This window comes from Nelumbo nucifera, chromosome 3 (genome assembly GCF_055504915.1).
Source record: "Nelumbo nucifera cultivar China Antique chromosome 3, China Antique-T2T, whole genome shotgun sequence".
Taxonomy (NCBI): domain Eukaryota; kingdom Viridiplantae; phylum Streptophyta; class Magnoliopsida; order Proteales; family Nelumbonaceae; genus Nelumbo; species Nelumbo nucifera.
This window is the reverse complement of record NC_142651.1, coordinates 104765948-104878838: the sequence shown is the minus strand read 5'-3', so window position 1 is coordinate 104878838 and position 112891 is coordinate 104765948. Positions and strand designations below refer to the sequence as shown.

Sequence of the window (112891 nt, the reverse complement as noted above, 5' to 3'; positions counted from 1 at the left end):
CATTCTGACAACAAAAATTAAAAAATAAAAAAACGACCAAAAACCATTAAACGGGTCAATGGTTCGACCGCCCGGGTCAATGGGTCATTGACCAATTCAACAATTTTTGGCCAAGGACCGAGATTAGGATAAAACAGAACCAGTTGCCTAGATGGTTCCCAATTAAAAAAATAAAAAGGGCCAAAAACCATTTTATGGGTCAACGGGTCGATGGTTCGGCCAAGGTTCAAAGTATTGAAAACGTAAGATGTATCGGAAAGATAATTTTAAGAGATGTATTGGGATATGCTTTGGATACGTATGGATATGAACGAAAAATCAAGATACACATAAATATGCTAAAAAGCTTAAATAAATTCTAAAAAATATATTAATAACGATATTTGCAAGTTTTAAATGATTGTAAATAAGTTATTTAAAAGTAAAAAACTGTAATTTAATGGTCTACTAGCGAGGACCCATGCATAAGCGAAAGAGAAATAATAGAAAGGGTCATTTACTAAAATATCCTTATAGTTTTATGCATTTACTAAAATCTACCCTATGGTTAGCATTTTACTAAAACACCACTTATAATTTGCAACTGATTTAATCAATCTTCTATTAGATGATAATGGAAAATGATAGTGTTGACCCGAATATTCATTTAAATAAATTTAATCAAAAGAAAATAGAAATAAAAATACCATTTTTGCCCTTAATAAGACATGGGCAACCACTCTATTGGCTATATTTGGCAAATTTTGTTTTCTATATAAAAAGTGTTAAAGTATTTTTGGAATAAAAAACCATGGGCCTAATGGCAAAACAAACACTCCTTAATGAAAGATTGATTAAGTAAATAAGTTGTAAAATATATGGAAAATTTTAGTAAAATGAAAATTATAAGGTAGGTTTAAGTAAATATGTAAAACTATAAGGTGTGTTCTACTAATGACCTTAATAGAAACACATAACAATATACAATTGTTTTACATTTTCAAAATTTTAAATAATTAATAATTATTCATATTTTATATAATACTTTTAATAAATTTTTTATAATACAAAAATAACAATAATTAATTTCAGTTAGGTTTATTCATCAAACTTATGAAACCGACCAACCCGATCAATTCAACCCGAGTTGGTCTTCTAGTATTTTATGTCCGCTTTGGTTCAAAAAATTCCCAATTCGACTAGGTTGGCTCAATTTCACTTTGATCATTTGTAAACCAACAAAAATCGAATGACCTAACCATGGATATATTAATATTTTATATTTTAAATAGTTTTTAATATGAAAGAGTGATAAATTTCTCATATTTCATAGTCTAAAATGTTTTATTTCATAAATCTAATATTTAAATTTATTTTTTAATACTTACACTGTAATTTTTAAAATTTAATTTAACTTTTAAGTTTAAATCTTTTGAACCGACTGACCTTTTGTGAAAGCCAACCCAAACTAATACAACTTGAGTGGGTCGGTTTTAACAAGAGGTCAGTCAGTTTTAGCTGATCAACCCCCCAACCTGATTAGCTCAATTTGGTTAGCCAAATAGCCTACGGCTGGACCGAAACAACTCATGAATACTCATAATTTAGCTAAATTAATAGTCTTATCTCCAATAAATAACAATAGTTTAATCTCTAATAATTTTTGAAAATTTATAGCAAAAATATATAATTATTGAAAATATATTGATAATGAAAAAAATACAACAAGTACTAAAAATATATTAACTTAGTCAACAAATAGTATAATCTCACATAATAGTTTAATCTCTAAAAAATATTAATTAATCAATAAGTTATAACAAAAATACAATAAGTACAATAAATTAAATTAAAAAAATCAATAATAGTAGTTTAATCTACAATAATTATTGAAAGTTTTCTCTTAAATAACAAAACAAAATAAATTTATATATAATCATTGAAAATACATTTATTGCAAAACAATAAATAATTACTGAAATATAACAAATATTAATTTTAGTATATATAATTATATAATAAATACAGATAAAGAGTTTAAAATTATTATTAATAACTATTATTTTTTTTGAAATTTATTTTCTCAAATTATTACTTGATATAAGTGAAATTAGTTATTTACAATATTATGTAAAAATACTTTATTAATAATTTCAATAATATGTTATAATTATTTTTCTACTTTTCATTTTTTTAATTTATTACATAATTTCTTTAATTTAACTATTTAAAATCTAGTTATCTTAAATATTTTGTTATTTAAATACTTAAATAATATGTAAAATATTTAAATTTTAAAATATTAATTATTTATTCAATTTAATTATCCATAAAATCATAATTTATACTATTATTACATAATTTAATTATTAATTTTGTAATATATTAAATTATTATTAATTTCAATATTATGTTATAACTAATTTTCTACTTTGAAGAAATTTTTTATATTTATTTCATAATTCTGTTATTTTAACTATTTAAAATCTAGTTATGATAAATATTTAAATAATCTACAAAAAAAAATCATTTTTTTTGTTATTTTAATTTTATTTATTTAAATCTATTACATATTTATAAATATTTGAAAATTTTAAATTAATAATCTAGAAAAACATAATTTATATTGTTAGTACATAATTTCGTGATATGTTTTGTAAAAATATAAAATTATTTTTTGTGTTTTAATAACTATTTTAAAGTTATTATATAATTTTGTTAGAATATTTAAATAATTCTTAAATTTTTTAATCCAAACTTTCTTTAGATAAACATAGATAAAAAGTAGGGGAGAGGATAAATAGGAAATAGAGATAATTTTGGAGAGAAACTCTCTACTAAATTAGAGATAATTGTAGAGATAAATAGTAATTAGAGATAATTCTGGAGAAAGTGAGGGGATAGTTTAGGATAAACTTTAGGAGAAAATATTATTTAGGTTATTGGGAAAGTGCATCTCATTGGTTGTTTCAAAAATGACGCGGAATAAACAAACAAAAAATTCAAAAAAAAATGAGAAAATTTCTTGACCGCTTTGTTTTAATATATATACTAGCGGGGACTCGTGCGATGCACGGGATTTATTAAGCGAAAGCTAAATAATAGAAAAGGTCATTTACTAAATACCTTTTATAGTTTCATGGATTTACTAAAATCTACCCTATAGTTAGCATTTTACTAAAACACCACTTATAATTTGCAATGGATTTAATCAATCTTCCATTAGATGACAGTGGAAAATGACAGTGTTGACCCTAATGCTCATTTAAAGAAATTTAATTGAAAGAAAATAAAAATAAGAATACCATTTTTGCCCTTAATAAGACACTGGCAACCACTCTATTGGCTATATTTGGTCAATTTTGTTTTTTATACAAAAAAAGTGTTAAGGGTATTTTTGGAATAAAAACTAATGGGCCTAATGGCAAAACAAATACTCCTTAATGAAAGGTTGACTAAACAAATAAGTTGTAAAATATATGGGATGTTTTAGTAAAATAAAAACTATATGGTATGTTTAAGTAAATATGTAAAACTATAAGGTGTGTAGGAATGGCAACGGGACGGGGATCATATTCCCCGTCCCCGACCCCGATTCTAAGATTAACCCCCATCCCCGATCCCCGATAGGGATGGGTTCCCTGTGGGGACCCGAATCTCCAAAATGTATTCAAATAATAGTATTTTTTATTAAATAAAAACTTTAAATTAGAAATAATGTTTTAAATATTTTTTGATATATATTATATATATTATATAAATAGTATAATATTATATTTAATATAAATAGCATGTAATATATATATATATATATATATATATATATATATATATATATATAATTGGGGTCGGGGCAGGGCAGGGTCCTCAATCCTCATCCCCGACCCCAGCCCTAACCGGGGATTCCTATTAATCCCCGTCCCCGCCCCTGCCCTACTAAAACAATCCCCATCCCCAGCCCCATTGGGTCGGGGAAGTCGAGTCCCCATCGGGGATGGGGAAATTGCCATCCCTAAAGGTGTGTTCTAGTAAATGACCCTAATAGAAACACATAAGAGTATACAATTGTTTTATATTTTCAACTTTTTAAGTAATTAATAATTAATCATTTTTATATACTACTTTTAATATAATTTTTATCATACAAAAATAACAATAATTAATTTCAGTTAGGTTTATTCATCTAACTGATGAAACCAACTAACCCGATTAACTCGACTTGAGTTGGTCAGTTTTTCTAGTATTTGAGGTTGGCTTTGGATAAAAAATTTCCCAATTCGACCAAGTTGGATCAATTTCACTTTGGCCATTTATAAACCGACCAAAATTGAATGACCTAACCATGGACATATATTAATATTCTATATTTTAAATTTGGAAAAGTGGAAATTTTCCCATGTTTCTTAGTCTAAAATATTTTATATCATAAATCTAATTTTTTAATAATTACACTATAATTTTTTAAATTTAATTTAATTTTCAAGTTTAATTCTTTTGAACCGACTGATCAAACCAAAAAATTGACCCAAACCGATACAACTTGAGTGGGTCAGTTTTCGCAAAAGGTTAGTCTGTTTCAATTGATCAACTCCCTAACCTAACCAGGTCAATTTGGTTGGCCAAATAGCTTATGACTGAACCGAACCAACACATGAACACTCATAATTCTAGCTAAATTAATAGTCTTATCTTTGATAAGTAACAATAGTTTAATCTCCAATAACCAAGGTTCAAAACATCGATACGCCGATAGGGGCGTATTGGGCATTTCGATACATTTTTTTATTTTTTTTTCAAAACTGGTTCAGGGGAGCCGTCTAGGACCCCTCCATCCCTTGAACCGATCAGACCCCTGATACACCCACTGAAGGGGCATATCGGAAGGGTCTCGGAACCTTGCCGATACATAACGATACGGGCGAAAATATACAATTATTGAAATTATATTGATAATGAAAAATACAATAATTATAGAAATTACAAAAATACAATAAGTACTAATAATATATTAACTTATTCAATAAATAGTATAATTTCAAATAATACTTTAATATCTAATAAGTAATAATCAATAACTTACAACAAAAATACAATAAGTACAATAAATCAAATTTAAGAATTTCAATAATAATAATTTAATCTCCAATAATTATTGAAAGTAATCTTTTAAATAGCAAAATAAAATAAATTTATACATAATCATTGAAAATACATTTATCACAAAAACAATAAATATTAATTTTAGTATATATAATTATATAATAAATACAGATTAAGAGTTTAAAATTATTATTAATAAATACTATTTTTTTGAAAGTTATTTTCTCAAATTATTACTTGATATAAGTGAAATTAATTATTTACAACATGATGTAAAAATATTAAATTATTATTCATTTCAATATATTGTTATAATTATTTTTCTATTTTTTAGATTTTTTTTAAATTTATTACATAATTTCTTTATTTTAACTATTTAAAATCCAGTTATGTTAAATATTTTGTTATTCAAAATATTTAGTTATTTAAATACTTATATAATATGTAAAATATTTAAATTTTAAGATATTAATTATTTATTGAATTTATTTATCCATAAAATCATAAATTATTCTATTATTACATATTTCATTATTAATTTTGTAATATATTAAATTGTTATTAATTTCAATATTATGTTATAATTATTTTTCTACTTTGAAGAAATTTTTTTAAATTTATTACATAAGTTCGTTATTTTAACTATTCAAAATCTAGTTATGATAAATATTTAGTTATTTAAATATTTAAATAATCTATAAAATGTTTAAACTTTTTTGTTATTTGAATTTTATTTATTTAAAGCTATTGCATACTATTAAATATTTAAAACACATTTAAATTGATAATCCAGAAAAACATAATTTAAATTGTTAGTACATAAATTCGTGATATATTTTGTAAAAATATAAAATTATTTTTTGTGTCTTTAATAAATATTTTAAAGTTATTATATAATTTTGTTATAATATTTAAATGATTCTTAAATTTTTTAATCCAAACTTTCTTTAGATAAACATAGATAAAAATTATGAGAGAGGATAAAGAGGAATTATAGATAATTTAGGAGAAAAAATCTCTACTAAATTAGGGATAATTTTGGAGATAAATAGTTATTAGAGATAAGTTAGAAGATAAATAGGAATTAGAGATAATTTTGGAGAAAGTGGGGAGGTAGTTTAGGAGAAATTTTAGGAGAAAAGATTATTGAGGTTATTGGGAAAGTGCATCTCATTGGTTGTTTCAAAAATGACATGGAATAAAAAAATAAAAAATTTAAAAAAAGGAGAAAATTTCTTGATATAATATTCAAGATATCGAGACACACTTAGTAACTATTGACAAATGATGGAATAAGTAAAACGCGAAAAAACAAAAAAAAACTAAAATAGTAAAATCTATATTGATATTAGTTTTAAAATAATCATTATAATTTATCTTAATATTTATTAATACATAAATTTTAATAATTAATTCTAACATTTATTGATAAGCATACACTAAGAAAAAGAGAAAAATTACTTAAAAATAAAAATGCATAAACAAATAACAAGCAAATGGGCGTGGTTTAGTGGTGAACCTTTACTTTTTAAAACCTAATGAGAAAGAGGGTTATTAATTAACGAAATTAATGAGAAGAGAATTCCAATTAGGTGCTAAAACTGAAATTCAAATTTAAAATTATGCATTAATTATAGGAGTAATTAACTAATTAATGAGAGAGAAATTCATTTAAATATAGGAGTAAATATATAATTAATGAGAGGTAATTCGGCCTTAAATATAATTTAATGAAATTAATGAGAGAGAAGGGGACTTGTATCAGACTGTATTTCGGAACCGTATCGGCCACGGTCCAATACAGATTGATACATATGAAAAGGAACACTACAAATAATTTCTATGTGTTCCGTGTATCAGACTTGTAACGAAACAATACGTATCGACCGATACGGTTCGATACGTTGCAAAATTTTGAACCTTGGGTTCGACTACTTGGGTCAATGGGTCGTTGACCAATTTAATGATTTTTTGCCAGGGACTGGATCAATGGATCAACAGATCGACGGTTCCATTCCAACCCCTTCGAAGCAGGCCCCTCCGCTAGTATTTAGTTATTTACATCCTCCTCTCTTTCTCTTTGATTATCATTAAAAGGTTGTTCATGGTGTTTGCAATTCTCCTGTTGTTGAAGGACATTTTATAATCAATATTTGTATGAATTCAAATCAGCTCCCCACAAAACTGCCCCCCACAACGTCCCACAGCACATCCCCGCCGTGTATTGAGAACATTTCCCGATGATAATACCAAAAATGATGATGTCATCATCGGGAGATATTCCCAATACACGGCGGGGAGGTGGTGTGGGACATTGTGGGGGGCACTTGTGGGGGTTGATTCAGTCTCTATTTGTATCCTCGTTATTGGGTAGTTCATAACTTCAAAATCCAATAGTGCTATATATCATTTTTATTATTTAAAAAAAGTTTTATTTGTATAATTACATATGTAACCTGTATTTGTTTCTACGAATGCCCTTGTTCTACATTTTAGGTAGGGGTGGCAATTTTCCCCGTCCCCGATGGGTACCCGGGATCCCTGACCTAATGGGGTCGAGGATGGGGGGTACTTTGGTGGGGTTGGGATTGGGGTCGAGGATGGGGGGTACCTTGGTGGGGTCGAGATTGGGGTTGGGGATGGGGCTACCCCTAAATCTCCGATCTAGTTCAGGGACGGGGATGGGAATGCAATACCCGCCCTGACCTGTCCCCAATTAATAAATATAATATATAATATATAATATTATTTATATAATATTTATATTATAATATTATAATATTATATATTATATTATTATTCATTTATTTTTAAGATTAAAACTTAAAAAACACAAACACTCGACACTTAGAGGTTAGAGTCTTCGATAAACACAAACAGAGAACTTTGAACCATGAACCCTAGTTAGTCTTCTTCCTTGGTCTTTGTCACCGGTTCGCCAACTGCCGTCACTGTCGCCACTCACCCGTCGAACATTAGACATCGTCAGACGTCTATCGTCGCCGACTACCAGTTTACCACTCGAGTCTCGACAAAGGAAAGAGATACTCAAAGAAGAAAGAACTGAAACTCAGTCCCAAGCTCTCAAACTACTAGTCTATCATTGCCGGCCACCGTCGCTATTGCCCGTTGGACTCTCTCTCTTGTCATCAGCTTCAAATTGCAACAATCCTCTCTCTCTCTCTCTCTCTCTCAGTCTTAGTCTCTCTTTCTCTCTTTCTCTCAATCTCAGTCTCTGAGACTCACAACGCCATTTTTGCTTTGTTAATGGCTAAATCCTTAGGGATTCGGGTCTCCAACGAGGAATTCATCCCCATCGGAGTTGGGGATGGAGAGGGATTTCTTTCCCCGACGGGGATCGGGGACGGGGATGGGGAATGTAATCCCCACCCCGAACTCGCACCATTGCCACTCCTAATTTTAGGATTATGAAGTTACTACTTAATTCCACAAACTTAGGCTGAGTTTGGAAAGAGTACAAACGCAAATATGTACTGTGCAAATACATACAAAATAATGCAAAATATAAGGTTTTGCACTCTACATACTTGCATTTGTATTCCTTCCAAACTGAGCCTTAAGGTCCGTTAGTTTTTCAGATTTTGAGTGGGGGGAAGTTGATCAATGAGATTTTGGTTCACATTGACCAAAAAATCCATGTTCCTTTTTCAGATTTATACAGGATCCACAGAAAATTTATTTTCCTTAGGCATCACTTACCCAAATAGGTAGTGATACCCATCTCTTAGGTGGGTAAATAACTTTCCCTTCTAGGGGAAAGTTGCCAACACTTGAATGGGACAAAATTACCCCTTTTAATAATAGATTTTTATGGTTAAAATGGTCATTATCTTATTTAACTGGAAAATAAAAGAACATGAATAAATGCATTAACCCGAGTAAATGTTTCTTGAGAAATACTTACCCAGATAAGTATATTTACCCCAGTATATAACTTACTGAAATCAATATGTAAATTAAGTGTGTTTACCCCAATAATCAATATATAAATTAAATGTTCTTAACAAATAACTAAATTTAAGGTACGTTAGCCTGAAAAGTGTGTAAACTATGTGTTATGATAATGGGCAATATGTCTCCATTGTCAAAATTGTGACTTGAGGTATGAGCATAGATGCTTATGAAACAATATTGAATAAGATCCCTTCTGAATGACTTGTGACTTTGTATCAATGGAGTGTCTAAATTGTTTCTTATATTTATCAAATTTAATAATGGTATTTAACCCTGTTTTGGATTTGATTACATTTGACATCATTAACCAATGAAGCTTTAGAAGATGTATGGTTTTAAGGAGATCTACCACTATTTATTAGAATCAATACTCTAATGGTTCACCTAAAATACTACAAGTGGTTTCAAAATGGTTTTGTGATTTGACTTTTGCAAAGCTCATGGTAAAAGACAAAAATATCATATTGAAACTATTCAATTGGTCATGATACCTATTGGATAGTATCCAGATTTTATAAATTTTCTTAAGACCTACAAATGGGGCCCGGATCTGCTGCCCAGTGCCCACGAGTTATTTCCACATCCCAACCCATGAGACATTATAGTTATGCATTGAAAATATCTCCCATGTCATTCATGTAAATATGATCCTATCGTAGTGTTATATGGGTAGAGATGTGTGAATAATTTGTGGGTAATAAATCCGGAGTGCTACATATGGCTGAGCCTAACAATGACCAACCCTGTATTGGGACTAAATCGAATTAGACTTGCTCTAAAGTTTTACAGTTGTCCCAACAATTGTGTAGCAGTCTAGGGTGTCAAGCAGCAAATTGGGTTGCCATACGGCTCTTCATCATATTCTACTTTGAGAAGTTGAAACCCATCCGAGTCTGAATCAGGTAGGCATACACAGTGAATACTCAGGCAATTTTATGACACTTGTCTCATTAAATCACACTGGATCTGCTATCCACAAATTGTTTCCCATATCCCTACCCATAGACCATTACCGTTGTGTATTTGTGTATTAGAAACATGTTCCTATGAATGACAAAGAAGATATTCCTAATATGCAGCTGTAATGCTCTATATGATGTGGGAACAGCTTGTGAGTAGCAGATCTGAGCCTGCACAGGAGGCCAATCAACTTAGGACATAGAACCTGCAGTTAAGTGGGTTTTATCCTGCACCTTGGTGCTGAAAGGTATGCCGATTGCTGAGTAATCTGAGCTACTTGGGCCTGCAGCTACTTATAGGGGGTGTAGTCCAATATGAATGTTTTTTCTTGTTACTAAAAACAAAACAAACCAACTGATTTGTATGAGAAAAAAGTTCTTACAAGAAAAAACACAGAAAACATATACTTGGTTTTATATATGTTTTTGTTTTGAAAGTTGATACAAAAACAGTTTTCTTAATTTTTTTATTCAAAGCACATGTTTTAATCTGATCATGTACATGTTCCATAAATGAGATAATTTTTAGGGTAATTTACAGACATCTTTACTATGGGGTCGGTGACAATTATTCCCTTATTTTTCATTTGGGAGAAAGGCCCCCTAAAGAACCCCCTCCAACCTCCGTTAGAGTGTCATCATTAACTTCAAAAAAGATTTCACTCAGTAGTTTAAAATTTTTTAATCCTCAAACTATCCTTTGCTTATTTATTTGAATAATTTATGATTTGATTAGTTTTCTAAATATAATATTGAAGTCCTCTTGGTTGCTCTAATAATAGTTTTTGAACTATCAATACCTTGTACAGTTGGACTGTTTGGCCCGGAAATCGTCCAAGCAGTTCTATTTCACCCTTAAACCAGAATTTTGCCAATAACTGTTGACTTGGTCTGGCTGACCCATGCAGTCGAACCACCGACCCATTCAACCCGAAGAATGATTTTTTGTCATTTTTTATTTTTATTTTTTAAAATTGCATCAAGTAATTCGTTCAAACCAGATGATCGAATAGCTGACCCAAAAACCAGTGGCCAAAGCAATTCTTATTCCAGGTCATTTTTTAAAACATTGGCTCTAATGGATGCCTGCATATTTTTAGTTGGATTCAATATCCATATGAAATGGTAGAGGTTTATTTTTTATATATATACATTTAGGCCCCATTCATTTTTCATTTGATCATTTACCTAGGTAAGTGAACTTACTAAGGTAGGTGTTTTCTACCTAGGTACGTGTGTTTACCCATGTTCTTTTGTTTCTCATGTAAAAATAAATAAATAAACAATGACCATTTTAGCCATAAAAGCTGTTATTAAAAAGGACAATTTTGTCTCATCATTTGTCGACAACTTTCCCTCCAAGTAGGAAAGTTACTTACCTCCCTGGGAGATGGGTATCACTTACTCGAATAAGTGATAAACAGGAAAAATAATTTTTCCATGGGCCCCCCATCAATATGAAAAACAAACATGAGCATACCAATCAATGGGAACCAAACTCTATTGACAAACTTTCTCCCCTTCAAAATCCAGAAAACAAATAGGGCCTTAAGGTTTCATTTGGTTTTTCATGGTTTACTGGAGGAAGTGGATAATTTTTATATTTTAAGATAAAGAGAGACATTCATGTTGATGAAGTGAAACAATAATTTAAAGAAACTTGTTTTTCTATACTAGTGAAATGATTATTGTTATTTTAGCTAGTTTTGTTTGGAACAAATGGAGGTATTTTTGGGGCAATTAAAGCTTAAGAGAAAAGGGCAAAGAAAAGAAAAGAAGGAAAATTCATGTGGGTATTTTGATAATTTAATGCATTTTGTCATATGACTTAATGGCCAAGGGAGTATTTATTGCAAAGTGAAAGTTCAAGGTAGAGGAGGTCTTTGTAATTTAGCCTGATTTGTATACCGTAAAATTTGTTTCTTTGTTTTAAGAGAAATTGTCTAAAACTCACCATGAGTTTTCAGCATTTCTCTTAAACTAACCACAACTTTTCAAAACGTCTAAAACTCACCATGTCATTAAGTTTTTATTTTCTAAAGATCACCTTCCGTTAGTGCACCATTAATGTTTCATAACAGAGGTGTCCACGTCAGCATAAATTACAATTTTTATGACCAAATCACCCTTGTATGGTGAGTTAGAGGAAAAAGGGTATTTTTCATTTTTCAATTTTCTTTTTTTTTTACATTTTAGTGTTTTGTTATAATTTCTTTTTTTATATTTTTCTATTTTCTACAATCTATAAAATTTCCTGTATTTTTTGTTATTTCTTTGCAATTTCTGTGCTTTTCTATATTTTTTTGTGTTTTTTCTATAATTTTTATTTTCTGATTTTTTTTCAATTTCTATAGTTTCTATAATTTGAAAATAATTTTTTATTTTGTGTGCAATTTCTATAATTTTTTATATTTTTTGCAATTTCTGTGTTTTTATGTATTTTATATTTGAAAATGTTTTTTTAACTTTTTCCTTTTTTTCATATCAAAATATTAAAATATATGTATATATTTTATATTTTTTTGTGCAAGTTAAAATGGTCATATATTAACAGTTGATAGTCTCTTTAACGTCAAGTTAGTGGCATGGTGAGTTTTAGACATTTTGAAAAGTTGTTATGAGTTTAAGAGAAATGCTGAAAACTCATGGTGAGTTTTTGACAATTTCCCTTGTTTTAAAATTCGCTATTTAATGGTTTCAAAAACATTTATTGTTCTTTGAAACATAACCAACTTGTTTTTGCTTTTCAAATAAAAAATGTTATTAAAAATATCCTTTTGTTTTTTTTCTGATGTGCCATTTTAAAAAACTTGTTGTATAACACTCCCAAGGCCAAATTAGAAACAAGATCTCTTGGATCAAAAGTCAAGACACATTTGAATGGCTGCCAAGTGGCCCCTTGGATGACCAGGAAAAAGTGCCACATGGGGGCGATCGGGCAACCATAGGGGAAAACAAATGATTCCATTTACTCGAACAATGGAATTGCTTTAACCAGAAACTTAAAAAACAAATGGTTAATAGGTAACCAAATTTGTTGCCATTAATAATGCTGTCAAAAGGGCCCAAATAGCTTGTATCAGATTTTATCATCTTATAGATGTAATCATTCATGGAGAGTGGGAGACAAGAGAGAAAGAGAAAGAGAAGGAAAGGAAGATACGATTGAGAGAAAAAGAAAATTGTCTTTGGCTGCCGCCAGTTCACTATTTATGTTAACTTAATAAAAAAGAATAGAAATTACAAATATGCCCCTGACAGCACACCCTAGAACAAACTAATAAGAAAAAAGGAAAAATAACTAATTGGCAGTATCTTAAGAGGACCACCTACTAACAACAACTATAAAGTAACAATTAAATAAGCCTTACAACACTCCCCCTCAAGTTGGGCTGAATATGTCTATCATGCCCAGCTTGTCACATAACTCATTGTGTCGCGAGTATGGAAGCCCTTTTGTGAGGACATCAGCAAGTTATTCCTTGGATTTGACATAAGGGATGCAAATTTCTCTTTTTTCCAATTTTTCCGTTAAGAAGTGTTTATCCACCTCAATGTGCTTGGTCCTCTCATGTAGGATAGGGTTGCTGGCGATGTTTATTGCTGTCTTGTTGTCACAGTAAAGAGACATAGGATTATGAACAACAACTTCAAGCTCTCCTAGAAGATTCTTTAGCCAAAGGACTTCAGCCACCCATGTGTCATAACTCTATATTCAGCTTCAACGCTTGACCTTGCTACCACACTTTGTTTCTTGCTCTTCCAGGTCACTAGGTTTCCTCCCACAAATGTGCAATATCCACTTGTGGACTTTCTATCATCCACAACACCTGCCCAATCAGCATCTATAAAAACTTCCACCTTTAGGTGATTATGTTTACTGAATAGTAGACCTGTTCTGGGATACTTTTTCAAGTATCTAAGAACTCTCTCTGCTGCCTCCATGTGTGGTTTCTTAGGAGATTGCATGAATTGGCTTAGAACCCCAATTGAATAGGTAATGTCTGGACGGGTCATGGACAAATAAATCAACTTTCCCACTAACTTTTGGAATTGTTTCACATCTTTCAAAGGTTCACCATCACAGTCACCCAACTTGTGGTCAACATCCATGGGAGTATCTGCTGGCCTTGCACCTAATTTGCATGTGTCCTGTAATAGATCAAGGGTGTATTTCCTTTGAGAAATGAAGATACCCTTTTCTGAGCGGGCGACTTCAATTCCAAGGAAATACTTCAGGGGACCTAAATCTTTCACTTCAAATTTTGATGCAAGGAATTGTTTCAATTTTTGTATTTCTGAACTCCAACTTCCTATAATGATGATATCATCCACATACACAATCAAGACAGCAACCTATTCCTGACATCTCTTCACAAAGAGTGTATGATCAGACTGACATTGTTTGAAGCCCATCTGTTGAACTGCCATGTGAAACTTACTAAACCAAGCTCTGGGAGATTGTTTTAAACCATAAAGAGACTTTCTCAACTTGCACACCTTATTTTCACTTCCCTTGGCACAGAATCCAGGGGGTTGAACCATGTATACTTCCTCCTCTAAGTCACCATTTAGAAAAGCATTCTTTATGTCCAGTTGATGCAATTCCCAATCAAGATTAGCAGCTAATGACAGGAGAACCCTAATTGAATTCATCTTAGCTATTGGAGCAAAAGTCTCATCATAGTCAACCCCTTACACTTGTGTGTACCCTTTGGCTACTAATCTTGCTTTGTACCTTTCAACTGTTCCGTCTGCCTTATGTTTAACTGTAAACACCCATTTACACCCAACGGGGGTCTTTCCCCTTTGGAAAATCCACCAATTCCCAAGTTTGATTTTTGTGAAGAGCATTAATCTCCTTCTTCATGGCATCTGTCCATTCGGGGCATTTTAAGGCTTCTGCAGCGCTTCTGGGAACAGGGATGCAATCAACTATAGTCTGCAGATACGAAGGCTCGGTATGAGGGGGAAATGTGATCATAGAAGACAAAATGGGTAATGGGGTGTTTGGTAGTGCATAACTGACTCCCTTTCGTTGAGTAATAGGAATGTCAAGGTCATCCACAGTAGGAGCAGGGGTATCAGTAGGTGCATCAGGGATTGGACTTACCTCTTGGGAGTCTAACGGTGTCGGTTGCTCAATATTTGGCTGCTCCACATCTCTATCACATTGCTGATCTCTACGACATGTGCATTGGAAGACACGAAAGGGAGCAAGGTCCGGAATAGAAAGAAGAGAGACTTTGCGGACCTGAACCTGCTTCTCCTCTTCCACACTACTACTCTCCCCCTTAGGAGAAGCAGGGAAAAACAACTCAAACTCAAAGAATGACACATCCATAGACACAAAAAACTTATGACTAACGGGATCAAAGCACCGATACCCTTTTTGAGAGAAGGGATACCCCTGAAAGATACAAGGAATAGACCGAGGGTCTAACTTACCTCGAGATGGAGACAAATCATGGACAAATGCACGACAACCAAAGACTCTCATGGGAATGAAAAACAAAGGGGACTAAAGGTACAATAACTGATGAGGGGCCATGTAGCTCAGCACTTTGGAGGGCATGCGATTGATGACATAAGTAGCTGCAAGTATAGCATCCACCCAAAACCTTTTTGGAACATTCATGTGTAACATCATCCCGCGAGCTACCTCAAGGAGGTGTCTGTTTTTTCTTTCTGCAACACCATTTTGTTGTGGTGTTATGGTGCATGAGCTCCTATGAATAGATCCATGGGAGACAAAGAACTCATTGAGCTCACCATGGAAGTATTCTTTTGCATTGTCAAATTGGAAGATCTGTATTTCAACATGGAACTGCGTAAATACCATCCTCTTGAAATCTTTCACAATTTTTAGAATTCCGTCTCTACTACGCATGGGGAATACCCATATATAGCGAGAATAATCACCGATCAATGTAATAAAGTACTTATATCTGCCCTCAGAGATTACATTAATAAGCCTTCATACATCAGAATACACAACATGAAAATGAACACTTGATCTTTTATTACTTGAATGAAAAGTTGTTCTACATTGTTTGCTCAATTGGCACATTTGACACTGGAACTCTGACACTAAACATGACTTAAATAAAACCGGAAACAAAGACTTTACTATTTCAAAAGAAACATGACCTAAATGACTATGCCACAAAAAAAAATTTGACTCTTATTTGACTGACTATGTGACTCTGAAGATGGCACTGAGAAACTAGCTTTGTTGTCGAAAATGTAGAGACCATCCACTAGGCTCCCTCTACCAATCGTCCTCCCAGAAGTTAGGTCCTGAAAAACACATGAGCCATCTGCAAGCCTTACTTTATCCCTTATTGACAAAAGGCTATAGGTCTTAAACAAGTTTAGCTTACCGGTCATGTGGTTAGAGGCCCCTGAGTCACTGATCCAAGGGGAACCTATGGGAGTGACATGGGTTGCAGAAGCCGTATTACCTGATGTAGATGCAAATGAAGTAGAGGGAGTACCAGTAACTGAGCTATCCATCTGTCGCAAAGCCCTACCATAAGACTTCAGGTGTTCTCTGAAGGAATTCATTATATCTTCCTTGGGGTCAGATTTATTAAGGTGGTCCCGGGTAGTACCGGAAACCTGAGTATCTTGGGTTGCCACATGTGCTACATTCTGTGTTGTGTTCATCTTCTTCTGACCTTGACCTTTACCCTGTTCTTGGTTCTTCCCTACCTACTTGGGTTTCCCATGGATGTCCCAGCATGTGTCACGTGTAAGCCGTGAACGCCGACAGTGGGTACAAAACAATTTGTCTTTATCATCAGTCTTCTTGGTGTCACTTTTCTTTCCCGTGGAGTTATTATTCATCGCAGCCAAAGCAACTTGTTGCTCCCCCTCAGCTGTAACCATCACACTCCGCCTACTTTCTTCCGATTGAACAAGAGAGTATATCTCGTGAACCGACGACAACTCGTTGCTTCCTAGGATCTGAACCCCCAAAGGTTCATAGGCAGGGTTCAGTCCCAACAAGAAGGCAAACACACGTTGCTGAGAGACCAGCTTCCTGTAGGCCTTAGCATCACCATCATGTTTCCACTCTATAGCCTGATAATGATCTAATTCTTTCCATATGGAAGTAAGGGCTAAATAATATGAAGACAAACTACGATTTCCCTATTTATAGGTGGAAGATTCAGCTTGTAACTGGTAAACCTTGGCATAATGCCTTTGCTCAGAATATGTAGTTTTGGCCTGTTCCCAGATCTCACTAGCAGTGTCTATCCACATAAAGTTCTTCTTCACATCAGATTCCATGACTGCAAGGAGCCAAGACATCACCATATTGTTTTCTTGGTCCCACCTATCATGTTCAATTGTCTCACCCTTGGGTTCTTTCACCCTTCTATTTATGTAACCAGTTTTTCCCCTTGCCGTTACATAGAGTTTTACACTTTTAGCCCACTCCAAGTAGTTCAGACCATTTAAAGGGGTAATTGGCATGGAAAACATCATGTTTTCACCTCCCGTACCAGCTGTGTTGCGGGTCGATGTAACCCCCGATGAAGTTGATTCATAATTTGCCATAGAATACTGCTGAAAATAGTCCAAATCCCACACAACTACACAACAGCCACAAGAAGAATACCAACCCTCAGGAAAATAAGAAACTACCAACTCTGTGATGGTTCAATCATTAAACCAGCCTGGTAATCAGTCCAACACAACCAAGGCAGACGTTACAATCAGTCCGACTACGACCCATATAGTCTAACAATCCAGCATCCAAACGAATGTATAGAACCAAAGAATAAGGCCTTCACACCATTGGCCAAAAAAGACAAAAACAAGAACACACCTGTCCAGCACCTGTACGAAGGTGCCAACCAGAAATCGACTTCACAGCATCGAACAGAGAAGAATTATCAGCATCGCCCTTCTTCGACTAGGGTTTCCTTGATATTACGACCAAGGAAGAACCAACAGGAGGTGCCGCCAATAATTTGCTAGGGTTTCTCTGTCTTCCACGTCCAAGAATTTAAAGAAGGGAAAAAAAAAGGCAAAGCAGGTTCAAAATAAGAGGGACCGAAATTCTTTTACAACCCAAAAACTTGCTCTGTTACCATGTAATCATTCATGGAGAGTGGGAGACGAGAGAGAGAGAGAGAAAGAAGGAAAGGGAAATACGATTAAGAGAAAAAGAAAATTGTCTCTGGCTGCTGCCAGTTCACTATTTATATTAACTTAATAAAAAAGAATAAAAATTACAAATATGCCCCTAGCGACACACCCTAAAACAAAAATAATAAGCAACAAGGAAAAATATACATTGATAGATTTTCATTTGTCACTTTGATTATAATTTATCAGAGAAACGAACAGGGTTCTTAGTTTAATACAGAACCTGGTGCGGTGGCTCCTATTCTACAAACTCGATCCTTGCCGATTAATAGCTTTTCCTGTCAACAGGTTTGCTGTATTTCGCCAAGTTTTCTATAGCGATAGCAACAGCACAAGTCTAAAATGAGTCTTCAAAACTCTCAATGTACACTTGTACACTGACCAAGAAACAAAAATCAATCGATCAATAGTCAAGAAGTCGCCAAACTTTCTATAGCAACAGCACAGTTTAAAATTGTCTTCAAAATTCTCAATTTACAGTTATACACCGATCAAGAAAACATCAATCGATCAATAATTAAAAAATCGTCAAACTTTGCACAGTTTACAATTGAGAATTCAAAATTCTCAATTTCCAGCCATACACCGACCAAGAAAACATCAATCGATCAATAATGCAAGGACCGAGTTATGGAATGAGCTTTTAATTGCTGCTTCAAGCAATTTCCTCTTGGATATTTTAGGGTACATTCTGTGGCTTCACCATTTTCCAATGTAATTAAAAAAAAAATGACTAGATGAAAATGATTTGAAATGATATTAAACAGATCCAAATAACATAACAGTATATACTGATAAAAGAATTAGATGCGGTATACAGGATTTCTCTCGCCCTAATAATTTCTGTGGCTACCCCTGAAAGGTAAGGCCAGGGGGAGAGGGGTATTACAAACTATTGTACAATGCATAAAATAGAAAACGGGGTAAGATACATCAATTTTCATCTTTGGAGCTGCTCAGATGTTGTATTGCTTGTGGCTGATGCTACTGCCGGCCTGCCATTGGATATCCCATTATCAACAGGTGCTGTCACTCCCCACTTCCCCTCAGACTCTGAGGGTTCTATCACCTTAGCAGAACCATCTGTCAATCCAACAGCCAATTGATTTGGCTCCTGTGGGTGTGCCGCGACAACAAGTGGGTACACAGCATGACTGCTGCAAAAATATAATTTAGAGGTCACAGAGTTAAAGAAGAAACAATAAAACTTGGAGACTTAAAGCAGATATTAGAGGGGATGTAGTTCATTGTTCAATAGAAAGAAGTGGCAGGGTTGCCCATGACAGCAAGGTAAAGAACAGATCAAAAGGTATCATTTGGCTACTACATGGCATTCAAAACTGAAGAGAAGTATATTTAAATTAACTGAAAAGTGGAGAAGATAATCAAAGACAATGTTAAAGAGAACAAATAAATCATAATAGGAATAAGCATGCCAGCTGAAGAGATTAGTTCAACTAGTGAAAAAAGGATGATGTAGCAGGAGCAAACAAAATCTTCAAGATTTTATAGAAACCAATCAAATTACTAATAGAAAAAGAAAAGAAAATTTGCACAAAGTCGAATGTAATAATTGGCATTACTTAGGGAGAACCTCATCAGGAGCCAAATGGCATTGATTATGAGAATAAAGCCAAAGGTAAGAGGAAAAGAACAAATCAGCTAAACAGATTCAACATAGATTATGAAAGCCGTCCAAAAATGGTGCATAAGGTAATTGCATAGATTTACCTATTTGACACAGACTGGGGCAGATATGAAGATGGAGCTATACGGCATCTAAGTCTCAGGCTATCGGCATCAAATACACCAATGTTACCATCGCAGAAAGTAGCATAAACCAGTTGACTGTTGCATGAATATGCTGCATAGGATATAGGTGCAGGCAGTACATCCTGTGGCACCCACTGTAATGGAAAAGACATGATGACAGCCATACTAAACACTAAATAGATATATTTGAAGAATAACTTCCTCTTATAAGTTCTAGAGAATTGAATTTCTACCTGCCTAATACGGTCCATCTTCGAGGCATCATATATTGCTATCTGTGTTTCATGGAATACCATCAAGCGGATTTGATCAGAGTGGAACTGCACACGTGTGTCACCTGTAGAGGCCTTCCCAGCAGGCAGTTGGATAGCAACTGATTTTCGCTTCTCCCATGTATCAGTGTTCCAAACGCAAAGCTGTACAGAACAACATATTTATACAAACAGAAGCAAAAACATCATGCATGCAAATGGGTGGATACTTCCTTCTATGGCACTTCTCATCCATTTTACACAAAAAACAAATAAATTTGATAGGAACTATGAAAACAAATCAATGTCAAACATGCATATGTACTCAAAACAAAATAACATCCAATCCCCCCCCCCAAAAAAAAAACGTGCAAGAAAATTGGAGGATGTTAATGCAGAATTATGGACCACATAGCAAATAAGTGCCAGAAATTTTGAAGGGAAAAAAAAAAGAAACTTTCCTTTGCTGAAACTATTTGATTCTCAACTACCTGATCCAGTGGTTTGCATAAGATCCATAACTTTAGCTGTACATAGGATCACGAATATTGGAATAACATTTTGAGCTTGGATAACATCTTTTGAATATTATAATTTCTTCACTTTCTGAAGTCCCATCTTGAGGTACTCCTACCCTGATTGTACATCACACATTAAGCATGACACACCTAATATCTTTTACCACTATGACCACTAAAAGATATCACTTCAGCAGGACCCATCACCTATGCTCTCATCTAGAATATGCAAACAAGTGGTTATCCTCTCATATGATAGGTTAGCTTATAAAATTATAGTATACTTTCTTCTTTTGGTAATAAAGTTGTACCATACTTAATGCTATATGCAAGAGCTTAGCTCAACTCAACTCGGCCTTAATCCCAACTATTTAAGGGTCGGCTACAGAAATCCTGCCCCACCATTCTGCTTTTCTTAACCCCAAAGTTTTGTCCCAGTGGACTGTGGAGGGGCACCACTGTCAATTTCATAAAAAATAGGACATAAATACCTAACCCCTTGTTAGAAGCTAGATACATGAAATCACATATAAGAAGACACTATACGATACAATAGAACCTCGTGATCTCGGCCCCTTCACAGTTACCAAAATTAAATAGTTCTCTTAAATATAAATACTTATTCATTGTATGTGCCTGCACAAACACAACTGCATACATACAGACAACAGGAAGCTGCCAAGCAATCAAGGCAGAGAGAAAGAAAGGGAAATAAAAGGTGAAATTGCTCATTCTCTAGTTCTTAATGCAGGCAGCTACTAATGATAATAAAATTATGCTCACATAACATTGCAACTGATCTTTATTTCATTAAAATATCTTGTGAGATCTACTATTTCTAAGCACTTTTCAATATAATCCAAAGCTTCAATGCAGAATGATGTGAGAGTATGCAACTACTTGTGATTACTTGGGATATTTAGGTATCGTCAATATGAGATTCCAAGACATTTTCAGTCACTTTTAGTAGTATAATGGAGTGAAAATTTTCCATGGCATATTTTACAACTATAAGCTCCAGATCTCAAGATATACTGAATTAATAAAAGCACAGAGAGCCCTGGTTTCATTCAGCAACAATGTTTTTTTTTTTTTTTTTTTGAAAAGAATATGTAAAAGATTGAATTATTGATGTGGTACGATCAATGACAAAATGTATCAGATTTCTACCGAGTTAAAAGACAGTGATGGCACTAAAATGGAATCCCTACCCAAAAGAATATAAAGATAGAAATGGAAGCCTAAGCAGTAGAGCAATAGTTCAACACAGACTATCATGGATTAGATGATTAGATAATATATAATACATAAAACAGGATAATCAAATCATCAAGGGAACCATGAAAAATACTTACCTGAGCATCAGCCCCAGAAGAAACTAGAATGTTTAGGTTGGTGGAAAAGGCTAAACCAGTAATGCGTTTCTGGTGACCTTTCAATTTTGTTTTCACCTGAAAACCACAATACATGTCACTTTCCGCAGCTAGGAATTCAGTATCCTAGTACATGACTACATGTCTGTTCAGATGCTCAGAAGTACTTACCTCATCCACCCTAACATTGTAAATGTGAATGGCTGAATCCTCCATTCCAATTGCTATAATGTTATTATCTTGCGGATGAAATGCTAGGAAGGTTGAAGCAGGTGGGGGTGGCATGAATGTTGTCATCACCTACAGATAAATAAAATTTAATTTTCAATATTACAGTGCCATCACTGACAAAACTTGCAGCAAATGCACGAACATAATTAACCACCCCTATCCACAATCAAAATCAAGTTACCTTAAAAGTCATCATGTTGAACAATGAAACCTTTCCACCAGAAGCTGACATTACATATGAGTCATTCTTTGAGAGTGCTATGCATGGCACTGCTTCTTCGGGATTGGCATCTGAAACATCATTAGTCATAAGAAGACCACTATTTGGTTGCCAATGCTGTGGAGCAACACTGGCAGTGGCCTTTAACCCCCCACTGGAATCAGAGATCTCATCTTCGATTGGAAAGTTCTATGTAAATATTCCATGTGAATCATAGAGAGAAAATATAGCTTAATTCTGTATCATCCATTACCTTGCCACTAGGATTTTGTTCGTTACGGCTCCACTTCCACAGCTTTTGAATCCCATTTGACCCAAGAGCCAAAATGCCAACACCAGAGCTTGTATAAAGAAGGCGAACAACCTGAAAAAAATGAGATTGTTCAATTATGATAAAACTGATAAGATGTTTTATATAGGCGGAATTTGGATTAAAAAATAAATAAATAAGACACCTTGCTAGGAGAATCTGCACTGTCACCCATGCTTACTACTCGACACTGAGCAGGTTCCAAGATCTCAGTCAATTCCCAAGGTTTGGCTTTGTCAGGTACATCTTCCAAAGTTCTCTTCTCTATGTTTCTAGCTGTAGGATCAACTCCATTCTACAAAAGTTACTTAATAAAATTAGATGCGTGAATGTCAGAGCCATTAAGAAGACCAATGAACTTAGCCAACATTTAGACAGGTAGGAGCAGCTATAAATCTTAGCCTAAGGAGACATTCAATAGAAAACAATCCCCTAACATGCTCATGATGGAAGCGTATGGACCCATTATAGAGGAATCAGAAGCACAGCTCCCTGCCTGCTTCTGATATGCCATCATATCGGGCTAAGCAGCACTCGTATCATTAACATGCCAACTCATATATATAACTCTTTAACAGAAACTTTCTTTATCTAACATACAAGAACTGTAGAAGGCCTTGCAGGAGAACTTGTGTCCAAGCGTTCTACTCTGTTAATGCCTGGACTGATGTTTGCAACTGCGGCAGCACTGGTAGCCTGGTAAGCAAGAACAGAATAAAGATCAGATTAGAATCCATGTCAAATACAACATATCATAAATTATAAAGATGGTAATGATGAGAGTGATGGTCATGGTGGAAGAAGCAACAATAATGGTGGTCGTGATGGTGACAATGATCACAACCTTAATTGCAGCTGGTTCAGTGGGTGCTCTCAGTGTTTCAAAGGATCGGCCTTCAATTGCTCTTAGGGATCTCAGACCATCAGCATTCGCAAGGATCTTGAAACCATTGTCTGCTGTGGTAACAGCAAGAAGATTTCCTTCCTTGTTGAATCTCAAGCGGGGAAAACTCTAAACAATCCAAGCAGTAATGTCAAATGATCTAATTTAATGTAACAAATGTAAAACAAAGGCATAGTAGAAACTTAAAGAAGAATACCTACCGGGAGTCCACCCTCAGCATCAGAGGTTGTGAGAACATTGACATTGTCCATATGCCAAAATTTTATCTGGTTATCTTCACCAGCTGCCAAGAAGTGATTCTGTGTTGTGTCAAACTGCACAACACCAGATGACTTCTTTCTGAACCCAGAATATGTCCTCTTTATTGCTCCCTCACTTTCATTCCATTCAACCAGATAGGAGTCACCATCCTTACTTGTCCCACAAGAGAACAATCTGAGAGACAGAATCAGAATGTATCAATTCTAAGTCATTACTTCATGCATCAATTACATCACTTTTGTGTTTGTATACATAAAAAAATATAATCAAATTTAAAACTCTTGATTCATATATTCAACACTTTGGATTTTCACCTACCTACTTCCATCAGCACTATAAAGCATTGTTGTGCACCAATGTCCAGGAGCATCATAATCAACTCTGGAGCCCGCATTGTCATATAGCCAGGCCTTAATTTTCCCATCAATAGCAGTTGAGAAAATAAACTGCAAATTTAGAAAGAGTCATCAGAGAGTTGCTAGAGGATGTCATTAGAACAATCATTAAATTACTAGAGAATATCCCTTTGTGACAATGAAATACTTCGGTTTGGAGGTCTGTAAGATTATGTGGCGAGCTTACTCTTGGGGCAAGGTGTTTGATTTTGTGTTTGGAGATCTTCTCAGTGATTTCTTATCATCATTTCCTGTGCATTTTTTCTCTATCTATATGAGAATTTTCTTTTACCACCAAAAAATACAAGCAGTTTAATATATTAATTTATTTTTGATTTTTTTTATCAGCAAAAATGAGAATTTTATTCAATTAAGAATATTAATACAGAGATACAGCAGATAAAACAGAGACATTTCAACAGAGAATTTTTACAATAAAGCCCAAAAATCTGTTGCCTTTAAACTCCCTGTTTAGCTAGAGAATCAGCCATTCCATTTGCAGTTCTCCTAGCCCATGTAAACGAGGAATTAAGTTCCCTTGCTATGGTTATTATCTCCCTTAACTGATGTCTGTAGTACCAAGGAACATACTGCTTGAATTGGTCCAAGATATCACTGTTTTTGAGTCCCCTTCTATTTCCAAGTTCTTAAAATCTGCTTGCTTGGCAATCTTTAGCCCTTGAAGTAGAGCTAACAGTTCAGCTTTTAAAGAGTCACCTTCCCCTAAAGGTCCTGAGTACAGAGCAACACTTTGTTTGAGGACTCTCTGATCACACCACCAATGCCACTTTAGGGAAACAAGACAACGGACAAAATATTACAGAGGGGGCCTTTTTGATCAAATGAAAAGAGATCAAATCTCTCACCATTTCAACCATTTCCCTTTCTGTCCTTCCATTACCCCTTTCAGAGTGTTCAACTTGCACCTAATAGCTGATTCTCCTGGTTCTGTCATTAATCTTCTATTCATATAATTAAACTTAAAGCATTCCCTTTTTCTCCCTACCACCTATTAGCACTATTTCTGCAATCTCTAGGTCTTATATATGCATTCATTTCTAACTTTTATGTTTCCCAATCTTCCCACTCATCACCATCCCATCTATGCTCAATTTATTGGACATGTAATTTCTTCATCACCCAAAATCCTCTGACTGATGGGCTTATATTCACCTTATAATATTTTACCTTTTGCCTGATTTGTATGGACTGAACCCACCAATACTCCAAAAAGACAGATTTTAGTAAAAATCTGCTGAATTAAAAAATATGAAAGAAAAGTAATTTCTTGAAGAGAGAAGGAAGAGAGAAGGAGAAGAAGAGAAGTTGAAAAGAAAAGAAAGCAATAATCTGGCCGCCCCCTTCACTTATTATTTATACTAAAAATAATAGAATGTACAAAAACAACTATGCCCTTATAGGGCGGCAAGACATAAAATAGCATATATAACACTCAAAACATAATAAAATTTGAACTCACATAACTTCTGTGGTTCCCATCTCCTATCTAACAACTAACATAAAACCTCAGAAAAACATCATAAAACTGATTAATCTTCAACGCTCCCCCTCAAGTTGGGAGTAAATGTCACACATTCCCAACTTGCGTAGACCATGTTCAAGCTTGTTCTTTGCCACCCTACTAAAAATAATAGAACAATACAAAGACAACTATGCCCTTATAGGGCGGCAAGACATAAAACAACATATATAACAAAAACATAATAAAATTTGGACTCACATAACTTCTGTGGTCCCCACCTCCTATCTAACAACTAACATAAAACATCTACTCAGAAAAACATCATAAAACTGTTTAATCTTCAACGCTCCCCCTCAAGTTGGGAGTACATGTCACACATTCCCAACTTGCATAGATCATGTTCAAGCTTGTTCTTTGCCACCCCTTTAGTGAGAACACCAACCAACTACAACTCTGGAGAGACATAAGGCAAACAAACTTCTCTAGTTGTTACCCTTTCTCTTATAAAATGTCTATCAACTTCAATGTGTTTTGTCCTATCATGCTGAATTGGATTGTGGGCAATATTGATTGCAGCCTGATTGTCACAGTATAACATCATAGGTTCCTTTGCTTTCACCCCAATCTCACTCAAAAGATATCTAACCCAAAGAAGTTCTGAGACCATGAGCCATGGATCTATACTCAACCTCTGCACTTGACCTTGCCACAACCGCTTGCTTCTTACTCTTCCGGGAGATCAAATTTCCACCTACAAAGGTACACACTCCTGATGTAGACCTCCTATCATCTAAGCATCCTGCCCAGTCTACATCTGTATAGGATTCTAGCTTCAGATTCTCATGATTTGAGTAAAGAATGCCTCTACCAGGGTGCTTTTTCAGATATGCAAGTATTCTCTCAATAGCTTCCCGATGCTGAACCCGAGGTGCATACATGTACTGACTCACGACAATGACAACATAAGAAATATATGGTCGTGTCATACACAAATACAGTAGTCGGCCCACCATTCTTTGATATCTCCCCACATCCTTTACCAACTCACCATCCACACCATTAATTCTGTGATTTGGATCAATAGGAGTGTCTGTTGGTTTGGTCACCATCTTCCCAGTCTCCCGCAATAGGTCAAGTGCATACTTTCTCTGTGAAATGAAGACCCCATGCTTGGATCTTGCAACTTCAATCCCCAAGAAGTATTTGAGCTCACCAAGATCTTTGATCTCAAATTCTTGTTGTAATGATTTTTTGAGGCCATCAATCTCCTCCAGATCATTTCCTGTCACCACTATATCATCAACATACACAATCAGAATTGGCACCAGAGCATCTCTCCTCTTCACAAAGAGGGTGTGATCAGACTGTGTCTGTGTGTATCAAAAACAGATGAGTGCCCCTCTAAACCTGTCAAACCAAGCCTTAGGTGGCTAATTTAGTCCCTAGAGAGATTTCCTGAGTCTGCACACCTTTCCTTTACCAACATTTTCATAAAAACCTGCTGGAATGTCCATATATACCTCCTCCTGTAAATCACCATTGAGGAAGGCATTTTTGACATCAAGCTGGAACAAGGGCCATGAATAGGTGGCTGCTAGAGATAAAAGGATACGAACTGAACTCATCTTAGCTACCGGTGCAAAGGTTTCCAGATAATCAACACCATAGGTCTGAGTATACCCTTTTGCTACCAACCTTGCCTTGTACCTCTCTATCTTGCCATCGGCCTTATACTTCACTGTGAATACCCATCTACATCCGACTATCTCCTTGTCTGGGGGAGATCAACTATTTCCCAAGTTTGGTTTTTGACCAAAGCACCCATCTCATCTTGCATGGCTGTTTTCCACTCAAGTTCGAAGAGAGCCTCAGTAACAATCCTGGGTATAGACACAGAATCCAAGGAAGAAAGAAAAGCACGGTAGGAGGGTGATAAAGCATTGTAAGAAAGATGGTGTGAAATGCAATGAGCTGTACACTTTCTCTTCCCCTTACGAAGTGCAATGGAAAGATCAAGGTCAGTGGGATCAATTGCAATAATGGTGTTAGGGACAAGAACATTATCATCAGAAAACATAACAGACTCAGGCTCAAGAGGAATACCTGGAACTGTATCTACCAAATCTGGAGTTTCGGAAGGACTGAAAGAGAGTGGTGTGGGTTGAGGATGTGTGGAGTCAACCATCATCTGTCGGCGCTGATATTTCTATGAGACTGCCCGTAGTGTCTCAGGTAATGAAACTGGAAGTGCAGGTGTTGGCTGAACTGATGGAGGCACCAAAGAAACAGGAAAAGGAATAGATTGTGAGTTTTCCTCCCCAAAACTCTCCCCCTAAGGAGAACCACTCGAGAAGAAGAAAGTAACATCCATAGTGACAAATCTGCTCCTCGACACTGGATCATAACAGCAATACCCCTTTTGGTTCTGAGCATACCCAAGAAAAACACATTTCTTGGCCTTGGGATCCAATTTCTTGCGATGAGGGCCAAGAATGTAAACGAAGGAAATATAGCCAAAAACCCTCAGAGGTATATGAAATATCTCCCCATCTGGAAAAAGAAAACTAAATGGCAACTTAAACCCCAAAGTTCGTGAAGGAACACGGTTAATCAAATGCACGGCTATAAGAACTGCATCTCCCCAGAACTGCACAGGAACTGAAACACACACCATAAGACTCCTTGCCACCTCCACAATGTCTATTTTTCCTCTCAGCAACTCCATTTTGTTGCGGTGTATATGCACAACTGCTCTAATGAACTACACCATGTTCTAAGAGATACGTGATCAGGTCCTTCTCAAAGTACTCTTTGGCATTATCTGATCTAAAAGCCTTAGTTCTCACTCCAAATTGTGTAAGAACCATCTAGTGGAACTGTTGTACCAAGTTAGGAACCTCATCACGTCAAATATATCCAAGAATATCGTGTATAATCATCCACAAACAAGAGAAAGTAACGGAATCCTCCCATGAAAGGGATATGATATAGCCCCCATACATCAGTGTGAACAATATTAAAAGCAGATGCACTTCTTTTATTACTTGGTTTAAAAGATTGTCTACAATGTTTTCCTAACTGACAACTCTCACACTCCAAAGTAGATAACTGAACAGACTCAAACAACTTTGGGAAAAGACATTTCAAAGAACTAAAAGAAAGATGTCCCAAGCAATTGTGCCAAAGCATAATCCGGTTCACAGACTCTGACCCACTACTACTACTACTGTTGCTAACATGATGGCCTTAATGTCTCGGAATCTCATCCAATAGGTAGACTCCATTCGCCTCACGACCACTCCCAATCATCTTCTTTGACTCCAGATCCTGCAAAACACAATTACCAAGAAGAAAGGTCACGGAACAATTCAAATTTTTTGTCAAAGAACTAACAGATAGTAGGTTGGTATGAAGTCTAGGGACATGTAAAACAGAAGACAGAGTTATATCATTGGTCACTCTATCCCCTTCCCAGCAATGGGCATATGTGAACCATCTACTGTAGAGACAGAGTCTCTACCAGAGCACAACTAATAGGAACTGAAAAGGGTAGGGGCATTAGTTATGTACTCAGATGCTCCTGAGTCTATAATCCAGGGAGGTCCCTCCTTACCTGAAATGGATGCAAGATTTGTCGTTGCATATGAACTACCTGTATGTGCAAAGGAAGTGGTGTAGTTGGCCCCTTCATTCTATTGTCCATCTAGAAGGGTAGAGCTAGGTGAATCTTTTTTACTCATAAGCTGTCCAAACCTATCCAATTTCGTTCTCACTGCTGCTACTGCAATGGATTCTCAATCAGTTTGGGAAAGAGGGGCCGTAGAGTCTCCTGTAGTGGCTACATTTGCATTTCCCTTCTTGTTCCTTATCCGGGCAGGCATAAGATTTGGATAAAGCTTCCAATAAGTGTCCCTGGTATGTTTAAGCTTCTTGCAATAATCACACACCAAGTCCTTCTTATCTTCCCTTCTAGTCTCACTACTCCCCCTGTCTCCATTCGACTTAGGTTTTGTTGTATCAACCATAGCCAACTGGTCAATCCCAAGCTATCTCAGCATTACATTCCTCCTACTCTCCCCTCCAAAGACAAAAGCATAGACCTGAGAAAGTGTCACACCCTCCCTAGAAAGAATATGCTGCTTAGCAATGTCAAATTCAGGGTTCAACCCTGTCAAGAACTCAAAAACCCTATTCCTCTCTATTAGTCTGTGATAAGTTGTTGCATCATTTACACTTTCTCATACCACAATTTCTAAGTGATCTATTTCCTGCCATAAGGTTTTCAACATGGAGAAATACACAGCAAGAGGTTTTTCTCCATGTTTCATACTTATCGCCTAATTTCTTAACTGATAGGCTCTGACTTCATTTTGCTTCTAAGAGTAGGTTTCAATCACTCCATCCCAAATCTCCTTAGTAGTATTAGCCCATAAGAAATTTTTTGCAATATGAGGTAACATAGAATTACACAGATAGGACATTACCATGTAATTCTCCTGCACCCATCGGGAAAAGTCTGTATCAGGTTTCTTCTCCTCCCTAGTGAGATACCCTAATTTTCCACGAGCACCAATAGCCATCTTAGCTGATTGTGCCCACTCCAAATAATTTGTACCATCAAGTTTTACTGTAGTAATGATCCCAGACCCAAAAATATCACTACTACCTCCAACACCCAATCCCACAGTTCCAGTAGATTTCATCTCAGCATTCCAACTCTCCATCTTACTTCAACAGTTCAATCAATAAGAAAAAATAGATTGGAGACCTTCAAAAAATAATTTAATATCACACATAGAAACCAACCCTTCTGGAAGAAGAAAACCCTAGCTAGAAAGAAATCTCTCTCCTCCCTACGCCTCCCAACAGAGAGGAGTGAATCGATCACTCCAGGAGGCTTAGAGAATTCCAGAAACCAAACTGCCCTCTTCAAAAAATCAAAAGAAAACTAACAATACCTGGATGCCCAAGATCATATCAGAAACAAAGAGTCCAACTTTTTTGGGACTCTTCCCCGTACTCCAGTTCTTCCTGATTTTGATGTCAAACAGTAGATCACCTTCTTGATGATAGATCCCACCAAAAACCAAGCAATCTATAGCAAATCGATCAGCCATTTACTATTTCATGCAGTCGGCTGATCTAGGGCTGCATGAGAATGCTTCAAGAAACCCTAGCCGATGCTCTAATACCAAGTAGAAATCTGCTAAATTAAAAAATATGAAAGAAAAGTAGTTTCTTGAAGAGAGAAGGAGAAGAAGAGAAGTTGAAAAGAAAAGAAAGCAATAATCCGACCACCCCCTTCACTTATTATTTATACTAAAAATGATAAAACAGTACACAAGACATAAAACAGCATATATAACACTCAAAAACATAATTAAATTTGGACTCACATAACTTCTGTGGTCCCCACCTCCTATCTAACAACTAACACAAAACATCTACTCAGAAAAACATCATAAAACTGATTAATCTTCAACAATTGTTATTTCAGCCTTTATCATCATACCAATTACCAAAGAATTCTAGCCACAATCTAGAAAACAATAAATGTGTTGCTCTTCAAATTAGTCATCGAAGAGATGTGTAACGGACTAACTACTTTATTGTACTCTTATACAAGCATTAAAATTCAAGAATATACAGCTGCAACAACATGTAGCTAAACTGAATATACATATTAAGTCCTCTAACACCTGTGACATTCTAGGAAGATGCTTAAGAAAATTGAAAGTGAGATTTATACAAACTACAATGTGGCATCCACCTGAGAAACAAGTAAACTAACCATGTTTTTAGTAGTTAAGACTGAGTTTTTTGTGTCAAAGATCTGGTATTATGTCATAAGTCCATAACATCATTCATTTGTTTCAAAACCAATGATAATACCAAAAACTCTTACATGCAATTCACTAACCTTATTTTGATAAATTGATACTGTATTGCACTCAAAAAGTATGATGGGCAAACCCCCTATACAAGATGTAAATTCAATCTTTCAGCTCATGTTCAGACTCCTTCCCCACTAGAAATAAAATAATTATGCTTTCCCAATTATGACAGGAATTGGAAAAGTGAAGAAATTCAAAGTTTGATAATTTCGATGCCAATGAAAAGATTGTAAGCTCCATTTCCATCTTTCAAGCATTGACAATAGTTTCCAACAACAGAAAAATGACATACCTGAATGTTCTCTTTGTGGTGAGGACATATAGAATAAACTGGTGCCTCATGGCCTTCAAAGTTATAAAGCCTTCGTCCAGTCAAATCCCACACCTGCCATATATATATTGCTTTCATTTAGGGGGAGATGAAGGTAGGTACATGAAAAGTTAAAAGAAAGCGCGTACTTTCAGAGCTACCTTCTTTATCTCACCTTTATCAACTTATCATCTCCACAAGTTACTACACATAATTGCTTGTTTGGGTTTGGATGAGAGAATGCCAAGTCATTAACACTACCAACATGAGCATCAATCTGCCTCAGAAAATCAGCAGAGAAAAGTCAACATGCAGTTACAATTACTTATTTCACTGGACGGATAGCAGAAATTTATAGCACACCTCTAGATGTTGGCGCAGATCATTAGGTCCATGATAAGCATACAAATGAATCAAATGTTTTGTAAATGCAACTCCTGTAACCAAATATAATTGTAAGAAATAATAAGAGAGACCTGATACATATATGATCTTCTGTTTAGTCGGTCATACCCAACAAAGTTCCATCAGGACTCCATGTTACACGACTGATAGATATTGAGGAATCTTTCACAATGGCAGCCTGCAAAAGAATTTAAGTTGCATGATAAGTTTCCTTATCAACCCATCTTAAACACTACTAGTTTCCTCAATTTGTATGACATTAGTAAAAGCCAAAACCAATGTGGCATATAATGATATCCAATACATTATTGGCCTTAACAGTAGGTTCAGTTCAGCCACGTTTGTCAGTTTTCAGGTTGGTTAGCTTTAACTATGTCGGAAAAACAAATCAAATTCCAGAATCTGAATGTCATAGTGCATCTAATAAATTCTTCTTCTAAATGGTCACCCCATAATCAATAGATAATGAGTTTGTATTCAGATGTTATTTCTCTATGTAAGACATCAAATCTATAAGAACTTAAAGAAGGTAATTAAATCAAGGTGTTCCAAAGAAAAATAGAACGAGGGCACTGTTTTTCATTTTCTTTTTGATGAATCTTTGATTAAAAGATTAAAGAAAACCTGAAATGGCAATGAGCAGTTTGCCATCTCCCATATCTTGAATGGCTTTGAGACCAGCCTCTCTCGTATACCGATTTCCCATAGTGTAATTTCACCATTACCAGAACCAACTACACAAAAGATAGTCCAAGTCAGGAAAGAGAATAGGACTGTAATGGTGACCAGATCATAAAGTAAAATCTCCTCCATTGATTTAGAAGGGACATAGATACAACAGGTTAGTAAAATACCAAGAAGTAATGTATGATGAGAAGGATGGAAATCCATGCTTGTGACATTTGATCCCTGGTGAATGGTACAAGCTACTGTTCGTGGAAGGTCATCCAATGACCATGAAGCTAGTTGAAGTGGAGCTGGATATGTGACCTGAAGAGAGAAGTAATTAACAACAATCTGCTCTATCAATCCATGAGAACCAACAAGACAAGATGGCTTTCATTTGCACAGCCATAAAATTGCAGCATATGTGCATAGTATCTAAAATCTGAAAATGTAAAATTTGGTTCTTTTAAATTACCTCATCAACAGGTTGTGCCCGCAGACGTTTCATTAGTTGTTCATGATCAGTACTTTGATAATCAACCATACCTAAAGCATTAGGAGGTGTTCTTGGACGTTTGAGGATTGAAACTGTTAAAACGGAAAAAAACAATCAAATTAGTTACATATCAAAAAATTGTTAAAATTAAAACATATTAATGTTAAAAACTTGAGCCTGCACACACCTAAAAATATTGTAATGCCAAAAGGATTATCTTGTGAATAATATTGGTCATAACAGGAAATGACTAATTATACACCATGGAATTCTTAAGAAATTGATCATATTCATAAGTGCCATTTTTTTATTCTAATGTATCTGTTAGTTGTCAATTTTGCATAAGAATGGAGGAACTAATAAGCCATCTACTTGTCCAGCTTCTACAGAACAGACTTTTGGCCCATAGGAACACTAGTCAAATTGGTGAAGTGGTCTGTGGTGGGAGGACCAAAACTACTTGCCAGTTTCTTCCTTGTCAATTGTCATATATCCAAACTTCAAAAGTTATGTCCATAAGGAGTAAAAAGCCACAACACATTATTCAAGAAACATCGCTAGGAAATTTCAAGAAATAGCCATGCTAGGAAATTGTAGCACTAATTATTATCCCTGGGTTTTCCATGGTCTCTTTTGAACAAACAAAAGAAATTGAAAGGAAATAAGTAATGCATAGTTTGCATTACTTATTAAGCATTTCTATGCTAACAAAGAAAGTATATTTTTGAATATCATATACAACATAGACAAGGAAAAAGAAAAAAGTAAGCATGTTCCCCCAAAAAAGAACTCGTTTAGAACTTTTTGAGCTTTGTTTGTCTTGAAAATCAACTCCTAGAATCAAAAAATTTAACTGCTGGAAGGGACTGACCTTGATTTGGTGGGACCGGTATTGATGATGCAGCAACAACAGCTGATTGAACAGATGATGAAGCAGTAGCATTTGCCATCCAGCCTGCTAAAGCATTAGCATTAGCATTAGCAGCAGCTGCAGTGGGTGGAAAAGGCTGCATTCAGTAACACCATTGAAAAATGTTGACTTGTTAGCATTGTATGAGTTAAGGTCCATTCATCTGAACAAATCAAAATCTCCAGGTTGAATAACACCATACTCCATGTCCTCCAAGGGGTGCATATGTGGCAGGCTTTGCAACTGCTGCAACTGGAAGAGTGACTGGAATAGGAGCACGAGCCCCATTTGGAGATGCACATGTGTGGTCGGTGAATAAGGTCTTAATATCTGGGTTTGGCCTTGGATTCTTACAGAGTTGGTGCTGCCAGTTCAAACTACATGACCATTAAACAATACTTCATGAGCCAAAGAAACAACCTTCACATTCAGAATGCTACACAAAATTCAAAATTGGCAACAGGCATCACAAAAGTGATCATAAGAATTTGTCCCAGATGTTCAAGAGACCTAATTATAGCACAGTACTAATGTAAAAGAAAGGACCTTTTTAGGGAAAATTATGTTTGTGTGTGTGTGGGGGGGGGGGGTAAAAGACATGAGTAGAGAGATATAAATGAATTCATTTGCCACTCAATAACAATCATACCTTTGGTTGATTAAAGTGCGCAACCTTGAGGTCTTCAGGGTGGGAAAAACTAACTTATCGCGGAAGAGAGGATTTGCTTCTATGAGTTTCTTAAGCTCTATCAGCATTATGCTTCGAGCTGATTTAGTGTCACCATACTTGGATAACTGTTCATTTTCCCTGCATTGAACACAGAGACACACATTAAAAATATATATAAAAGTAATAACGCAAGTCTTTAGCATGTTAAAAGCTCCCTGTTAAGAAAACAATACACCCTTTTCCCTGTTCTAAACGCATAACTTGTTCACAATTTTTCAAGTTAGTCCATTTACCAGTTAATCGGATTTAAGAGCATCGATACGCTTTTTGATGCAGTAAAAACATAAAATCACCTGAAATTATCAAGCGTTAAAAGCTGAGTGATTTCTTTGTACAATTCCTCATTGAATGTAGAAAATACTTTCAAATCCTTCACTAATATTTCAACAGCCTTTGCTCTGTCATGTCTGAATAACAAACCAGAAGCAACAAGAAGTTAAAAATGAGCAATAAATAGTCATAAAGTAATTATTATTCAAAAAAAAAGCAACTATCAAAGAAAAAGAAAAACAATAACTACTTAGATACCTATCTAGAGCTTCAAGATACTTCTGCTTCCTGATCTCAAAAAATATCTTCATGGAGTATCTATTATCGTCAACCTTGGTAAATCCGGAAAGGTACTTCTCCACTTCGTCCCATTCACCAGCCTGTGCTTTCTCGTCGAAATATTTCATGTTGAAGAAAAATCCTGACTCTTGCTCGAGCCTACCTCAAAACCACCACAAAATCAAAAGGCAAAAGGTTTATTTTAACAGGGAGAAGAGAAGGAAGAGAAGTAGCGGCAGTGAGGAGACGAATAAGAAAAACTTACTTGTGCACGGATTCCTTAAATTTCTCCTCTTCGAGAAATTGCAGTATAAGGAAGACCAGTTCTCTGCTTAAAGACGACATTTTTTTACTTATGTACGGAGCTTAATATGAAGAGAAAAATGGAAAACAATCCTCCGGGATGTTCAGATTATGAAGACCATGAGAACCTGACTTACAAGCTTTCACCAAAATAAAGACTTCACAAGCTAGGGCAGCGATTCAGTAGTAAGAAAAAACAAACAAATAAATCAATTGAAGAAGAAAAATTGGAATTCGACGTTCGAAATTTCAGAGTGGAGAGGAAATGCAAGATAAAATTGATAGAAGAGGTAGGACAAGAGGGAAGAATCGAAATTCCGTGCTCTTATGGAGGAAAACTGCTCGTATTTCGAGAATCTTCTAGGGTTTCAGCTCCCATGTTCAGCTTGAGCTAAAGAAAAAAAAAGCTGCGGAGAAGAAAAGAGATAAAGGAGAGAGAGAAGCGCGACTTCGTCTCACTTTCTTCGATGCGTTTCCCAGGAGTTCTTCTTTTCCCACCGACCAATCACGCATAAGTACATCTGCTTATCTGATAAGTACAATGACTGATAACATTAAGCGTGTGGATGAGAAAAAGGCGTGGTTTTGCGGAACCCAAACAACAAGCTCAAATCTAATGAATATTCTTCATAACGTCCACCACATTGCTAACGCTTTCGGGTGCTGACGTGGTGTCGCTTTCCTCAACTTCTCGCGATATTTTCACTTCACACTTTCACAGTGAGAGCTGTGACAAACCTGACCGATTCCAGAAGACAATCTCAGATTGTCCCTCTGACCACCAAAGTCTTGAGGAATTGATAAGATACATTATGTCACACCTATAAAACAAAATACTGAAAATGGTATCTACGCCAAGTACATGATCCCCGGTTGCTGTTGGGATCTCCCGTCAACAAAACACGTTCCAACTTCTAACCCTTATCAACTGTGATCTAATACCATAAACTTTATCATGAGACCGAGACCCCTCATATATATTGATGAAGGGAAATTTGGCCCGGCCTCGCGATCGCCCGACATGTGGCAAAGGCAAGCAGCTTGGGACAGTAGAGCACCCAAAGCGAACATCGGAAGCAAGTCCAAATTCACTACCGAGCCCGAACTCCAGACCGCTGTACTTAGTCCGAGCTCCTTGTTAAGAGCGAGCTCCCTGTCAAAGGTCCGAGCTCCCTAAAACCAGAGCTCCCCAAGTCCGAGCTCGGTACCAGGAGCCCGAGCTCCCTAAGAACCCGAGCTCCCTACTAGGAGCCCGAGCTCCCTGTCAAAGGTCTGAGCTCCCCAAGTCCGAGCTCGGTACTAGGAGCTCGAGCTCCCTAAAACCCGAGCTCCCTACTAGGAGCCTGAGCTCCCTGTTAAGAGCGAGCTTCCTACCGAGAACTCGAGCTCCCTGCAAGGAGCACGAACTATACTGGGCCCCAAGCCTCACAAAGCTGACCCGAACTGACCCGTGACAGCTCGGAACACTCCAAACCAAACTCGAGGCACCTCGCTCGCCACTCCAACACTTCACTTCCAAAGCACCAGGCCAGCCAAACGTACTCGACACCAAGGACGTCTTTATCCAAGGGCGACGTACCTGACTGATTTGGGATCTGACGCCTGACAGCCGCATTTCAAACGGCTTCCTGCCACCGCCACCTGCAACCGTCGTCACTAGCCGCAGAGACGGCTCCGACAAAAGGAACAGTAGCGGTTCTGTCCGACCAGAGGAAATGACACCCGAACTGACAGGAGTTCAGAAGTAATCATGCCCGACCTGACGGAGGCCTGGAAGTGAGTGTGCGAGGTGGTTATAAAAGGCTTCTACCCCCCAGGGACGAGGTATGCTAACTTCCGCGCTATCTGGTTATTCTTGCCTTTGAAGGATTCTAACTTGAGCTTCGGAGCCCTTACGTAGGGTTTTCCCCGGAGCTTCTCTTCTCCTCCCGTTTCAGGTCCCTGTTACCCATTTCAGAGGCAAGATCATCAACAGCTAAGATCGGCCAGATCGTGCATCATCAATATATATAAGATGTGTGGTGTTATATCATGCTGATAGACTGTAGACTGTTAGAATGTATTTTATTGGTAGGTAATCCTTACTCCGGTTGTTGTGTTTGGATGCTCTGACTTGGGATTCAGTCCTCACGATATTATGTTTACATTGCATTTATAGCCATTTGTAACTAATGCATTGGGAACATGATATCGTGAGGACACATATTCCTAATCCAAGGTTGGGACAATGTAAACAATAGGCCATGATTGGGGCGAGCTATCTATAGAATCTCTTGGTTGCCAAGGAAAATTGATTTTCTTAATTAAGAAAATGATGTATTATTTAATGACGCAAGAGGACACGAACAAGTGAACAACTAGTATCTCGCGAAATTTTTAAGAGAAAAGTGAAAATATCAATCATGTAGTGTAGTTAAGCCGAGGACAGAAGTATGGGGGGCCCACGGGGATTTTTTGGCGCTTCTCCGTAATGCGAACGTTGCGGTGGATAAGGACAACGAGATAAATAAAGAAGTAGGTATTCCGAACGAGTTTTCTATCGCGATAAATGAGTCTGACAAACCAGGCTGCGAATGGAGGGAGTGCAGGGACCATTCTATATTTCTATGCGACTCAAACGTTATTTTCTCTCGGAGAGTTGAGTTTTTGCATCGCGAGAAAAAGAAAAAGGTAAGGAAAAAGAAAAAGGAAGACGTTCAAGTTCAATCAAAGTCGACGCGAGTCATCACTTGCTGGCTGCAGAGTCTGCAGTTTGCACGCTGTAGTTTCGATGGCTCGGCAGTCGTGCAAATCTATTTATGGTGGGCCCCGCTAAAGAGAAGAGATTTGCGTCGTGTATTGTTAGCCTATCCAGAGGCAGCGGATCAACGCTCCAAAGATACGCATCGGGGTTCATACGGAAAACAGTAGTATCCGTGCAAATTGAATGGCTAATGATGATCACGGCCCACTGGATGTAAGTATTTTATTTGTATTGTGACGCAGGATAACTCAACCGGTATTCATCAAAACTCAGATTGGTCAAAGCTCTACCGATATCGGAATTGATAAATGAGTTCTTCTTTCCCCCTTTTGTCTCTTTTGCGGATTTCCCACGGTCCAAAATCCAAATAATGATCCCAAGTCAACGGTCTTCGCTTATTATGTATGGGTGTGATATTGTATTTCACAGTACACCATCCCTATTTCAAATCCCCACGAGTTTCGATTCCTAGATTGTTGCTTCCATTAATCCATATCGAGTTCATGATTGTCGCTGTAGACGGAGATTTGTTCCATCGGCTCCACTGTGATGGTGTTTGGTATGGCATCGTTTCTTTATAAATGGTGCCCGCCATTCGACCCCTACTGATGCCTATTTATCAACAAAAAGTAAAAAAATATTTATCAATCATTTTTTTCTAAATAAACGGAAACCATACCAAATATCCCCTATGATATCTAAAAAACGTTAAATTGGGTCAATAGTGTCATTATATACTAGAGCCTTGTTCGTTCTTAGATTTTCGGGTAAAGTGTTTATTCCTACAAACGATTCCTAATTCGGGTAGTGCATTTATTTGGACAAATGATTTGTTCATTGATAATGATGTTTACTCGAGTAATGTGTTTATTCGGACAAATGATTCCCAATTGGTTCTTAGATATTCTGCTTAATTTGTTGGAAATGATGAAGAATTTATATACTCCATAAGATGTTAGATACCAAAAATGGTATTCAAGGATAACCATTAGAATTAAAGATTTTAATCTCCCTGTAATAGTCTTATTAAATTGCATACATTAATTGTATCGGAGAAGGAATTGTGCCTTCTAGATATTTTGAAAAAACGACCCAACAAGTTAATGCAATGGACGGAAGGAAACTGGAAAATAAAGTATAAGATCACCGTTGCCCATATCTACAACCAAGGAACTTGTCTAAAATCCACCTTCCTTATGGTAAAAGACCTAAGACAAGAAGTCATTTTAGGAACTCTCTTCTTGCTATCGATCCTCCCTTGCCAAATTGATCCCTTAGGAATTACAACCACAATAGGCGAAATCTCGGTCACTTATAAGTTTTGCCAAAAACCCAAAACTTCAACCATCAATAGCAGAATTACAATCTGAAATAAAAAAAAAAGATAGCTAATTAAGCAACTTAAAGAACCCAATATGCAATTAGAAATTGAAAATTTTCAAAAAAGAATAACACAAGAAATTTGTACTAAAACTCCTAGTGCGTTCTGGCATAGAAAAAAGACATACAGTAGAACTACTGTATGAAGAGGATTTTAGAGAATCAAAGATTCCTACGAAAGCCAGACCAATACAAATGAATAATAGATTATTATAATTTTGTAAAAAAGAAATCCAAGAACTACTAGGCAAGGGTCAAATCAAACCAAGCAAATCCCCTTGGAGCTGCCTTGCTTTCTATGTGGAAAATAAAGCAAAACTAGAAAGAAGAATACCAAAACTCGTAATAAATTACAAACCTCTCAACAAAGCGTTAAGATGGATTAGATACCCCATTCCTAATAAGCAGGATCTAATATATCAATAGGCTTAGTAATGAACTTTGGCTTGCTGGCACAGCCCCATGATGACAAGGATATAAATTTAACAATTACTAGCTTAGAATAAGCGATTTCAGACTTATTCGGATCCCTAAAATAATGCTGAATCCGAACAGACCCTGTGTGGAGAAGAAATTCTTCATAATATTTTTTATCATTATTCTGTCCGCATACAGTGAAATGATGCCCATCTATGATAGATATTGGTTGGAATTAGCCTCTTCCATAACAGGAGATGGTTCCCTAATTAAGGGAGACATTATTGGGGACTAATTAGTCATTGAGCTTGCTCCGGTCTCATAATTAGACCTTGGAATGGACTCATTAGTCCTTTTTGGGCACATGGAATTAGGACTTAGAGGAAGACGAAGTCTTCTGTCGGTCATCTTTAATTAGATAACCTTGTAAGAATTCCCTTGTCAATAAATATTGCAAAAAATTATCAGATCCTTTAATATCAAAATCAAATACAGATAAAATATCTCGCCATCTAGCAAAAATTTGTTTTGAAACCAAGTTTTTTACATCCTTTTCCAAAATTTTTTTTGCTGATTTATAATCAATTTGGAGAGTAAAATGTTGATTTATTAAATCACTTTGAAAAATAATATTTTTATGGAACCTATGATACACAATTAATGCAAGGAAATTGGTCAATTGTATACCCAATGGGGTACTAATAAAGGAACAAGGCCATAATATCATAAAGTTGTGACAAATGAGTTGGTATTTATCAAAAGGGAAAATTCTTGATTAGTATCCTATACTTTGAGTCAAGTGTCACTTTGGTCCTCAAACTATAAAATGCGACAACCTAGTACCTAAAATTTCAAAACGTGACAATCCAGTCCCTATCATTAAGAGATCATCAATTATGTGTATCACGTGACATCATGTGCAACTTAAGACTCTTGAAAATATCAAAATTACCATTGAAAATAAAATATTGTTCATCATCTTCTTCCTTAAGAAAAAGAAATAGAGCTCAAGCTCTCTATCCGACTCTCTCTCTCTCTCTCACATGGTTGTTGTTACCAAACCTTTAGAGAACAACCAACGACGGTATCGGGAACTAACCAAGTTCTAGCAACAACTGAAACCACCATTGCTATGATAACCGCCTCTTCAGATTCGGGGCCTGACAAATCATTTGAACAGACTCCAAAGACAGTGGCTACTACGGCATCTCGATATTCTACAATGGTATCAGAAGCAATGCCCGCATAGTATGTGTTTGGTACCATTTATGTTTATTGAATAAACGTTTGTACTTTATTTGCTAGTAAAACCGAGAAATGCAATAATTGCAACCATTTATGACAACTGGGCGCCACTAGACACTATTAGGCACCACTTCAGCGTAACCGTGAATAAACGCCTGGCCGTTTGTGGAAGCTTCAAAAAATAATTCCTACAATGGCATGCACATAAACCAAAGTTCACTTTTTACGTTTTTGATGTATACATAAGAGCAAGAGAGGGAAAATGCTGAGATGACGCCTATGTGGCACCATCAAGAAACGTTTACTGAATAAACGTAAAGTGTACTAAACATCACCATAGAAGAAGTGGCCGAGGTGGTATCAAGAATGTTCTTCAAACTTCAGACTACAAATCATCGGTCAAAAGATTTTAGACCCAAGATATCTTCTTGTTGGGTCGGGTCTCATCAAAAACTTGGGTTGGTCGTTGGCATTATTGTATCTAATAATACGTCTATTGAATCATTGAATATAATATTCATTTTATTCAAAGCTAGCGAGCTATGGGTGGTGTACCTGTACAAAAAGTGGTGGTATTTCCTTCATGACAAAGGCACAAGAAACTCTGCAATCGAGTATCAAATCCACAAGTCTCCCACCTCCCTTGGAGTTAATCCTGACACTAAAGGCAACGGGTGGTCACCGAAATATCAAAATCTATCTGAATTCCATACTCGAGGACTGGATTGTAAGGTGGAGTTGCACCGTTGGTTCTCTAGTAAACACTTATGTAAGATGCATTGTACTTCAGCATCAACCTTAGAGATTCTCTGTTGCCTTGGGGTAATAAGAGCAGCATGACCTTCTCCAACCCAGTTCCATAAAGCATTCGGATATATGTTGGTAGAGATAGCTAGCATTGTCAATCTCATCGTTCTAGGAACCGCTTGCAGAAGTTGGGCTTGGGCTCGATGAGCACGTCATCCTCGCTACAATTGAAGAAGATGTATTCATTCTGAGAGGAGAGGGAGAAGGGAGTGATGGTGTCGAGATTGAATGGCTTGGTTGGACGAAAGTTGTTGCACAGTTTCATACGAATGGATTAGTAAGAGCATTTGTGTCTAATTTGAGTGGATGGTTGATAAAGAAAATTAGATGACACCCGAAGGGCATCTATGTCTGTTTGCATGTCACTTAACGGTTAGTTAGTGGTAGGTGCTAAATTTGTACGTTTTAAAAATTTGAATACTGAATCGTTGCATTTTAAAGTTTGGAGACCAAAGTGACACTAGACCCAAAGTACAGGATACTAATTGGAAATTTTATTTTTATTAATCAAAATTCTTCAATTATCACATATTTCTACCAGTATAATTTTCTCCCTTAGATGGCATATAAAAAGAATATGACAGCACCGTGAGCAAAGTCATTGTCAATCATTAAACCACCAAAGTGAACCATACAAAAATTCCAGTTAGCGGTATATTACCTATTCAGCGTGTTTTACTATCGTTGAAGCTTCATCAACAAGCATGGTGATTGGATCGGAGAACATCTTTGAAGCATTTCCCTTGTATTAATAAAATAGTTTGACTTGTATTCCATGCAACCTTGAATGGGCATTTTAATTTCTATTAAAGTGGAGATGGTTGTTGAAGGGGAAAAAAGAAACTAGCGAGTCCTATACTATTTACTTATCAAAAAAAGGGTTAGTTATATATACCCTGTATATTGATGAAATTACTTAAATGTACCCTTAACTTTCAAAACCTACGTATACCTATCTTGTTTACATTCCAAAAGTTTAATCTAATAGATAAAATGTAAAAGATAGAAATATCCTTAATTATTCATTAAATTTTCAAAATATGCCATTTTCTTTCTTTCTTTTTAATTTTATTTCTTCCTCTTCTTCTTTGGTGCATAAACACTAAATCTCCATACCCAACCACTAGAATGTCAGTTAGGTGTAAACTCTATTGTTGTTTCCTCCAATGTTTTAAAAAATGACCCAAAACGAGAACCATTCTAGCTACCATACTATTATGTCAATTCAGTGTAGACCCTATTGTTATTGCCTCCAATGTTTTAAAAAAATGATCCAGAACTAGAACCATTATAACCATTGATTTCCGGACTAACATCTTGACCGCCCGGGTCAACGGGTCATTGGCCGATTCAACAATTTTTGACCATAGACCAAATTTGAGGTAAAACAAAACCAGCCTGGACGATTCCCGGGCCAAATGGTCCGGCCATTTAGGTCAATGACAGTTCAAAAACCATGGTTGCCTCCATAAAGAATCTTTTCATTAATAAACCCTAGATACAAGGGAAGGTTGATTCCAACTCTAAGCTACAAAAGGAGAGTCTAGAGGACCAGATGAAATTGAGCCCTAACCATGACATAAATGTAGTTCAATTGGGACAATATTGGAAACACCAATCCAATGAGAAAACTTATAGTAGTTATAGTAGTGAATGTAGCAATCGTCGAACCAAGTTGTGATAGGTGGTGGGTTGTTTATTGAGGTGTTGATAGGTGGTAATTTGTAGTTGAGAACAAAAAGAGGATGGGGAGGGCGGCAACAGAAGAGGAATAATGAAAGATCAAGTGGCAAGAGAGAGGTAGTAGAATCCATGTATACTCTAACTCAAGCACAGGCGTGCACCTGTGTTGTTTATGTTCTGTCTTTGGTTGGCTAGGAGGAGTATCGAGTCTAGGAGTGTTTGTGTTTTTTATTTTCCTTGTGTTCATCGAGTAGGGTTAAAAAGGCAAGTTTTGGAATCAAAATTTATGGGTTTTGTTTTTTGTCATAGGGCAATATTGGTATTATAAAAGTTTTGGTTTTTAGTCCAAATGATGCACTAACAATGGTCCTGCATATGTTATTTGGGGATGGTTAACAAGGCATATATAAGTTGTTTATTAAAGTTTAGGGTATCTATAAGTAATTTCTCAAATATACAAGATATATATAAGTAACTAAGTAATTAACCCAACAAAAAACATGAATAGGGAGAGAGTTAGTGGATCGTGTTAAATGGTAAACAGTCTTCTCCCAATCTTATCCGATGAGGTTGGATCTGTTTTAATAAGGTCTTAGGTTGTTTTCAATTTTAGGTCAATCTGTATCAAGCCATTTATCATGGGTAGAGAATATGTAACAATGTAACTCATTAAACAAAAACAACATTCCAACAAATCATACAACTTGTAAACATGTTTATTGGTAGGGAGGAGCATTTATCCACTCACGGACTCACCCATCAAGGGATGCACTACTAACAAGAACATGAGACAAAAACATTGTAGGATGGGGTGGAACATCTATTCACTACACTTGCTCATGGGTTGGTTTTGGACTTAACTTTTGTCAAATTTTGAATGAATCCTATTCGAACCCAACTTGTAAACATGTTTACTAGTCTTAAGTTTAACTTTTGCTAAAATTGAAATTAACTCTATTTGAGGATAAAGGCACTATTTGTGAGATGGGATGGTTCCAGTTGAACATCCTATTTTGTTTGACATATTGGGTTGAACTCAACCCATTTAAAATGGCAATCGTTCATTGCAAATATGACAAATCAATAATTTTTTTATCAGGGAGATTGGAGGGAGCAGCCAGAGAGAGAAGAGAGTTCATCCATGATACATGATTTTTTGTTTAAATGTCTTTTTATTATGGGCAAATTTCTTGAAGTATCCTTAAGTTTTGAGAAATTGACTTACGCACCCTTACTATTTAGAAATTACCTTAAAGTACCCCAAAGTTTTTTCTAACAAGTTGCTAAGTCCTCCTTTGTCGTTGTTGTCTGTTAGTTTTCCATCACAATCCATTGCATGTGACACCACGTGACATAGAATTTTTTTAAAACTCAATATCACCTTCTTTGATTAATTTTGCCCTCATTATTCAAATTTTCAAAATAAAACTTAACATCCACCTTGTGGACAAGAACACAACCTTCAACCTTTACTTGGTTGAAGGTCAAAGGCAAATTACTAAGATTGAAATGGAAGACCATTCCTTTTTCCCTCACCAAGAAGGCTCACATAATGGAGGAAAACAAAGCCCCTACAGTGTTTGTTGTTGTACAACAGATTCTTTTTGTTGTTCACCCACTTTGCTCATTACAAAACCTTGTTACTATAGCTAACACCTACAACATGTTATTGTTGCAACTTCAATCCAAAGAATTAAATCAAGTCTATTAATGACAACCCTCATATGGACGCTACACCCCTTGTAACCTTGTTCATAACTTGAAACGATGGTGACAAAAAATGCTGCAAGATATTCTTAAAGGCTCTCAAGCAATTCTAAAATCCTTAACGAGGAGGAAAATGTTTCATCAAGAATAAACAAAAAGGAGAAGCTTGGAAACAAGGGCCCAAAACTAGAAGAACCAACTACAAGCTTTAGGGGCATATCCATTAATGCCAAACCAAGTGGCCCAACTTCCTTAACATTGGGTGTATCACCTGACAAGACCCAAAATTATGCAATTAATGTTGAAGTCATTACTGCTACAGGTGCTCTTGCTTGTTACCTCAAATCAAGGTCTAAGAAACCAAAAGAGGTCTAAGACTGAGGTTGAGTTGCTTGATGAGAGGGGAAATTTCCAACGGGCTATTAGTATTTTTACAATGAGCTGAATTGACACATTTAGGCTCTCTATTAGTATCATAAAGAATCAATATGTGCTTCTATTCTTTTCTTTAAGTCATGCTTTTCTCTTGATGATCAGGTATAACAACGGAAAAAGTTGACTCAAATCTATGTGATTATGAAAACCATTTTATATTACATTTCTTCTCTGTAATATGACCTCTATAATCATGTGATGATATGATGTTTTGGGACTTTTCTTTTAAAACTCCTACTCTCATATCTCTAGTTTTTTTTTCCATTTTTCCTAAGATGGTGCTTAATGAATTATGGTGCACCCAAGACGACGAGTAAAACAGTCTTTTTCATATTTCCATTAACGATTACTAACGATCATCACTTATTATAAAACTTGGGGTACTTTAAGACAATTTTTAAATAGTAGGGGTAGAGTAAAAGCCAATTTCCTAAAATTCAATGGTACTTTAAGAGATTTGCCTTTTTTTAGGCCCCGTTTGGCGTGTCTTTCCGAACTGTCTTTCGGCTGCTTACAAGCTGGGAAGACCGAAAATCGGTCTATTCCCGTTTGGCACACAGAAGATCTCGCCGCCAAAAGATGGGGTGCCAAAAATATGCGGGAAGCCCATTTTGGGCTGATTTTGGGAAGCTCCAAATGAAGCTTCATGCATTTTCCGCGTTTTAATCCCGTGCAGAAAGACCCAAAACAATGCACGAAAAGATGCGTGTTTGCCAAACGATCTTCGAGCTGCCCAGATCTTATGTCAAAAGCTCAATGCATCTATTGACTGTCAGAGCTATGCTTCTCAAAAAGACTTGCCAAAACGGGCCCTTAATTTGTAACTAAGGGTCAGTTTGGAAGGAGTACAAAACTTTGTAATTTGTATTATTTTGTATGTATTTGCATTGTACATATTTGTATTTGCACTCTTTCCAAACTAAGCCTAATAGGAATTCATTCAACAAACAATGAAAACATTCATGCAACCAAGGTTATCTTGGCAACACTGATATTTTGAGGTCTAAGAATATTTCTTTTAACCCATTTAGAAGGTTGGAGCAATTCCTTCCTAACCAAATTCAAAACTAAATAGTGACTTAAGGGCATATTTGGCAACATTCTTTGATAATGCTTCTCTCATTCCTAGTGCTCCCGTGGAACAGAAACATGTTTGACAAAAAAAAAAGTGTGAAACAAGTCATTCCCGAGTGAGAACAGTGCCAAAAAAAATGTGTTCTTTGGGAGTGACAAATCAACAATCCCGGAGAACACGTTCTCAAGGAATGTGTAGTTCTCACATTGTCCCAGTCTATTTATGAACACATATTTGCCCTTCCCATGCGAGAGAAGGACAACGTCGTTATTTTGCATTAACGACATAAACTCCCCACCCTTCTAAGCCCTAGTATGAGCAATATTCTTCATTTATTCCCAATGCTCCCACTACAAACCCGCTATGTGTCAAGGACCGACGACAAACAACTAGTTTATCATCTTCAACGTCCATTTTCTAGTCAAATTCTCATACATAGGTAAGGTTTTCTTCGTTGTTGACATTTTTAACTTTGTATGCTCTGTTTTTTCTTCCTAAATGCATTTCCTCCTTTATTGTTATCTTCATGAACAACTACTATATGTCAACTTGGTGAAACATCTCTTGCTACTACATAGATCTTGTCTCGGGAAGTGATTGGAGTGTTGATTTAGAGGATATGACATGACACATGTTTTGTATAGTTAATTTTATGCTTAATGTTGATGGATTTGCAAAACTGATGTTAAGGAATAGTTTCATTATCCAAACTCTATTTCCATTTTTGTAGAACAAAAATTCTTTATTGAAAAACAATTTTCCAAACGCCTTTGTTGCTCCCAATGAACAAGAAATAAAATTCTTGCTCTAGCACAGGAATTTCTAAAAGAACAAAAATAGGTGAAAACATTGCCAAACAAGCCCTTAGCTTCTAGGTCTTGTGTTCCATTTTCCCATCTACTAGAGGTCCTCTTGGTGGCTTTTTAGCTCCGCTTTAAATACCCAAATTTTCTCCCTAATATTTGAATCAACTTTAGAATCTTCCTTTGCATTTAGTATTCTTTACCATAGATAAGGTTCTCCCAACAAGCATGTCTATAGATTTCAGTCTTACATCCAATACATCAATACCTTGTTCAACTATTTAAAACTTGCATGCCTACCAAATTAAGTTTTGTCCTCCATCAACAATTTATTAAGCTTTAGCATTGAGATTATGAATGATCATGGATTATGCTTAGGGGTGTCAATAGATTGGGTTTAGCATGGAACTGGCTCAAATAAGATCCAACGCAAAGCAACTCCAACTTAAACCCAACCTATCAAATTTAACTTGACTAATCCATATATGATACACTTTTGTTCATTTTTTTATTATGTGCCACATGTTAAAGGGGATTAAGGGGTAGGGATGTCAACTGACCATGTGAGGTCAGGCTTTGTTTTATAAGGGTAAAGAATACTACAATTGTGAGGTCTACTTACCATCTCAACTACTAGGTCACCTATATTGAACCAAGCCTATATACAAATATTTCAATGATGCAATGACAATAAATTGCATTTAGTACCAGGTCACCTCAACTCAAATCCGATTAAGGCTAATACAACCTAATCCAATAGGATAGAGTCAATATGGGTTACCATTTAACTTTGATCAGTTTACCACTAACATTCATGTATAGGTTGTGTTATGACTTTAATTATGCTGCCACATTTAGAAGTATGTTTGGTTTGATAGGGAATAAGAGGGAAACAAGAAGCTAAGGGTAAGTATTTTAGGATTTTTGTGAAATACATTAAAGGTTTGCTTGGTTTACAACCAGAATTGGAATTGAAATCATAATCAAAATTGAAATCCCATGGAATCTAAATCATAATGGTCTATTCCCTTAACATGTTTGCTTTAGGCAGGAATTGAAACCAAAACTGAAATGAGATTGTTTACAATGGTGAATTACCTCAGGGTTGAACCATTGGAGAAGGGGGTGCCAATATATATAGATGGAGGGAAGGAGGCTTTTTTTTAGTAAGCTTAAATGGGTTTCTCATTTGCAAGGGGTGGAATGATCATTCCTTCAAATGAGGGAATATGATTCCACCAGGAAGGAGAGTTAGATACCAATCCCATCAAACCAAATGGCAAACCATTCTAATTCCAATTTAGATCCCTATACCTGTGAATCAAATGATCTATAAAATTTTTTCTTCAACTTTTTGTTTCTCTCTTATTTCATATCAGACCAAACACAACCTTAGAAGTTGGTCTTATTAGGCTATTACCTACATTCAATTCCATCCAATCCACCTAGAGTTGTAGTCCTAAATGGTTTCTTAAGCATAAGTTTGTGACTTGATGAGGATGTTCTTATTTATTATTGTGAGGGGATAGTTTGGACATCTAGTCCTCTACATATTTATTAAAGTGAAACTAATGGTAGATTTTGTTAATTTATGGGGCAATACATTGTATATTTTGAATTGGCAAATATAGGTGGGGTTTTCTAACAAGCTTCCTTATTGACATAATTAGCAAATACTTAGTCTGCATTTGGTATTCCTCATTTCAAGGACTTATCTCCTTTTTGCAATTGAAGACTCATTGTTCATAGGGGCATTTTAACTACAAAAATGAGACAAGTCCTTAAAATAAAGAATTCCAAATGCAACCTAAGTCTTTAACACAAACACATATACATGCACATACATGGTTTGGTGTTATAGAGATGTCCATGTTACATTTTTCTTTAGTGACTTGGTTGTGGGTGAGTATTTAATTTTAGATTTTTTAAATAAAAAATCTAAAAGGGTTGAAAAGCAATACGAGGAGTCCATTGTGGACAAATGAATTTTAGAATAAACTATAGATTTAAGAAATTTAGGGTTCTCTAATGTGAATTGCTTTGCTTGTCGCTGGTTTCAAAAACAATATATGTTTTTGAAAACAAAACCATATTGTTTTCACTTCTTAAAATAAAAAACAAGGTTAGAGAATCTATTTTTTTCTCCTTGGTGTATCGGTTTTAAAAAACAAGTGAAAACAAAAACATTCACATTATTGAACACCCCATAAAAAATCCTTCAAAAACATAATAGTCAAAATTCAAAATTTGCATATCAACAAAAATTTGCAATATCCATGATTTCTTATAAAACGTTGTTCCAAAAACATTTTAGTTTTGATTTAATTCTCCTTAATTAAAACTAACTCAAAGTTTCATAGCAACAAAAATAAGGACAAAGAAAACCTCATGATTTACTTTGTATACAATGAACTGTTCTTAGCTTCTAGTGAACTTAAAACATCGGTTTGCATAACCAATAATTTTTTGCAGAGGTTTGACTGTGTAATGGGATAAATCCAATGGGAATATTCCTTGTTCCCCAAAGTATATTCCAAGGGAAGTGGAAATGATTGTAGAGGAAATAGTGGCTGAATTTAAATGGGTTAGGAGTGCAAATGGTTTAGTTAACACCTTAGCTAAGCAAGGGGTTATGAGGCAAGAACTGATTTGGGCATCCTTGTAATTTGGAATAGCAAAGTGGGCTAAAAAGTTGTACTTATCTTTTCCTCTTTCCAAATTTTTAATAAAATAATTTCTCTATTGATAAAAAGGATTAGACTATGATACTAGAAAGATAGGTTTTGATGGGCAGAACTCTTCCGGTACCATGTCTTTCTCGCATCATAGATTTTCCCTTTATGTAATGCTTGATTAATTTTATTTTAGGGGAAGTTCATAATTAGTACCCTGTACTTTGGGCCTAGTGCCACTTTGGTCTCCAAATTTAAAAATGCGACAATTCAATACCCGAACTTTCAGAATGTGACAATCCAGTACCTACCATTAACTAGTTGTTAACCAGCCGTTAAGTGGCATTTGAAAAAGACATAGATGCCCTTAAAGTGTCATTTAATTTTGTTTATCAACCATCTAAACATTGACAAAAAAATAACAGTCCCAAATCCTTGCCTATTACATTCAAGAAAGTTGATGTCACATTTGAGTGGGCATTTTGGTGACCCCAACTTTCTTGAATAGAAGAGGCAGATTTGGGATTGTTAATTTTTTGTCAATGTTTGGATAGTTGATAAAGAAAATTAGATGACACTCGAAGGGCATTTTTGTCTTTTTCAAATGTCACTTAAGAGCTGGTTAACAGTAAGTGAATGGCAAGTACTAGATTGTCATGCTTTTAAAGTACATGTACTGAATTGTCACATTTTGAAGTTTGGGGACCAAAGTGGCACTAGGCCCAAAGTAAAGGGTACTAATCAGAAATTTTCCCTTTATTTTATCAACAAACACAAAGGTATTACAACTGTTTTAATCAATCAGATGGAATTTATCAATTTTTTTTTTGGGAAAATGGTAATATAATTTTATTCAAAACCAAAACATATACAAGTTGGATTTAGACTCAGAAAGGCAGCCTAAAAACTACAACAATTACAATCTCCACCATGAGTTAGAACGAAATAAAACAGACAAATTCAGACTTCTGAACTCCTCAGTAGCAGACACCCAAGACATCAACTTGCCATTGTTTTCTGAATTATATCTTCAGGGCTCTTAGCTCTATTATAGAAAATTCTACTATTCCTCTCAGCCCAAATGGACCACAAGACAACAACAGGAATAGTCCTCCACACCAGTTTCCTTTCTTGCTTAAGCCTTTGACGTTTCAATAGCAAAGGAACTCCTTAACCGATCTAGGCGTTACACAACTGATATTCATGTATTGGAGAAAGTGCTCTCAAACCTGAGAGGAGAACGAATAGTGAATACACAAATGGTCTGTCGATTCCAGAAGGAGCCCACAAAAACTACAAGATAAATCCAAAATTTGAATGCCCCGCCTCACAATATTAGATTTGGAATGACAATTGTCAAGGGCCATCATCCAAATCAGAAAATTGGATTTTGATGGACTTGTAGAGTTCCATATCTGTGTAGTTGGAAAATCAGTGATACCCAATCTACAAAGCTTAGAGGCCAGGGATTTGATAGAAAATTCCCCATCTGAATTCCACTTCCAACACCATTTGTCTTTTAAGAGCAAGTCTATCTTCTGCTTCTGAAGAAGAGTCATCATCTCCACAATCTCTTATAACTCCCAATCAAAAAGATTCCTCCTAAAGAGGGGGGGGGGGGGGTCCAAGCAATAGAGTCTCCAGCTGAACAAAAAAACTCAGCCACATGCTTCTTGGTTAGCGACACATTGAAAAAGAAGGGGAAAAAACTCAGCTAGAGGCCCCTCCACGCACCAAGAGTCCTTCCAAAATTTAGTTCTATCCCCTTTGCCAATCTTGACTAAATTCCCTTCCAAGAAAACAGATAAATTCTTCATGATACCTTTTCAAAGGGAGTTGCCCCAACTTGGAAGATGATCCTTAGATCTCTAGTTGCCCCACTCCACCCCATATTTACCAACTATGAGGGATCTCCACCAAGCATTACTCTCAGCCGAGAACATCCAAATCCACTTACAAAGAAGGGCAGAATTAAACCTCTTATACTTCCTTATACCTAAACCACCTTCAGCCTTAGGAAGACTTCTCTGAAGCTATCAAAATTCAAGAATAGGTTTTTGATTGATTAAAACTATTTTGGTACAATGTCTTTACGGCATCATAGATTTTCCCTTTATGCAATGTTTGGTTTTATTTATCGAAAAGCACAAAGGTATCCACGAAGAGATAAATCACAAGACAGTTTTTTTTTGGTGGAGGTAAAAGATCATATGATAAAGTTGGATATATCATCTCTTGGATTACATGACAAATACCATATTGCAAATGGTATCGGTTTGCCTGAATTTGAAATTGAGTGTAAAGGGTGTTGTAAAATGAGATATCTTTACAACTGGATTAAATATGGATCATATATATGAAGTACGAACCAATTTAAATATTTGCACCTTTTATATACTTAGGTTATGTTTGGTACCATTGCCATTTCTACTTGCAACATTTTAGGTTGGTTAATACAACAATTCAAATGCTATATAAATGTTATAAGAATATATTTTTTTGACCACAAATTCTTTGAATTATCAATATGGCATTGGGTATCATGCCACTTATATAAACGCCAACACCTAATCCAAGGCCTATATTTTTTAGTGAAGTGGTTATTTGATGTGATGTGACAAGTCAATTTCTAAAAAATTTGTATTGACCAGTACAAAACATTGCAAATATAAATGGCAATGATACTAAACACAACCTTAGAAGTTTATATTTATATGATCTATTAATAAAACCGGCTTGCATGTCATTCCTTTCTAATAGTTATAAGATAAAAAGTAAAAATTAAGTTGTTTTGAATTAGTTTTATTCATAGGAGAAATGTATGTTGCCGACAAGAGATTTGACCACTCAAACCTCCCTAATACCAAATTACCAATATTGATTAGTTAAAAGTTTTTCCTATATCATGGTTGAACCCTTGTTCATGACATATGATATCAAAATTATTTTTAATTCATTTTATTGACAATAATGCAAAGTTCGAAGTTGTTTGTTTATTTATGCCTCATGATTTGCTATTGATGTAGCCCCATTTGGTCTATTTCATGAACTTCAGTAGTGCAAATACTCTAATACATTAGGGGTGCAACTTGGGCCAAATTGGTTGGGAGTTTATTAATTTTTTTTAGTGGGCTTGAATCCTAAGTCAAATCTGATGTGATTGAAATTCTTCAAATCAAGTAACCCATAGCCCTGTGCATGGTGACATCAGATTATCATAGGTGACAATCTACCATTGGGCCACACATCCACTATGAAGGATTCAATCAATTAAACAATAGACCCACAACCTGGTCTCAAATAATATAGGGCTGTTTAGTTTTATAACTTAACCAAGCAAAATTTCAGGCTCCAATGGGGGAAATACCTATTTGGTGCTAAATTGATGCCAATTAACTATTAAACGATATTGGTACCAAACACAATCATAATGTGTGCTTGTGGGTGTTTTATCAAGGGACTCAAGAGGTTCCACGTTGTCTCTAACTTGACCATTTGCCCCGCAACACTTGGTCCGGATGATTTAATGTACGCAAATGGGTGTTATATACATTTTGTACCCCTCCTCACCTTTGGACATTAGAAACTATTGTTGACAGTGGACTCAAGTTTAAATACTCCATTTGACATCCCATCCAATTATCCCAAAATTGGATGTTATAACTTATATTTGATTAATAATTAAATTGGATGTGGATCTAATCCTATTTGATCTGAAACCAATTAAAATTTATTATTTTATTTTATGGAATAATAGTTTATATTTATATATAATTATTATACATGCATAAGTTAAAAGGAATTGGTTTTTCTTTTATTTTGGATAAATTGCTGAAACCTCCCTTGATGTTTGGTAATTGCAATTATCTCCCCTGAACCATATGACACAATTGATGCACAAAAAAAATCCAAAATACCCATCTAGTTAATATTGAGGCTGGTTTCTAGGAAAAAACAATACAAATTTTATAAACAATAGAAAATAGAGAATTTAAAGTTGTAGCTTTACCTTTGAATAATTGATATGAAGGGTAAATTTAAAAAATACATCAAATCCAGAAAAATATATTGAAAGGGTTTGGGCCAGTGAATCATATGAAGAGAAAAAGTGGAAAAGAAACACTTTGGTCAAAAGCAACCACATGGGTATTTTAAACATTTTCATGCCTCTTTTTATAGGATTCTAGCAAAAAGGGTCTACTGCAACAACATCAAAAAATTTAGAAGAGGTGGTTGTAATTATCAAACTTCAAGGGAAGTTTCAGCAATTTTCCATTTAAGCATGATATAAGGCATGCATAAATTAAATAAGAAACTGATATGAACTGGGCATCGGATCCAAATACATGTTAATCAATTTGGATGTGAATGCAATTAAGTCCAATTTAAATCCGATCTAATTACAACCTTAATTAGAAGTAGTCCATGTTTCTTGCTCGCATACAGTACCTATAATAAACAACAACACACATCTCACCAATGGCCACATCAATGACAACATACAAACATGTAGTGTGCGGCTCTTGTGGGTAGAGACTCCTCTGCTGGAAACGATGTGTCCATTTAGTTATTTAGAAAGCAACATACCCTAATACTTCAATTAAGTTAACCACAAAAAAAACTTCAATTAGGTTAATGAGTTAAAAAAAAAAAGGTGCAAAACATGGTTTTTTATGGTACGTTTGGTTGCTAAGAAACGCATGGGAAGGGAAGCATTTTGAAGAATATTCTCTTTTTCTTGCGTTTGTTTCAAAGGAAGAGAAAAAACTGGGTCGTGAGTTCTCAAAAATCAATAGGTGGGGTCTCATCACCCTGCTGAGAAGGGCAAAACGCGAGAAAATATTGTTGACAGGGACCTACCAGACTTCGTCTCCTTCCTTCCTACCAGCCAACGATAACATCTCCAACACCGTATCTGGCATTTTTGTCATAAGGTAAGTTTCGATCTGGCATTCTCTCGTCATTTCAGTTCATTTCTATACCATTTTTGACTTGTTCCATTGGATGGGTTCCCCTCCAAATCTCATCGCCATTTTCGTCTATACTTGGTCGTCTAGATCTGGCTTTTGGCATTTGAGTTTGCCAGTTCCTTGCTCATCGCCAGTTCGTTTGTCGAAGCTCAGATCTGGCATTTGTTAGTTCCATATCTGCACATCAACATGAATATGAACTCAGATCTGGCATTTGTTTGTTCACCGGACATTAACACAAATCCAGATCTGATGTTCAAACCATTTTTTTGTTCTATTGATCTTAGATCTACTGTTGTTTTTTTATATTTTTTCTTCAGGTCATTTTTTTGTTCTATTGATCTCAGATCTACTATTTTTTTGTTGATATTTTTTATTTTTTTGCTTCAGGTCGTCTCAAACCATTTTTTTGTTTTATTGATTTTAGATCTATTGTTTTTCGGTTGATATATATATTTTCCTTTAGGTTATTTGAAACAACAAAATATTGTATTTTGGCTTAAGATAACTGATGAAGGAAGATTTGGCCCGACCTCGTAATCACTCAACACGTGGCAAAGGCAAACAACTCGGCACAACAGCGTGCCCAGGGCGCGGGCACCAAAGGGAGGAAACCAGCGGTCCGAACTCCCTACAAGGAGCCCGAACTCCCCACGAGGAGCCCGAACTCCCTACGAGGAGCCCGAACTCTCCCTTTGGCCCCGAGCCACACAAGGCAATGACCCGAACTGGCCCGCCTCATGGCAGTTCGGGACACTCCCCTATCCGAATTCAAGACTTCACCTTGCTCACCACTCCAGCACTTCGCCTCCGAGACGCCGAACTGAACAAACGTACCATACCTGACACCGAGGAGGTCCGTATCCAAGGGCGGCGCACCTGACTGACTTGGGATCTGACGCTTGACAGCCGCACTTCAACGGCCACCTGCCACCGTCATCGCTAGTCGCAGAGACGGCTCCGACAAAGGGAGCAGTGGCGGTTCTGTCCAGTAGAGGGGATGACACCCGAACTGGTAGGAGCCCAGAGGTAATCATACCCGACCTGACAGAAGCTTAGGAGTGAGTGCACGAGGTGGTTATAAAAGGCTCCCTACCCCCCAAGAACAATGTATGTGAACTTTGCGTCATCTGGTTTTATCTTGCCTTTGTAAGAATTCTAACTTGAGCTTCGGAGCATTCATATCGGGTTCCCCCCGGAGCTTCCTCATCTTCTCTGTTTCAGGCTCCCTGTAGCTCCGTTCAAAGGAAAGGTCGTTAACAGCTAGGACCAACCGGATTGCGCACCATCAATTGGCGCCGTCTGTGGGAACTCGCTTCTAAAAGCCTCCCTCTAAACTCTCATAACCTCTTTTCTCCAAAAACCCTAACACTCATGGCTTCTTCCAGCAACGCCAGATGTGGCACGGAGACAAGCACCACCGGGGAACAACTTCAAGTCCCCGTGGTGTGCGTCAGACAGTTCACCATCCCCCTTTCGGTGGATAGGATCCCCAGCTTGAATGCGCCACAAGTAATGGCGCCCGTAAACCTTCCTGCCATGAGCATCCCCTTTCCTCTCCTTATCGAAACAACCTTTACTGAACCAACTGTTGTCCCCCTGGCAACCAGCCAGAACCAGTTGGACGACTTGATGCAATGCATGCGGGCAATGCAAGCCCAAATGCAACAATTCCAGCAACATCAGCTCCAGCAGCACCAAGTACTGCACAACATCTCCTAGTATCATTATCAGCAGTAGTTCCCCCAACTGCCTCTGAACCAACTACTACTTCCACCTCGGCACCCTGCTCCGAAGCCGGTTAAGGCCTCCCCTCAAGGTAGACGCCCCCACCAGGGAAAAGCCTCCTGGCCCCAGAACCCCCTAACAGCCAGGCCTCATCCCCAGGCCGAAGAGAGAGAAAAATCACCCCCGCCTCGCAGCTCGCAGGCGGGTCAGGAACCTCGCCCGCAAGGTCAGCACCTCGGCGCTCCAGGCCCGAGTTCCCGCTCACGGAGAACCGATTCAGCGTCCTGGCAGCAGACTACCAGCATTCCGGGCCCATCGAGCTCGACAACACAAAGGTAAAAGCTGCCCCGATTCTCTCAGTTCCTTCCCCCCTCGCATCAGAACTCCTGGCAGTCCCCATGCCCAGAGATTTCAAGCTCCCACCTTTGGACAAGTATGATGGGTCCTTCGACCCCAACAACCACGTTGATGCTTTCCAGTCCCAAATGCACCTCGCCAGGGCCAGTGAATCGTGCATGTGCGTGGCCTTCACCACCACCTTCAGGGGTAGCCCGCACTTGGTACAGGAACCTGGCCCCCGGGTCGATAAGATGTTGGGCCCAGTTCGTACAGGTCTTCACTGCACATTTTGTCACCAGCAAGCGGTGCCCCAGAACAGAGGAAAGCATCTTCGGAGTAGTCCAGAGAGAAGGAGAATCCATCCGGGGCTACATCAAGCGATTCAATAAAGCGTGCTTGTAGATACCGCGATTAGACCCCGTGGCGGCCAAGAGAGGAGTAACGCACAAAGATTTCAAATGGCACATGGTAGCTAACCAGCCCGCAACCGTGGCCGAATTCCTCAAGCTCGCAGATAAGTTCATGAGAACAGAGGAAGAAATCAACCAACGGATCGAAAGCGGGAACGAGAAAAGAATGAGGGAAGGCGAGCCCTCCAATCCAGTCGACAGAAAAAACTCGGCCCGGGAGCTAAAGTCGAACCAGTTGTTCCGAGCTCCCTTAGCAGTTCGGACGGATTACACGCCGTTAAACACGAGGCAGACCGTGATCTTAATGACGGTCAAGGACGCCCCATACGTAAAGTGGCCAACTCGCCTAAAGGGTAATCCGAATGAGAGAAATAAAAATTTGTACTATAGTTTCCATAGAGACTACGGTCATAGTACCGAACAGTGTAATAATCTCCGGGACGAGATAGAGGGACTCATCCGTCGCAGATACTTGAGGAATTTTGTATAGCATGATAATAATAATAACAATAAGGCAAGTCGGCAAGGGGAGCACGGAAAGGATTCCCCTGAATCTAGGAGCAGACTGACCGAACCGTTGCAACGACATCCTCTGGAAGAGAGGCCAGTTCGGGGAACCATCCATGTAATAGTGGGAGGTTCGGTGGTAGCAGGGTGTACTTCGGCAGCGGCCCGGACGTCAGTTCGCGAAGCAGCCCAAGAGGAACAGAACCCCCCAAAGAGACCGAAGACTGAAGAGTCGATCTTCTTCACGGAAGACGATGCGCGAGGGGTCCACTACCCCCACGATGACGCGCTTGTCATAAAACTGAGGATCAGCGACTTCGATGTCAGGCGCGTACTCGTGGACTCGGGTAGCTCGGTGGACATCATCTTCAAGTCAGCATTTGACCAGCTACAATTGCATAAGAGTGAGTTAAAGCCCGCGAACACTCCTCAGGTGGGTTTCAGCGGAAAGGAAGTCAGGCCCCTCGGAAAAATAACAGTACCTGTGGAAGTCGGCACATGGCCTTGTGCGGTCAGACTCAACCATGATTTCCTGGTGGTCGCGACCCCTTCCCCATACAATGCCATAATAGGGCGGCCAATTACGCATATCTTGCGGGCAGTGGTCTCCACATACTATTTGGCAATGAAGTTCCCTACAGACTTCGATGTGGGGGTAGCGTGGGGCGACCAGCTTGAGTCCCGCAAGTGTTATGTTGCCGCCCTGAAGGGAAAAACCAAGGTGGCCAACGACCTTGAACTGGAGCGGCCTACGGAGCAAGGCGAGGAACGAGCTTTGCCCATAGAGGAAACGGTCGCAGTCTCGACTTCGGCTACAGACCCAGCTCGCACACTACAGATCGGTGCTTCCGTCGATGAACCACTACGAACCGAACTGGTGAGTTTTTTACTTCAAAATTTAGATATTTTTGCCTGGTCCGCGGCCGACATGCCCGGTATTGACCCCAGCCTTATAACTCACAAACTTAATATTGACCCTGTAGTCAGACCCGTTAGACAGAAGAAACGCAACTTAGCCCCAGAGCGCTGGAGGGCGGTCGACGAAGAGGTTGAAAAGCTCCTCGCAGCAGATTTCATAAGGGAAGTTCATTACCCGAGCTGGGTAGCCAACCCAGTGCTGGTGAAAAAGGCAAACAGAAAGTGGCGCATGTGCGTCGACTACATCGACCTAAACCGAGCTTGCCCGAAAGATTGCTTCCACCTCCCCAGAATTGACCGCCTAGTGAACGCGACCTCGGGACATGAGTTGCTAAGCTTCCTGTACGCCTACTCAGGCTACAACCAAATCAGGATGGACCAGTCCGATGAGGAAAAAACCAGCTTCATAACCGAGTTCGGCCTGTACTGCTACAAGGTCATGCCCTTCGAATTAAAAAATGCCGGGGTGACCTTCCAAAGACTTGTAAATAGGCTGTTTCGGCCCTTGATTGGCACGAAAACAGAATGTTATGTAGACAACATGGTCATCTAGACGCAGTTTTCACAGGAATTAATACAAGACTTAGATTCTGTCTTCCAAATCTTGCGTCAATTTAGCATGAAATTGAACCCTAACAAATGTGTCTTCGGTGTCACCTCGGGCAAGTTCCTAGGGTACATTGTCAACCGGCACGGTATTGAGGCCAATCCGGACAAGATAAAGGCCATCCTAGATATGAGACCACCCCGGAAAGTAAAAGAAGTTCAGAGGCTAAACGGCCGCATAACCGCTCTGAGCCGCTTCATGTCCAAATCAGCAGACCGCTGCCTGCCTTTCTTCAAAGCAATCAAAGGCAAACGGTTCGAGTGGACCCGAGACTGCCAGCTTACGTTCGATGAGCTAAAAAGCTACCTTGATAGTGTGCCAACCTTAACCCGGCCCGAGGAGGGTGAGGTCCTAGAACTGTACCTCTCGGCAAGCGACGAGGTGGTCAGTTCGGTACTAATAAAAGAAGTAGATCGGGTCCAACGACCCATCTATTATGTTAGTAAAATTTTGCGGGGAGCAGAGACAAGGTACCCGCAGATAGAAAAGCTAGCATACGCACTGGTAATAGCAGCTCGGAAACTCCGCCCGTACTTCCAGGCTCACACTATCATCGTCCTGACTGACAAACCTCTGAGGCAAGTTTTACTCAAGCTCGAGGTTTCCGGTCGACTAACGAAATGGGCCATCGAACTCAGCGAGTACGACCTCCAATACAAGCCAAGAACTGCTATTAAGGCCCAAGCCCTAGCAGATTTTATCGCCGAGTGCACGTTTAGCCTCGAAGCCCTTGGACCGGTCAAGCCCGAGATCCCCAGTTCGGGCGAGCCCGGAGCTCCCAAGCCAATAGAGTCTGAACCCCGTAAAGTAGTAGCCAATGTGGCATCTCTCCTGATTAGGCCAAACGTGAACTGGGATGAGGAGCCCTAGATCCTTCACGTAGATGGCTCCTCGAACCAGCAGGGTAGCGGGGCTGGAATAGTGCTACGCGGCCCGAGCGGCACGAAATTGGAATATGCATTACGCTTTGAGTTCGCGGCATCCAACAACGAGGCGGAGTACGAGGCACTAATAGCCGGGCTGAACCTAGCGCACAAGGTAAGAGCAAAGCACGTAGTTATCTGCAGTGATTCCCAGCTCGTGGTCAACCAGGTTACGGGCGAATACGAAGCACGCGAGCTCACTATGATTGCATACTTGGCAAAAGTAAAGGAGGCTCTGCTCAACTTCTAGTTACACTTCATCAGGCAAATCCCGAGGTCAGAGAACACTGAGGCCGACGCCCTGTCCCGGTTAGCCAGCACGAGTCACAACACCATGAGAACCGTGTACATAGAGGACTTACCTCGGCCCAGCATTCTCGATGGGGCAAAGGAGGTCGCTCCCGTCCTTGAAGCAGAGCCGAGCTGGATCGACCCACTCGCGAGCTTCTTATTAGATGGAACCCTCCCTGCGGACCGCAATGCAGCCAAGAGGGTGCAGCGCTAGAGAGCCAAATACATCATAATAGACGAACGATTGTACCGACGATCCTACACGCTCCCCTACCTGCGTTGCTTGCGACTTGCCGAAGCCGAGCTCGTACTCCACGACACTTATGAAGGTCTGTGCGGCGGACACCTGGGGGGCAGAGCCCTCGCCCAAAAGGCACTTCAACAAGGATACTACTGGCCAACGATGAAGGCAGAAGTCGTCGAGCTCGTCAGAAAATGTGACAAGTGTCAGAAGCATGCCAATATCCACCATCAGCCTGCTGCCGACCTCAAATACCTCACCAGTCCATGGCCCTTTGCACAATGGGGCATCGACCTCCTGGGGCCATTCCTGCCAGCAACAGGTGGGAGAAAGTTCCTAGTGGTGGCTATAGATTACTTCACAAAGTAGATAGAAGTTGAACCTCTAGCAACAATCACAACCGAAACATACAGAACTTCTTTTGGAAGAACATAGTATGTCGCTTCGGGCTACCTCGGGTACTGATCTCCAACAACGGCAAACAGTTCGAGGATATCAAGTTCCAAAAATGGTGCCAAGGTATGGGAATTCGTTAAAACTTCACATCGGTCGCACACCCGCAGGCAAACGGTCAGACAGAAGTAATGAACAGAGCCATCCTCTGCGGACTGAAAGCACGACTAGACCGGGCTAAAGGGTTGTGGGCGGACGAGCTACCAAGTGTTCTATGGGCTCACCGAACTACGGAAAAAACCGCCACAGGAGAGACCCCCTTTAACCTCACCTACGGCACCGAAGCGGTAATCCCGACGGAAATCGAAATACCTACACTGCGACTAGAAGCATATGACGATCAAACAAACGGAGATGAGTTACGCACCAACCTCGACCTACTGGATGAGGTAAGAGACCTCGCGCACATCCGAACAATGGCCTACCAGCAAAAAGTAGCTCGGTAGTACAACGCCAGAGTAAAGAAGCGGAGCTTCCGCGTCGGCGACCTGGTTCTCCGTAAGATCATGGTACCCGAACCCGGCGTGGGCAAACTCGGACCAAATTGGGAAGGACCCTACAGAGTAAAGAAAGCACTCGGGGGGGCATACGAGCTTGAAACCTTAGAAGGTAAGCAAGTACCCCGAGCATGGAACATCGTCAATTTAAGGCGATACTACCTATAGACCACCAAGCGAAGTGGATAAAATCGCCACCAAAGCCTAAGGGCTAGGATGCCGAGCTAACGAAGGAACCTCGGCATAGGCAAGCGAAGAAAGCCAAAGGCGAAACAGAGACAACGAACTAATAGGGACATTGACATCTCAGAGACAGTTAACACCACACGTTCAGTTCGGGAGAAAAAACAACCAACACTTAACCAAAAGAAAAGTCATTCCATTTCAAAATAAGGGAGTACATTTCAGAAAAAAAAAAAAATTTACAGGCCCGGAGCTACTTCTTCATTATCGGAAGGCACTTCAACGATACCCGAAGGCCCTGCCTCGGCCTCGGAATCTGGCTCACCATCAGCAGCATTGACCATCTCCTGAGTTATGCGCAAAGTATGGCACTGATATCGAGCTCGGGGTACGTATTCCGGATCATCCACCGGCTTAGCTTGAAACCCCTTCGGTACGAGTCCACCATTAGGTCGTCAAAGCTCGGCGAGGCGATGTACTCATCAACAGCCTTCTTCTTGGCATCTTCAATACCTTGAGAAAAGATCTGCGTCCTCTCCCTAATGTCCTTCTGAAGGTATTCGACCTGATGCTGCAAATCCAGCCTCAGGTCCGCCATGTGCTTCACTACGACTCCCATGGCCTCGACATCTCTCTGAGACCTCGCCTGCCTGGCCCCTGCAGCACGAGCAGCCGCCTCAGCAGCTCGGGAAGTCGTCTCGGCAGCACGAAGAGCCTCTTCAACAGCTCACGCCTGCCTCGAGCTCCTTTCCACCTGGGCCGCCAAGGCGTGGATAGAAGAGTTCACCTACCAAAAAGAAAGAACGAGTGATCAAAAGAACGATAGCAAGAAGGATAAAAGCAAAAGAGCTCGATAAAAAGTCTTACCACCATGGCATGAGTAACAGCATGGCAGGCCACCTGGTGCAGAGGGAGATCAGTCCACGCCGCGACCTCCTTGGGGAAAATGGCCTCCTTACTCTTCTGAAGAGCATAGGTCGGCGACAGCACACTCCTGAATTCCCCTGGGGCCCCCGAGCCTGAGGGCCCAGCTCGCGTATGAGCAGACCCAGAGTAAGCAGGAGCACCAGTGTAGTCTCAGTATACGGGCCCCCTGCCGCTTCTTGCATTGGAGGAGCCATCTCGAGCTCCTTGGGCGGATCCTCTAATGGGTAGTCTGGTACCTCGGGCTCCGCATCCCAGGCCAGCTCAGCGCGAGTTTGCTTGGCGACTCGCTTCCTCCTCTTCATGCCTTGAAACAAGTGCCCACCACGAGTCCTTCCTGAGTCCATCACACCTGCAAAAAGTGTTCGACATCAGAAAAAAGACAGACAGAGCAAAATAGAACCTCCAAGTAAGGAACCTACCCGAACTCAGGCCGGCCGCAATGAGCTTGGCCTCCATCAGATACTGTTGGCACTTTAGCCCAAGCCACGCCCATTGCCGGAGGCCCTTCACCGTCTCTTTGTCAAGCGTAACATCGGAGTCAGGGGCGGCCACCCCCCACCCGGTCTTAAACGGCCACCCCAACACACTTTGCACCCCGAAGTAGTCCCACTTCCACGCTGGGACCTTGTTAGGAAGTTCATGTAAAAGCTTAAAACCCGGGCGAGGAGACAGGTAATACGCTCGCCTACGCCCGGGGAGGAGACCTGCTTGCTTCTTAAACATTAAGATGGAAGAGAAGATCTCCAAGTCTAAAGGAAAGCCCTGTTCGCAAAATAGGGAGATTGTCCCCACCAAATTACGAATGGAGTTTGGGTGAAGCTGGCCGACCGTAACGCCGAAGTGATTCAAGACCTTGACAAGGAGGGGATGGAAAGGCAATCGCAGCCCCGCAGCGAGCTGCTCCCGGAATATCACAATCTCATAAGGACCGTGTTCCCAAGGAAAGCTACCCGAAGGTATGAAATAAGCGTACTCCCCAAGCAAATTGTAATAGGTAATAAGGGATTGGAGCCCCTCAAGCGTCATGGTCGAGGGGCCAAACTTGTCTAACGTCCGACCCCGACGAGAGGTGGACGCCAAACTACCTGAGGCGACTCGACCTACGGGTTCGAACTCTTCCTCGAGCTCTATCTCCGGCTCGCTAGGACTATCAGGGGATGCAACTCGGTTTGTAGAACATGCATCTGACCCACTTGAAGAACCGTCTGAGCTATCCGAGCTAGACATCGAGGAGAGAAGGTGGATTCCAGGAAGGTACTCACCCGGAAAAAGCTTGAACAAGACTACGGGAACTTGAACGAGCAAAAACCTTGAACGCGAACTGAAAGCCTGGACACGAGCTGAAACTTGGACGCGAGCTCAAGAGGCAAAGCACATAAGTGACAAAGCGACTGGGGTCCCCCACTATTTATACCCACAGTGACCAAGAAGCAATAGCATAGATCAAAGCCAATCTGACGGCCCACAATCGCGCTGACCGCACATCCCCTAAGACCGAGACGTGATTGGCGCACGTCTTTCTGAAACTGACAGTGCACCGGCGCACGTCTTTCTGAAACTGACAGAACGCCAGCGCACGTCTCCTCACATTAAAAGCGGCAGCGGCACGTTTTCAAAATTTGAAAAGACGCCTGCTGTCACGTCTCCCAGCGGTGCGCTTTTTGGATTTTTGAAATAAAGCGCGTTGTCACGTCTGGCAGCATTTGTAGGCAGGTCGGCGCGTTTTCCGTCTTTTGGGCGCTCGAAGAAACTAACAACCCTGACAACGCACCTCGCACTATCAGTCAACCGAGATTCGAAGTACGGGACAAGTCCACCTGCCACCTTGCGAACTCCCCGCGCCAAGGCAAGACCCTTAGCACGAGGAGTGGGGGGCGATTGATGAAGGAAGATTTGGCCCGACCTCGTAATCACTCAACACGTGGCAAAGGCAAACAGCTCGGCACAACAGCGCGCCCAGGGTGCGGGCACCAAAGGGACGAAACCAACAGTCCGAACTCCCTACAAGGAGCCCGAACTCCCCACGAGGAGCCCGAACTCCCTACTAGGAGCCTGAACTCCCTACGAGGAGCCCGAACTCTCCCTTAGGCCCCGAGCCACACAAGGCAATGACCCGAACTGGCCCGCCTCATGGCAATTCGGGACACTCCCCTATCCGAACTCAAGACTTCACCTCGCTCACCACTCCAGCACTTTTCCTCCGAGACGCCGAACTGAACAAACGTACCATACCTGACACCGAGGAGGTCCGTATCCAAGGGCGGCGCACCTGACTGACTTGGGATCTGACGCTTGACAGCCGCACTTCAAAGGCCACCTGCCACCGCCACCTGCCACCGTCATCGCTAGTCGCAGAGACGGCTCCGACAAAGGGAGCAGTGGCGGTTCTGTCCAGCAGAGGGGATGACACCCGAACTGGCAGGAGCCCAGAGGTAATCATACCCGACCTGACAGAAGCTTAGGAGTGAGTGCACGAGGTGGTTGTAAAAGGCTCCCTACCCCCCAGGAACATGTATGTGAACTTTGCGCCATCTGGTTTTATCTTGCCTTTGAAAGAATTCTAACTTGAGCTTCAGAGCATTCATACCGGGTTCCCCCCGGAGCTTCATCATCTTCTCTGTTTTAGGCTCCCTGTAGCTCCGTTCAGAGGCAAGGTCGTTGACAGGTAGGACCAGCCGAATTGCGCACCATCAATAACACATTCTCTCTTCCATTTTTCTATATATTGTTGATCAATGGATGGCTATGTATTTTGGATCTGTGAAATCGCATGCTTTTCCATGTTCAGTGCTTCACCACCCCTATTGAAATTTTAGACTCAATGCCCTTCTTCTCCACTGCCTCATTTGAACCCTTGAATTTGAACCCTTTTTTCTTATAAACTCTTATATATTTGTTTGTTGGACCAGCTCCGATCAGGCCTTCTTTCAGTCTAAATTTACAAATTTTCTTCTCCTACCCAAGTTGCAAATGGTTTGTTTCTATTTATTTTTTCTCTGTTCTATCTATTTTTGTAATTTTCTTTGTTTCATGCTCCGTGTTTCACATATATTCCACAAATTGTTTTCTGCATTGCATGCAACAAGCAAGGTAGAAAAAAGAGTCTACAAACTGTGTAAGTATGCTGAACCTGTTGAACCTGCAAGAACAAGTAAAATGAAATTTGCACTTTTTGTCTCATCTGCACACATTGATGTTGTTCTGTTTAATGTTGAAATTGATCAACCAAAGTAGATTTATCATTCCTTTCCATAGTGTGATAATTTAAATGGAACTATTGCTTATAGATCACATTCACTATAAAAAACAAATATACAAACAAACTAAATATAAAAGAAAGCAAGTTAATTTATAAGAAGTAAAGAATGTTTACAGAAATTGCCAACCTAGATTTATGGAAAACCAAATATAAGACCATAGGCTTTCATCCTTTCACAATAGTCAAACTAGGTTCTGGTTCAAGCCGAACCAAATCCACCCACCTGAAGCTCTGAGCAGCTTGGTCCTTGTCAATCCATGACCAGAAAAATGTTTTTCTTTTAAGCCATTTCAGCCATCAACAAGTAGCACCTAAATATTTGAGTACCACATAAAGTGGTGTGTTAGAGAGGGAGATGGGGAGAGAGAGAGAGAGAGTAGGCTAGATGGGCCATAGTACCCAGTGAATCTTCAAATTATATTTTTTACTGCTATTATCTCAAATACATTGTGTGACAGTTGATTATTGTTAATTTCCCCCGTTGTTTGATTAAACTGCTCTCTTATTTAAAACATAAATACAAAGCAAGGCTAGAAAATTTATTCTATATAAACACAGATGGACAATGAGATGTTGATTGTGATTGCTGGAGCTGCAACTAGTGGAGTTGCAGTTGCATTGACCCTTGTACAAGAATGGTTGGACTATGTTGATAGGGAACCTTCTGTCAATCGAGACTTACAAAGACAAGATCTATTGAATTGGCTGTATAAGGGATGACATGTTTATTGTTACAACCAGCTAAGAATGGGGAAGGAATCCTTCTACAGGTTGTGTAAAATTCTACGGGAGATCGTACGACTCCATGATACATTGAGAACTAGTGTAGAAGAACAAGTTGCTAGATTCCGGCACATTTTAGCACATAATGTTAGGAATAGGACTATGGGATTTTATTTCAGTAGATCTGGAGAGACTGTTAGCTGCCACTTCAACTCCGTGTTAGATGCAGTTTTGAGTTTAGAAGATAGATACCTGATCCAACCAAGTAGTCCTAACACACCACAAGAGATTAGAAACCGACATGACTTTTGGCCATATTTTCAGGTAAGGAAAGTGTCAATATTACATATATCAATTATCTATATTGATTTAGGCAGTGAATCACATAGTACAATCAATATGCTTTGCTTGGCAGGATTTTGTTGGCAATTGATGGGACACACATACCTATGAAGGTTCCGCTAGCAGATGTAGCTAGATTTCACGGTCGTAAGTCCTACCCAACACAAAATATCCTTTCTACATGTTATTTCAACTTGCTTTTCACCTACATATTACTTGGATGGGAGGGTGCTGCATCAGACTCCCGCATGTTAAGTAGTGCAATGGCAAGGGAACGCAAACTACATGTCCCACAAGGTGCTAATACATATCCATATAGGTTTTATCAAGTGTAAATATGGAATTTGGTATCTAACCATTTTCTCGTATGTTAAAATATGTAAATATTACTTGGTAGATGCTAGGTTTGCTCTAAAGTCTGGCTTCTTAACATCGTATTAGAGCACAAGATAGAAGGAATGAGGTGCACATCAACATGAGAACCCTAAAGAGTTATTCAACCTCCGTCATGCTTCACTGTGAAATGTAGTTGAACGAATTTTTTGGGTTCTCGAGAAGCGGTTTCCACTATTGGTTTCTTAGCAGCATTACCCATTCAAAACACAAGTCAAGATTGTCTCTGCATGTTGCATATTACATAATCATGTCATGGGTGTGGATTCGTATGACCGAATCATGTCTGAATACGATCACGATGTTGTTGAAGGTGCAAAGATTGATGCAGATGATGGGGAAGTGGTAGATGATGTGGTTAATGAGACTCAAGTATCTCAACCATCTCAACACATTAGTAGAAATGAATCCGTCAAAGAAGGACACCGTCTTAGAGAGGAGATAGAAAATCAAATGTGGGCAGACTATCAGTTGGCTCGGTCCAGGCATCAACGTTAAATTTCTTTGATTAATCTTCACATGTATTTCCATGTTTAACTTCACAATGTACATGTACTCCTTATTTAACTATTAGCATTTTTTATTATCTTTCTTTTGACTAGTTTATGTTAAGAACACAACTATCTTGTGTTGGACATTATTGTTTTTAGTTGTACCATGTGTGTGTGTGTGTGTGTGTGTTTATTATGGATGATTGGAATGATGGGACTTGGTGTAAATTTGGTTGATACTGGTTGAAATACTGATATGAACTAGTTGGTGTGGCATGCTAGATGTATGAATTTTATTATGTTCACTGTGTAACTTGACTTATTATTGCTTGGTTAGAGTTAGATATGGATACTCAGTCCAATGAAACCAATAGTAAATCTAATAAGGTGAACATGAGCTGGACAAGTGAGATGGATAACACATGGATTGAAACTCTAGTGGAGCAAGTCACCCTTGGACACAAGGTTGACATGAGCTTTAAGGCTTCGACATATACTGTAACTGCAAGAGCCATAAGTCTGAAATATGAAGTGGAGTGCACACAGAACCACATTAGGAATCGAATGAAGACAATAAAGAAGAATTTCTCCACGATAACGAACATCATCAATTCTAGTGGTTTTTCCTGGAATGACATGACTAAAACCATCGGTGCAGAGCCCCGTGTGTGGAATGAATACATCCAGGTAAACTTCAATATGATATTCATCCTAAATATTACAATACACAAGTAAGATGTGAACTTGTAGCAATTGATCCATTACAACTGGACATGGACACCTAGAAGCAAAGCAATTTAGGAGAAAACCCATCCACAACTATGACCAACTGGCTATAGTATGTGGAAATGATCAAGTAACTGGCGTTGGTGTATTCACTGCTAGGGAACTAAATAGGCATGAGGCAGCATCAGTGAATGAAACCACTAGCATGCCGACAATGCAGGAGCATGTATTTGACGAGGTTGAAGGAGACAATGTTGGTGACTCAACTCTTCAGCCTAGGCCACCTGAGGAGGGTAGCTCAGTTGAGTGGAGGGGTCTTGGGAAGATAAAGTCGTATGCAGCTACAGTTGCTGAAGAAGTACATGAGATTGCATCTAGCATTAAGTCATTGGCTTCTGCAGTTGAGAAGGGAATCGGGTTGCTGAAGAAGGAAAAGATTTATGATGACGTGCTGAGCTTAGGGGATCACAAGCCCTCCTCCTCATAAGGGACATCGATTATCTGACTGAGTCTGAAAATCGGGCAATAGCATTTTATGCCTTGGCTCTGAAATTGAGGAAGGCATGGTTAGATTTGAAGTTGGGCCCACTTAATTGAAGTTACTTTGGTAACACCCCTTTTTTGGAGACACTAATGAATATGGTTCACTAACACCCCACTTTTTTGTTATGCTTTATGGGTTGTTTCTTGGCTACATATTTATGTTTTGGAAAACTTGAACATTACTTAGATTGACATATGACTCAAACATGTGTTGATTGGCTTTGTCTTGACCAGTCAATAGAAACAATCCTTTTTTGTCTTACACTACCCAAGTGGATGATTAAATGAAAATACTGATGGTTCATGAATGATGGTTGAATATTTAGTTTGAACATGTGTTAATCTATTTGTTAAATATAGGTCTTCACTCAATATATGGGATTCGCAAGTTCCCATGGGAATGTTGATTTGGCATAATTGGGTTGATGAATTTATACAGGGTTTTCCAACTTAAGATGAATGTATATTCTAACTCTTTGATTGACGGGTTTTAACTCAATATATGGGATTCGGAGGTTCCCATGTAGATAATTGATTTCGTTGAATTGATGACATTAAACAAGTTTATTACTTGAGTTTATGAACTTAAATAGGTTGCTCGACTATTTAATTGAATGATTACTCAAATAGGTTTTCTTCGTTGAAATTAGTATGGATGGATCTCTTGAAATCAGTACAGATGAAACTTAAATATGTTTGATTTCATAATGGATTTGGTGGTTGATTTATTTCCAAGTTCAATTATAGGTTAATAATATAGGGCTTGATGGAATATGTGCTTACGTGGTTATAGGTCTAAAATGGCAAAATATTATGTTGTGTTCAAAGGGCGCCAATTAGGAATTTATTTCAGATGGGTAGAGTGCAATGCCCAAGTACACAAATTTAGCGGAGCAATTTTTTGTTCATATATCACATATGAAAAGGCCGTATATCAATTGCAGCGATACCAATGTAATATGCATCCACCACCCAAACAACCTACAATTGGTAACACCTCTAGGACCTACGTAGAGGATGCTGGCATGGAGGTGGAGAAGTTGAAAGAACCCCATTCATAATCAATAGTCGTTTTGTTTTGATAGTCAGCTTGGTGGTTATAACAGTTTTATATTTGCTTAAATGATGCCATAGGTATTTGCTTGCTTTGAAATGATCTTGGGAGTTACTTTTGATAGTACGGGTATGATGTAGTAAAAATACACATGTTTTTAATATATCTATGTCAACTTGTCACATGGCAAGACAAACAATATTAGGCCATGTCATCCTATAAATAGGATAGGGCTGTGTTGTGGAATTGGATATCATTTTTGCTTAAATCAAACATCCTGCAAAATTTTCACATCAACCAAACACCGAAAAGCAAATTCTATGGGATAATAGGTCTCGGCAAACAAACACAGACACTCTAATTGAGAAAATAAAAATTTCCTTTCTCATCCCATCTCTTCTCGATAACCAAACGGGCTATTAAAATCAGATCAGACTAAAACCCGAGAACTAGTCAAACAATCGATTCCATTTCACCATAAAATTGCTTTTTGGCCGAAAAATCATTGATTTGGTCAGTGACTTGCTGGCTGCTGACCCAGGCAGTTGAACCGTTGACCCAGACAACATTTTTTTAGATGTTTTTGTTATCTTATTTTGGGAAAATTCTCGATTAATACCCTATACTTTGGGCTTAATGCTACTTTGGTCCTTGAACTTTAAAATGCGACAATTCAATACCCAAACTTTTAAAATGTGACAATCCAATACTTGTCGTTAACTAGCTGTTAACCAGCCATTAAGTGGCACTTGAAAAAGATACAAATGCCCTTTCAATGTCATTTAATTTTCTTTATCAACTATCTAAATGTTGACAAAAATTAATAGTCCCAAATCATTGCCTTTTCCATTCAAGAAAGTTGGGGTCGTGTTTGAGTGGGCATTCTGGTAACTCCAACTTTCTTGAATAGAAGAGGCAAGGATTTGGGATTGTTAATTTTATGTCAATGTTTGAATAGTTGATATAGAAAATTAGATGACACTCGAAGGGCATTTGTGTTTTTTTCAAATGTCACTTAATAGCTGATTTGGGGTCCAAAGGCCCAAAGTGCAGGGTACTAAACAAAAAAATTCCCTTTTATTTTTTAAGTCAGAATGGACCGTCCGTTCGACTCCGGAACTGATCCAAAATGGTTCCTGCCCGATTTGATTTTAAAAATATTGGTGCAAAATAGGGTCGTTCACGAGTCGGGTTGGGTCGGTTTATTGAGATTTTTTCAACTGACTCGACCTGGTCGGGTTACCTGAAATTGAAACCAAAACCGACATTGTGTTAAGCAAAACCGACCTGGTCGGTTTGAGTTGGGTTGGGTCGGTTTCGGCTCTAAGTTCAACCATGGTAATAAATTGGTGGATTGGAGAAAGAAGACTGGAAATTGATGTAAAAAAGGACAACTAATTCTATTAGAGAAAGAAGACTGAAATTGGTAGGGGCGGACCAAGTTAGAATAGAAGTTATCAAGAAAATAGAAAGTCAAACTGTATTAGAGAAAGAAGACTGAAATTTGTATATTTCAAGAAACCTTATAATCTAAGTAAAAAATGACACCTAATTCTAATTGTAATTGGTTGCCTATTTGGTGTAAAAGACCATAAAAACTAGGATCATTTGATTATTTTCTTTAAAGTTTTCCAAAAAAATTCCTTGTTTAGTTGTCTTACAATAATTGCCATTAATGTCATTCTTAAATAGAAGACTAGAAATTAAGTTAGGTTGTAACTAGGATAGAGATAACTTAGTTAAGTAGGAACTAAGTAGGTTGTAAATACTAACTAGGAACTAACTACTAAGTCGGTTCGATTCACGTTAGTTTTGGTTTTCAATACTTGCCATCGGTTTATGATTTTTTACGACCTGAAACGGACCGGTGCTGAAGAAAACCCAGCCGATTCGAGTTGAATCGGTCCGGATTGGTCGGATTGGGTCTTCTTATGAACAACTCAAGCGCAAAATACATTTTGAAGTGACGGACTGACGGACTGTACCCGTCTCCGTTAGTTCCTAAACGTGAGAAGGAGCCAAAACGTGTGATTGTGTGAAGAGACAGATGACTGTTATCAAGGTTCAGATCGCACCAATGTCCACATAGTTCACATCACATCCGGAACACACATACCCGCTCTACAAAAAACCCTCGCAAAACCCCGACGGGGGGAGAAAGGAATTAGTTCAGAAACAGATAAACAAAGCAGAAAACTGCAGTTGCGTTCTCTCATGGCGGCGAAGGACCAACGCAACCAAGACGAATCTATGAAAAGAAAGCGAATTGCAGGCACTCAGAGAGAAGGAGAAAAGCGCACTTCGAAGAAACCGAAATCCGTCCAATCGAAACCTGCAGCACCTCCAAACAAGGGGTTGAAGAAACCTTTTAAATCCTCAAAACAACAAGCTGTCAAAACTCAACCTGAGAAGAGGCAATTTGCCGTGGAGAAAAAAGTACCAAAATCGAAACGAGAACGTCGTCTACATGCGAAGGTCGGTCTTCTTTATTGATTTTCGTATTATTTTTCTTCTTTTGGTTTATAAAGAATATGGATCCGGTGAAACTAAGAATGTACTTTAACAAGAGAAAAAACACATTTATCTATACCCGCTAGTGATACTTAAGTAGATTTTACTGAAGATGGGCTGTATTTTGCACGTGTCGCGTCGCATTCATGGAGAGGAACTACGAGTCTATTAGATTCAAATACTTCTTAAACTACCCAAGAAATTTTTTTGACGCCTAAACTGCCCAAGATTGAATGGGTTTATTGTACGCTATATTTAATTATTTTTGGTTATCACTGGACAAGCAACACATGAATGAAATGACAAATTCTTTAATGTCACCTTTGTTTACTATGGTATTTTCTTGGGTCTACCTGTTTGAAAGTTTGCCGTCTCTACCAATGTATTTCTTTGGGGAATTTTAAAATTTAACCAGACAACACATAAATAAATTCGGGGTTTCAATTTTTTTTTTTGCAGGAACTAACAGAAGCGAGGAAAAAAAGGAGGAAGCGGCATTACACACTTGAACAGGTAAGCATTAGCATGTAGAGTATGAAGGCTGGAATAAATTGGATGGTCGTCTGTACAGAGAATCATGTCGTAAAACTCCTAGAACTGGTCAACTCTCTTCTTCTTCTTATTTTAAATTTATTAATTTCAGGAACTTGCATCATTTTTTTTTTTTTGATCAATTCAGGAACTTGCATCATTATGGGAAAAGATGAGGCGCCATAATATTGCCAAAGAAGAGAGATCCAAGTAAGCATTTAATTTAATATGTGGATTTTCTACCATTATCAACCAACATTATTGATTTTTTGTTCTTCTTATTTATTTACTTTTTCCTTTTTTTAATTTTTTTCCTTGTCAAGGTTGGTGAGTGAAGCTTTACAGAAGATGAAAGGGAAAATTCCAGAGGTTGCAGGCTCTCATGTTTCTTCCCGAGTGTTGCAGGTAATATACTGCTGACAAGCCTTTTTTTGAGGTTTAAAACTTGACATTGTTCTATTTACATTAAGTTGCAATAATTTTATTTTTTCCACCCTAGACTTGTGTTAAGCATTGCTCGCAAGACGAAAGAGATGCTGTCTTTGAGGAACTCCGACCACAACTTCTGACCCTTGCATGTAACACTTATGCAGTGCATCTAGTGAAGAAAATGTTAGATAATGGTATTGTTCAACCCTGAATTATTGCAGAAAAAATCAATAACATCATTACATAAGGACTAGGTCCTTTATGTTCTTTTTAGATAATCTGAACTCCTTTCTCTTGGTTTTGTTTGCAGCTTCTAAAAAGCAGTTGGAAGGATTCATCTCCTCTCTTCATGGGCATGTTGCCTCTCTTCTTCGACACATGGTTGGATCTGTTGGTTTGTATAACTAATTTGGTTAATTCAAGTGCATTCATTAGTCTCTAGAATCTCTTTGGCATATACTCAACTCAACTCAATGAAGCCTTATCCCAACTATACGGGGTACTACAAAATAGTTGTTATTAATGGTTCACATATCTTTATAAAGATGTAAATTTTAATATGTATGCTTGTTCATGCATTTGTTATGTATTCTTTCTTCGAGAAAATATTACAGTATAATTTCATTGATTTATGAGCGAGATGTGTTCATCAGAGGATGTACAGAAGTATAAAGAATGCTTTAGCCCCATCTATTGATAACAAAAATTTTATACACATAGACCTATCACTATAGAAAAACCCTTTCTGCACCTGCAAGATTATCAGCAATTGAGTTTCAACCCCTTGCAATCCATCTTTTTTGAAATGGAGCAGATGATTAAGTATCTCTAATATCATTAATGAAATATGCTAACTTATGCTGTCCTTGGCCACAATTTCTACTCCATCCTATGACATTGTCTGAGTCCTCTTAACTCAAAAGTGAGGAATGGTGCAATCTCTTGGCAATATGGGCTCCTTGTCACAACTTTCACCCCTATCAGGAGGAACAGTTCACAACATCTAGAAGAGTCTGCATAACCTGTATGACTGCTGAAATTACATAGGATACTCCAATTCTGGATTAGTGAAAATCCCAGTGGTGCTGCCCGAGGGTTGTGAAAAAAGATACTCTCAGACTTAAGTTCCATTTCTCTGTCAACTAGAGAAGAGAAGTCACACTTGATAACTGATGACTGTGCGATATTGTGAAGACTTCCTCAATATTTCTTTATGAAAAGTATTTTTTTTTTGATAAATGATAGTAGTTTTATTGAAATAAATTTCAGAACTACAAGCAGCCTAGGAAGAGGCACGAGATGTTACCTCCCCCAAGGACTGAATCATAAACACTAAACATGCCCAAACCTGAGATACAAATTACAAAGTAGCCCAAAACAGATCACCCCTTGACACCCCTTGCTTGGCCAGAGAATCAGCCATTGCATTTGCTGATCTGCTTACCCACTGGAACCTAACAGTCATATTTCTTGTCATCCATTTAACTTTCTTTAACAAATCCTTGTAGCCCCAACAAACTGTGTCTGGGCTATTCAGCCAGCCCACTACTACCTTGGAGTCTCCTTCTACTAACAAATTGTTCACTCCTAATTGACTAGCCATCTGTATACCTTGTATTGCTGCTAGTAGCTCTGCCCTTACAGAATCACCTTCACCCACTGGTCCTGAGAAAAGAGACAACATATTGCTGTCTTTTTCTCTCAGAATCCCACCAATTCGGGATGGCCCTGAGTTACCTTGGCAGCTGCCATTAAAATTCAATTTTACCACTCCATCCAGTGGGGGTTTCCATTCAACTTGTAATTTGTTCTTGGTGGAGACTGTAGAAGCCACTGCTTCCCAATTTCTCCTTAAGTCATCAAAGGAGAAATCTGCCAACAATTGTGAAGATTTCAGCCATGGAATTGTCTTTGTCAATATACATTCCTTGACTTCAGCAAGACTTCTTTCCTTTTCTTGAAATATTCTAGCATTTCTCTCCTCCCATAAAATCTACAAGGTGGCGGCTCTGATACATTTCCACATTATCTTCCCTGTTTTTGTCAATCTCCTAAGAGCAGCCGGAGTGAACAGCAGTTTTACTTCAGAGGGCAAGTTCCACCTGCACCCAAATAAAGAAACAACCCAGTTCCAAATATTGGTAGCAAAGGAGCACGGTATCAGCAAATGGTTACAATCCTCACCCTTCACTTTACACATAAAGCACCAATTTGGGGACAAACACAAAAAAGGTTTTTTCTTTTGCAAGTTTTTCACAGTATTGATCTTATCATAAATCCTTCACATTCCTTACCTCTGTCAAATCACAACCTTCGCAAAAGATTATTATGTCATCTACAAATTGGAGATGTGTTACTGACACTCTATCTTTACCCATTCTCCACCCTCTTAGAGATTTGACTCTATCCGCTTCTGAGAGGAGTATTAAAAGCATCGACGACTAAAGTGAAAAGGAAAGGTGACATGGGATCATCTTGTCTCAGACCCCTGCTAGCTGGGAAAAAATCAGTAACTACCCCATTGACTTGGATGGAATAATGGCAATTGGAGAGGCAACTGTTTATCCATTTGCACCACTTATCCTCAAACCCACACTTCCTTAGCACGAGTGATAAGAATCCCCAATCCACTAAGTCATAGGCCTTTTCAAGGTCAAGTTTACAAACATAACATTGACGCCTCGATCTCCTCATCTCCTCCACACATTCATTTTCTATTAGAATCTGATCTATAATTTGTCTCCCTTGAACAAAAGCTCCTTGCACTTGGTTAATAAGACATGGAAGCACCTGTTTTATCCTCAAAGACAAGACTTTTGCCACAGTCTTGTAAACACTAGTCACCAAACTGATAGGTCTAAAGTCCTTTGGATGCTTGGTCTCTTTCTTTTTGGGAATTAAGGCTAAAAAAGTAGCATTAAATCCCCGACTCATCACTTGATTATTCTCAAATTCCTTGAAGACCTCAATTAAATCTTCTTTGACTATGTTCCAACAATCTTGAAAGAAAGCCATTGTAAACCCATCTGGCCCTGGTGCTTAAGATCTGTCCATGGAAAAAATAGCTTTTCTAATTTCTTTCTCCTCAAAATTCCTTTCCAGCCAGCTTCTACTCTCTTCTGGAAGCCTCTGCCAGGTCACACCTTCCAACTCCACTCTAGGGCTTAGGGGTCTCCACAAAATGGATTTGAAATGGTCAACAAAACAAGTGGCTATCCTCTCTTGGGTATCAAAGATTGTTCCATCCACTTCCAGTTTGGATACTAGGTTTTTCCTTCTCCTTCCATTGGCTAGGTCATGAAAAAATTTAGTGTTCCCATCTCCTTCCTTAATCCAACTCTCTTTTCAGATTCCATCTTCGATCTCTATCCTGAGGGCTTAAGGCTCTTTGGGATTCCTTCACATCTAGTTCCTCTATTTGGTTCAACAGAGAGGATTTCATTTCTTCTGTTCTCCCAAAATGCTCCCTATTCCAATCCTTCACATGTGCTCTCAATCTTTTTAATTTTTTATGAAATCTTACCCCTTTCCACTTCACCCCCCTTAGGTCTTCTCTCCACCATTCCTCAACCTTCTTCACGAAGTCCGGGTGAGTCAACCACATGTTCTCAAACCTAAAGGGTCGAGGTCCTTGCCTAAAAGGCTCCTGTCCTAGGCTAATGGGGCAATGGACAGATGTGACTATAGGTAGAGCCCTTGTTAACAAGTCCGTCCACTTATTTTCCCAGCTTTCATTGAAAAGGAACCTATCTAATTTGGAGCAGGTTGGTATCTCCTAAAAATTGGACCAGGTATAGATAGCTTGTAGCAATGGGAGTTCTTTTAACTCACAATTATTAATAAAATCATTGAATCTCCGTATGCTGGTTGTAATGACTTGTTGGAGGTTATTTGATTCATTTGTAAATCGAATTACATTGAAATCTCCCCCCAAGCACCACGGACCATCCCAAAGCCCTTTTGAATCCCATAAAGCTCTTCCCACAATCCATTCATTTCTCTGTAATTGCTTGGTCCATACACATTAGTTAGAGCCCAAATAAATACATCCTCTACCATCTTGAATTTTAACGACATTGAAAAATTACCTACTAGCTCCTCCAGAACCTCCACCGTATCCTCTCTCCAAAAGGTAGCAATTCCCCCCGAAGCCCCCCAAGAAGGTGTTGAAACCCAACTTATTCCTCTAGATTTCCAAATGCTTCTTGCCCATCTTCTATCGATATCAGCTAATTTGGTCTCCTGAAACATCACTATATCTGGCCTTTCCCTTGTAAGGAGGTCCTTAATCAGCCTTCTTTTCCTAGCACTCCCCAACCCCCTCACATTCCAACTAATGATTTTCATGGAAGTAAAAGATTTGGCATCCCCCTCTAAGGTCAGACCTCTACTTAGAGGCTTTCCTTCTCTCCCCTCTTCCGCTGAATTCCAAATTTTCTTCTATATCTGATATCAGCCTTTCCACCTCTGATCTTTTTTTCTTCCTTAGGTTATTAAATGTTCCAGATCTGCTTAAGATTGCTTTTGTTTTATTTTGCCTTTTCAAAATTTCTTGGTTTTCCCCCAAAGATTCCTCTTTTTGCCTATACTCCTCAAGGAGGGCACAGATCTGTCCTCAAATCCTCTCTAATTCCTTGTTCTGCATCTTTCCCATAATTGATTCATCCTTTGCATTTTTCCTACTTTGATCCCCTGTTTTTGCTGAACCTTCTTGAACCTCACCCTTCCTTACCTCTTCCTCTTTTCTCTTATACTCCTCCAAAAACATACAGATCTGATCCCATATCATCTCTAACTCCTTTTCCTGTAATTCTCTTCCCCTTACCACTTCCTCTTGTTCTTTGCCCCCCTTGTCCCTTCCAACCATGGCTGCTGCATCAAGTTGAGCTGCAGCATCAAGTTGAGCTGCAGAAGTACCTGTTTCAGGCAGGAAACCCACATCAGTACCACCAAACGAATTGACAAAATTACCTGAATGGTTGTGGGAAGATGTCAAAAACTCTTGAGGGGCAACACGTAGGGGCAAGGTCGCAGCTAATCCTTCCAAAGGAAATGACTGTGGGTTCCCATTGTGATCAACCAATGCTGTTTTAATCCTTGCATCAGAATTTGCCTTTGTAATTAAAGTTATTTAATGAAGTTACCGTTTCCAATAAAAAAAAAAAGAATTTGCCTTTGTAAGTTGTCCCCTTGTTGATAACTCTGTGATCAGTGACCAAGGTAATTACTGTTCCTCTATTCCTCTATCAGTGCCGTGCTGCTCTAGTGAACTGGGAGCTAATTTAAGAACTGGTGTCCCTTGCCTCTCCTCTATAAAATCTGCGGTAAACCTCAAATCCGTAGGTAATAAGAGACATTGAGAGTGCATCTTCTGGGCTGAAACTGAAACATCCAAGTTGTCGTTTTCCAAAAAAAAGCACCTCGGTGTGAAGGCTCTCATCAGCACTGAGGGATTTGGCTTTTTTCAGATCCATGCTTCCAATACTTGAAGAGTCTTCAGACTCTGAATCTGAGCTACCTTCTTCCTCCGTCTCACAGATCTCGACCGTGTCTGTAAATACCTGATTTACTGTCCCCGGAATGAGGGAACTCCCTGTCTCCGCTGTCAACAAGTGCTTCTTGAACCTCGGATTGCGCCGTTCCGGGGAGAAGACTTTCTTCTTCTTGCTTGGAACCCATGTCTAGTTCAAACTTGCCGCTCCACTGCTGCTAACTTTCTCCCCTGCGAGCGGTAGAAGAGATTTGCTCGTGGGAGATGATGATAGACCATTTTTTTTGGTCCATCATCCTCTCCAATCCTTTGGTCATGTGCCTACTTAAACTGGCATGTGGCATTTTAAAATTTGGGTCCACGCTCTTTAATCCGGCCGACCCATTTGCAGAAATAGGCCCCTTAATTTTTGATGGGCCTGGGCCCAGCCCCCCGACCTCTTTACCAGTCACGTGTTCACTTAAAGAAACATGTGACTGGCCTTGGTTCAAAGGACCAGAAAGAACCAGCTCACAAGACCGGCTTAACACCTGAACCTTTGCCTGCCTTTGTTCAGTTTCTTTTGAAATTTAAACTCCTGTCGCAAGTGTACCTCCAATTAAACCTCCTGTCAAACATAGGACCTGCCATCCCTCAGCCCACCCTGCCAAGCAGACTTTCCCCAAGTAGTTAAATTTTTTTCTTTTCTCTCTTTTTTCCTAGTTACCTCAGAAGACTTAGCCTCTTTTGTAGTGCCTACTCTGCCTTGCATACCAAGCAATCAGGCCTGTTCTGCCCCTTCATCTTCCTCCCTTATTCCTTCCTTCCAAAGCTGGGCTTCAATGGAGGTAGCAAGCCAAACGGGGTATACTAAACCCTCTGAAAAAACCTCTATCTTCCTTGGGATGTCACTGGGTTTAACACCACCTAACCTCACTGCAACTGAATGGAGATCACAATAAAAAACACCTTCTAATTTTGCATCACAGATTAAAGCTATTGACTGTAAAACTTCCTCTTTCCAGAGATTGAAAGGTAAACCAAGCAATCTGACTATTACATTGTCTTCAATCTCAAAGCATTTGGTATTAGATAGAGGACACCAATTCGAGACTGTAGCAGCACCAGCCTCAGAAAGAATGTTTAAAGCTGAAATCTCTACTTCATCTTCACCCAGATCTATCAAAGCTTTACAAGATTCATAAGGAGGAATCACCATCAGCTTCTGCAGGTTTAATTTTTTGAGTATCGCCTGAGCAATACCTCTCCAATCCCTTGGTGGACTTGAAGTTTCAACCACAAATTTCTTCCCCCAATCCTCTTTTTCTTCTGTTTCTACCAGTTTACAATTTTTTTTTTCCTTTTTCTGCAATCATCCATTTCGTATCAGTGGGTTCTTTCTTTCTCTTGTGATTTACCCCTTTCTTTTCCTTTACTGCAGCCTCTACTTGTTTTGTTTTCAGCTGCTGAGTAAAGTCACTCAGTACCTCTGCCACTACCTTCCATCCAACACCCCGTTTACCTTCTGGTAAACAAGCCAACTGCTTCTTTCTTCCTCCAAAGAATTCCTGCAGTGTTATGTAGCATCCTTTTGCATTATTTTTGCATTCCAGCTCTTAGCTCTTTCTTCCATCCAGGTTGAACTTCGTAAAGTTCAGTTGTTTACCTTTGGAGCTTGCTTCTGAAACAAAACTCTGCAACCATTCAATCACTTCAAGACCTTCCAACAATATTGTGGCTCTCTTTGCCTCCCTAATCTTCAAGCTCTGCTGGCCTCCGATCCTTATCTCTTCAAATAAGAAATCTTTTGCTTCAATCTTCATCACTTTCCTCCATCTAGCAGCTTCTACAAACCTATTCTCCATCTTCTTCTTACCAGAGGAGAGCAATTGTTTATTTGTTAAATGCTTCCTAGTTGTTCCATGCTTAGGAGTAATAGTTTTTTTTTTTTTTCCCATTTTTCCATATTTAGAAGCTATAGTGTCAGTCCATGCAGTTGAGTTATACTAGTGGGTTTTGGTCCTAAAGTCAGGTGATTTGTGAGTGATACTACATTCTATTTAAATTTTGTTTAGGGCGATCTGACTAGAAATTAGAGAAAGTAGGGTATCAGGGTTAGTGATAATTATAGAATTTTAAGATTTTTTTTTCTGCATTGGTCTAAGGGAGTTTTTTAATCATCTAAGGGAGTTTTTTAATCATTAAAATAAGTCTGGATCACCATCTGTTCAGTTTAAAAGTAACTACTGATGAATTACTTATGATATCTATTTTGTCCTTGACTTTTATAGTTTAAGCCTTTAATATGCCACTGTTATTTTTTTTTCTCTTGCAGTTATTGAACATGCATACCAATTAGGAAATGCATCTCAAAAACAAGCCCTTCTATTGGAGTTATATTCAGCAGAGCTACAACTATTCAAGGATTTGGTCTCAATGAAAGAAAGCAGGTATAGGGTCAATTGTTTGAGATACTTTACTATGTAAGTTTAGAAGTAGGTTAATGGTAGTCTATTATCAGCCCAATACAATATTTTCTCATGGTTTCAAATTCACCTGCTTTATCTGTTGTTGAATGTTGATATTGCATTTGGATGGGTTGGGTTAGGCCAAGGGCTGTGGAATCCTAATTATCCCTCTTTCTTAAGCAACCTTAATTTCCTATCCTTGATGATTTTAAGTTGTCTCACTTTCTCTGCAGTTTCTGAAATCTTACCATGGCTAGACCTATCAGTGTATGGAGTGGCATTGAAGGTTTAGACTTTGGAAATCGGCATGAAGTTGGCTTGTCTGGCTTCTTTGTATCTCTGGAAATAGTCAGGAATTAAAAGATTTAGTTGATGTCAGGATTGGGAAATGTCTATACTTTTTCACATGGTTGGTCAAAATTCAGAAGCTAAATAATTTAGTTTTACCATAGCTTCATGCTATAGCCAAAAGTGTCGAGTTGATAAATATGTTAGAAATATCCAGGAAGACCTATTTTGGTAGATTGGCATATTGCATCAGTGATTCACCTTTTTATTTAACAGTATCTTCACATGCACTGTTGGTAATGGTTTGTGTTTGTAATGCATATGTTGTTTGTGTCTCCTGAAAATTATACATATTGGTTTTCCTTGATTTTATATTATATTTTAATTGTTTCCCTTTTAATCTGTATGGTGGATTTGTTTCCTATAAATGACTTCTGCAGTTCAACTGATTGTTGAGAAGGGGATTGTGATGTTCTTGCATCTTGATATTCTTTGATATTGACTTTGATTTTTTAACCATCCATCTTTTATCAGGTTGGTAGATCTGATTTCTAAACTAGATCTACAAAAAACTTCGGTTGTACGACACATGGCTTCTGTAATTCAACCGATTCTGGAGAAGGGGATTGTGGACCATTCTATAATACACAGTGCATTAATAGAATATTTCAGCATTGCTGACAAGGTACTAGTTGACCTTCCAGAACTTCATAACTTTTAACATCTCTCTGAAGATGCATTTTAGTTCAACAATGGTGGGTATACTACTATGTCCTAATTTAAGTTTGCTTAAAGTCCTCTGTCACAGATGTTATACAACAGTTATCAGGGCCACTCCTTGTTCGAATGATCCATACAAGAGATGGATCAAAGATTGGCATTCTCTGTGTCAAGCATGGAAGTGCAAAGGTATGCTACAACTAACTTGGGTTTTGACTTTTATTTATCTGACCACTGGTGGGGACTTCTATAATTCTATTTTTGAGATTGAATCTTGAGTGCTGCAAGCTTTTTGATTTTGTCTTTTGTTTTAGGAAAGAAAAAAAATCATCAAAGGCATGAAGGGCCACATAGGGAAAATTGCCCATGATCAATGTGGGACCATGGTAAGACCAACATTGCCACCTCATTTTTGGTTAATCTTAGTTTTCTATTGGGTTAATTTCATTCTCGCTAAATTTCATAGAGCCTGTACTGGTTTGCAGTTTCAATAATTTGAGCCACTTTTATCATTCAAGTGAATTGTGTTATTCTTCAATTTCTTACTTTTGACTTCTTATGTTGCCTCTTTTTTGAACCATCAAGTTCTACAGAAATTTCCAAGTTTGGAATCATTGTGATTGGACTGTCAGTGTTCGAATTCTTACCTGAAACATGTTGAATGTACTAAGCTATTTATTTATTTATTGATGAAAGAGACTGGATTATGATTTGCATTCTTGGAAACAAAAGTACAAAACTATAATGGTCTTTAGGGAGGGAGGGGTTGGTGAAAATGCTTCCTTTTCATCTATTGAACAGGCTTGATGATTTATGGGTTTCACATGCTAGGGAACATTAAGGTTCTAATCCTTGGCTTGACCGTTAATGCTAAAGTAACTGTCTGGTATGATATTTCCCCCTTTTGCCTTGCATGTACCCGGAAGTGGTTTTTCATCATTCTTAAGCCTGTTCTGTGAGCTATGATGTACAGCTAGATGCAACTTTAGTCTTCTAATTTTGATTTACTAGTTGGTTCAGTCCATGCTGAAATAAGTCTTAATTTGGGTGGATTTGACCTCTGTCTTCCTAAAGAGAAGGGCCCTTTACTGCTCCTCCAAAGAAAGTTGTTGACACACATATTCAGAACCCTGACTGGTGCAAATATATAGCACTCTATAGGTTTAATGCCAAATACATTATGGCTTGGCTAATAGGTTTTCTTTTCTTTTTGATAAAAAATGAATATGAATATTAATGTTTTCTTCTATTGATAACTGCTTTTTTACTTCTCTTTTTTGATCAGTAACAAGACCGAGAGCATTTTATTAATGAAAAATATGCAAATACATGATCCCTTCCACCTCCAAATCTGAGAAGAAGAACCACAAAAAGAAAAAAAAAGACTATTCAGGTTTTACCACAATCAATTGTCTACATTACTTTCCTGTCAACTCCCCCCCCCCTTTTCCCTAGGGTCTTTGGATTGTGATTTAATCCATTCAATACCTCTGCTGAATCACCCTCAATATCTATTCCTTATAGACCTAGAGAATATCCAATTCTCCTAACAGGCTGGAGTATGCAGTAATGGGGAAACATGTCCTTCCAAGCTGTTATATTAAGTAATTATGGCTTCAATTATTCTTGGGAAAGTGCCATTTGGTACTTGCTTTCTACCAGCCAAAGTTTCTTTGTAGAGATCAACTACCTGTGCATTAATTGAGCTTAATATGCATTTTCTCATAAATAATAAGTACACGCACGTTCTTGTAGATAATAAGTGCATTTTAATTACAAGGTGGAATCTATTTCTTAAGCCCTTTTTTTTGAATCTCCTAGGTGCTTGCCTTCATTCTTTCCACAGTTGATGACACAAAACTTCTAACAAAGGTTTGTTCCTGAATGTGCTTGTTATGAAAATTTTCCTGCTTTATTCAATTTCAATCATTAACAGTTATTTCAACTTTTCCAATTACAGATTGTCATCCGCGAACTACAAGCAACCCTAAAGGAACTTGTTTTTGATAAGGTAACTCTTAAAACCATGCTTATAGTAGATATTAGATCTTCAATTGTGCATCTGGATCTTTGCCCTGTTTACCAGGCACTGACAAACATTATATGCATTTGTCTTAGTGTAGACTGTAGAGTGACTCACCCACAGTTTGACGATTTCAATCTGTAATGTCAACCCAATGGTGTTGTTCTGAACTTAGATTTATCAAATTCTTTGGGCTATTGGAAAAGGGGGAATGCCATTGGCTCAAAGAAAATTAATAGACTTAGTTACTAGTGAAAAAAAATAGATTTAGTTGGCCAAGATCATGAATTGGATTCTTTTCCACATTTGCGGTCCTGACTTTCTGTTACTTTTGTGCCTATGATGTCGTTGGACCTCTTTTGCAGTCCATGTAAGGGGTATTGTACTCTTTTCTTTTTCTTTTGTTCTCTATTTTTGTTCATGCGTGTATTGGGAGGTATTGTTAGGTGATTTATTGCTAATGGTTTCTTTTGTCCTCTTTGTAACTCTAGAATGGAAGACGTCCTTTATTGCAGCTGCTTCATCCGTATTGCACCCGCTATTTTAATCCAGATGATCTGGCTTCCCTCAATCTATTTGTTTCTTCTCTGTGCACCAAGGTCATTTCAAACCATTAACTTTTCTAGAACCATTTTGGTAATAAAGCAGTAGCAAGAAAATTTGGTCTAAGATTATTTGCTTTTTATTTCAGGATGAAGGGTCAGATGTAAATTTGAATTTGGAGCAGACAGACTGTTCAGAAGTTTGTGAGTTCCAAGACAGTGGGGCTGTGGCTAGTTTGGAGACTACTGTAGGTGGTAATAATAGTAGTATCAGCACCAATAAAAACCTCCAGATAGTTGATGGAGGAAAAAAGGATTCCTCCTTAAGGAGACGTGAATTGTTGGTGGATAGTGGGCTTGCTGAGGTTTGTTGCTTCACTTTTCTCTGCATCTCCATGTATATGCATTAATTCTCCCCTCACCCCTCACCCCTTACCTCCACCCCCAAAGAAAAAGGAAAGAAAAAACAATAAAAATGAAAAGTAATTGCAATGTATTTTAATCAGAGTGTTGGTAGGATATAAGCATCTACTCTTTTTCATGATTGCTTCTGAACAAAGTTTGCTGATATCAAGAGTCCAATTGGATTTTGATGGTTGTTTTGCAGAGTCTTATCAACACATGTATTGAGAGCGTAGGAGAATTACTTAGGTCAAATTTTGGCAAAGAAGTCATATATGAGGTAATCATTGGTGCAACTTTAAGTTGGGAGTGTTTCTCTTGCTTGAATCCTTGATTTCTTGATATTAACTGTTTTTAACTCTTGGTTTAGTATTGTGGAAAATTTTCTGAACTAATTGTAAAAGTCATTTTCCTAAGATTTGTTGCATGCTTTGGCCGAATTAACCTTTATTTTTCTCTCAGTTGTGTTTGCAAAGAATTCTGAAACTAGCAGTTCTATTCAGTTCTAGTTTCAAAAGTGGAAAAAGGGAAGAAAAGAAAATTTCTTTATGACTCTTTACCAGCATGCCATGAAGGCCTTGCATAAAATGCCTATTCCTGTATAGTCATGGATTCAATTAGTGGTGTAATGTGGAAGAATTGCACTTTGTACCCAAATAGCAGAAAATCTAAATGGGATCTTGGGAAAAATGGGAGTGAATAAGAACCATAGGAGATTAGAAAGAATATACAGGTAATGGGTGTGGGTAGAAGAGTTAGGCCTTTTAATGTGCTGGGATGACCCAATCCAATTCAATCCTATTACATTGGGGTCTTGGACAGGTCCCAGATTCCCAGTTCCTATTGTTGCCTCCTGGTTCATATTTTGAGGCCTGATAATGATTGGGTGTATGTGGTCTACCTGATCCAGCTTAATAGGAACCTGCTTAAATGAAATTCAAACCATATCATAGCATATATTGTATTGTATTGTACTATATAATAATATAATGTGGATAAGGCTTTAGAAGGTAATTATGTGGACATGGGTTTGATTGCTTGGAGCCATGAAGGTCAATTCTGCTGGTGCAACTCTATCTGTATTCCGGCTAGATCATTGACTGAGGCGATGGCTCTTAAGGTGGTTTTCTCTACAAGCAGATAATTGGGATTACACAATGTGGTGGTGCAATTTGATGCTGAGGTAGTTGTGAAGGGCCTGTTGGACCATTGGTCATCTCTGCCATGGAAGACTTTTCCCATCTTAGGAGATTGCAGGCACATTATAAACAGTTATCCTGGTTTCTTCTTGGTTCCCGGAGGACCAGAAGCTGTAATAGGGTGTCTCATACACTGGCAAGGATGGCTTTGACTCAATCAGTGAAAACTGGTCTGCCTCTCCTCCTGCTATTTCAGATTTGATTGCAGAGGAGATGCTTGTAATTAATGAAAGTTGAATGAACAAGCCAAAGAGCTAATCTCTACATATATCTACATATATCTATATGTAGGGTGGTTGAATATCTATATTTTCCCATAATCTCTACATATATCTATATGATATTTAGCAGGATGGTTGAATATTGAAAGTCAAAAAAAGCATCAACCTGTTTTTGTGTCAAATATATTTGCTAGATTAAAAGGTGGATTATTTGGGATTGGACCAACTAAGAAGGAAATGAAATACATGAATGCCCAAACTCCAAAGGAAGAAGTAGAGAGATGTGTTCTTTTCCTCCTGGGATCTTGGATGGGAGAAATCTGTTTTGTCTTCTGTTTTTGTTTATATTTGGGTGGTTGGGTTTACTTTGAGTTTTATCATTGTCAAATTGGATCGTGGTGCATGATTTTATTTTGGTTCTGTTCTTTTTTTGTTGGTGAATCTGGTATTTTGTATCTAATACCAAATATTATCTGCTATATATTTGTAAATATGATTCCTGTGTCCTTTAAACTTCTCTACTAAATGATGATCTGTCCCTTGTTGTTATCAATGATCACTCTATTCCTTTTTCCTGGTTCAATGCTCTCTGTTCTGTGTGTGTATACTTCACCATAAAAAGATAGTAGTTTTTTTATCATTAATGGATCTGGCACTTTTATTAATTAATAGCAAAAACAGCCCCAATAGGTTTTGCATCGGAAGTATGCAGTAAGCCTGCTGACTTATCCTATATTACAGTAGATTCCTTTGTTGCTTGTCCTATATTGGAATTGCAGTCCCCATGTCTAGCAAGCTGGTCTGCTAGAGAGTTGGTAGTTCTTACCCATCTAAACGAGGTATTCAGATTATTATCTACAAGTCTGGCTCTCCATAAAGAATTTCTACAAGTCTTGAGGCACCATATTCCCTCCTGTTGTTCACCCTATCACCAATTTTCAGTCACCCTCTACTACTATTGTTGGAATCGGAGACTAGCATTGTCAGTCCTTGATGTCGAGCTAGGATTTCTCTGCCTGGGAATTCTTCTCTCCTGTAGGCTTGCTATACCTGAAAGACATCTCCATTTTGATGTCAAAATCCCCAAACCCCTCAGGAGTCGGGGATCTGGATTACCAATACAGTTTTGTAGTCTCTTCTCTTCACGAGAATTTTCTCAAACCACAGGATTCACAACCCTTGTGGTGAAAGATGCTGCCATGAAAGCTCCACTTTTTGATGATGTTGTCTGCAGAGGTCTGGAACTAAGCTCTGGTTTTGATCATGTGCAACACATTGGTAATCAAATTGAAGATAAAATAATTATGCAAGTTCCTATTGATGCATGCAGGTGGCTACTGGTGGAGCTGGTGGTATTCTTTGGCCAACGTTAACTGACAAATTGGGTGCTTTACATGAAGCGGTAGCATCTCTTGCAGCCCTCCCCAAAACTGAGGAATCTGAAGAGGAACACATCCTTGAAAATTTTCATTCCAGCCGGACCATTAGAAAACTGGTATTGAACTGTCCTAGTTTTGCCTCCACTCTCTGGAAGATTGCACTGGAAGGGAAGTGTGAAGTATGGGCCCATGGACACAGGTTAGATATTAAACTGCTTACTAACTGCATGTGCACGTGTTAAGCCTATGTCAAATAAATGCTTGAACTTAGTTTTCATTTTGGATTGTCTTGCGGTGGTTGCAGTTGCAAAGTTATTTCTGCTTTTCTGGAATCATCAAATCTGAAGACACGGGATTTGGCAAAACTTGAGTTGCAGGCTCTGATAGATGGTGGCATTCTGAAAGTCCCTGAATCTAAGTTGGGTGAGAAAGAAAGTTAAATTATGAAATTGGCCAATAAATATAGAACAAGAAAGGGTTGTGGTGGTTGATTGGCTTGGTCGTCTCAGGTCATAACTTGTGAAGTTGAGAGAGGTCACACTTGGGAGCTGATGCATGATCAATGGAGCTCTTGAACCGATGGGTCAAGTGGCCACCTAAGATGGCATTGAGTACAAAGCAAGAGTGCAAGACTATCTTTTATATATAACCTGAATTTCGATCTGGTGGGTCAAAAGATTTCAAGTATTATTCAGTGAAAAATTTTGTTTTTCTCACTATCAGAAGTGTGACAGACAAAAATTACTGCAAATTTTGTTTAATTTATATAATTTTCGACAACAGATCTCTATAGAATGTAACGAGGTAAAGGCGAATGAACATGAGTTTAATAAGGTTTTTTTCTTTTAAATTTATTTCGGCGACTTTTTCTTTATAAAATACATTAGACTTTTAGCTCAATAATCCAATAACATTATGTTTGTGTACATCTCACAATATCTATGACCTTGACATTGTGTTTGCATTTGTAGTCTTCCCAAACTAAAAAGGTTCAAAATATTGCAATGTATCCAAGAGTTAAAAAGTATCAATATTCTAAGCAAATTTTGCTTATCAAGTGTTTCATTTGAACAAAACTATTTCTTTAAAAAATTTTTGTTTTACAAATACTCAAATAGATAGTGACTCCCACATCATATATTATGATTTAAAAGCACTAAACTCTTCAAAAGTATGGCATATTGTGTCCATTCTTTAAACCTTCATTACTGCATTTAGAACAATACATCAGTATTTTGAACCCACATAAATGCTACATATAGGGGTTTAGAGAATTTCTTTTAACATTAAGAGTGAAAAAATAAAAAAGAAGAGTATTTGCCCTTTAATTATGTGTTTGGCTCTGTGGGTGTTTATGGATGGTGTGTTTTTCAGATAAACGTTTAATTGAAAAATATTATTTTAAACGTTTATTGCTTTTGTTGTTTGGTTGGACGTTTCAAGTAATACAGTAAAACCCCTATAAAGTTATCTTCAATCTTCCACCTTAGCTTGTAATGTTTCTGTTTTTTACTGTTTATTTGATTAACACTGAAATCAAAAATGGTTTCATGCACAATAAATGCTAACGCCTGAGTGGTGTTAATATGGTGGAGTTTTTCCAATAAACACCCATAAAACCAAACATAGCCTAAATCATATTGTATGCAATTTATGACAATTTTTATGTATCATGCGTGTTGATATTATGAACCATGTCAACAACTAAGAATTCTTCTCAAAGTATTTAGGCACACTATGGGATTTTCAGTATAATTCCCTGTTGTATGAATTATTTTCTTTGGACTGTGTTTGATTGCAGTGCAATTTTATTTGCACTAGTACAAATGCATGGGAGTACAAATGAAAAGAATGCAAATTTTGGTTTAATTTTGTTTTGGGTTTTACTTTATTCTGCTTCAAATCTTATTTTATTTCATTTTTCATTGTACTGCAATCAAACAAAATAAGGTAAAATTTGAAACAAAAAAAAAAACAGAATTTACACCCAAATCATTTGAATTATCATAGTTTTGCATTAGGTCAAATAATTTTACACTGCAACCAAATACAGCATTGAGAATTTTCTCTCAACTTTTTATTTGTCTTGTTTTCTATAAACCAAGCATTGCGTATCTATGAAATTCTCATCTTGCTTGGCCTATGAGATCATTAGAAGAGACAAGCTTAAATACAATTCAGCTATGGAATGTATATACTTGTTGACATGAAGTTGCAGAGCTGCATATAAACTTGCAAAGTGGATGGACTATGGAGGTTCTGATATTTTTACTTCCAAATATTTACTTGATGAAAATGGTGCAGTGGAGGCAACGATAACTGCAGCCTTGAAGAGGACGAGGTAAGGTTTTAAAAACTGGACCGGACACCGAACTGTTTTAGCCACTAGTTTGAACGAATGGCCTATTCTGATTTAAAAAATAAAAAATGGCCAAATTCATTGTTTGGGTTGACAGTTAGACTGCCCGGGTCAGTGAATTGCTGAGCAAGTTAATAATTTTTGGCCCAAAAAGGGTTTTAGAGTGAAACAGAACCAATTGCTTAACCGGTTCCTATATCAACCGGTCCAACCATCCAGTCTGATTTTCAAAACCATGGGAAGAGGCATGCAATTTTTATCACTTTGACTTGAAGTCTGAATCTTCTTTAACCATGTTCATTAATCATTATTAATTAGAAGGGAGTTGCAATATGTAATTATGTTTATCCCTAGCCGTCCTAGTCCCTTTCAACTTGCAACAAATCCATTTTTCTTATGAATTTTGTAGATGTTTTTTTCACATGCGACCAAATCGTGATAGTTAATTCTCGTTTTTCAGAGTTACTCTCTGGTTCCTTTGAATGACTATTTTTTAATTCTATCATTTTTCAGTTTTTTTTTTTTTCATTCATCCATTTCAATGTATGCATTTTTTTCCACACTAATTATTTGGACATGCTATTTTTTGACTACCTGTCACTTTGTTTTATATAACATGACTGACCTTATTATTTTTTAGAATTTTTCTTTTAACCTAAATGGTATTTGCTTATAACATACAACTTTATATGCACCCCTCCATTTTACCCATCTTGCACTAATTGTATGGTGACATTCTTCTCAATCTTTTTCTTGTTACACATTATTGAATTAAGGTTGTGACATTGATTTATCTCTTGATTTCTTATTTTGATTTGCACCTCTTATTATTATTATTATTATTATTATTATTATATCGGTTTAATACTTTAATTAACGGGAATTTTTAGGTCGCTCTCATCGGTTCGTTTCTACTTTTCTTGATCACCCACCCATAGACTCGTAAGTCGTAACCCCACCGTTCATACGAATTATACCCGCCAAGAACGACTATTGACAAACCTTTTTTTCCTTAGAAGGCTAGAACTAGAAGTTGCCAAGTCTGAACTGTCGGTCGCAGCAGAGTATTCCAACGCAACTCCGACCAGGCGACGCTCAACGGCTGCGCTGGTGGGCATGGGCGTATGGCATGATGAATTGCCTGGCGACTGGCGTTGCGATTCATCGCATCCAGGTCTGACCGAGTCTTCCACACTAACCGGACGATGCTGGACCAATAATGATAAGCCACGTCATCATATAGGTAATTTACGAGTAGAATCGTAGACAATTAAACGCATCTAGGTACTCCACTTCCACTTTTGTTAGTGTGTTTGTGTTTCGTATGAAATGAAAGAATTTTAACGGTTCGTCCACCCCAGCACAGAGATGCCTCAACACGAGATCAAAGATTCCAATCTAATGGCTTTTGCGCAATGCTTGCGTTCTGATCAAGCACGAGTCTTTGTATCACTCGCACTTCTCTAGACATTTTAATCTGAACTCCGAAGCACGTTCTTTCCCCGCGACCTAACATCACTTCTCTGTTCTTTCTTTGCCATCCGTACCCCCCTCTCTATTCCGGCGAGCGTTTACTCACCGCCGGCAAGACAAGCGGTTCCTGCCGGTCTTACAGATTTTGCACAGCGGTATTCATATCTCGATTGAATTTACTTTTGCAGTCATTTTTCCAGCATCTTTGGATCTTCAGTTCGGCTTCTCTTCAGCTTACGCTTAATCATACATTTGATACCGGTTACTTATTTGAGCTTTGCAGGACTGGACATGGCGATGCTTACTGCCTCCCGTCGCCTCTCATGTGCATCGACGACGTCGCCATTGGTATGGAATTTGCGTGCCGCTTGGTTGAGGTCATTCTCAACATCGTTCAGGGAGGAGAGAGACACCTTTGGACCTATCCTTGTTCCCTCCGACAAGTTTGTAGTACTTTCTTTCTGTTTTCTGCTATTTAGTTGAGTTGTTTAAAAACATTAGTAACACATCTCCGACAATTTGTATTGATTCTGGTATGCCTTTCTATAACATTAAATCCCAGTTTGGTTGTAATTCTGTACTTCTAGGTTGTGGGGGGCTCAGACTCAGAGGTCATTGCAGAACTTTGATATCGGTGGTGAACGTGAACAAATGCCAGAACCTATCATTCGTGCCTTTGGCATTCTTAAGAAATGCGCAGCCAAGGTTTGGACATTCTTTTCTTGCTTACCTCCGAGGTTCTGACCTTCCTAACTCGTCTATAATGGATATTAGATCCCTAGTTGTCAATCTGGATATTGTTATTGCAATTTGCAGGAATCCACAACCCAATCTGATTCAGCTTATTGGAAAGTTTCTCTAGTCTTCTTCTAAATCCCTCCCCTCATCCTATGGCATTCAACCATTCACCGGATCTTCTACTAAGATAGAAAATGCTCTTTTGATGTGGTACCCTTTAGCCTCAGAGGAGTCCATTTCACCAAGTGGGTCGCTATATTGCCGAAAACCTGTCCCTCCTTATCAGAACCAATACTACCTATCTTGGAAGGCTCTATCTTGCCAAGAGAATTTCCATCAAATCTGAACTGGATCTTCTATGTGAAATGTTGCTTCTGTACCACCCCCCTATTTATTTATTTTTCTGGTGGATCACAAATAAATTTCTGCATGTCTCTTCACATGAAATTCCTTTGCTTTGAAGACTATTGCACTGCCATAAGTCCATAACAGAACCTTATCATGCAGTATTGTGAATGGTGAAGTTTTATTCTCAAAGATTATATGTTTTGTTACTTTCAGTCTTCCACAACCCCCACATTATCTGGTGCTTAGGCTCAAGTAAAAACATCCCGGCATTATTTGACTAGTTGATTGAGATATTATGTCAGGACTTTGGGCCTTGTTTGTGTTAGCTTAGTCCTGTTTTGATCTTAGCCATGATATTGTCTTAATAATCTTAGAGGCCCTTACCCACTGTTGGTCCTATCTAACTGGGGTCTTGGGAGGGGTAGACTGGGTATGGTCCTAACTTTAGCATTTGTTTTTTGTTTTTTTTTTTTGTGCACAAAATGCCACTTTCAGACTCAAACCTGTGTTCTCACGCTTGGCAGCTTGAAATTTTATTATTATACCAAGTAATGCCCACTATTTTGTCTTACCGATCTACTAATAAAAAAATATTATTTTGCTGATCTCATTCTTTTCATAGATACTCAACTCAACTAAGCCTTGTCCCAACTATGTGTGGTTGGCTACATGAATCCTGTTTTGCCATTCAATTTTGTCCAGTTTCATATCCATCTACGGGTTCTCAAAATATTTCTCATTACTTCAACCAATGCCCTTTTTAGTCTGTCCCTAGGTCTTTGAGACATGTAATGGTCTAATAGATGGTGTTCCCTTGTGCAGGTGAACATGGAATATGGTCTTGATCCATCTATTGGGAAGGCAATAATGCAGGCTGCTCAAGAAGTTTCCGAGGGAAAGCTCAATGATCATTTTCCACTTGTCATATGGCAGACAGGAAGTGGGACTCAAAGCAACATGAATGCTAATGAGGTTGGAATTTGTTTTTCATCTTTAAATATTATGAAGTGTTTAGCTAGATTTCTCTATTAATTTTTAGTATACTACAGGTGCTTTATTGGGTTGTAAAAGGCATTTCACTTCTCCTTTGACCAGTGTGGTATGATGGTTGGAATTTGGTGGTTTATAGTAAATCCTAGGTTCTAGGGTTTGATTAAATTGTAGAGTTAAATATGAGATACAGTTAAAGAAATGTGGCTGATAGGAATGTAGTGGTCATGTTACTCTTGAAAGAAGACCGTTAAAATGCATTACGGGTTTTCCTTTAGTATAAGGTACACTTCTACCTGTTCTGGCTTTTAATGGGTTTTTGCTCATTTACTCTTCTCTTTTGAAAGATGTAATGGTAACTTGGGTTTTTGTAAGTTTGTACTAATCCTATATTCCAAGGTTCGACTAAATCAAGATAAGCGTGATCTGTTACAAGAATCAGGTCACTTGAAATGAGGCCATGGAAGTTATCTTTCCCCCAAAAGAGAGAAATCATGTTCTAAATGTACTAAAAAAGATTAATCCATTTTCTAGATGCTTATGTTTGATCAATACCATCTAGAAGGGGATAGATTGTCAGTCTAAATGAGTTGACATATAAAAATGTATCTACATGATATTTAAATGTGGCTACATTCTTATCTATCAAAAAGAAATATCCATAAGTATTCTAGTTATACTATGTCCAGTGATAATTCTTTTTTTTTTTTTTTCTGATAGATTCAGTGCTAAGTATTCTAGTTATACTGTATTCAGTGATAATTCCTCTTGTGCAATTTGTTCAATAGATTAATTTCTTGTGAATTCTTCTCATGCAGTTCCAGACTACCAGTTAAAGGACATTTGAGATTTGATTTCCTTGATATTTCAGATTCTAATTGTAACACAGTCGTTTTTCGGATTATATTGTATTTGTTGATTTTTTTTTTCTTTGCATTCTTCAGGTAATTGCAAATAGGGCGGCTGAGATTCTTGGCCACAAACGTGGAGAAAAGCTTGTGCATCCAAATGATCATGTTAATAGATCTCAATCTTCAAATGACACATTTCCAACCGTAAGCCATCTAATCACTTTATAGAGTTTGCATATCTTGTAGATTTGCATGTCTTTCTAATAATATTAGCTTAGTTATCTTGTGTCTTAAAGACAAATTGTTATTTATCTAGTTGGGCTTGGATTGCGAAAAACTATGGTTTACTGTTACAAGTTACTGAGTACTACTAATAACAAATTTGCCTTTTCCCCTTCCAGGTGATGCATATTGCTGCAGCAGTTGAAATAAATTCAAGATTTATACCGAGCTTGAAACAATTACACACTTCACTAAATTCAAAGGTTGAATAAGATTTAGTTTATATCTTTCTGGTTGGAAAATAACAACATCTTATCTCTATACTGTATTTCTTGTAGTTGTCTTGCTAATGTTTCCTTTTGCAAAAACTGGTTACCTATCAGATATCATAACTGTGGGTTATGCATCATGATTCCAACTGTTTGGTTGGGTGGAACTGGAATCCCGTTCCCATTCCTGGTGGAATGGCATTTCCCCGTTTAAGGGAATGGCCATTCCCTCCCCCTCCCTTGGGAACTAAATCTCATTCCTGCTGATTCCAATTTTCATTCCTATTCCTGCCTGAATGAAACAGACTATGGGAAATGACCACCCTATTCCGATTCTAGTTCCGAAGGATTTCGATTCTGATTCCGATTCCAACTGCGAACCAAACGGACCCTATATATTTGAACACCACTACATCTACATGTCTATGTGTTACTCGGTGAGCAATGCAATTGTAGGAAGCTTTACACATACATCCTTGTAAAGATAATAAGATATATCCATTATCCAACTGACACAAAAATGCATTATTTTATTTCATACTACTGAGTTTTTAATATTGATGTCCAATCCTGTACAAAGTTTGTAATATTTGAACAGGTGATTTAACTTATTAGTCAGGTTATTGCTGACTTAGAGCATTTAGTTCTAAATTCTAATGTTCTGACTTCTGACAATAACTATTTCTAAGAATGTCTGCTTCTGTTTGATTCCACCTATCTTTCAGCTTGAGGTTTATATAATTGGGGGGGGGGGGGTTGTTGAGAGTAAAGGCCTTGGAAGGATATGTAGTAATTCTTGGTCAACTACATAATTACTTATTTACTATTTCTTGTACTAAAATCACAAATCACTTGACATGGATTATGCTAAAAACAAAATAATGATGAGGCCACCCAGTCAAACAATACATTTCAAGGTTCATTTTATTTGTGATACAAGTGTAACAGTATCTAGTGTCACTGTCAATTTTCTATGAGGGGCTTAATGCACAACCTTCCATCATTCACATTACTTTTTTTATGTACTATTTACCAGTCTCTCGAATTCAAAGATATCATCAAGATAGGACGCACACACACACAAGATGCAACACCTTTAACTCTTGGACAGGAATTCAGTGGGTATGCTACTCAAGTAAGGCCTTTTCCTTTTCTCTTTCCTCTTTTTCCTTTTCCTCAATCCCCAGTGTTTGTACCCTTTTGTTTATCCTTCTGATGGATATTTAATCCATATTAAATCCACTTCACAAGCCTGTTAACAATACTAGGAGTTATTAATGGACTTTTAATAAGTGTTGCAGGTAAAATATGGAATTGAAAGAGTCATGTGCACCCTACCCCGTATGTATCAGGTAGGCAAACTCCAATTTTTTATTCTCTATTGTTTTCTTGGTTTTGAGTTCTTATATTATATTGTTGTCCTCTGGGCAGCTTGCACAAGGTGGTACTGCTGTAGGAACAGGATTGAATACAAAAAAAGGGTATGGTTACCTTAGGGATGAAATATTTCTTATTTTTATTTCTAATTGTATTTCAAAGTTGTCGTGATACCTCCTGATTCCCATGACTGAACTATTATTAACAAAACCTTTTAAAAGTTACTTCAGAAAGAGTATTTTGAAGTCAACATGTTTTTTGCATGCACATAACAATATTTTTTTGGCATACTTTTGAGTAGAAACTTAAATAATGTTTTTGAATTACCCAAAATCATTTGAATCTTACTTTCCATCTATGATGAGCAAAAAGTTAAATTGAAAAGTGAAAGATAAGTGTACAATCACCAAATTCTCTGGATTAGGAACAAACCCAGAAAACTGTTACAGGAAGCCAGCTAAAGAATTGTAACAAAAAATGTCATCACTCCATAAAACAAATCCAAATGCCCAAAAGAACCCTTGATAGAACCCCCCCCCCAAGTATTTCTGATTGGATGTTAGTAAGCCGGCCTCTGATTTAAAGATCATCTGTAGAGGAATTAAGAGATCAAAGATTCCATCTAAACAGATGTTCACTTTGGGTGTTAGTAAGCCAGCCTCTGATTGAAAGATGAGGGGACCATGCCCAAGTGTCCTGTAAAATGTTTAGTCAATACCAATTTGTGACTTCTCATCAACAATCAAAGCTGATAAGAACATCAGTTTAGGCCTTGTTAACCAAAGCGGTCTTTTGTTTTGAAAAACTGACTGGATGCCTCAATCCATTCATGTAACTTTTCTCTTATACTCCTTGTTGATATGTTTATTATTTTTTTTTTTTGAGAAAAGGTAAAGTATGATTGTATTAAAGTAAAAGGTCCTTTGTACAATGGGAATCTGTACAAATAGCTGACAAGTTGGACCTCAAAAAACAGACCATCCTCAACAAAATGCTATTTGACATGTCATCTTTAAACACAGTATGTATAGACAACCAATTCCTAATAAACCCTATAGCCATATTGATGACCTCAGCTTCAGAAGAAGCTTTGTGTTCAAAAGTTCTGTTATTTCTTTCCAGCGCCCACAGAATTGCCAAAGGGACGGAAGACCAGCAGACTCTCCCTTTCTTAGTCAACCCGGATATGTGCCATTCCTCCAGCAAGGCTTTCACTGATGCAGGCATGCACCAACTTAAATTCAGGGCCTTCAGAAAATAGCTCCAAATTTCTTAAGCAAACTTGCAATGCAGAAACAAGTGTCTGTCTGATCCCTGTTCCACATTACAAAGACAGCATCTCAAGTCATTGCAAATGAAATCTTTCTTTGAGCAAAAAACTTCACCTTCTCCCACCAGAAAGTTGTAAAAAGATTTGACTGAGAACTCTCCTGCCTTATTCCACTTCCATACTCTTGAGTCTTGAGTTTGAAGGTTTAAAGCCTGGTTTTGGAGAGTAGTGAGCAGATTTTCAGCCATCTGGATCTCCCAGTCATTGAAATCCCTTCTAAAGGATGGAGTCCAGCAAATGTTGTTTTCCTCCCTCACATAAGAGTCAGCTATCAGTGCCTCCTTATCAGTAGCCATATTGAACAGATCAGGAAACAGCTCTTTAAGTGTGCCTTCACCAATCCAGGGGTCTAACCAGAATCTAATCCTTCTACCATCTCCAATTTTATATTTGATACATCTTCTGATAAGCAAACTTGCTTTGCATATTCCTTTCCATAAACCACAGCCATATGTCGAAGGTGGTGAGCCAGTATTTCCACCCATTCCTATCCAGTCCATATTTTTCTGCTCTTACCTTTCTCCATAGGTTATCTGGCTCAGTAGAAAACCTCCAAATCCAGCTACCCAGTGATGCTAAATTGAAGGTCTTTATATGTCTTATCCCCAAACCACCTTGGGAATGGTGTTTACAAACCTGGTTCCAATTCACAAGGTGATATTTGTGAGAATCTTTCCAACCCATCAACAAAAAGTGCCTCATCTTTTCCAATTTCTTTGCCACCTCTGATGGGATCAGAAAGAGGGCCATGCAGTAGGTCAGAAGGCTTGCTAACACACTCTTTATTAATGTTACCTTCCCACCTTTAGAGAGATATCTTGCTTTCCAAGTGGCCAGTTTTTGATCCATCCTTTCTAAAATTGTATTCCAGATGGCTTAGGATGAACATTTGGCACCGAGAGGCAACCCCAAATATTTTGTGGGGAGAGAGCCAACTTTGCAACCCAACAAATCTGCCAATCTCTGAGTATTGGAAACCTCTCCAACAGCTATCATTTCACTTTTTGTTAGCTTTAGGCCTGATACTATCTCGAACCAGAATAGAAGATGTTTCAGGTTATTAATGATTTGGTCCTCTAAAGCACTGCAGAAAAAGAGTGTCATCTGCATATTGCAGAATGGGAATTTTTGTGCCATTAGTTCTCACTTCTAAACCTTCCAACATCTCTAACTCTGCAGCCCTATCGACCATTCTACCAAGACCTTCCATTACTAATAGAAATGGCAGCGGTGACAAGGGATCCCCTTGCCTCAAACCTCTCAAACTGTTGAAGTTACTTCTTGCTGAACCATTAATTAGGAAAGAGAATCTTGGAGTAGTTATTGCAGACTTTCATCCAACTTCTCCATTAGTGCATTCGCTCCAACAAATAATCCAAAAAAGCCCAGTTGACATGGTCATAAGCCTTTCTCTATGTCTATTTTACAGACCAGTCCACTCCTCCCACTTCTTCTTCTTGAATAAATCAACTCATTGGCTATGAGAACAACATCATGAATATGCTTGTTATTAACAAAGGCACCTTGATACTTAGAGATTAGTGTATCCATCACCTGTCTTAGTCTGGTAGCCAGAAATTTGGCCAAAATTTTGTGAACACTGCTGATCAAACTGATTGGCCTAAAATCCTTCAGTTCAGCTGCTCCACTCTTCTTAGGAATTAAGGCTATAAAAGTTGCATTCAAACTTCTTTCCAGAGCAACGGACGCATGAAACTCCTCCAGCACCTTCGTCAAGTCAGCTTTAATTAGCTCCCAAAATTTCTTAAAGAATAGCATTGTAAAAACATCCGGACCCGGAGCCTTTTCCCCTTCCATCTCTTCTAAAGCCTTCTTTCTTCTCTGAGAAGGATTTCTCTAAGTCCAAGGCTTGCTGCTCTGTGAGAAAGCTGAACACCAAGCCATCCAGTTTTGGTCTTCGTTTGCAAGGTTCACTGAAAAGATCTTTGAAGAAACTGACAAATGAGTCTGCTATGTATTTTTCTTGTTCCACAGTTTGCCCACCAACTTCCAGCTTCTTTACTGAGTTAACTCTTCTTCTTGCAGTTGCTACCTTGTGAAAGAAAGCTGTTTTTTTATCACCAGCTTTCAGCCACATAGCTCTTGATCTTTGTCTCCATTTGACTTCATTTTGGTACGTTAGTTAGTGAGTCAAAAACTTTCTTTGTTGCATTCCTTTTTCTTCTTTCCTCCTCACCCGATAACTTTCGTTCTTCCTTTGCATCAATATCAGCTATTACTTTCAAACATTCTTTTGTTTTTTTCCTCATCCAATCTTGCCCTTTCCTGCTTCCAGGATTTAATTTTTCTTTTCAGCCATTGCAGTTTTATAAAAAATATATGGCTTGCTGAGCCTGTGAAAGAAGCTTCAGCCCACCACTGCTGAACATTTGTTGCCAGCTCTGCTGATTCCAGCCAACAATTTTCCAGTCTGAAAGGTTGATGATTCTTTGTTAGCCCCCCTGTATCTAATAGGAGAGGAACATGACCAGAAACTGCTCTTGGTAAGGCTTCCTGACTAGAATTGGGGAAAGCTTCTTCCCATTCAGAAGAAATCAGAAACCTGCCCAATCTGACTAGAGAAGGTTCTTCCTGGTTATTAGTCCAAGTATACTTTGCTTCAGAAAGCGGTAAATTTATCAGACCCCATCTCTGAATGAAATCCACAAAAAGTTTCATGCTCCTGCTATTTCTGTGACAACCTTTTTTTGTCTGCTGGACAAACAGTGGCGTTGAAATCTCCCCCTAACACCCAAGGTCGTTCCCAAATCTCTCTGACACAGTCTAATTCTTCCCAGAATTCTTCCTTCAAACTAGAGTCTACTGGCCCATACACCCCTGTCACTGTAAACTGCATATTGTTTGCCTCCTGCAGAAATTTTGCAGAAATAGAAAAAGCCCCCACTTGCTTATCTAACAACTTGAAAGAACTATTGTTCCAGACTAATGCAACCGAACACTGCTGGGATTTCAATCCAATCACAAGTTTCAAAACCCCAAATACTTCTCACCACTTTGAAGGATAATTTTTGTAGTTTAGTTTCCTGAAGTAAAAGAAATCAGGTTTCCATTCCTTTAAAAAAAACCCAATTACTAATCTTCTTCTGCCTGAACCGAGGCCTCGGACATTCCACGAAATTAATTTTAGTTTTTCCATATGCTAGTTTCTTGGAGATTTATTGCTTTGTCTCACACTTCCAGTGCTGTCATTTAAACCCCAAGCAAGCCTCAGTAACTCTTTCGATTGTCTCCTATTTTTCTTTCCCTTTTCCACCAAAAATCTGTTTTCAATGGCCACCAGTAAGGCTTTTGTTTCTTCTTCAAGCCCTTTTGAAAGAGACCCCCCAAAACTCCCCAAAACCAAGAAACTTAGACATGACCCAATTGGAAATTTCATAATCATCTACATACCTCAGATTTACCTGTTGCGGCTGTGTCTGCTGAGGTTCATTGTCTGGAAGAATGATTGGTTCTGGCGCTTTCTGCAATTGGGCTTGTGCCAAGGGAGGAAAATCTTCCTTCTCGCCAAAGTCAGAAGTTACTGGAATGTATAATGTCAGGCTCCCTTGCCTTTCTGTTCCCGCTGAAGAGCTTGTAACTGAAACTTTTGGGTGTCTTACCTTTTCCACATTAGCCGTCAAAGGTGCAGCTTCCTTGGGTGTACTCAGTGAAGGAGTTGCCACAGCTTCTGCTTCCTTTCCGCCTCCTAACCCACTCTCTTTTGGAGGTTGTGAACGAGCCCTTAATCCATCTCTCGAGTGACCTGAGAGAGAAAACTCTTCCTCGACTTGATACTCTTCCTCCTTCTCACTATCCCGTTAGCCGTCTTTGCTCCAAGTACCAGGGTAGCTTGAACCTTCTCCTCCGACTGAAGCTTCGAACTCAGAAGAAGAGGAGGTCGAATCTTCAAACTGGGCTTTGCCTTTGCCTTTGACCTCTACCTGCTGAGACTTGAAACTAGCGTGTTTATCCTTAATTGGGCTTTTGATGTGTAATGGGCCTGGATCCCTATGGGCTTGATGTGATTCCTTTCTCTTTTTGAGAAAGAAAGTCGGGCCTTTAAGGCCCACAAACAACTCTTCTGTTCGGTTTTTAAGGCAGTCCACCACCGTCTCAGCTAATTTGTCCACTACTTCCACATCATCAAAGTGCAGCTGAGAGAAATTTGAAATTTGAAAAAGGCCTGACCTCAGCCTCCCTTTGTCAGATACGACTTCACCTTGGCCATTCGATTTCTTTTGAAATCTACATTTCTGATTTCATCTTCTACCTTTCCTCCTTTCAACTAGCTCCCATCCCCCTTCATCCACACTTCCGGTGATCGAGGTTAACTCCTGCACGTCATCCTTTTGGTGATTAGAAGGAGCCTCCATGTCCCCCTCCCTCCTTCTTTGAAGCCTCCACCAAAGGTCTAACGTCTTGTTTGCTAGTCTTACCTGCTAACAGCTTTTGTATTAGGTCAAGACCTATTGGGACCGCTGCTTTGAAGTCCGATAGGGTTTTCATTTTTTCTGCTTTTATCTCCGGCCAGATGGTCACTACAAACATCTCCTTCCCAACCACCACATTTACCGTCTGTGGAGGGAGTCCAACCCAACGAGTTTTTAATCTGATGCATTCAAAAGACTCTCTATAAGCTCTAGAGTCGTCCACTTCCAAAAAACCTCTGCAGAGATCTCCTATTTTCTGGGCGACTTCATTACTCCATAGTTGTAGTGGCAATTTGAAGACCCTTACCCAAATGTAACCCCCAATGTCTTCCTCCTTCTGCCAAGTTCCGATAGACTCTGTCCAAGGTTCTAAATGGAGTAGGGCTCCTTTAAAGCACCTCACACCAGTGTTACGTATTTTCCGAGCTTCTTCCTTTGAGCGTAGGAAGAACAACCATTTTCACCATCAAGGCGCCTCACATCAACCCCCTGCAGACACTTCCACACTTTGGATGTCCGGACTTGGATTTCGTCTACCTCAAAACCCTTTCGATCGAAGGTTCCTACCAAACAGATTTATAGGAAGTTTGATCTCTCCTTTATGCTCTCGCCGTCTACTTCCAAAAAAAGAGTTGTGGTTTGCCTTCACGCAAACTCTTCCACTTGCCGGCCACTGGAAAAGTTTTGAAAGTCTTCCTTGCCTCTGCATAAGCCTCGGCTTCTGAAAACCTCGAGACCTCTGAAAGTTGTTAGGACATCTCCGGGGTCTCTGGTTGCCATTGGTCAAAATCGTTTGTTGGCGTTGGTCGGGAGCACCGATGAAGGAGGGCACTGGTTGCTGTCGGTCAGCGGCCATGTCGACGGCCATTGGTCAGTGGGTCGATGGCCATTGACATTGTGAGTCCATATCCTCTCACCATTACCTGAAGGGAGGAGGTGGACATCTTGGAGTAACTCAAGACTGTTGTTATTGTTATTGTTATTGTTGATATGTTTATTGTTATTGTTATTGTTGCTGTTACTATTATTATTATTCTTATTATCTTTATCGTCATCATCATCGTCAAGTAAGGAATTTTCTGCATGATCCCACCTGTTTCAGCCCTGTAGAGAAATCTTGTCTGCGATTCAGACTGTCCATCAGATATTAGGAGCCTCTGGGTGGACCTAGTGGTCATTTATATAGTCTACAACACCCCTATGCCCAGCCCTGTATTGTAGTTTTGTCTGATTTATATCAGTAATCCAAGTATCTACAATTAAACTCAACTCAGCCTTTAAGCTCTACTGTCATGTTGTGTCATCCAAGTATCTAGGTAGACCATCAAGACTATTTTGATCATGAGGCAATTTGTTTTTTGTTTTTCTTTTTTTTGATAATTCATGTGACAAGTTGTTTTGTGCCAATTCTTTTTTCCATAAATAAAGGATGGGGAGAGGAACATTAGCCATTAGGAATCCTTTTAGGCCCTAAACTAATTTGCCACATGGAAGATTCCTGGTTATTTTTGCCTTTTTTTATGACAAAGAAGTGTATACAGATATTCATTCTGCTCATGTACAACAAGATGCCATACAGAACTGTGACAAACTTCGTTATCTTTTTTATCAGTAAATATGAAATTTTATTAGGAATACCCAAAAAGCATTATCCGTCTTCCATATCTATATGAAGATTCAAAAAAAGGCTGATAGATGGCACTTCCCTGAACTCCTGTGTGAGCCAAGAATGTAATTTGCGATGAGGTTTCTTTAAACTTACATGGGTTGTGGAAAGCAACTTCAAAAAACCATTGCGTTTTGTTGTCTTATCACCTAACTAGTGGTCATATCATATGAATGGGTTATGACAAATATATTGTATGCAGTGATGTATATTACTCTTTGAAGGGCTGAGGATCATACCAGGGGGTCCTCCCATAATTTGATTCTGGTACCATTTCCCAATCTGTGCCTTTTTAGTTAATTACAATAGCGTTGCATAGGAATGTCCTAAATGGGTGAAGTCTCCATGTTCTGACAGTCCATGGATGGGTACACTTTATGTCCATATTTTATAGCAGTAACCTTTCTCCACAGGCTATCAGTTGTTGACAAAAACCTCGACACCATTTTTCAAGAAGAGAAAGATTTACCTGCCTCAGGTGTCTCAGTTCATTCTCCCTCTGGTTTTGGTGGGCAAATTTGCTTCTAGTAAACCAGATGGAATTTAAATCCATCTGTTTTTATGTTCTTCAGTTTAACAAAATAGCAGTGACAACTAGGTTCCTTTTTACAAAGGTCAAGGTTTCTTCTATAAGGAGATATGCATTTCTCCATTCTGTACAGATTGTAAGTGGTATAGCCTGATGATGTCCAAAAAACATGCCTAGTCTAATGACTCTAATCCATTCACAAGATCAATGTGACTCTAGATCTCTTGTATTAGTTACAAATCAACTACTATTAAGAGGTTGAATGCTTTCTTATACTTTGGACTACTTTAAACCAATGAGCTCTTTGTTACCCGGATACAACAAGAAGAAAGCCATTCAAGATGTCAGATATGGAATTTATAGTAAAACCAGCTTAGCCTAGTAAATTTGATGATAGAAGGAGATTCCAAGGTGGTGGTGGGATGGCTACAAAACCCGGATTCTGTTTCTTGGTACTACAGAGATGAAATTAAAAATTTAAATGGTATATGAGGGACATGAATGTAAGAGTACACTAGGTCAGAAGATCAGAAAATTCTTTGGCTGATTGTCTTGCTAAACAAGGGACAAACAGGCATATTTTGTATTGGGCTCGGCTGTAATTTGCTTTTAATCTGTTTATTTTGTTCTAAATTTGGGGGAGGTCGCAACTCGCGCCTCTCAAAGGGATGCTTGTACTGTTTTAACTCTTGATCTCAATAAAGTATTAATCATTTATAAAAAAATACAGTAAAAATTTAAGTATGCAATGTGATATGACACCCTTGCAAAGGTATCCAGGTAGTATGGGCATACGGTTAAAGATTGTAGTGTTGGTTATTGTTTCTCTCTCTCTCTCTCTCTCTCACGCACATATAAACACACACTTGTGGCACAAAGCCTGAAGTGGTATGCTTGATTTTGTGTGGCTAGTGTAGTGCTTATATGGACTTACGGATGATCCTGAAAAATAAAAAAGCTGAGATATATGGGATTTGTGTCATTAGCATTCATAAAAAGGCCATTAGCCAATGTTGGTCCCAGTTATCTGGGGTCTTGGGAGGGGTAGACTGGGTACGGTCCTAATTCCTAAACTTGGTTTTTTTTTTTTGTTTGCACAAAATGACCACCCTTAGACTTGACCCACATTCTCAAGCTTGCCTATCTTAGATTTTACCATTACACCAAGTAAAAGCCCCTATGCCATTAGCATGAATACTAAGCAAATTCTACAATATATCATGTATATGCTCTTATGATTTTATCAAACTTTCCCACTAAAAAAGCAAATGAGGAATAAAATGAATAAGTGCAACACTGTAATTGTAGAGGGTTTGAAGCGAATTGTATATTGTGAATTGTATCATAAATCATAAGATCTTTTTTTATTAATATTTCTAAAAATTTACAAAACATAAAAATTACTAGAAATTCTCAAAAAATAGAAAGATGTCTTTGCACCAACTTTCAGCCTATATACATCATATGGCTATGTACTAATGGAAATTATTTTTTCTCTATAGTAAAACAAAGTACAACAACCATTTTTATTGTTTTAGAGTTAGAAAAAAATAACATATCCAATATCTAGTGCTTGCTAAAAAATTAAAGATATTGGTGATTAAGGCATAGGAGTTTTATGTGATAGGTGAAAACCACTTAGATGAAAGGAATTCCATAAAATAGTTGTAAGGCCAGTTATGTTGTATGGAATAGTGTTGGGCAGTCAAGAAACAACATGTCCAGAAAATGGGTGTAGCTGAAATGCGTATGCTGAGATGGATGAGTAGAAAAACTAGAAAAGATAGAATCAGAAATGAAGTCACTTGAAGGAACTTAGAGTAGCTCCTATATGTGATAAAATGAGAGAAAGTAGGCTAAGATGGTTTGGTCATTTGCATAGAGGGCCATCAACAGCACCAGGGTTATACACTGGCTACAAACTTTGGAACTATTCAAATGCTTCACCTTTGATGATATTTGGAGGAATTGGCCTTTACTTTACTGGCTTCTAGTTTATTGCAGGAGGTTAAAGCAAGGATGGTTTGGACACATCCCATTGAAGGATTTCTGAAGCTAAACTTCGATGGGAGTAGTCAAGGCAACCCAGGCCCAGCTGGAATGGGAGGGGCCATCAGAGGCAAGGAAAGAAACTTAAGAGCACTCTTTGGCCTTTACTGGCTTCTAGTTCATTGCAGAGGTTAAAGCAATGATGGTTTGGACACCTCCCATTGAAGGATTTCTGAAGCTAAACTTCGATGGGAGTACTCAAGGCAACCCAGACCCAGCTGGAATAGGAGGGACCATCAGAGACAAGGAAGGAAACTTAAGAGCACTCTTTTCAGGACTGGTGGGGAATGGAGACTCCTTAAGGCAGAACTGTACGCAGCCCTACAAGGCGTCCTGATTGCAAGAGAGTTAGGATTTGAGAATTTGGTGATAGAAGGGGACTCCAAGGTGGTGGTGGGTTGGCTACTAAAAACCAGATTCAGTGATTTGGTGTTACAGAAATGAAATGAAGAAATTCAAATGGATAACTCAGCAGATAAATTTAACTATACAATTGGTGGGAAGGGAAGCTAATGCTTTTGCTGATTCTCTAGCTAAGCAAGGAGTAACTAGGGATCAGTTGTACTGGGCCCACTTGTAAATTTGTTGTTTCTGTATTAATGAGTGAGGCTGCACCTCACGCCTCCTACTGGGATGCTTGTAACAGGCTCTTTATCCTTTGCTTCTAATGAAATCTAATGAATTTTATCTATCAAAAGAGTTGAAGGGGCTTCTAGAAGGGCAAGGGGTAGATCAAAAGGGACATGGTAAGAAGTAAGTGCCAATAATTTAACAATGGATATGGAACAGATCAGACTGGCAAAACAGGATTCATGTAGCCGACCCTTATAGTTGGGATAAAGTTTGGATGATGATGATGATGATGATGACGATTAAGCCATAGGGAACACTAAGACAAAGGATTTAAACAAAGAGGAAATACATGTAACAATGGAGTAATTCAAGAACCATTTTGTCATCTTCATGTAAACAAGAACTGAATAAGCTAAGACAACAATCATAACTCATAACTTTAATATCTAGTGCTTTCTCAAACATTAAAGATATTGACAATTGAGGCATAGGGAACTATGATACAGGACTTCAACAAAGAGAAAATGTATGTATGTAACAATAGAATAATTCAAGAACCATTATGTCATCTTCATGTAAACAAGAACTGGTTTCTGGATAAACTAAGACAACATGTATATAAGAACTAAATGATTCAAACAACCACACAGTTATGTCATATTCATGTTGCAGAGTCATTTTAATATTTGAGACTGAGAACAATACTATACCATCTGAAAGCAAAACATTTTTGGCAATCTCAATATTGATTGAGAATGATCTTTACCTTTTGGCTTCTGACATTAAAAGAAGTTGACAAGAAGTATAAGAATCTATTGGAGAACATTTTGTAATATACTAAGATAACAAAAACTAAGAGTCAATTTGCACAACTAAAGATTCATCAACACTAACCATACTGAGATAAGCCAAAAAATTACTATAAAGTTCCTTTTTAGAACAAAAATCTAACTATATTAAAAAAGTGCAATATTCTGTTACATAAACCATGGCATAAAGAATAAGAAAAATATGGGGGACCCTTGTTTACAAATTAGAAAAGTAGAGGACAAATGTGGGGTGGATCCTCTTCTTTCATGTCACATAAAAGTCCTTACTCCCTAATGCATTTCACATATTGAAACAGAGAGGAAAATGGAGATGAACCCCTGATTTCATAGCATAAAAGAAAGAGACAAGGTTGGGGCGAAGTCCCTGTTTTCCTCTCCCTAACACAAAAGGAAGAGAAGAAGATGGGGCATGCTCCCTGTTTTCAAAGCATAAAAGAAGCTTAAAAATTCAACCTACCTATTTGGCTACATGCATACCCCTCACCAAATTAAAAGAAAGTTCAAAGCAAGGACTAAAATATCTTTTACTCTTTAAAACATTATTCATATTAAATTGCCTGATTCGGCTTCTAATCATGATTTATGCTAATAAATTGTACAGTAATTCCAAAAAATGATTTGATCTTGCTATTTGAATCTTTTATCTGCGGTTCAATTTAAACCCCAAATAATACGAATTTGAAATCATGGTTAGTCCTTTATGGTGGACGTTAACTGGAGCATTTGTCTGTCAACCTATTCATTGGAAGCCAAAGAAAAGCTCAACAATTCCCCCACCCCTTTCCTAATGATGGGTAAATTTTGTAGTTAAGTTGAGTCCAACCTGACATTTAGCATGGATTCTTGTTGAGCTACTTACCATTTTCTTCCTTTTTCACCATTTTAACTTGATTCCACAAGTTCACCTCTTTGCATTTTCTGCAAGTGTTTTCCATGATTGAAATATTAACTTATTTTGTGGATAATGTTATTTACAATGTTTTTTTGATGAATAATAGTAAGTTTATTGATTCAGAAGCAAATTAGAGTGAGTTCATACATCATCCCAGTGAGAGGCGCGAGCTGCAGCCCCTCCTTGAAACTTACAAGTAAACTAGGAAAGAAAAACAAGAATCACAACTGAGCCCAAAATAATTCTTCCCTATTTACCCCTTGCTTAGCTAACACATCTGACAAGGTATTTGCTGATCTCCCCACCCACTGTACAGTGACCAACATATTCCTTGTCAACCAACTAAATTTCTTCATTTCATTCTTGTATTGCCACATAGCCTCTTCAGAAATTTTCAACCAACCCACCACCACTTTGAATCCCCCTCGATTATTAGTTGTTGTACCCCCAGCTGGTTTGCAAATTGGACCCCTTGTACAGCAGCTAAAAGTTCTGCCCTGATGGAATTCCCAATTCCCAAAGGACCTGAGTAGAGCAACAAAATCTCTCCCTTCTCATTTCTCAAAGCACCCCCCATTCCGGATAATCCTGGATTACCCATGCTGCTTCCATCAAAGTTCAACTTAATTGAGCCTTCGGGTGGAGGAGACCAGCTTGTTATTGATTTGGCCTTTAAAGATGAGCACCTTGCTACTGCTGACCAATTTCTCCAAATGTCATTAAAGGAGAATTGACGAAAGATTTCCAAGGTCTTCAGTCAATGTATTGCCCTGTTTAACACACAGTCTTTCAAATCTTGGTTGTTCCTTTCCTTATCTTGAAAAATTCTGAGATTCCTTTCTTCCCAAAGAGTCCAAGTCAAGGCAGCATGAGCACATCTCCACATAATTCTCCCTATTTTTGTAGGCCAATAAAAGGTAGAATGGTTGAAGAGCATGTGAACTTCTGCTAGTAGACTCCAACTACCCCCAAACAACGAAAGTAGCCAAGCCCAAAGGTCTGCAGAAAAGGGACAAGATACTAATAGATGGTAACAATCCTCACCGTGAGCTCTACAGAGGATACACCAATTAGGAGAAATACAGAGAAAAGGTCTTCTCTTTTGTAGGTTGTCTAAAGTGTTTACTTTCCCATGGAAAACTTCCCAACAAAAAGCCATAATTTTTGGGAGGACTGGCCTACACCAAATTTCTTTTGACGGAAAGGGTTGGTGAGTAGAAAGTTGAGAGATGGACTTGAAAAAAGAAGCACAAGTGAAGGTTCCATTGGGTCTAGGAGTCCAAACCCTCTTATCTGGCTTGAAGGGATCCAAACAAACCTGATTAAGACACCCAAGCAAAAAAGAAAGAGACTCAATTTCAGCATCCCCAAGTCCTCTACGAAAACCAAAATCCCAAGTAGGATCTAAGGGTGTTCCCAAGGGTGAGACAAATTTTGAGACCACCTCTTTTTTGTACAAAGAAATAGAAAAAAGCGAGGGGAACAAATCCTTTAACGGTGAGTCTCCTACCCAAATATCCTCCCAAAAAAGGATAGAGTTGCCAGAACAAACTTCATACCTGATAAAATTGAGGAATTGAGGAAGGGTGTTGTGAATAGCCTTCCAAGGTGCTGCTAGGTTAGCTTGCCTCGATACACCAGCATCCCATCCATTCTCTGACCTCCCATGAATGCTTCCCACCACCTCATGCCACAATCTCTCTCTTTTCAAAGGCCATCTCCACAACCATTTCCCTAACAGAGCTTGATTCTTTCTAATTACCCTCCCAATTCCCAAACCCCCCTCTTCTTTACTTTTGCACACAATTTCCCAATTAACCAAGTGATCCTTTTTCTCTTGTCCCGGCTCCCATAAGAAGTCTCTCATCAACTTCTCCAACTTCCTAGCTTCCCTAACTGGTATCCTAAAGACAGACAAATAATAGGTAGGTAAGTTAGCCAAGGTAGCTCTTATTAGGGTAATTCTTCCTCCTAAAGAAATATAGTTCATCTTCCAAGAGACTAATCTCTTCTCAAAATTTTCTAATACTGGGGTCCAAAATCTACTCTCCCTAGGATTTGCCCCTAAAGGAAGCCCTAAATATGACATAGGCCAAGCAGAGGTGGAACACTCAAGACACTCCGCAATAGCCTCG

The 112891-nt window shown here is 38.3% G+C and overlaps 5 protein-coding genes across 13 annotated transcripts in view; 4 read left to right on the top strand and 1 right to left on the bottom strand.

The window, feature by feature from the left end:
* Positions 1–18907: 18907 nt before the first annotated feature.
* Positions 18908–36618, bottom strand: LOC104598875 (protein TPR1). Of its 3 annotated transcripts, none has more exons than XM_010261146.3 (25): positions 36118–36618; positions 35832–36011; positions 35597–35710; positions 35223–35381; positions 34776–34950; positions 34535–34670; positions 33643–33755; positions 33356–33491; positions 33126–33235; positions 32610–32679; positions 32460–32533; positions 32272–32373; positions 32079–32171; positions 24333–24460; positions 23954–24188; positions 23694–23861; positions 23450–23545; positions 22995–23144; positions 22793–22903; positions 22501–22680; positions 22260–22388; positions 22071–22166; positions 20180–20362; positions 19905–20080; positions 18908–19330 (listed from the first exon to the last, which is right to left on the bottom strand). In XM_010261146.3, the coding sequence occupies exons 1-25, from the start codon at positions 36195–36197 to the stop codon at positions 19114–19116; spliced, it is 3411 nt and encodes a 1136-aa protein (XP_010259448.1). In that variant the 5' UTR covers positions 36198–36618; the 3' UTR covers positions 18908–19113. The 3 variants fall into 3 exon arrangements, with proteins under 3 accessions (XP_010259448.1, XP_010259449.1, XP_010259450.1); XM_010261147.2 differs by having other exon boundaries at positions 18908–19327; XM_010261148.2 differs by having other exon boundaries at positions 35832–36015; positions 36118–36272.
* A 19249-nt stretch (positions 36619–55867) lies between these two features.
* Positions 55868–69605, top strand: LOC148801803 (uncharacterized). 6 transcript variants are annotated; one of them, XM_088899859.1, is made up of 4 exons: positions 55868–56056; positions 68146–68422; positions 68514–68737; positions 69147–69605. In XM_088899859.1, exons 2-4 carry the CDS (start codon positions 68400–68402, stop codon positions 69329–69331), a joined length of 432 nt encoding a protein of 143 aa, XP_088755985.1. In that variant the 5' UTR covers positions 55868–56056; positions 68146–68399; the 3' UTR covers positions 69332–69605. The 6 variants fall into 6 exon arrangements, 3 of the variants coding, with proteins under 3 accessions (XP_088755985.1, XP_088755984.1, XP_088755986.1); XM_088899858.1 differs by having other exon boundaries at positions 67934–68422; XR_016083553.1 differs by lacking the exon at positions 55868–56056 and adding an exon at positions 56063–66781 and having other exon boundaries at positions 67934–68422; positions 68838–69605.
* A 64-nt stretch (positions 69606–69669) lies between these two features.
* Positions 69670–70537, top strand: LOC148801802 (uncharacterized). Its single transcript, XM_088900426.1, has 2 exons — positions 69670–70055; positions 70210–70537. The coding sequence occupies exons 1-2, from the start codon at positions 69670–69672 to the stop codon at positions 70535–70537; spliced, it is 714 nt and encodes a 237-aa protein (XP_088756552.1).
* A 3190-nt stretch (positions 70538–73727) lies between these two features.
* PUM24 (pumilio 24) lies at positions 73728–90684 on the top strand. 2 transcript variants are annotated; one of them, XM_010261151.3, is made up of 18 exons: positions 73728–74122; positions 74618–74671; positions 74838–74899; positions 75013–75094; positions 75189–75312; positions 75429–75512; positions 82924–83038; positions 83879–84029; positions 84140–84253; positions 84379–84450; positions 85886–85936; positions 86025–86075; positions 86579–86686; positions 86779–86994; positions 87237–87311; positions 89782–90029; positions 90135–90253; positions 90340–90684. In XM_010261151.3, exons 1-18 carry the CDS (start codon positions 73862–73864, stop codon positions 90351–90353), a joined length of 2001 nt encoding a protein of 666 aa, XP_010259453.1. In that variant the 5' UTR covers positions 73728–73861; the 3' UTR covers positions 90354–90684. The 2 variants fall into 2 exon arrangements, with proteins under 2 accessions (XP_010259453.1, XP_010259451.1); XM_010261149.3 differs by having other exon boundaries at positions 90135–90410.
* Positions 90685–93488: 2804 nt separating this feature from the next.
* Positions 93489–112891, top strand: part of LOC104598878 (fumarate hydratase 1, mitochondrial) — a 26502-nt gene continuing 7099 nt past the window's right edge. The window contains exons 1-9 of the mRNA XM_010261152.3: positions 93489–93817; positions 93946–94105; positions 94250–94367; positions 95571–95720; positions 96683–96793; positions 96991–97074; positions 98117–98215; positions 98382–98432; positions 98512–98561. Coding sequence (XP_010259454.1) covers positions 93954–94105; positions 94250–94367; positions 95571–95720; positions 96683–96793; positions 96991–97074; positions 98117–98215; positions 98382–98432; positions 98512–98561 — 815 coding nt within the window. The 5' untranslated portion in view covers positions 93489–93817; positions 93946–93953. The remainder of the gene's footprint in view (positions 93818–93945; positions 94106–94249; positions 94368–95570; positions 95721–96682; positions 96794–96990; positions 97075–98116; positions 98216–98381; positions 98433–98511; positions 98562–112891) is intronic.

Excerpts from the sequence above, each read along its gene's own strand:
- LOC104598875 (XM_010261146.3), bottom strand. The coding sequence starts at position 36,197 with ATGTCGTCTTTAAGCAGAGAACTGGTCTTCCTTATACTGCAATTTCTC. Across the intron at positions 23,546-23,693 it reads CTGAACCAGCTGCAATTAAG|GCTACCAGTGCTGCCGCAGT; the intron begins GTTGTGATCATT and ends CTTGCTTACCAG. Across the intron at positions 22,389-22,500 it reads TCAACATGATGACTTTTAAG|GTGATGACAACATTCATGCC; the intron begins GTAACTTGATTT and ends ATTTATCTGTAG.
- LOC148801803 (XM_088899859.1), top strand. The coding sequence starts at position 68,400 with ATGACTTTTGGCCATATTTTCAG. Across the intron at positions 68,423-68,513 it reads ACTTTTGGCCATATTTTCAG|GATTTTGTTGGCAATTGATG; the intron begins GTAAGGAAAGTG and ends TTTGCTTGGCAG. Across the intron at positions 68,738-69,146 it reads CAAACTACATGTCCCACAAG|GTGCAAAGATTGATGCAGAT; the intron begins GTGCTAATACAT and ends ATGTTGTTGAAG.
- LOC148801802 (XM_088900426.1), top strand. The coding sequence starts at position 69,670 with ATGGATACTCAGTCCAATGAAACCAATAGTAAATCTAATAAGGTGAAC. Across the intron at positions 70,056-70,209 it reads CTAAATATTACAATACACAA|GGAACTAAATAGGCATGAGG; the intron begins GTAAGATGTGAA and ends ATTCACTGCTAG.
- PUM24 (XM_010261149.3), top strand. The coding sequence starts at position 73,862 with ATGGCGGCGAAGGACCAACGCAACCAAGACGAATCTATGAAAAGAAAG. Across the intron at positions 75,095-75,188 it reads TTTCTTCCCGAGTGTTGCAG|ACTTGTGTTAAGCATTGCTC; the intron begins GTAATATACTGC and ends TTTCCACCCTAG. Across the intron at positions 86,995-87,236 it reads TGGATAGTGGGCTTGCTGAG|AGTCTTATCAACACATGTAT; the intron begins GTTTGTTGCTTC and ends GTTGTTTTGCAG.